At 32.5% G+C, this 130,597-nt stretch overlaps 6 protein-coding genes and 1 pseudogene across 7 annotated transcripts; 6 read left to right on the top strand and 1 right to left on the bottom strand.

The window, feature by feature from the left end:
- Window positions 1-38,449: 38,449 nt before the first annotated feature.
- LOC134714726 (26S proteasome non-ATPase regulatory subunit 4-like) lies at window positions 38,450-46,924 on the bottom strand. The gene is made up of 11 exons (XM_063576227.1): window positions 46,812-46,924; window positions 45,633-45,773; window positions 44,676-44,787; window positions 44,288-44,374; window positions 43,780-43,848; window positions 43,228-43,289; window positions 42,769-42,922; window positions 41,485-41,587; window positions 40,967-41,119; window positions 39,842-39,924; window positions 38,450-38,863 (listed from the first exon to the last, which is right to left on the bottom strand). The coding sequence occupies exons 1-11, from the start codon at window positions 46,835-46,837 to the stop codon at window positions 38,702-38,704; spliced, it is 1,152 nt and encodes a 383-aa protein (XP_063432297.1). The 5' UTR covers window positions 46,838-46,924; the 3' UTR covers window positions 38,450-38,701.
- Window positions 46,915-55,502, top strand: LOC134714725 (RCC1 domain-containing protein 1-like). The gene is made up of 6 exons (XM_063576226.1): window positions 46,915-47,297; window positions 50,517-50,774; window positions 52,635-52,836; window positions 53,252-53,373; window positions 53,957-54,346; window positions 55,216-55,502. Exons 1-6 carry the CDS (start codon window positions 47,153-47,155, stop codon window positions 55,380-55,382), a joined length of 1,284 nt encoding a protein of 427 aa, XP_063432296.1. The 5' UTR covers window positions 46,915-47,152; the 3' UTR covers window positions 55,383-55,502.
- Window positions 55,503-59,310: 3,808 nt separating this feature from the next.
- LOC134714724 (ficolin-2-like) lies at window positions 59,311-66,790 on the top strand (annotated as a pseudogene).
- Window positions 66,791-67,458: 668 nt separating this feature from the next.
- Window positions 67,459-78,555, top strand: LOC134714723 (fibrinogen C domain-containing protein 1-A-like). Its single transcript, XM_063576225.1, has 5 exons — window positions 67,459-67,657; window positions 74,667-74,815; window positions 76,312-76,408; window positions 77,449-77,613; window positions 78,161-78,555. The coding sequence occupies exons 1-5, from the start codon at window positions 67,576-67,578 to the stop codon at window positions 78,409-78,411; spliced, it is 744 nt and encodes a 247-aa protein (XP_063432295.1). The 5' UTR covers window positions 67,459-67,575; the 3' UTR covers window positions 78,412-78,555.
- An 8,070-nt stretch (window positions 78,556-86,625) lies between these two features.
- Window positions 86,626-100,032, top strand: LOC134714720 (ficolin-1-like). Of its 2 annotated transcripts, none has more exons than XM_063576222.1 (6): window positions 86,626-86,897; window positions 90,866-90,901; window positions 94,901-95,040; window positions 95,698-95,779; window positions 96,734-96,898; window positions 98,319-100,032. In XM_063576222.1, the coding sequence occupies exons 1-6, from the start codon at window positions 86,780-86,782 to the stop codon at window positions 98,570-98,572; spliced, it is 795 nt and encodes a 264-aa protein (XP_063432292.1). In that variant the 5' UTR covers window positions 86,626-86,779; the 3' UTR covers window positions 98,573-100,032. The 2 variants fall into 2 exon arrangements, with proteins under 2 accessions (XP_063432292.1, XP_063432291.1); XM_063576221.1 differs by having other exon boundaries at window positions 95,698-95,794.
- Window positions 100,033-106,505: 6,473 nt separating this feature from the next.
- Window positions 106,506-110,927, top strand: LOC134714722 (fibrinogen C domain-containing protein 1-like). Its single transcript, XM_063576224.1, has 5 exons — window positions 106,506-106,666; window positions 107,484-107,623; window positions 107,853-107,949; window positions 108,354-108,524; window positions 110,268-110,927. Exons 1-5 carry the CDS (start codon window positions 106,600-106,602, stop codon window positions 110,519-110,521), a joined length of 729 nt encoding a protein of 242 aa, XP_063432294.1. The 5' UTR covers window positions 106,506-106,599; the 3' UTR covers window positions 110,522-110,927.
- A 10,332-nt stretch (window positions 110,928-121,259) lies between these two features.
- LOC134714721 (ficolin-2-like) lies at window positions 121,260-126,376 on the top strand. Its single transcript, XM_063576223.1, has 5 exons — window positions 121,260-121,418; window positions 124,042-124,190; window positions 124,622-124,718; window positions 125,490-125,654; window positions 126,070-126,376. The coding sequence occupies exons 1-5, from the start codon at window positions 121,349-121,351 to the stop codon at window positions 126,318-126,320; spliced, it is 732 nt and encodes a 243-aa protein (XP_063432293.1). The 5' UTR covers window positions 121,260-121,348; the 3' UTR covers window positions 126,321-126,376.
- Window positions 126,377-130,597: the final 4,221 nt, after the last annotated feature.

Raw genomic sequence — 130,597 nt, 5'->3', positions numbered from 1 at the left:
GAATGAAGTGTAAAATGCACGATTCCATTGCCTCATAGTGTAAGTATTCAAAGCTGGTTATCAGTATTTGTTTACATTCATTGATGATGTAGAAGCTTGGGTTTATGCAAACATATTTTTTATATTAAAGTACATGGTTGTCACAGGTCATGCCAAATAATAGCAGAGGCACAAAGAAATTGTTTATCTTACTGTGGAAGATACAACAATTTTGAAAGATTCAAAAGAATTAATGATATGTTTCAGAAAAATAATAAAAGATAAATTTACTATTAATCATACATACTGGACAAGAAACTGAATATCTATGTGCTCTTGTATTCATCCTGGAATAGCATTTTTATTACTGGAAAATTATTGCAAAATATCAATTAACCAGATGCTCCGCAGGGCGTAGCTTTATACGACTGCAGAGGTTGAACCCTGAACGGTTTGGGCAAGTATGGACACAACATTCAAGCTGGATTCAGCTCTAAATTTGGATTGTGATTAAATAGTTGACACAGCATAGGTTTCTGACACAGAATGAATGTATTCAAACGAACTTAAATTTTTTGTTTTCTCTTAGAGCAATTCACTATGCTGTTGAATATTAATCCTCTCAAAAAAATGTTTGAAGAAATTTTCTTTTTATTTATGAAATTTCAAATGAGAAAAATTGAAACCAATTTTTTAATCACATCCCCCTTTCCCTTATTCCAAAACTAATCTCAATTAAAATATTCTAATGGAGTTTGCAACAATTACTACTCATTTAAATACAGCATAAAATATTAAGATGTAAAAAAACTGCTTGTTATCACTGAATGGTAAAGATTATTTAAATTTATCAGTTGGTAGTAAAAAGTGAATATACATTGTATATTGTATATAACAAAGATTTAAGTTGATTCTGAACAAAGAAAGATAACTCCAATTAAAAAAAATTCTTGCAGATATTTCTTGCTTACTATACTGGACAAAGAAAGATAACTCTTAATTAAAAAAAAAAATTGCTATTTCACAATATTGTGAAATTAGATATTTCTTGCCATTGCACAATACTGTGCAATTGAAAAGACTTGCTATTGCACAATACTTAATGTAATAATTTTAGATCCTGATTTGGACCAACTTGAAAACTGGGCCCATAATCAAAAATCTAAGTACATGTTTAGATTCAGCATATCAAAGAGGCCCAAGAATTTAATTTTTGTTAAAATCAAACTTAGTTTAATTTTGGACCCTTTGCACTTTAATTTAGACCAATTTTAAAACTGGACCAAAAATTAAGAATCTACATACACAGTTAGATTTGGCATATCAAAGAACCCCAATTATTCAATTTTTGATGAAATCAAACAATGTTTAATTTTGGACCTCGATTTGGGCCAACTTGAAAACTGGGCCAATAATCAACCAGATGCTCCGCAGGGCGTAGCTTTATACGACCGCACAGGTTGAACCCTGAACGGTTGGGGCAAGTATGGACACAACATTCAAGCTGCATTCAGCTCTAAATTTGGATTGTGATTAAATAGTTGACACAGCATAGGTTTCTGACACAGAATGAATGTGTTCTAATGAACTTTTTGTTTTCTCTTAGAGCAATTCACTATGCTGTTCAATATTAATCCTCTCAAAATAATATTTGAAGAAATTTTCTTTTTATTTATGAAATTTCAAATGAGAAAAATTGAACCCAATTTTTTAATCACATCCCCCTTTCCCTTATTCCAAAACTAATCTCAATTAAAATATTCTAATAGAGTTTGCAACAATAACTACTCATTTAAATACATCATAAAATAAAATGTAAATAAAATGTAAAAAAACTGCTTGTTATCACTGAATGGTAAAGATTATTTAAATTTATCAGTTGGTAGTAAAAAGTGAATATACATTGTATATTGTATATAACAAAGATTTAAGTTGATTCTGGACAAAGAAAGATAACTCCAATTAAAAAAAATTTTTGCAATAAGATATTTCTTGCTTACTATTTTGGACAAAGAAAGATAACTCTAACTAAAAAAAAATTTGCTATTTCACAATATTGTGAAATTAGATATTTCTTGCCATTGCACAATACTGTGCAATTGAAAAGACTTGCTATTCCACAATACTTAATATAATAATTTTAGATCCTGATTTGGACCAACTTGAAAAATGGGCCCATAATCAAAAATCTAAGTACATGTTTAGATTCAGCATATCAAAGAGGCCCAAGAATTTAATTTTTGTTAAAATCAAACTTAGTTTAATTTTGGACTCTTTGGACCTTAATGTAGGCCAATTTGAAAACGGGACCAAAAATGAAGAATCTACATACACAGTTAGATTTGGCATATCAAAGAACCCCATTTATTCAATTTTTGATGAAATCAAAAAAGTTTAATTTTGGACCCCAATTTGGGCCAACTTGAAAACTGGGCCAATAATAAAAAATCTAAGTTCATTTTTAGATTCAGCATATCAAAGAACCCCAAGGATTCAATTTTTGTTAAAATCAAACTAAGTTTAATTTTGGACCCTTTGGACCTTAATGTAGACCAATTTGAAAACGGGACCAAAAGTTAAGAATCTACATACACAGTTAGATTCGGCATATCAAAGAACCCCAATTATTCAATTTTGATAAAATCAAACAAAGTTTAATTTTGGACCCTTTGGGCCCCTTTTTCCTAAACTGTTGGGACCAAAACTCCCAAAATCAATACCAACTTTCCTTTTATGGTCATTAACCTTGTGTTTAAATTTCATAGATTTCTATTTACTTATACTAACGTTATGGTGCGAAAACCAAGAAAAATGCTTATTTGGGTCCCTTTTTGGCCCCTAATTCCTAAACTGTTGGGACCTAAACTCCCAAAATCAATACCAATCTTCCTTTTGTGGTCATAAACATTATGTTTAAGTTTCATTGATTTCTATTTACTTAAACTTAAGTTATTGTGCGAAAACCCAGAATAATGCTTATTTGGGCCCTTTTTTGGCCCCTAATTCCTAAACTGTTAAAACCAAAACTCCCAAAATCAATCCCAACCTTTCTTTTGTGGTCATCAACCTTGTGTCAAAATTTCATAGATTTCTATTCACTTAAACTAAAGTTATAGTGCGAAAACCAAGAAAATGCTTATTTGGGCCCTTTTTGGCCCCTAATTCCTAAAATGTTGGGACCAAAACTCCCAAAATCAATACCAACCTTCCTTTTATGGTCATAAACCTTGTCTTAAATTTTCATAGATTTCTATTCACTTTTACTAAAGTTAGAGTGCGAAAACTAAAAGTATTCGGACGACGACGACGACGACAACGACGACGCCAACGTGATAGCAATATACGACGAAATTTTTTTCAAAATTTGCGGTCGTATAAAAAATCTAAGTACATTTTTAGATTCAGCATATCAAAGAACCCAAAGGTTTCAATTTTTGTTAAAATCAAACTCAGTTTAATTTTGGACCCTTTGGACCTTAATGTAGACCAATTTGAAAACGGGACCAAAAATTAAGAATCTACATACACAGTTAGATTCGGCATATTAAAGAACTATGGCACGCCTGAACCACTTTTATAGATAATCCTAAATTATCTCAGATAAACCAGGATTTTCTCAGATAAACTAGGATTATCTCAATTTTTTACATTAAGCTCAGATAAACCGGGATTATCTTGATTTTTTCCAGATAATGCCGGTTTATCTCAGAATTTTCAGATAAACCGGGATTTTCTCCAGATAATGGATTTTCTATATTTTCTCAGATAAACTAGATTTTTTTCGAATTTGAATTAAGCTGAGATAATCTTAGTTTATCTGAGATAAACCGGGATTATCTGAAAATTCTGAGAAAATTGATTATCTGAAAAAAGGAGCCAATAGAAAGTCACGACACATAGGAAGAAAATTTCATGGTCATAAGGGATAAGATATAGAGACCGTGGAGCATCTATACAGACAGAATAATGAAAGATAAGGCTCTTACGTGAAAAGTTTTAGAACGTTTATTTTTTTCTAAATTTTATAAAAAAAAAAGCAATCGATTTATTCAGGATGTACATGTATTACAAGTATATCGATATTAATGAAGATCAGTGGGAAGTTGTCTTGAAAGTTTCTTTTAAGAGAATTTGAATGTAATATCCGTTTGTTTTTTTCCCCCTTATGAAGAAAGTGAAATGTGTTACATAAATCTGACATCCGCACAAATAACTAGGACAAATAACTTTAATGTTGAAATAAGTTTAGCACAGTTGAAATACACCATTTAGAAGTCCTAAAGAGTTTCCTTTTAGAAAGTTATAATCTTAATTAAAAAAGATACCACGCTCCATTTTCTTTCCGCAATTTTCTCTATTAAAACAGTGAAATATGGTATCATACATTTTATTGCTTTAATATGCATTTTAGTGCTTACATTTTGTGTTTAGTAAATTGAAATTTAAAGTTTTATGTGGTTTTTTTTCAATTAGATAATCTAATCATGATGATTGCAAATACCCAATACCTGAAATATTTATTACCTTTATTACAACTTCATTATAATAATTGTTTATTGGTTTGTTATTTAACGACACGTGCGACTGCCCAGTGCAATGTTAACCATTAAACAAACGCTGTTTGTACGGGTGTTTGATCGGTTCATTCTCATTTATCCAACTTTTAAAAAATTATATGTAGTACAGGTAAAAAAAAGTTGGATAGATGAGAACAAATTAAGGTAAGCAAGAACAAATGTTTTTTTAATTAGAGTTTGGGTTGAAAAATAAGAGTGAAAATTATACCAGGATTAAAATTTCTGTAGTATTATTTAGCATAGCATGTTAAAATGTGCAACTGACATTTAATTTTCATCCTCGTTTAAGTAGGTAGAATACTGCATCAGTGAAGTGATATACGTTGATCTGTCCTTGCTGTAGTATATCCTAAGTTGGGTCAGTCTGTTGTCTATGTAGGTTTAGGGGCGTTTCCATTATATTTGAAAGAGGGGGCAGAGAATGAAAAAAAAACGGCAGTTATTTTTCTCTGCCGAACTTCCTCCATTAATTGTCTATGGTTTGTTAAAATGATTGGACTGATCTTAAAAGCAGAAGACCAATAACGAGAAATTCCAAACATACGGTATAAGGCGTTACCAGACATTTCAATAGTCCTAGGCCAGGATTTTATGAATGAAAGGCGTAATTATGGTTATCCTGGTAGAGGGTCCACGAGGAAGCTCAAAAGCTCCTGGGTTTCAACAATTAGCATCAAATTATGAAGAAGCTAGACTTATAAATATCTCTCTATTTTAGATTAGATTCTGGTTTCTTTGAACAATTATACATGATACAAGACAAACAAACACTGAAGTATAAAGTTCGTTCGTTTTAAATATTGTCGGATTTAATATGGAATACACGATTGAATATGGAAAATTGACTTTAATGTACAACAGTGCTAAATTAAAGCAATCGTTTCACTGTCTAGTTCCGATAGGTGGTTTATGGTACATGGATAAATATGGTGCTTGAACTTGATGGCAAAATGTAGGTCGGATGATGTGACTAAGGTACCAACTAATGGATATTGAAACAATATGATACTACCAAAGGCTATCAAAATTGGGAAGTAAAAATGCTATACCAAATATTCATGTTACTAGTATAAATGTAAATTAACGCAGAACCTCAAATGAACAAATATTACTGATTTGTGGGTTTCTTCTGTATAAATGATGAAATATTTATTTATTATCTTAAATATACTATAAAACTTTATTTAAAAATAGTTTACTATCGCCTATTTTATATATTTTTTTTAAATAGTATAAAAACATACAGGAACAAATTTACTGTAAAATTTTAGAAAGACACCTTACTATCACTCAACAAACAACCCAATAATTAACAAAAATAAAAAGTTGGCTAAATGAGAATACCTTATTTTAAAAAGTTGGACAAATGAGAAGACACCGTTTGATCGCCACATTTTGCATTGAATTAGATCTAAATTTTTTGCAACTTGTATATTTATTTTTGTTCTAAGAAAACATTTCGTACTCAGTGCAATCAGGAGGTCCTGGACGGTTTTTCAGACTTTCTGGAAAATTATTACTTAAAATATTTGTTTGACTGTTAAATAAAATACATGTTAATTCATGGAGTGTCAGTGAGTTTTAATTTATTATACAAATGAGAGCCCAACTTTGGTAGTCCAGATTGAACACATTGGGCAATCGTATATATGCAATAAGGAACAGATGTATCCACAAAATTATAATAACATTTTATGAACTTTACTGCTTTATTAAATCATTTTAATACACTTTTAATGTAATACTATTTATAAATCAGTGTTTAAAAGTCACCAATATATGCTAATTAAGATGAAAACTTCATATAACATTGTAATACTTAATCTTGTAAAAAAAATCATTTAAAAATACTGTTTTAACTAAGATTAAAAGTGCATGTGTCATTGGGTCATTTCATGTGTTATTCAATCATTCGTGTTACGTATCTCTAGTACTTATCTATGGATAAGAGCTAACACTACCAAAAACAAATTCACTAGAAGTAATCGAAAAATTCTAGAAAAAACTACATCTAGGCTTATACTCTCATCACCAACTTATGTAGCAGATGTAACAATCATCATCCTATAAACGGAATACTTCCAATAGAAGCCCAACTTCATATTAGACTATTGAACAACACCTTTTGCGCAAGAAAACGAGTGGCGCTATGTTAAAAAATCTGAAACTATAAGGCCAAAAATTTGAAAAAAAGCGGGAAAAAGTGGGATTGGCCTTTTTTATGGCTTCAAGGGAAAGACAATGAGGGGAGTCACCGGGTATAACTAAATATGTCTTGTAGAGGAGAAACAGGTGCATCTTTGGCGCAAGGTATCGAGTGGTACTATGTTAAAAAAAAAAAAAAAGGGGGATTTTTTTTCATAGTCTCTATAGAAAAATAATTAGGGGTGTCACGGGGTATAGCGTGGTGATAGATACAGTAAACAGAGTGATTGTAGATATACAGAGTTGTGATTAAATTCTTGATTCGACGTCCAATTGTTTGATACTCAAATCCACGCCCAATGACAATGTGCCGTCACTCATGTATTGCCAAAACGACGTCCGATTACCTTTATAGTATCTATAGTAGTCTTCGCTTACCGATGTCCAATATCAATGAATAATAGAATAACAAATTGCTGCACTTACACTTATACATGTAAATGCATATTGATTATGATAAATGGCATGCGAGTATACTTTTAAAAATAAGAACCCAACGACAAAGAAAACTAAACGAAATATATATATAGGGCAACACTCAGTCTTCAACAGTAGACAAAATAAAGAAGTATAAATGCCAACTGTTAGAGTATTATAATTTGGACTAGCTCTGTAAGAAGTTTGTCAACAATTCATTTGTTTTACACCTGGAGTGAAAAATATACAAAATAAATTGGCATTATGTTTTTATGTTGTGCTGTTACACCACTGTCTCAGATTACAGGAAGATTAAGCGCTCACAATGTTTAACCCAGCCAAATATTTTATGTGCCTGTAGTATAGTGGTTGTCGTTAATTTATGTATTGAATATTTGTTGTTCAGATTTTTTTGTTTTGAAGTTAGTTTTTAGTTGTATAATAATTATTTTATATGTTACATGTCGTGACCTTTAATTACTCAATGATTCCTTGTTGAAGGACGTTAAGTTCCCTAAGAAAATGTGGTTTGAGTGCCAATGAGACAATTCTCCATCCAAGTCACAGTTTATAAAAGAAACCCACCATAGGTCAAAATATGGTCTTTAATACGGATCCTTGGCTCACACCGAACAGCAAGCTGTAAAGGAGGTAAAGGACTATATAATTGCATACATCTACCTTATTTGAACTCTGGCGTATAGTTGTCCGATTAGCAATCTCTACACGTTTCATTGTTTTAATACATTTAAGCTTTTAAATTACATAAAAATGGATATTGCAACCTGTATCATCGGTTAAACATTAAAAGAGAAAAAAAAAATATTTTATTTGTTACATACACTATGTTTAGGTTCTAAAAATATTGATCGAGAACTGTCTTTACTACTTTTTTTTTTATCTTTATTTTTCTCCGACAATCCAAGTTTCAGTTCTGTTATACACTTCTTTGACCCAATTTCCACAGTTTTGTTCATTTTTTAAAGTATAGTTAATGCACAATACGGCATAATGGCAAAAAATGTCTAGGCGTTTGGATCTTTCCATAGCTCCATTAAAACGAACAACGATTAGAAAAGTTAAAAATTGGACGTCGATTAGAGGAGCCAAGGAGCCAAACATTAGACCTCAATCAGAGGGTGATTGAATTGGCCGCCGATTTAAAATATTATTTTATTGTGACGTCAGCTTTGGACATCGATTTGCGGAACTACCGTCGAAAAAAGACTGATGGTAGATATACAGATTGGTGATATGTGTACAGAGTGATGAAAGATATACACAGTGGTGGTAGATACACAGAGTGGTGGCAGATATACAGTACGGTGGTTGTTAGACAGAGTGGTGATAGATATTCAGAGGGTTGATAGATATACACAGTGGTGATAGACATACAGAGTGGTGATAGATATACAGAGTGGTGACATATGAACAGAGTAGTGATAGATATTCAGATTGATGAAAGATACACAGAGTGGTGATATATATTCAGAGGGTAGATAGATATACAAAGTGGTGATAGATGTACAGAGTGGTGATAGATATTCAGATCGGTGAAAGATACACATAGTGGTGATATATATTCAGAGGGTCGATAGATATACACAGTGGTGATAGACATACAGAGTGGTGATAGATATACAGAGTGGTGATAGATGTACAGAGTGGTGATAGATATTCAGATTGATGAAAGATACACAGAGTGGTGATATATATTCAGAGGGTAGATAGATATACAAAGTGGTGATAGATGTACAGAGAGGTGATAGATGTACAGAGTGGTGATAGATATACAGAGTGGTGATAGATTTACAGAGTGGTAATATATATTCAGATTGGTGATAGATATACAGAGTGGTGTTAGATATTCAGAGGGGTGATAGATGTACAGAGTGGTGATAGATATACAGATCAGAGGTAGATATACAGAGTGTTGGTATTCAGAGGGGTGATAGATATTCAGAGGGGTGATATATATGTAAGACTCAGATCGACGTCCAGTCTCTAATCGGCGTCCGTTCATCAAATTGACGTCCAAATGTGACGTCACAATAAAATAACATTCCAAATTCCAAATCGACGGCCAATTTTATGCCTGTCTAATCGACGTCCATTTTTTTTTGCATTTTTTAATCGACGTCTGCTTTTAAGCTTCTTTATAAATCAACGTCCGTTTTGGACACATAATACAATACAAAACAAAACTGAACCTAAAGCAGCTGAAACATTTAGACCTTTAAACATGTCATACATTATGTGAGAGTGAGACAAGTAAGATCTAAAAAAAAAAGTCCAGTTACAAGTAAAATACGGAATAAATTAGAAATGTGTGAGGTTTTTTTTAATCATTATACTAGACTAAGTATGTAAACAGGTTGTACTTTCAATTTTTGAAAGATTAATCTGATTTTCAAAAGGACAACTATACACCAGAGTTCAAATAAAATGGATGTGCAATTATAAACCATACGGCTTTCAACGAGGATAAAAACCCATACCTCAAAGGCTACAAAAGGCCACGATATAAAAATGATAAATAATGTAAACAATTCAAATAAGGAAATTAGCGGTCTTATTTATTAAAAACAATTCCGAAAAACAAATATAACAGATATAAACCATCGGAAACCAATGTACTGCAGGCCCACACAGAATATGTCAGGGATTACACATTTGTGTGAGCACTTAATCTAGAACAGTGATGTAAATGCATAGCATAAAAACATAACGCTAATCATCTTGCGTTTACGTTTCAATCCTGGTGTAAAACACAGAAATTTGTTGAAATAAAAACCCGATTTATAATACTCTCAAAACACTTGGCTGTTCTGTATTTTGTCTATTGATGAAGACTGAATAAAGCTCGTTTGGTTTTCGTTGTCGCCGGGTTGCATTACTAATTGTCTACATTTATAACATGCATGTAATTTATCATTATTAATAGGAATGACACACGCTCCATGGTGTGGACCAATTGGATTAACTTTTTATCAAGATAAACTTTAATATGCATGATACCTATTTCGGATTCAAAAATAAATGATGTACATGTATAAGTGTAAACAATTGATATAAAAAAGATGATGTGGTATTATTGCCAATGAGACAACTCTCGACAACTATAGGTCACCATACGGCCTTCAACAATGCGCAAATCCCATATCGCTTAGTAAACTATAAAAGGCCTCAAAACGACAGTGTAAAACAATTCAAACGAAAAAACTAAAAGCCTTATCTGTGACCAATAATTTATTATTTATTGATATTGGACATTAATTTAAGATGACAACAATCAATCGGGCGTAGTTTTGGCGAGTAATGCCGTCTCACTGGACGTAAATAAGAGTATCAAAATATTGGACGTCGATTTGAGAATGTGACGTCAGATTTGGACGTCGATTTGAGAAACGGACGTCGATTTGAGGAACGGACGTCGATTAGGGACCGGACGTCGATCTGAGTCTTACATATATACACAGTGGTGATAGACATACAAAGTGGTGATAGATATACAGATCGGTGATAGGTGTACAGAGTGGTGATAGATATACAGGGTTGTTGATAATAAACAAAGTGGTGTTAGATATTCAGAGGGGCGATAGATATTCAGAGGGTCGATAGATATACAGAGTGGTGATAGGTGTAAAGAGAGGTGATAGATATACAGAATGATGATAAATGTACAGAGTGGTGATATATATACAGAGTGGTGATAGATATTCAGAGGGGGGGGGGTAGATATTCAGAGGGGTTATATATATACACATTGGTAATAGAATATAGAGTGGTGATAGATAAACAGAGTGGTGATAGATTTACAGAGTGGTAATAGATATTCAGATTGGTGATATATAGACAGTATGGTGTTAGATATTCAGAGGGGTGATAGATGTACAGAGTGGTGATAGATATTCAGGGTGGTTGATAATAGACAAAGTTGTGATATACAGAGAAGTGTTAGATATTCAGAGGGGTGATACATACTCAGAGTGTCGATAGATATACAGAGTCGTGAAAGATGTACAGAGTGGTGATATATATACAGAGTGGTAATAGATATAAAGAGTGATGTAAGATATTCAGAGGGGTGATATATATTCAGAGGGGTGATAGATATTCAGAGGGACGATATATTTTCAGAGGGTCGATAGATATACAGAGTGGTGATATGTGTACAGAGTCGTGATAGATATACAGAGTGATAATAGATATACAGAGTGGTGATATATATACAGAGTGGTGGTAGATATTCAGAGGAATGATAGATATTCAGAGGGGAATGATAGATATACAGAGTGGTGATATATATACAAAGTGGTGACATATATTGAGAATGCTGATGGATATACAGAATGGTGATAGATATACAGAGTGGTAGTAGATATACAGAGTGGTGATAAATATACAGAGTGGTGATAGATATACAGAGAAGTGATAGATATACAGAGTGGTTATATTTATACAGAGTGATGATATATATACAAAGTGGTGCAAAAATATAGAGTATGCTAATGGATATTCAGAGTGGTGATAAGTATACAGAGTGGTGTTAGATATTCACTGTGGTGATAGATATTTAGAGGGTCGATAGATATACCGATTGTTGATAGGTGTACATAGTGATAGATATACAGAGTGGTGATAGATATACAGAGTGGTGATAGATATTCAGAGGGGTGATAGATATTCAAGTGGTGATATATATTAAGAGGGATGATAGATATTCAGAGGGGGTGATAGATATACATGTTATGATAAGTATACAGAGTGGTGTTAGATATTCACTGTGGTGATAGATATTCAGAGGGTTTATAGATATACAGATTGATGATAGGTGTACATAGTGATAGATATACAGAGTGGTGATAGATATTCAGAGGGGTGAAACATATTCAGAGTGGTGATAGATATTCAGAGGGATGATAGATATTCAGAGGGGGTGATAGATATACAGATTGGTGATAGGTGTACATAGTGATAGATATACAGAATGGTGTTAGATATACAGAGTGGTGATAGATATTCAGAGGGGTGATAGATATTCAGAGTGGTGATAGATATTCAGAGGGATGATAGATAGTCATAGGGGGTGATAGATATACAGAGGGATGATATATATATACAAATTGGTGACAGATATTGAGAATGCTGATGGATATACAGAGTGGTGATAGATATACAGAGTGTTGATGGATATTTAGATGGGTGATAGATATACAGAGTGGTGACAGATATTCAGAGGGGTGATATATATTCAGAGGGGTGATAGATATACACATTGGTGATAGACATATAGACTGGTGATAGATATACAGAGCGGTGATAGATTTACAGAGTGGTAATAGATATTCAGATTGGTGATATATATACAGTATGGTGTTAGATATTCAGAGGGGTGATAGATGTACAGAGTGGTGATAGATATTCAGGGTGGTTGATAATAGACAAAGTTGTGATATACAGAGAAGTGTTAGATATTCAGAGGGGTGATACATACTCAGAGTGTCGATAGATATACAGAGTCGTAAAAGATGTACAGAGTTGTAGTAGATATACAGAGTGGTGATATATATACAGAGTGGTAATAGATATAAAGAGTGATGTAAGATATTCAGAGGGGTGATAGATATTCAGAGGGATGATAGATATTCAGAGGGTCGATAGATATACAGAGTGGTGATACGTGTACAGAGTCTTGATAGATATACAGAGTGATAATAGATATACAGAGTGGTGATATATATACAGAGTGGTGATAGATATTCAGAGGGATGATAGATATTCAGAGGGAGATGATAGATATACAGAGTGATGATATTATATACAAAGAAGTGACAGATATTGAGAATGCTGATGGATATACAGAATGTTGATAGATATACAGAGTGGTAGTAGATATACAGAGTGGTGATAAATATACAGAGTGGTGATACGTGTACAGAGTCTTGATAGATATACAGAGTGGTTATATTTATACACAGTGATGATATATATACAAAGTGGTGCAAAAATATAGAGTATGCTAATGGATATTCAGAGTGGTGATAAGTATACAGAGTGGTGTTAGATATTCACTGTGGTGATAGATATTTAGAGGGTCGATAGATATACCGATTGTTGATAGGTGTACATGGTGATAGATATGCAGAGTGGTGATAGATATACAGAGTGGTGATAGATATTCAGAGGGGTGATAGATATTCAGAGTGGTGATAGATATTCAGAGGGACGATAGATATTCAGAGGGGGTGATAGATATACATATTGGTGATAGGTGTACATAGTGATAGATATACAGAGTGGTGATAGATATTCAGAGGGGGTGATAGATATACAGAGTGATGATATATATATACAAATTGGTGACAGATATTGAGAATGCTGATGGATATACAGAGTGGTGATAGATATACAGAGTGTTGATGGATATTCAGATGGGTGATAGATATACAGAGTGGTGATAGATATACAGAGTGGTGATGGATAAACACCATTGTGATAGATATTCAGAGGGGTGATAGATTTTCAGAGTGGTGATAGATATTCAGAGGGATGATAGATATTCAGAGGGGGTGATAGATATACAGAGTGATGATTTATATACAAAGTGGTGACAGATATTAAGAATGCTGATGGATATACAGAGTGGTGATAGATATACAGAGTGTTGATGGATATTCAGATTGGTGATAGATATACAGAGTGGTGATAGATATTCAGAGGGGTGATAGATATACAGAGTGATGATATATATACAAAGTGGTGACAGATGTAGAGAAAGCTGATGGATATACAGAGTGGTGATAGATATACAGAGTGGTGATGGATATTCAGATGGGTGATATATATATATATATAGAGTGGTGATAGATGTACAGAGTGGTGATAGATATTCAAATTGGTGATAGATATACAGAGAAATGTTAGATATTCAGCGGGGTGATAGATATTCAGAGGGGTGATAGATATATACAGTGGTGATAGACATACAGAGTGGTGATATATATACAGAGTGGTGATAGATGTACAGAGTGGTGATAGATATTCAGATTGGTGATAGATATACAGAGAAGTGTTAGATATTCAGAGGGGGGATAGATACTCAGAGTGTCGATAGATATACAGAGTCGTGATAGATGTACAGAGAAGTGATAGATATACAGAGTGGTTATATTTATACAGAGTGATGATATATATACAAAGTGGTGATAGATGTAGTGAAAGCTGATGGATATACAGAGTGGTGATAGATATACAGAGTGGTGATGGATATTCAGATGGGTGATATATATACAGAGGGTGGTGATAGATGTACAGAGTGGTGATAGATATTCAGATTGGTGATAGATATACAGAGAAGTGTTAGATATTCAGATGGGTGATAGATATTCAGAGGGGTGATAGATATATACAGTGGTGATATACATACAGAGTGTTGATATATATACAGAGTGGTGATAGAGTTACAGAGTGGTGATAGATATTCAGATTGGTGATAGATATTCAGATTGGTGATAGATATACAGAGAAGTGTTAGATATTCAGAGGGGGGATAGATACTCAGAGTGTCGATAGATATAAAGAGTCGTGATAGATGTACAGAGAAGTGATAGATATACAGAGTGGTTATATTTTTACAGAGTGATGATATATATACAAAGTGGTGACAGATGTAGAGAAAGCTGATGGATATACAGAGTGGTGATAGATATACAGAGTGGTGATGGATATTCAGATGGGTGATATATATACAGAGGGTGGTGATAGATATACAGAGTGGTGATAGATATTCAGATTGGTGATAGATATACAGAGAAGTGTTAGATATTCAGATGGGTGATAGATATTCAGAGGGGTGATAGATATATACAGTGGTGATATACATACAGAGTGTTGATATATATACAGAGTGGTGATAGAGTTACAGAGTGGTGATAGATATTCAGATTGGTGATAGATATACAGAGAAGTGTTAGATATTCAGAGGGGGGATAGATACTCAGAGTGTCGATAGATATACAGAGCCGTGATAGATGTACAGAGATTCATAAGTATCTGAGTCAGTGACAACTCTAGAACAGATGTATCCATCGGATCGCCATCAATGATGGTGATACATGACTATGTTCATAATGTATATACAATTTTATCATTTAAAGCGCGAGGCTTGCCGAGCCCTTTAAATAATAAAATTTAACTGTCGAGAGTGGAGAAATATCGTAATACACGAGTTATAGTGTCGGAATCTGTTTCTCTAATGCTTTTATCGTTCTTTTTCACAGATTTTCAGAAAATTGTGCTCTTTATGAGCGACGTCATCAGGCAATGTCGCCTTCTTTTATGACGTCACAATTGGAAAACTGAGAAGAAAACAAAACATTTTGACGTCATAATCAAATTTCGACTAATCATTTGCCGAGAACAGATTTTTCACTAGAGAGGAGAAATATTTTTTTCACACCGGTCAGAAAATGTGAAAATAGCACAAAAATTTATCAAGTTTATGATTTAATGAAGTTTTCAGTTATAGATATGTAACTCAGACAATTTCAATATCGTATATTGACAAAAAGTCACAGGACATAAACTTAATTGTAACAAATTTGATAGGACAAAAATCAAAGGACAAAAAGTCACAATTAATTTGTTGACAATTATTTGGATAATTTTTATATAAGAGTAAGATCTAAATATTTTCTTTTCGTTACATATTTTCGTTTCTAGGCTTTGAATATTTGTTCATAATAGATATAGGTAGATGTTGTGTGAGTGCCAATGAGACAACTCTCCATAAGCCTTGATAAATTAAAATTTATTAAATTTTGATCATGCAAATGATATATTCCTTGGTACATAACAATTATTTTATCATTATTTTATTTATCCAATACATTTAAATAACAAAGTTGTTTATATAGAATACTTCAAGTAAAACTAAAAAAAAATGTTTTTAAAATTAGTGTTTTTCTTATTCAAAGACTTTTTTTTCTAAAAAAAAAATGTATTTTGACCTTTTGTCTGCGACATTTTGTCCTGTGACTTTCTACATTCGTTTTAAATACATTCAAACAGAGTCTCAGAGGATTATCAACTTCCTTAATTTACTATTGTCATGTCAATTGACTGTGTCTGGAAAAAATAAATAATTAAAACTTAAAGAATGAAATTTAAAAAAAACATGTTATTTATTTACCTTAACACAAAGTGAAAGTGAGATATTTTCATATAAGAATCTTGACTTTTAATCTTGTAACGAGTTCCTAAGTTGTAATAAATTATCTTGTCTTGTCGGTAAACGGACAGAAAGTCACAGGATACAAAGTCACAAATTTGATAGGACAAAAGGCCACAGAACAAAAAGTCACAAATATTTTTTTGACAATTGTTCAAATATATTTTGAAATTTTTCTTTAAGTTTTTATAACATATAATCCTTTTTAAGTTAAGAAAAAAGCTCATAAACCTTGATAATTGAAGATGTATTAAATTTTAATCATGCAAAGGATATTTATATTGGCAAACTGAAGCCATTTAGGTTCCAAGTCACTTTGACATTTTATTTTCATAACAATTACTTGATCGTTATTGATATTTATTGAGAAGATTTTTATTACGAATTTGCTCGAAACATAAATTTTAAGAAAAATGTGAAAAAAATATTTTCAAAATAAATGTGTTCTTGTTCAAACAAAAGTAATCTCAAAACTGAATTGTGACATTTTGTTCTGTGACTTTGTGTCTGTGACTTTTTGTCCTTTGACTTTTTGTCATACATTCGCCTTGTCATACCAGTTTGATGAATTAATCTTGTCTTGCCAATTTTATGAATTTATTTATTTTTACTTATAAATCGACGAAATAATTGAATTCGCTCCTCCATTATTCATGCTTAGGACCAGCATATTACAACTTGGTATAGTTATTTTAATTCTGTACAAAATATGCTGAAACATCTGTGTTTGTTACAACACCGAGACAATATCAATATCATCAAGAAGTTTGTGAAATTCAGATGGATTTTTGGTTGAACTGGATGAAGTTCCCTTCTTTCTTTGAACATGGATTGACGAACACATTTTAGATTTCTTTTCTTTCTTTTCTATATGTTCTTCGTCAATTTTGAAGAGGTCTGAATTAATCATTATAGAAGGATATTTCCTGTGAAAAGGATCTAATTCAAGAAAAAAAAAAATCATATCACTGGATTGTGATTTTGTGTCTTAATTTGTGTGTTAAAATGAATGTAGGACAGAAAGTCACAGGACAAAAAGTCACAGACAAAAAGTCACGGACAAAAAGTCACAGGACAAAAAGTCACAATTCATTTTTTCTGATTATTTTCTTTGAATAACAAATGCTTATTTTAAAAAAAAACATTTTTGCATTTTTCTTGAAGTATTGTATATTACCCAATTTTGTAAGCAAAATTTATAAAAAAAATATAAAAGATGATCAAATAATTGTTAAGAAAACAAAATGTCTAAGTAGATTGGCACTTAAATGGCTTCATAGTGCCAAGAAATATGTCTTTTGCATGATTAAAATAAAATAAATCTTCATTTTTCAAGTAAAACTGTTTGTGACTTTTTGTCCTGTGACTTTTTGTCCTATCACATTTGTGACTTTATGTCCTGTGACTTTTTGTCCTGTGACTTTCTGTCCGTTTACCGTTAAAATATAGTAGTTTTCGAGTCAGAAGTGATAATTTAATTTAGAATAAACTTTAAAGATAAAAGAAAAATATAAAACAGAAACCTTAAGAATGTTAATCTTTCAAAATATCTTTTTCGTTCATGAGTTTTTTTTGGTTTTGTTTTGAGCAGTCTAAAAGAAACTTTTATTACCTTTTTCCTGTTATGTCAACATTTATTGGGGGAAGTTGTATATTTATTACCCCGGCATATAACAAGCAGAGGTTTGACAATCATGCATGTCACCCGTAATTACATTTACATGTTAAAATTGCCCTTTTTGGATCCAGATTTAAAAACAGAATAAAGAGGGTTTCTCCTGTTTCTTAGCGAGTAAGCAAACATTTAGTATTTCCGACAATGTACATGTATTGTTTATATCCTACAATTTAAATCTGGCTCTTTAAGGTTTAATGTATTTAAACTCTGAATTATGTTTTTAATTATTTGAAAGCAAAATGAAAAGTATGTCTTATCAATAACCATGATGAAATTTTTTTTTTCCATAATAGAATCGTGCATTATTTGTGTATTGGATTACCCGAATTTCATCTCTATTTTGTTTACTGACACATGACGAAATAGTTAAATTCAAATATTTTACAAAACCGTTGTCATTATCAGAGACATATATTCACATATGTGTCAGTTAGCGTTAAAACAGCTAACAAATGTGTTTATTAAGTATGTTTAAAGTATATGATGTATATTGTATCTAACCAGCCCTTCTGTATTTCACTGTTGGTTTTTTTTAATTTATTCAACAAATTGCGCTTGTCCAGGTGTCATTAACGGTGATGTCCACACCATGATTAGTTTGTTATTTGCGTGCCGTCTGCAGAATGTCGCCCCTCCTCTAAAAAAGGACGGTATAAAAACTATTTTTTCATATAAAATATTGCAAACGATTGTCGTCCAATTATAACACTCGTTACATTGTTCTTTGATATATTTAGAATCCGTAATAAACCTTAATTATCTGGAAAATGAGATAATGAATTATCTGACGGTATTTTTAAAATATAATCTGGCAAACGATTGCCGTCCAATCAGAACACTCGTTACATTGTTCTTTGGTATATTTAAAACTAAATTATCTGGAAAATGAGATAATGAATTATCTGAAATTCAGATAATCAATTATCTGGAGATAAATTAGGATTATCTGAAAATCGTTCAGATAAACCTAGCTTTTCATAATATTTTCAAATAAACCGGGATTTTCTCCAGATAATGAATTTTCTGTATTATCTGAGATAAACTAGGATTTTTTCGAATTTGAATTAAGCTGAGATAATCTAAGTTTATCTGAGATAAACCGGGATTATCTCAGATAAACCTAATTTATCTGAGATAATCTAAGATTAATTAATAAAAGTGGTTCAGGCGTGCCATAAATATGGCACGCCTGAACCACTTTTATAGATAATCCTAAATTATCTCAGATAAACCAGGATTTTCTCAGATAAACTAGGATTATCTCAATTTTTTACATTAAGCTCAGATAAACCGGGATTATCTTGATTTTTTCCAGATAATGCCGGTTTATCTCAGAATTTTCAGATAAACCGGGATTTTCTCCAGATAATGGATTTTCTATATTTTCTCAGATAAACTAGATTTTTTTCGAATTTGAATTAAGCTGAGATAATCTTAGTTTATCTGAGATAAACCGGGATTATCTGAGAAAATCCGGGATTATCTGAAAATTCTGAGAAAATTGATTATCTGAAAAAAGGAGCCAATAGAAAGTCACGACACATTGGAAGAAAATTTCATGGTCATAAGGGATAAGATATAGAGACCGTGGAGCATCTATACAGACAGAATAATGAAAGATAAGGCTCTTACGGGAAAAGTTTTAGAACGTTTATTTTTTTCTAAATTTTATAAAAAAAAAAAGCAATCGATTTATTCAGGATGTACATGTATTACAAGTATATCGATATTAATGAAGATCAGTGGGAAGTTGTCTTGAAAGTTTCTTTTAAGAGAATTTGAATGTAATATCCGTTTGTTTTTTTCCCCCTTATGAAGAAAGTGAAATGTGTTACATAAATCTGACATCCGCACAAATAACTAGGACAAATAACTTTAATGTTGAAATAAGTTTAGCACAGTTGAAATACACCATTTAGAAGTCCTAAAGAGTTTCCTTTTAGAAAGTTATAATCTTAATTAAAAAAGATACCACGCTCCATTTTCTTTCCGCAATTTTCTCTATTAAAACAGTGAAATATGGTATCATACATTTTATTGCTTTAATATGCATTTTAGTGCTTACATTTTGTGTTTAGTAAATTGAAATTTAAAGTTTTATGTGGTTTTTTTTCAATTAGATAATCTAATCATGATGATTGCAAATACCCAATACCTGAAATATTTATTACCTTTATTACAACTTCATTATAATAATTGTTTATTGGTTTGTTATTTAACGACACGTGCGACTGCCCAGTGCAATGTTAACCATTAAACAAACGCTGTTTGTACGGGTGTTTGATCGGTTCATTCTCATTTATCCAACTTTTAAAAAATTATATGTAGTACAGGTAAAAAAAAGTTGGATAGATGAGAACAAATTAAGGTAAGCAAGAACAAATGTTTTTTTAATTAGAGTTTGGGTTGAAAAATAAGAGTGAAAATTATACCAGGATTAAAATTTCTGTAGTATTATTTAGCATAGCATGTTAAAATGTGCAACTGACATTTAATTTTCATCCTCGTTTAAGTAGGTAGAATACTGCATCAGTGAAGTGATATACGTTGATCTGTCCTTGCTGTAGTATATCCTAAGTTGGGTCAGTCTGTTGTCTATGTAGGTTTAGGGGCGTTTCCATTATATTTGAAAGAGGGGGCAGAGAATGAAAAAAAAACGGCAGTTATTTTTCTCTGCCGAACTTCCTCCATTAATTGTCTATGGTTTGTTAAAATGATTGGACTGATCTTAAAAGCAGAAGACCAATAACGAGAAATTCCATACATACGGTTTAAGGCGTTACCAGACATTTCAATAGTCCTAGGCCAGGATTTTATGAATGAAAGGCGTAATTATGGTTGTCCTGGTAGAGGGTCCACGAGGAAGCTCAAAAGCTCCTGGGTTTCAACAATTAGCATCAAATTATGAAGAAGCTAGACTTATAAATATCTCTCTATTTTAGATTAGATTCTGGTTTCTTTGAACAATTATACATGATACAAGACAAACAAACACTGAAGTATAAAGTTCGTTCGTTTTAAATATTGTCGGATTTAATATGGAATACACGATTGAATATGGAAAATTGACTTTAATGTACAACAGTGCTAAATTAAAGCAATCGTTTCACTGTCTAGTTCCGATAGGTGGTTTATGGTACATGGATAAATATGGTGCTTGAACTTGATGGCAAAATGTAGGTCGGATGATGTGACTAAGGTACCAACTAATGGATATTGAAACAATATGATACTACCAAAGGCTATCAAAATTGGGAAGTAAAAATGCTATACCAAATATTCATGTTACTAGTATAAATGTAAATTAACGCAGAACCTCAAATGAACAAATATTACTGATTTGTGGGTTTCTTCTGTATAAATGATGAAATATTTATTTATTATCTTAAATATACTATAAAACTTTATTTAAAAATAGTTTACTATCGCCTATTTTATATATTTTTTTTAAATAGTATAAAAACATACAGGAACAAATTTACTGTAAAATTTTAGAAAGACACCTTACTATCACTCAACAAACAACCCAATAATTAACAAAAATAAAAAGTTGGCTAAATGAGAATACCTTATTTTAAAAAGTTGGACAAATGAGAAGACACCGTTTGATCGCCACATTTTGCATTGAATTAGATCTAAATTTTTTGCAACTTGTATATTTATTTTTGTTCTAAGAAAACATTTCGTACTCAGTGCAATCAGGAGGTCCTGGGCGGTTTTTCAGACTTTCTGGAAAATTATTACTTAAAATATTTGTTTGACTGTTAAATAAAATACATGTTAATTCATGGAGTGTCAGTGAGTTTTAATTTATTATACAAATGAGAGCCCAACTTTGGTAGTCCAGATTGAACACATTAGGCAATCGTATATATGCAATAAGGAACAGATGTATCCACAAAATTATAATAACATTTTATGAACTTTACTGCTTTATTAAATCATTTTAATACACTTTTAATGTAATACTATTATAAATCAGTGTTTAAAAGTCACCAATATATGCTAATTAAGATGAAAACTTCATATAACATTGTAATACTTAATCTTGTAAAAAAAATCATTTAAAAATACTGTTTTAACTAAGATTAAAAGTGCATGTGTCATTGGGTCATTTCATGTGTTATTCAATCATTCGTGTTACGTATCTCTAGTACTTATCTATGGATAAGAGCTAACACTACCAAAAACAAATTCACTAGAAGTAATCGAAAAATTCTAGAAAAAACTACATCTAGGCTTATACTCTCATCACCAACTTATGTAGCAGATGTAACAATCATCATCCTATAAACGGAATACTTCCAATAGAAGCCCAACTTCATATTAGACTATTGAACAACACCTTTTGCGCAAGAAAACGAGTGGCGCTATGTTAAAAAATCTGAAACTATAAGGCCAAAAATTTGAAAAAAAGCGGGAAAAAGTGGGATTGGCCTTTTTTATGGCTTCAAGGGAAAGACAATGAGGGGAGTCACCGGGTATAACTAAATATGTCTTGTAGAGGAGAAACAGGTGCATCTTTGGCGCAAGGTATCGAGTGGTACTATGTTAAAAAAAAAAAAAAAAAGGGGGATTTTTTTTCATAGTCTCTATAGAAAAATAATTAGGGGTGTCACGGGGTATAGCGTGGTGATAGATACAGTAAACAGAGTGATTGTAGATATACAGAGTTGTGATTAAATTCTTGATTCGACGTCCAATTGTTTGATACTCAAATCCACGCCCAATGACAATGTGCCGTCACTCATGTATTGCCAAAACGACGTCCGATTACCTTTATAGTATCTATAGTAGTCTTCGCTTACCGATGTCCAATATCAATGAATAATAGAATAACAAATTGCTGCACTTACACTTATACATGTAAATGCATATTGATTATGATAAATGGCATGCGAGTATACTTTTAAAAATAAGAACCCAACGACAAAGAAAACTAAACGAAATATATATATAGGGCAACACTCAGTCTTCAACAGTAGACAAAATAAAGAAGTATAAATGCCAACTGTTAGAGTATTATAATTTGGACTAGCTCTGTAAGAAGTTTGTCAACAATTCATTTGTTTTACACCTGGAGTGAAAAATATACAAAATAAATTGGCATTATGTTTTTATGTTGTGCTGTTACACCACTGTCTCAGATTACAGGAAGATTAAGCGCTCACAATGTTTAACCCAGCCAAATATTTTATGTGCCTGTAGTATAGTGGTTGTCGTTAATTTATGTATTGAATATTTGTTGTTCAGATTTTTTTGTTTTGAAGTTAGTTTTTAGTTGTATAATAATTATTTTATATGTTACATGTCGTGACCTTTAATTACTCAATGATTCCTTGTTGAAGGACGTTAAGTTCCCTAAGAAAATGTGGTTTGAGTGCCATTGAGACAATTCTCCATCCAAGTCACAGTTTATAAAAGAAACCCACCATAGGTCAAAATATGGTCTTTAATACGGATCCTTGGCTCACACCGAACAGCAAGCTGTAAAGGAGGTAAAGGACTATATAATTGCATACATCTACCTTATTTGAACTCTGGCGTATAGTTGTCCGATTAGCAATCTCTACACGTTTCATTGTTTTAATACATTTAAGCTTTTAAATTACATAAAAATGGATATTGCAACCTGTATCATCGGTTAAACATTAAAAGAGAAAAAAAAAATATTTTATTTGTTACATACACTATGTTTAGGTTCTAAAAATATTGATCGAGAACTGTCTTTACTACTTTTTTTTTTATCTTTATTTTTCTCCGACAATCCAAGTTTCAGTTCTGTTATACACTTCTTTGACCCAATTTCCACAGTTTTGTTCATTTTTTAAAGTATAGTTAATGCACAATACGGCATAATGGCAAAAAATGTCTAGGCGTTTGGATCTTTCCATAGCTCCATTAAAACGAACAACGATTAGAAAAGTTAAAAATTGGACGTCGATTAGAGGAGCCAAGGAGCCAAACATTAGACCTCAATCAGAGGGTGATTGAATTGGCCGCCGATTTAAAATATTATTTTATTGTGACGTCAGCTTTGGACATCGATTTGCGGAACTACCGTCGAAAAAAGACTGATGGTAGATATACAGATTGGTGATATGTGTACAGAGTGATGAAAGATATACACAGTGGTGGTAGATACACAGAGTGGTGGCAGATATACAGTACGGTGGTTGTTAGACAGAGTGGTGATAGATATTCAGAGGGTTGATAGATATACACAGTGGTGATAGACATACAGAGTGGTGATAGATATACAGAGTGGTGACATATGAACAGAGTAGTGATAGATATTCAGATTGATGAAAGATACACAGAGTGGTGATATATATTCAGAGGGTAGATAGATATACAAAGTGGTGATAGATGTACAGAGAGGTGATAGATGTACAGAGTGGTGATAGATGTACAGAGTGGTGATAGATATTCAGATTGGTGAAAGATACACATAGTGGTGATATATATTCAGAGGGTCGATAGATATACACAGTGGTGATAGACATACAGAGTGGTGATAGATATACAGAGTGGTGATAGATGTACAGAGTGGTGATAGATATTCAGATTGATGAAAGATACACAGAGTGGTGATATATATTCAGAGGGTAGATAGATATACAAAGTGGTGATAGATGTACAGAGAGGTGATAGATGTACAGAGTGGTGATAGATATACAGAGTGGTGATAGATTTACAGAGTGGTAATATATATTCAGATTGGTGATGGATATACAGAGTGGTGTTAGATATTCAGAGGGGTGATAGATGTACAGAGTGGTGATAGATATACAGATCAGAGGTAGATATACAGAGTGTTGGTATTCAGAGGGGTGATAGATATTCAGAGGGGTGATATATATGTAAGACTCAGATCGACGTCCAGTCTCTAATCGGCGTCCGTTCATCAAATTGACGTCCAAATGTGACGTCACAATAAAATAACATTCCAAATTCCAAATCGACGGCCAATTTTATGCCTGTCTAATCGACGTCCATTTTTTTTGGCATTTTTTAATCGACGTCTGCTTTTAAGCTTCTTTATAAATCAACGTCCGTTTTGGACACATAATACAATACAAAACAAAACTGAACCTAAAGCAGCTGAAACATTTAGACCTTTAAACATGTCATACATTATGTGAGAGTGAGACAAGTAAGATCTAAAAAAAAAAGTCCAGTTACAAGTAAAATACGGAATAAATTAGAAATGTGTGAGGTTTTTTTTAATCATTATACTAGACTAAGTATGTAAACAGGTTGTACTTTCAATTTTTGAAAGATTAATCTGATTTTCAAAAGGACAACTATACACCAGAGTTCAAATAAAATGGATGTGCAATTATAAACCATACGGCTTTCAACGAGGATAAAAACCCATACCTCAAAGGCTACAAAAGGCCACGATATAAAAATGATAAATAATGTAAACAATTCAAATAAGGAAATTAGCGGTCTTATTTATTAAAAACAATTCCGAAAAACAAATATAACAGATATAAACCATCGGAAACCAATGTACTGCAGGCCCACACAGAATATGTCAGGGATTACACATTTGTGTGAGCACTTAATCTAGAACAGTGATGTAAATGCATAGCATAAAAACATAACGCTAATCATCTTGCGTTTACGTTTCAATCCTGGTGTAAAACACAGAAATTTGTTGAAATAAAAACCCGATTTATAATACTCTCAAAACACTTGGCTGTTCTGTATTTTGTCTATTGATGAAGACTGAATAAAGCTCGTTTGGTTTTCGTTGTCGCCGGGTTGCATTACTAATTGTCTACATTTATAACATGCATGTAATTTATCATTATTAATAGGAATGACACACGCTCCATGGTGTGGACCAATTGGATTAACTTTTTATCAAGATAAACTTTAATATGCATGATACCTATTTCGGATTCAAAAATAAATGATGTACATGTATAAGTGTAAACAATTGATATAAAAAAGATGATGTGGTATTATTGCCAATGAGACAACTCTCGACAACTATAGGTCACCATACGGCCTTCAACAATGCGCAAATCCCATATCGCTTAGTAAACTATAAAAGGCCTCAAAACGACAGTGTAAAACAATTCAAACGAAAAAACTAAAAGCCTTATCTGTGACCAATAATTTATTATTTATTGATATTGGACATTAATTTAAGATGACAACAATCAATCGGGCGTAGTTTTGGCGAGTAATGCCGTCTCACTGGACGTAAATAAGAGTATCAAAATATTGGACGTCGATTTGAGAATGTGACGTCAGATTTGGACGTCGATTTGAGAAACGGACGTCGATTTGAGGAACGGACGTCGATTAGGGACCGGACGTCGATCTGAGTCTTACATATATACACAGTGGTGATAGACATACAAAGTGGTGATAGATATACAGATCGGTGATAGGTGTACAGAGTGGTGATAGATATACAGGGTTGTTGATAATAAACAAAGTGGTGTTAGATATTCAGAGGGGCGATAGATATTCAGAGGGTCGATAGATATACAGAGTGGTGATAGGTGTAAAGAGAGGTGATAGATATACAGAATGATGATAAATGTACAGAGTGGTGATATATATACAGAGTGGTGATAGATATTCAGAGGGGGGGGGGGGTAGATATTCAGAGGGGTTATAGATATACACATTGGTAATAGAATATAGAGTGGTGATAGATAAACAGAGTGGTGATAGATTTACAGAGTGGTAATAGATATTCAGATTGGTGATATATAGACAGTATGGTGTTAGATATTCAGAGGGGTGATAGATGTACAGAGTGGTGATAGATATTCAGGGTGGTTGATAATAGACAAAGTTGTGATATACAGAGAAGTGTTAGATATTCAGAGGGGTGATACATACTCAGAGTGTCGATAGATATACAGAGTCGTGAAAGATGTACAGAGTGGTGATATATATACAGAGTGGTAATAGATATAAAGAGTGATGTAAGATATTCAGAGGGGTGATATATATTCAGAGGGGTGATAGATATTCAGAGGGACGATATATTTTCAGAGGGTCGATAGATATACAGAGTGGTGATATGTGTACAGAGTCGTGATAGATATACAGAGTGATAATAGATATACAGAGTGGTGATATATATACAGAGTGGTGGTAGATATTCAGAGGAATGATAGATATTCAGAGGGGAATGATAGATATACAGAGTGGTGATATATATACAAAGTGGTGACATATATTGAGAATGCTGATGGATATACAGAATGGTGATAGATATACAGAGTGGTAGTAGATATACAGATCGGTGATAGGTGTACAGAGTGGTGATAGATATACAGGGTTGTTGATAACATACAAAGTGGTGATAGATATACAGATCGGTGATAGGTGTACAGAGTGGTGATAGATATACAGGGTTGTTGATAATAAACAAAGTGGTGTTAGATATTCAGAGGGGCGATAGATATTCAGAGGGTCGATAGATATACAGAGTGGTGATAGGTGTAAAGAGAGGTGATAGATATACAGAATGATGATAAATGTACAGAGTGGTGATATATATACAGAGTGGTGATAGATATTCAGAGGGGGGGGGGTAGATATTCAGAGGGGTTATAGATATACACATTGGTAATAGAATATAGAGTGGTGATAGATAAACAGAGTGGTGATAGATTTACAGAGTGGTAATAGATATTCAGATTGGTGATATATAGACAGTATGGTGTTAGATATTCAGAGGGGTGATAGATGTACAGAGTGGTGATAGATATTCAGGGTGGTTGATAATAGACAAAGTTGTGATATACAGAGAAGTGTTAGATATTCAGAGGGGTGATACATACTCAGAGTGTCGATAGATATACAGAGTCGTGAAAGATGTACAGAGTGGTGATATATATACAGAGTGGTAATAGATATAAAGAGTGATGTAAGATATTCAGAGGGGTGATATATATTCAGAGGGGTGATAGATATTCAGAGGGACGATATATTTTCAGAGGGTCGATAGATATACAGAGTGGTGATATGTGTACAGAGTCGTGATAGATATACAGAGTGATAATAGATATACAGAGTGGTGATATATATACAGAGTGGTGGTAGATATTCAGAGGAATGATAGATATTCAGAGGGGAATGATAGATATACAGAGTGGTGATATATATACAAAGTGGTGACATATATTGAGAATGCTGATGGATATACAGAATGGTGATAGATATACAGAGTGGTAGTAGATATACAGAGTGGTGATAAATATACAGAGTGGTGATAGATATACAGAGAAGTGATAGATATACAGAGTGGTTATATTTATACAGAGTGATGATATATATACAAAGTGGTGCAAAAATATAGAGTATGCTAATGGACATTCAGAGTGGTGATAAGTATACAGAGTGGTGTTAGATATTCACTGTGGTGATAGATATTTAGAGGGTCGATAGATATACCGATTGTTGATAGGTGTACATAGTGATAGATATACAGAGTGGTGATAGATATACAGAGTGGTGATAGATATTCAGAGGGGTGATAGATATTCAAGTGGTGATATATATTAAGAGGGATGATAGATATTCAGAGGGGGTGATAGATATACATGTTATGATAAGTATACAGAGTGGTGTTAGATATTCACTGTGGTGATAGATATTCAGAGGGTTTATAGATATACAGATTGATGATAGGTGTACATAGTGATAGATATACAGAGTGGTGATAGATATTCAGAGGGGTGAAACATATTCAGAGTGGTGATAGATATTCAGAGGGATGATAGATATTCAGAGGGGGTGATAGATATACAGATTGGTGATAGGTGTACATAGTGATAGATATACAGAATGGTGTTAGATATACAGAGTGGTGATAGATATTCAGAGGGGTGATAGATATTCAGAGTGGTGATAGATATTCAGAGGGATGATAGATAGTCATAGGGGGTGATAGATATACAGAGGGATGATATATATATACAAATTGGTGACAGATATTGAGAATGCTGATGGATATACAGAGTGGTGATAGATATACAGAGTGTTGATGGATATTTAGATGGGTGATAGATATACAGAGTGGTGACAGATATTCAGAGGGGTGATATATATTCAGAGGGGTGATAGATATACACATTGGTGATAGACATATAGACTGGTGATAGATATACAGAGCGGTGATAGATTTACAGAGTGGTAATAGATATTCAGATTGGTGATATATATACAGTATGGTGTTAGATATTCAGAGGGGTGATAGATGTACAGAGTGGTGATAGATATTCAGGGTGGTTGATAATAGACAAAGTTGTGATATACAGAGAAGTGTTAGATCTTCAGAGGGGTGATACATACTCAGAGTGTCGATAGATATACAGAGTCGTAAAAGATGTACAGAGTTGTAGTAGATATACAGAGTGGTGATATATATACAGAGTGGTAATAGATATAAAGAGTGATGTAAGATATTCAGAGGGGTGATAGATATTCAGAGGGATGATAGATATTCAGAGGGTCGATAGATATACAGAGTGGTGATACGTGTACAGAGTCTTGATAGATATACAGAGTGATAATAGATATACAGAGTGGTGATATATATACAGAGTGGTGATAGATATTCAGAGGGATGATAGATATTCAGAGGGAGATGATAGATATACAGAGTGATGATATTATATACAAAGTAGTGACAGATATTGAGAATGCTGATGGATATACAGAATGGTGATAGATATACAGAGTGGTAGTAGATATACAGAGTGGTGATAAATATACAGAGTGGTGATACGTGTACAGAGTCTTGATAGATATACAGAGTGGTTATATTTATACACAGTGATGATATATATACAAAGTGGTGCAAAAATATAGAGTATGCTAATTGATATTCAGAGTGGTGATAAGTATACAGAGTGGTGTTAGATATTCACTGTGGTGATAGATATTTAGAGGGTCGATAGATATACCGATTGTTGATAGGTGTACATGGTGATAGATATGCAGAGTGGTGATAGATATACAGAGTGGTGATAGATATTCAGAGGGGTGATAGATATTCAGAGTGGTGATAGATATTCAGAGGGATGATAGATATTCAGAGGGGGTGATAGATATACATATTGGTGATAGGTGTACATAGTGATAGATATACAGAGTGGTGATAGATATTCAGAGGGGGTGATAGATATACAGAGTGATGATATATATATACAAATTGGTGACAGATATTGAGAATGCTGATGGATATACAGAGTGGTGATAGATATACAGAGTGTTGATGGATATTCGGATGGGTGATAGATATACAGAGTGGTGATAGATATACAGAGTGGTGATGGATATACACCATTGTGATAGATATTCAGAGGGGTGATAGATTTTCAGAGTGGTGATAGATATTCAGAGGGATGATAGATATTCAGAGGGGGTGATAGATATACAGAGTGATGATTTATATACAAAGTGGTGACAGATATTAAGAATGCTGATGGATATACAGAGTGGTGATAGATATACAGAGTGTTGATGGATATTCAGATTGGTGATAGATATACAGAGTGGTGATAGATATTCAGAGGGGTGATAGATATACAGAGTGATGATATATATACAAAGTGGTGACAGATGTAGAGAAAGCTGATGGATATACAGAGTGGTGATAGATATACAGAGTGGTGATGGATATTCAGATGGGTGATATATATATATATATAGAGTGGTGATAGATGTACAGAGTGGTGATAGATATTCAAATTGGTGATAGATATACAGAGAAATGTTAGATATTCAGCGGGGTGATAGATATTCAGAGGGGTGATAGATATATACAGTGGTGATAGACATACAGAGTGGTGATATATATACAGAGTGGTGATAGATGTACAGAGTGGTGATAGATATTCAGATTGGTGATAGATATACAGAGAAGTGTTAGATATTCAGAGGGGGGATAGATACTCAGAGTGTCGATAGATATACAGAGTCGTGATAGATGTACAGAGAAGTGATAGATATACAGAGTGGTTATATTTATACAGAGTGATGATATATATACAAAGTGGTGATAGATGTAGTGAAAGCTGATGGATATACAGAGTGGTGATAGATATACAGAGTGGTGATGGATATTCAGATGGGTGATATATATACAGAGGGTGGTGATAGATGTACAGAGTGGTGATAGATATTCAGATTGGTGATAGATATACAGAGAAGTGTTAGATATTCAGATGGGTGATAGATATTCAGAGGGGTGATAGATATATACAGTGGTGATATACATACAGAGTGTTGATATATATACAGAGTGGTGATAGAGTTACAGAGTGGTGATAGATATTCAGATTGGTGATAGATATTCAGATTGGTGATAGATATACAGAGAAGTGTTAGATATTCAGAGGGGGGATAGATACTCAGAGTGTCGATAGATATAAAGAGTCGTGATAGATGTACAGAGAAGTGATAGATATACAGAGTGGTTATATTTTTACAGAGTGATGATATATATACAAAGTGGTGACAGATGTAGAGAAAGCTGATGGATATACAGAGTGGTGATAGATATACAGAGTGGTGATGGATATTCAGATGGGTGATATATATACAGAGGGTGGTGATAGATATACAGAGTGGTGATAGATATTCAGATTGGTGATAGATATACAGAGAAGTGTTAGATATTCAGATGGGTGATAGATATTCAGAGGGGTGATAGATATATACAGTGGTGATATACATACAGAGTGTTGATATATATACAGAGTGGTGATAGAGTTACAGAGTGGTGATAGATATTCAGATTGGTGATAGATATACAGAGAAGTGTTAGATATTCAGAGGGGGGATAGATACTCAGAGTGTCGATAGATATACAGAGCCGTGATAGATGTACAGAGATTCATAAGTATCTGAGTCAGTGACAACTCTAGAACAGATGTATCCATCGGATCGCCATCAATGATGGTGATACATGACTATGTTCATAATGTATATACAATTTTATTATTTAAAGCGCGAGGCTTGCCGAGCCCTTTAAATAATAAAATTTAACTGTCGAGAGTGGAGAAATATCGTAATACACGAGTTATAGTGTCGGAATCTGTTTCTCTAATGCTTTTATCGTTCTTTTTCACAGATTTTCAGAAAATTGTGCTCTTTATGAGCGACGTCATCAGGCAATGTCGCCTTCTTTTATGACGTCACAATTGGAAAACTGAGAAGAAAACAAAACATTTTGACGTCATAATCAAATTTCGACTAATCATTTGCCGAGAACAGATTTTTCACTAGAGAGGAGAAATATTTTTTTCACACCGGTCAGAAAATGTGAAAATAGCACAAAAATTTATCAAGTTTATGATTTAATGAAGTTTTCAGTTATAGATATGTAACTCAGACAATTTCAATATCGTATATTGACAAAAAGTCACAGGACATAAACTTAATTGTAACAAATTTGATAGGACAAAAATCAAAGGACAAAAAGTCACAATTAATTTGTTGACAATTATTTGGATAATTTTTATATAAGAGTAAGATCTAAATATTTTCTTTTCGTTACATATTTTCGTTTCTAGGCTTTGAATATTTGTTCATAATAGATATAGGTAGATGTTGTGTGAGTGCCAATGAGACAACTCTCCATAAGCCTTGATAAATTAAAATTTATTAAATTTTGATCATGCAAATGATATATTCCTTGGTACATAACAATTATTTTATCATTATTTTATTTATCCAATACATTTAAATAACAAAGTTGTTTATATAGAATACTTCAAGTAAAACTAAAAAAAAATGTTTTTAAAATTAGTGTTTTTCTTATTCAAAGACTTTTTTTTCTAAAAAAAAAATGTATTTTGACCTTTTGTCTGCGACATTTTGTCCTGTGACTTTCTACATTCGTTTTAAATACATTCAAACAGAGTCTCAGAGGATTATCAACTTCCTTAATTTACTATTGTCATGTCAATTGACTGTGTCTGGAAAAAATAAATAATTAAAACTTAAAGAATGAAATTTAAAAAAAACATGTTATTTATTTACCTTAACACAAAGTGAAAGTGAGATATTTTCATATAAGAATCTTGACTTTTAATCTTGTAACGAGTTCCTAAGTTGTAATAAATTATCTTGTCTTGTCGGTAAACGGACAGAAAGTCACAGGATACAAAGTCACAAATTTGATAGGACAAAAGGCCACAGAACAAAAAGTCACAAATATTTTTTTGACAATTGTTCAAATATATTTTGAAATTTTTCTTTAAGTTTTTATAACATATAATCCTTTTTAAGTTAAGAAAAAAGCTCATAAACCTTGATAATTGAAGATGTATTAAATTTTAATCATGCAAAGGATATTTATATTGGCAAACTGAAGCCATTTAGGTTCCAAGTCACTTTGACATTTTATTTTCATAACAATTACTTGATCGTTATTGATATTTATTGAGAAGATTTTTATTACGAATTTGCTCGAAACATAAATTTTAAGAAAAATGTGAAAAAAATATTTTCAAAATAAATGTGTTCTTGTTCAAACAAAAGTAATCTCAAAACTGAATTGTGACATTTTGTTCTGTGACTTTGTGTCTGTGACTTTTTGTCCTTTGACTTTTTGTCATACATTCGCCTTGTCATACCAGTTTGATGAATTAATCTTGTCTTGCCAATTTTATGAATTTATTTATTTTTACTTATAAATCGACGAAATAATTGAATTCGCTCCTCCATTATTCATGCTTAGGACCAGCATATTACAACTTGGTATAGTTATTTTAATTCTGTACAAAATATGCTGAAACATCTGTGTTTGTTACAACACCGAGACAATATCAATATCATCAAGAAGTTTGTGAAATTCAGATGGATTTTTGGTTGAACTGGATGAAGTTCCCTTCTTTCTTTGAACATGGATTGACGAACACATTTTAGATTTCTTTTCTTTCTTTTCTATATGTTCTTCGTCAATTTTGAAGAGGTCTGAATTAATCATTATAGAAGGATATTTCCTGTGAAAAGGATCTAATTCAAGAAAAAAAAAATCATATCACTGGATTGTGATTTTGTGTCTTAATTTGTGTGTTAAAATGAATGTAGGACAGAAAGTCACAGGACAAAAAGTCACAGACAAAAAGTCACGGACAAAAAGTCACAGGACAAAAAGTCACAATTCATTTTTTCTGATTATTTTCTTTGAATAACAAATGCTTATTTTTAAAAAAACATTTTTGCATTTTTCTTGAAGTATTGTATATTACCCAATTTTGTAAGCAAAATTTATAAAAAAAATATAAAAGATGATCAAATAATTGTTAAGAAAACAAAATGTCAAAGTAGATTGGCACTTAAATGGCTTCATAGTGCCAAGAAATATGTCTTTTGCATGATTAAAATAAAATAAATCTTCATTTTTCAAGTAAAACTGTTTGTGACTTTTTGTCCTGTGACTTTTTGTCCTATCACATTTGTGACTTTATGTCCTGTGACTTTTTGTCCTGTGACTTTCTGTCCGTTTACCGTTAAAATATAGTAGTTTTCGAGTCAGAAGTGATAATTTAATTTAGAATAAACTTTAAAGATAAAAGAAAAATATAAAACAGAAACCTTAAGAATGTTAATCTTTCAAAATATCTTTTTCGTTCATGAGTTTTTTTTGGTTTTGTTTTGAGCAGTCTAAAAGAAACTTTTATTACCTTTTTCCTGTTATGTCAACATTTATTGGGGGAAGTTGTATATTTATTACCCCGGCATATAACAAGCAGAGGTTTGACAATCATGCATGTCACCCGTAATTACATTTACATGTTAAAATTGCCCTTTTTGGATCCAGATTTAAAAACAGAATAAAGAGGGTTTCTCCTGTTTCTTAGCGAGTAAGCAAACATTTAGTATTTCCGACAATGTACATGTATTGTTTATATCCTACAATTTAAATCTGGCTCTTTAAGGTTTAATGTATTTAAACTCTGAATTATGTTTTTAATTATTTTGAAAGCAAAATGAAAAGTATGTCTTATCAATAACCATGATGAAATTTTTTTTTTTCCATAATAGAATCGTGCATTATTTGTGTATTGGATTACCTGAATTTCATCTCTATTTTGTTTACTGACACATGACGAAATAGTTAAATTCAAATATTTTACAAAACCGTTGTCATTATCAGAGACATATATTCACATATGTGTCAGTTAGCGTTAAAACAGCTAACAAATGTGTTTATTAAGTATGTTTAAAGTATATGATGTATATTGTATCTAACCAGCCCTTCTGTATTTCACTGTTGGTTTTTTTTAATTTATTCAACAAATTGCGCTTGTCCAGGTGTCATTAACGGTGATGTCCACACCATGATTAGTTTGTTATTTGCGTGCCGTCTGCAGAATGTCGCCCCTCCTCTAAAAAAGGACGGTATAAAAACTATTTTTTCATATAAAATATTGCAAACGATTGTCGTCCAATTATAACACTCGTTACATTGTTCTTTGATATATTTAGAATCCGTAATAAACCTTAATTATCTGGAAAATGAGATAATGAATTATCTGACGGTATTTTTAAAATATAATCTGGCAAACGATTGCCGTCCAATCAGAACACTCGTTACATTGTTCTTTGGTATATTTAAAACTAAATTATCTGGAAAATGAGATAATGAATTATCTGAAATTCAGATAATCAATTATCTGGAGATAAATTAGGATTATCTGAAAATCGTTCAGATAAACCTAGCTTTTCATAATATTTTCAAATAAACCGGGATTTTCTCCAGATAATGAATTTTCTGTATTATCTGAGATAAACTAGGATTTTTTCGAATTTGAATTAAGCTGAGATAATCTAAGTTTATCTGAGATAAACCGGGATTATCTCAGATAAACCTAATTTATCTGAGATAATCTAAGATTAATTAATAAAAGTGGTTCAGGCGTGCCATAAAGAACCCCAATTATTCAATTTTGATGAAATCAAACAAAATTTAATTTTGGACCCTTTGGGCCCCTTTTCCTTAACTGTTGGGACCAAAACTCCCAAAATCAATACCAACCTTCCTTTAATAGTCATAAACCTTGTGTTTAAATTTCATAGATTTCTATTTACTTATACTAACGCTATGGTGCGAAAACCAAGAAAAATGCTTATTTGGGTCCCTTTTTGGCCCCTAATTCCTAAACTGTTGGGACCGAAACTCCCAAAATCAATACCAACCTTCCTTTTGTGGTCATAAACATTGTGTTTAAATTTCATTGATTTCTATTAACTTAAACTTAAGTTATAGTGCGAAAACCAAGAAAATGCTTATTTGGGCCCTTTTTGGCCCCTAATTCCTAAAATGTTGGGACCAAAACTCCCAAAATCAATACCAGCCTTCCTTTTATGGTCATAAACCTTGTGTTAAAATTTCATAGATTTCTATTCACTTTTCCTAAAGTTAGAGTGCGAAAACTAAAAGTATTCGGACGACGACGACGACGACAACGACGACGCCAACGTGATAGCAATATACGACGAAATTTTTTTCAAAATTTGCGGTCGTATAAAAATTCTTACAATTAGATATTTCTTGCTTACTATTCTGGACAAAGAAAGATAACTCTAATTAAAAACAAAATTGCTATTTCACAATATTTTGCAATAAGATATTTCTTGCCATTGCGCAATACTGTGCAATTGAAAAGACTTGCTATTGCACAAAACTTAATATAATAATTTTAGATCCTGATTTGGACCAACTTGAAAACTGGGCCCATAATCAAAAATCTAAGTACATGTTTGGATTCAGCATATCAAAGAACCCCAAGATTTCAATTTTTGTTAAAATCAAACTTAAGTTTAATTTTGGACCCTTTGGACTTTAATGTAGACCAATTTGAAAACAAGACCAAAAATGAGGAATCTACATACACAGTTAGATTTGGCATATCAAAGAACCCCATTTATTCAATTTTTGATGAAATCAAACAAAGTTTAATTTTGGACCCCGATTTGGACCAACTTGAAAACTGGGCCGATAATCAAGAATCTAAGTTCATTTTTAGATTCAGCATATCAAAGAACCCAAACGATTCATTTTTTGTCAAAATCAAACGAAGTTTAATTTTGGACCCTTTGGACCTCAATGTAGACCAATTTGAAAAAGGGACAAAAGTTAAATATCTACATACAGTTAGATTCGGCATATCAAAGAACCCCAATTATTCAATTTTGATGAAATCAAACAAAGTTTTATTTTGGACCCTTTGGGCCCCTTATTCCTAAACTGTTGGGACCAAAACTCCCAAAATCATTACCAACCTTCCTTTTATGGTCATAAACCTTGTGTTTAAATTTTATAGATTTCTATTTACTTATACTAAAGTTATGGTGCGAAAACCAAGAAAAATGCTTATTTGGGTCCCTTTTTGGCCCCTAATTCCTAAACTGTTGTGACCTAAACTCCCAAAATCAATACCAACCTTCCTTTTGTGGTCATAAACATTGTGTTTAAATTTCATTTTTTCTATTTACTTAAACTAAAGTAATTGTGCGAAAGCCAAGAATAATGCTTATTTGGGCCCTTTTGTGGCCCCTAATTCCTACACTGTTGAAACCAAAACTCCCAAAATCAATCCCAACCTTTCTTTTGTGGTCATAAACCTTGTGTCAAAATTTCATAGATTTCTATTAACTTAAACTAAAGTTATAGTGCGAAAACCAAGAAAATGCTTATTTGGGCCCTTTTTGGCCCCTAATTCCTAAAATGTTGGGACCAAAACCCCCAAAATCAATACCAACCTTCCTTTTGTGGTCATAAACCTTGTGATAAAATTTTATAGATTTATATATATATAAAGTTAGAGTGCGAAAACTAAAAGTTTTTCGGACGACGACGATGACGCAGACGACGAAGCCAACGTGATAGCAATATACGACGAAATTTTTTTCAAAATTTGCGGTCGTATAAAAATGCCTGATCAATGAAATGACTGAAATTATTTTTAATATTTATATAAATATATTAGTATTTTAATGCCAATCTTCAATTCTGTCATTGACCTTAGACCTCAGTCGGGCAAATTTGGCTATTTCTAAACCCATGGTGCGTACCAAATAAATAAACTTTGTTAAGGTGAGATTATGTAAATAGCTAAAATTAAGTTTCTTTAATTATTTTGTGATTTATTGGCTGTGATTTTTATTTACAGAGAGCAGTTTGTTTTCATGAAATATATAATGACATAAAAATCCTGTGTTTATCATTATATTTCTTGATTGTATGCTTTTTCTAACATTACAATCAAATTTGAAATTGTTTTCTTTATTTTCTTTGGCCTTAATATGCCTGTCCTTCATCATGTACTTATACCCCTTTTAGATGTGCAATGAAAACAATCATTAAGGATTCATATATCTATTTTTATTTTAAAGAGATGCTTCAATCACTGACTGGTACTTTTCCATACATATAAACATAACACAAGACTTCATTCACACTTCCACATAAAGATTCTTCAATATTGATTCTTGTTTGTTAACAAAATGAAAATAATATTTCTTTTTAAATTATAAAGTACTAAAACTTTTCTTTAAAAAAGTTATGATATTTTTTTGTGAAATAATTGTGTTCTAGAAATAAATTATAAAGTATCATTTAGAATCTTTTTTATCATCTTTGTCCTTCTTGGACCCATCTTTGACTGAACTTATAGCGTTTTGTATTGCTTCACTTTGTGGATCAACACCAGGTAATCCTTCAAGAACACTTTGTAAAAATGTTGGATCGTTTATCACTTCAGAATAATCCTCATCCTGTAAATAAAATACATATTGTTGTTAATTTTAACAATTATATATATAGGGAAGAACAAAAAATTGGCGAAAGCAAATTTACAGATCTAAAATTGTTGGGTGATGTTTAGACGAGTTGTATATATATAGATGCATGGGTTCGAATCCCGGCGAGGGAAGAACCAAAAATTTGCGAAAGCAAATTTACAGATCTAACATTGTTGGGTTGATGTTTAGACGAGTTGTATATACATTATGTACACAGCCATGTATCACCATCATTGATGGCGATCCGATGGATAAATCTGTTGTAGAGTTGTCACTGACTCAGACGTACTTATATATATATATATATATTTAATTCTGTTTTTAGTTTGTTTAGTATTAATTTGAACAATAGTCTGTTTTATTGGTGAAGATAACCTTAGTTGTTATTTGCTGATAACTGAAAAACCCTTTCACATTTTATAAAATAGACCTTACTATGCAATTTTTGATAATAAAAGGATGTCCCCTTCCCACATCAATGGAAATGTTCTTGTCACTTTGATGTAGCTTAGTCTTTACTTTTTCTATGTTGTGTTTTGTGTACTATATTTTTTTGTTGTCTTTTTAGCCATGGCGTTGTCAGTTTATTTTTCGATTTATGAGTTTGATGACTTCCTCTGGTATCGTTTGTCCCTCTTTTATAGACAAAGCACTACTTGTCTCTAAATTTTAACAAATTAACGCAACTGTAGATTCAATATTCCTGGGGAAAAAAATCATGGATTTCATGGGCTTAGGTAAACAACAAATTAAAATGTTCAACAATGTATAAATTTACTATGTTGATTTATGCAAAAACCTTGAAATAAAATATCAATAAAACTACAATCTTTTCTCTAGCATGAACATTGTTATTGGTGACAATAAAAGAATAGACATATGTTAATGTTGATTTGTATTGCACTCTATTATTTGATGATTCCTCTGTCATATTACATAAAAATTACTTACTCCTCCCTCTGCTTTTTGGACAGGTGTTTTACCATCTTCATCCACATCCATGGGAGCTGGAGTGTTTTCTGTTGTATTATCAGCTAAAATAGAAACAATCGATTTAGATGTTAGATTCTTACATTTAGTTTTATTTGCATCTGAATTCTTGCATTGTTTGAATTGGGACACAATATAAAAAAGAAGATGTGGTATGATTGCCAATGAGACAACTATCCACAAAAGACCAAAATGACACAAACATTAACAATTATAGGTCACCGTACGGCCTTCAACAATGAGCAAAGCCCATAACGCATATAGTCAGCTATAAAAGGCCCCGATAAGACAATGTAAAACAATTCAAGCGACAAAACTAACAGCCTTATTTATGTAAAAAAATGAACGAAAAACACATAAACAAACGACAAACACTGAATTACAGGCTCCTGACTTGGGACAGGCACATACATGTTAGCGGGATCCCAACCCTCCCCTAACCTGAGACAGTGGTATAACAGTACAACATAAGAACGAACTATAAAAATCAGTTGAAAAAGGCTTAACTCATCAAATAGACAAAAAATAAAAGTGGACGTGGCTGGGTACTTATTCATCCCGACAAGTTTTGTTCCATTATTCATTTCCTCAGTTGGTATAGCTGATTTAAAAGCCAGAATTTTATCAAACGAAATTTCATCATGGTAGAAACGTTATTGTACAGTGTGCATACTTATGGATTTTTGTCATCCCAGTGTTCTTCATTATAAGGGTAAATGGATTAGGGGTTCACAAACCTGACCAAGGATTTCAAAAACACAATGTTAATTTCCTACTTCAGAATTTGAAAGATTTATCCAAGTTAGATACGAAAGTTCTATCAGAGATATATATTTGGTGTCTCTTTTAGTTTATAATACACTTTGATAGTACTTCAATTATACAGCTCAATACTGTACCATGTGTAAGTTCAAGGTTATCATGAAAAGCCATCATGTATAAACAAATATGTTTTGACTGCATATTGATCAATACTGTTAGCATTTTAAATTATTTAGACAGACCGGTTACTCTGTCAAGTAGGTTGAAGCACTTTCTTAACTCACAACTACATGACAGTGATAAATATTATACAACAATGCTGACCTGAATTTTGTAGAGATAACTGCATGGCATATGCAATTTGTTCCTCTTCTGATAAAGAACTAAAATTCTGTCCACTGGGTGTTGGTGCTGGTTCTTCTTCCTGTCCTAATGACATTGTCAAAGCTTGTCTTAACATAGCTTCATCATTGGTTCCTACAATACAGATGATAAATAAAGTTGATGAGAATGACAAACCATAGGGAACATGCTTGCAAACAACAAACCCCAACTTTCTAGGAGGCATTTACACAGAAGTGGCTTTAACAAAGTAACAAAAAATATACTCATGAAACAACATATTTCATATTAAGATTCAAATAGGGATTGACATCTTAATATGAAGTAATCCCTTTCATTTGGAAATGTTTGCTTTATAACAGAAATAGCTTCTAGTGTGGATTGAATAAACAAATAATTTCTTCTGGAATAAACAATAAAACTCTGGTCTAATAAGAGGTCTAGCCTGTCTTAGGAATTTTATTAGACTGGGACTTCTGAATGATAAAGAGTGTAGTTACCAGTTTCCTGTACTGGTGCTGTCTCTTCAGCTGTTGAATCGATAGCTTTCTTAGCTTCATCTTCCTGCCTGGCTCTCTGTTCCTCCATAGATACTCTCAAAGCCTGTAATCAAACAATTGGTACTGAGAACAAACTCACAAAAAAGACACCCCCCTCTCTGTTCCTCCATAGTTACTCTCAAAGCCTATAAATCAACAATTGCTACGGAAAACAAGCTCACAAAATATCCCCCCCCTTAAAGTAATGTCTAATTATTATTCCTTGAGGTTGTTTGAGCAGATTTTTTTTCTAAATAGAAATAACACTTTATAAGTTGGTGCATCTGAAGCTTTTTTCTAAATTTATCTTCACTCGGAATGCTCAAGCCCAAAAATTTTGATAATCTAAAGAATGTGTAATCTTTAAATGATGTTTTACAGGCTTGACCTCAGTAGTCAACACTTCAGTGTTAACATGAATATCAATAATGTGGTCATTTTTACAAATTTCCTGTTTACAAAACTTTGAATTTTTTCAAAAAACTAAGGATTTTCTTATCATAGGCATAGATAACCTTAGCCATATTTGGCACAACTTTTTGGAATTTTGGATCCTTAATACTCTTCAACGTTTTACTTGTTTGGCTTGATAAATATTTTGATATGAGCGTCACTGATGAGTGTTATGTAGACTAAACACATGTCTGGCGTACTAAAATATAATCCTGGTACATTGTTCCTTTGATAACTATTTACACCACTGGGTTGATGCCACTGCTGGTGGACGCTTAGTCCCCGAGGGTATCACCATCCCAGTAGTCAAAACTTTGGTGTTGACATGAATATCAATAAAGTGGTCATTTTTACAAATTTCCTGTTTACAAAACTTTGAATTTTTTTGAAAAACTAAGGATTTTCTTATCCCAGACATAGATAGCTTTAGCCGTATATGGCAAAACTATTTGGAATTTTGGATCCTAAATGCTCTTCAATTTTTTACTAGTTTGGCTTGATGAATATTTTGATATGAGCGTCACTGATGAGTTTTATGAAGACGAAAAGCGTGTCTGGCGTACTAAATTATAATCCTGGTACCTTTGATAACTAATTACCCTTATCAGGGACGTATATCTATATAAGTCCTTGCTCTTGTATAAGTTCCATATAGTTCATTTGCAGTTTAAACAGTAATTATGACAGATGAACAGGCTGATATACATTATATAGTAATAAGGACGACAGATACTATTTACTATCAAAATTACATTCTTTCATTATAGTTATTGAAATATAGGAAATACATACCAGGGCTAACTCAGGATCTTCATTAGGATCAACCCCAAATTCAAATCCTGTGGCTTGAAGACCAGCACCAGACCCATCCTCTCCGACTATGATAGGTGAATTAATCAAGGCTTCAGATAGTAAAGGTCCTGGTGGTACTGTTACTAAATGGGATCTGAAATGGATAAGGATGAATTTTATTTCAGTACAAGTTTAAACTTCCCAAGAAAACCAGGATACGCTGGAAAGGAACAGAAACTTACTCATAAGTACTCAAATAATAAAAGAGAAAATGTATGACAACTATTTCACAGTAAAACTTCAAATCACCCTTTATGTATGAAATAAAACACAAAATTCAGTCCCATGATTTCTCGGATAGCAAGTCCAATTCACATGATTGACAATGTATGCACTAAGTCCTTACAAAGGAAAACAGTAGTTTTCTATCAAACTTAACATTATTAATTTGATCATTACCCAGTTCCATCTTTTCCATTGATTGTGTTAACTAATGCTGTCAATTTATCTGTGTTGACTGCCTGTAAAATATAAACCAAAAATATTCACCATATATACTTATTATACTTGTATGGCGATACAGATTTTTCAATTTTAAGTGTACAGGTGTGAGAAGGAATACATTTACTTATTCACAAGGAAATGGAATTTAAAGTTTACTTACTTATCTATACTAAAATTTTCCAATAAGTGTCCTTGGATAAATGTTTTAATTATTGCTTCCTCATGCAATGATTTAAAACATGAGTTGATTGTGATTATCTTCATTTTATATTTAAGTTAATTTTATATTAAATTTGCAGTTTTGTTTCACTGACTTTTCAATTACTTTATGCATTATTTCTTTATAATCACAAGGCTGAATGAAACTGTTTCCTGTTTGTTTCAATAATTTTTGTATTGATGTTCTTCATTTTCCACAAACAAGAAGTTCACATATAATTATCAAAAACATTGTCTAACTCATACAATATTTCACAATGAATTATCCCAACAATCTACCATACAGACCTCTTCTCCAAAATTGACTATATCTATCTGGACTTTTTCTTTCTTCAGTTTCTTTGCAAGTTTTACCAACTATAATAAACAAGTCAATATAATTACATAGCATTACTGGAAACATGAGGCACATTTCCTTAGTAAAACTTTGGTTACAGTTGGTCGGTTTACAAATGGTATAATCATTTTTTAATAGTATTTTTTTTTATTTCAGCTGTAATGGAAGCCATCAACCAAAACTGAGAGGCATGCATCATTTAGGTATCTTTTGCCTCATTCTAAAAGCAATTGGACTTTTGTTTTTACTATCTTAATCTTTATAAATGTGTTGAATATGTTTGTAATCAATCATAAGTCCTTTTATATGGAGAATCATTTAAACTTTTCAATTTTCTTTTTGGTTATTTCATATTGTTCAATTCAATATTACTTTAAAGATAACCATTAATGACACATGTCAAGCCTGTAATAGCCAAATTAGGTAACAGTACAAATCGTTGACAAATATCAAACTAACCTCTTTTTCTTCATCTTCAACTGGACTTCCAACAAAGAATACAATTCTCATTTTATGATTTCTTCCTTGTCTGTGCTTGAGTGCAAGCTATAAATAAATTACAGTCTAAGATTTTTTTCTATTTTTGAAACACCAATAAATTATAATCTGACATACATGTACATAGGTCTTACCGAAATGGTTTATATATATTTTTTTTATCAACAACAGCATAAAATAACATGCTTCAGGTAACCTAATGTAAATACACACTTCCCTTTTTATGTTTACAATATAATTTAATATGAGAATCTTAAAGATTTGATACATTTTCAGAGTAAGTGCATAATGTGATGAACTCTACTCATTCTAAATACTCAGGATTCATCATTTCTTCCTAAAGACTTACATGTGCAACTTTCAGTGCTGTTCCAAATTTGATTTCTCCCATTGGTTGAACTTGGTGAAGCTTACTTAAAACCCTTCCAGCATCTGTGGTCAAGGTGACTAAAACTTCAACACTGAAAAAAAGAGAAACTCAATTATCAATTTGATTTTTAAACTTTAAATTGACATGTCACCTTCTGCTTCATATAAGACAATTATTTATTAGTTTTTATTATCTTTGATCTAGCAGTCAGTAAGAGTGAATACTCTCAGATTGGTACTTAGTGTCTTTCAGTTGTGATGTAAAAGTATTAGTCATGCTAGTCCCTGTCCCCTCTGTTGTATTTAGAATAGATGCATTTCTATAGTATCCATCGGATTAGTTTATACTTTTTCAACTGAATTTTATAGTTTGTTCTTAGGTTGTTCTGTTACACTACTGTCCAGGATTAGGGTAGGGTTGGGTGTCTGCTAACATGTTTAACCCCATCACATTCATTATGTGCCTGTCCCAAGTCAGGAGCCTGTTATTCAGTGGTTATAGTTTGTTGCTGTGTTACATATTTAATTGTTTTTCTTTCATTATTTAGTACATCAATTAGGCTGTTCATTTTCTAGTTTGACTCGTTTTACTTTGCCATATGGACTTTTCTAATTGTTGAAAGTAAGTACAGGGCGTTAATGTCTGTGACACTTGGTCTCTTATGAAGACTTATCTCATTGGCAATCATACAACATCTTCTTTTCTATAAATACTTTTTTTTTATGTCATAACATAATATAACATTTTAAAAAGAAGTGTTTTTGTGCTTGATACACATTTTGATAGTCACTTACTTTCATTCTATAAACATGATAATCTATAAAAACAAAAACAACATTAATTTCTCAAGAATTTAAATTTGCATATACGGTACCATGTATACATGTATTTTACATTCATACTTCTACTTTTCAACATTATTTCCCTTCAACTTACTGAGACATAACTAATAGTCCAACATTGTTTTCTGGATTAGATCTAGTTTTGGAGTGACAAATAAGATTGACAGCATCTTGTTGGGCTTGCAGTCTAGTAGGAACAAAGTCACCATTTCTCATATAATCACTGTTGTCAACACTGAAACACATTTAAAAGTAAATAAAATGCAAGTGCATCAAAAACACTAGTCACTACTGTCACTAGGTTAGGACATGATTTAGGTTTTAAATTTCTTGCTTGAGAATGAATTTCATTACAAAATTGCTAGTATCCACTACAACTGGAACCCCCTAGTCTAAGTAATTTCATTATGGGGAGAAAGTGCTCTAATACAGTAAAAAAGTCAATAAAAAAGAAAAATCGGGAAAATTTCCCAAATTTTCATTGTACTATTAAATGAACTCAAAATTGTTAACTTTTTTTTATCGCTTTTTTTAATTCCTGCATATATGCGCTGAAATCAGAAATCGACTGCTTTCTTCTGGTCTCTTTGTCAAAAGACTTTTGAGTAGTCTAGTAAAATATAGGAACTCAAGGAACACAATAACAATTTCATTTCTAATATTTTTTTGTCTTTGATATGAAGAAACGTTACCCAATAATTGCGTTTTTTTGTTTACATTGAACATGACGTCATAATTTATGTAACGTCACAAGTAAAATCTCTACCAACAGAACCAAAATCGGAAACGTTACAGTATTTCCATTTCTTTTTTAACAGATTTTGAAGTTTAATACAAGAAATAAATCATACAGACTTCACCCCCTTTCACAGGTAATGCCTGCCTCATATTACATTGTCTGACAAATGTCATTGACATAAATTATTTGTGGCATTTTTGCACTTGGTCTTCCAATATTTCCCTAGAACAGTAAAATTCTATTATAGCATTATATTATAAACAGGGTGTAAACAAAACCGATTTCTTAATAATTTTACATGAAATGATCATTGTCACATTGATATAACTGAGTCCAACCGGTGATGTGGATTTCCAAAAACGCTAAATCATCGTCGTTATAACGAATAAATGATTTTCACACATTAAATGCCCTAAATCGGGAATAGTGAATATGAGAAGATAAGCAAGTTTACATCAGGTCTCTACCGAAATATGCATCTTATCAATTTAGCGTGAGTGTCAGGGAAACAAATATGATTTAAAGTTTTTTTACCAGACAATTGTACTTTCGAGAACCATTTTGGAAATGAATTATAAGAAGCGTTGTGATTGGTTGAAATTAGTTTCCATCTTAATGACCGGAGGATAAACATTGAACAACACAACACAACGACGTAAAGAAAAATATCGCAGTGCTTGATTTTAAAGATTGAAATTGATTTTAAATTTTTCATTGATAATATTTCATAAAGAGTAACATTTAAAAACAATAAAATACACAAATAAATGAATAAATTGCAGCAAAAGTGCAAATAATTATATTACCGAATAGAATTGTATTTGTTTACTGGTTTCACACAACCTCGCCAAAAACGGAACCCAGTCTTCAAGCACATGGCTCTCAACAACAACAACAAAAGAACTATGGTCAACTTCTATGGCTATGCCGAATTTATGGACGATAGATCATTGCAAATATTAAATGGAAAGAACGTCATAAGAATTAACTCATCATGGAGCAACACAGCAGTTTATTTTGGCAAGTATATCTGATTAAAAGAACACAGTTAAAGTCAATCTCTTGGAGACTAATTACAGTTAGTTTAATAGTATATTTTATCTGTTGACACTAGCTTGACTAGATACAAAGCTGGACCGGAACATTTCCGTCGATGACAAGGTTTAACTAGTCTATAAAAGAATAAAGACAACGGAGCATAGAACCGACTGAGGGGTATACAATCAAATATTGGATTAAATTGTTGCCACAGACTGACAAACCTGACTATATTAACAAACATGCAATAGTGAAAGCTAACAAATTTTTATATAGGTAATTAAGATACTCAGTTTTTGCAAATTTGATATGCATGCTGAGGGTACATTACAACTGTCACTCAGTATTCTGTGTGGTACTTTCACACCGTGGCTTTTTGTAGATGTTAACCTGTACAATAGCACCATATATATATAAGCAACAAAGAATCTCCATCATGACACATTTGCTAAAATGTCATTGTTTAATGCTTAGTGAGAGCTTAATAGTTATACTTGAGTTTGTTATTTAAGGAGTACTAATCGTGCATTGTGTGTTCCATATTAGTTTTCATATTTCAGCTTTACTGTATATGTCACTCTGATCTTCTGAGAGGCCATGATAAGCATAGGATAACTGTGGGTCTGGATTTCTGCATTCTTTATTTTTAGATCAATTTCTATATTCTTCAATTATTTTGCCAATTTTCTTTTTTCCCCTTTATTCTGCACTTCTGACTGTAGTTCTCCATTCAACCAGGCCCTCTTATAATAGCTTTCGATACGTTTCGGTCGCGCAACTAGTTCGTCCATAAGTCGTTTTGGCCGCTGAGTAAGGGAGCTACCATTAAATTTTTATGGGGGGGGGGGGGGGGGGGGGGGGGGGGCTAGGATGAAATTTGAAAAAAATAGGCAGGACAGGAGTTTTGAGTTAAAAAAAAGGCAGGATGAGACACTTGCCAAAAAAAAAGTCGACAATTTAGGTAATTAAAGTCAGGATAAACTAAAAAAAAAAGGCAGGACCGAACAGAGTGAAGAATAAAAAAACAGGACAGAGATTACAGCTAAAAAAAAATGCAGGACAAAATTTTGCATCCTAGCCCCACCATAAAAATTAAATGGTAGCTCCCTAAGTTCGACCAAAGTCATTTGTGTCTACAGTCATTTCGGCCATACTCGACTTTTTCATATTGTTATCATAATATGTACGACTCATTAGCGTTCATATCACAACTTCTTATGCATATTAATAATTGTTAAATATTTTGACAGAAGTTTGTTTTGACAAGGAAAATTTGTAACAAAAATGAAGTAATCTTTTTGACATAAATTGTATAGGTAAAATCGTATGATCCTTGCATAAATTTTAATGGCACTGTGCTACACATGGTTTAGATATATATAATTACAATACGAAATTCCGGTTGACAAGGTCGGTACTTCAAAGGGATAGTCGGTACATTAACAACTCTTTTTTTTTTTTTTTATTACAATTCAACTATTTTACGAATATTATTTTAGCATTCATAATTTATTACACACCGTTTCATCAAGGAATACGCTCTTGTTTTTATTACTAAATTAAAAGGTAGAAGCAAAATGTACTTTTCGATTTGTTATTTAACTTCTGCTTCTAATTTTCCCCTCATTTTATAACAATAAAAGTCTTGGCCGAAATGACCTTAAAAAGTTTTGTCGATTCGGAACTGGCAGTATGACCAAAATGACAATGGCCGAATCGGCTGTGACTGAAACGGCTTGCATCGGTAAACTTGCAGGGACAAGTTGGCGTTTTCAAGTTCCTTAAATAAATTCTTGTCAAAGTTGTGACAAACGTTTTCAATTGCTTTATCTTAGATATATGTTTTCCGTCTATCATTTCCCCAACCATATCCTACGTAAATCCCAATACGATAATTATGTTGAATATTTAAGTTTCTATACAAGTGTGTTAAACATAATGTAGTCATCTTTGTTCACATGCACCATTTTAGAAACTTCGGACATGTGGATATTGTTCGTGTACTCGATATATCATTGCATTTGTCTGTTTGAAGAACTATTTTTGTGATACAGTTTTTATTGCTAACATCGATAAACAGCCATTTGAGCAATAACGCATTTTTTTTTTATATAAATTAATAACTAGCATACCTACACAGACTATCTCATATCTTTTGTCAGGTGTCACAGTCCTTATTTCAAAATGGAAAGAAAGATATGGACGTCATATGCGCGTAATATTTTATCATATTTGAGAATGGAAATGGGGAATGTGTCAAAGAGTCATTTTTTTGTGATTGTTGATATGACGTTGTTTGCTGCCCGTACGTCTACGCATTGTTTTTGTAGTTCTCCGATTATTGCAAATATTTTGAAAAGAATTTTGCCAATAAACAAATGTCATCTTTGAAGATATAACATGTTTGAAGACCATTTTAGACAATCATTTACAGCAAGGAATACTAAAAGACCAAAGAGCAGAAAACGACCGATGGCCACCAATTGGTCTTCACAGTAAGACAATCCCGCATCCGGAGACGTGCTTCAGCTGGACCATAAACGAACATGTGTACTAGTTCAGTGATAGTGGACGTCATACTAAAATCCAAAATATATAAACGAACTAAAATTTAAAAATCATACAAGAATAAGACCAGAGGCTCGTGACTTGGGACAGGCGCAAAAATGCGGCGGGGTTAAACATGTTTTGTGAAATCTCACCCCTATACCTCTAGCCAATGTATAAAAAATATATATGTAGCAATACGTAGTTAAAGTTAACTGATATCTTTGCACTCTTGGTCCTATATCTAACTACTACTAGTGGAGCAGGACGGCTTATCTTTTCGTTGCTCATACCCAGTCTCCGAAAAATACTCATATACCCTTATTATATGTAACATTTTTTTTATGACTGTGGCATTGTATTACACATGAAGTTATAGGTTATCACTTTTAATTGAAGATTTAAAAGATAAATATGACAGATCATCCAGTAAAATAAATTAAATAACATTTAGATGAAAAGATGAAAGAGCAGATTGTAACCCCCTCGAAAAAAAAGGGATGATCAACATAGGCTTCGCCTGCCTCGGTTGACAATGGTTTTCTCAGGAAAAAATCGACTCTAGCTTTCTTTTGAGCTATGTGTTGTTTAATTTTTTTTTCAATTAATCTTATTTTCTTAATCAGTCATTTATATATTGCACATTTCTTTCAGATGACGGAAAACAAAAAGTATTGGGCTATCAACATGCGATATTGGACCAAATTCTTAACAAAATTTCTGTATCTTCCATTGAAAACATTACATTTGTTGGAGAAAATCTAGTATGTGTAAACAATTCTGATCAAAGTTATATGATAACAGACACATTAAAATATTTTATGATCCAATTTTATGACAAACAGCAGCACAATGGACAGATAAAGATCTGCCAACTTACTGCAACGGACAAAGATCTCGTAATTATTTCAGGTATGTTCATAAACTGAGAAGTTAAATTTATAACAAATACTCTTATTTTCATAATCATCATGTTTAAGTTTAAACATATTTTATTTGCAAAATATCGCAAAAAGGATTAGACACAAGTGAGTCCAACTTAGACCATCTTCTCCTTATATACAATTTTAATCAATACAATGCAGATCATTTTCAGTTTCTGTTTGCCACCTATCATTATTCTAATAGCTGAGAGATGTGTCATCTGCAAATAGTCTAGTACGTTATTCTCGACAGAATCGTTTATGCAAATTTTTGGGAACATAGAACCGACCCTTGGGGAACGCCTGCTAAAACAGACGTAGGAGAAGAACAGGACGGTTAACTTTTTTCATCATATACATCTCTATGTGCTCTTATGTTTAATATTATATTAAGTATAAGATAACTGTGGATCATGTATAGGAAATGCAATAAACCCCACTCCTCACAAGAATTAAAAACGTAGCAGGTTTTAGATCGAAAATATAGGTTAAGCACTCAGTAAGTGTGCCTTTCAATAATTTTAGGCTCTGAAAAGGCCATTTACAAGATTAACAATTGGTTTACTTCCATTTATACTATAAATAATACTAAAAACCCCTCATTTTTGTAGTATTTAGTGCATATTTTGTCTAATGATAACTTTTCATGTTTAATGATGAATGCAAATACCAACAGTACCTAACAATACGTCTTTATATTATTTGAATATAAGTCAGACGGAAATGATCTGACACTATCGCGCCTGTTCAGTGTCTTTAATCATACTAAGAGTAAGGTACTTGCTGTTGCCTTGTGAGCTAGCATGTTAAATCCGAATCGGTGTCGGTCTTGTACAAAGCAGGGCTTTATAAAAGCATACATACATGATCTAAATGACAACTTTTAAATTTTGATTTGCTAAAGCAAAAACTTTGAAAAATAGTTGACCGTTTTGGAATAATCGTTTCACAGATGATAGCGGTTATGTTTCTTATGTTGTAACTACGATTCACTTCCCTTTTCACTACAAATGTGACTTACCGTTTATACTATAATTTACCGGGGTTGTAATAACATGAGCAACACGACCGGACGGGTGCCACATGTGGAGCAGAATCTGCTTATCCTTCCGGAGCACCTGCGATCACCTCCAGTTTTTGGAGGGATTCGTTTTTCTTAGTCTTTAGCTTTCTATGTTGTATTGTTTACTATAATTTGTCTGTTTGTCTTTTTATATTTACCCATGGCGTTGTCAGTATATTTTCGATCTATGAGTTTGACTGTCCCTCTGGTATCTTTCATCCCTCTTGCTAAATACACATAAATATACACTGCAAGTATAGCTATATACAATCTGATTTTAAGTATTTATTTTTGAAGGTATAGAATCCAAACAAATGATAACATCGAAAATAAAGAGATGTGTTATGATTGCCAATGAGATGTTACTATTATCCAACAAAGGGCAACTGAAGTGATTATAAACAATCATAGGCAACTGTACTGTCTTCAATGAAGAGAAAAATCCATAACTTATAGTTTGTTATAAAAGGCCCCGACATAAAAAATATAAATAAAAAAATGACAGATATGAACGAACGACAGCTACTGAACTACAAGCTCTTGACATGGGGCAGGTATATATATATATATAGAATGTGGCGGGGTGTCTTGAATTTGCACTTAATATTTTGCAGACAACCGTTAATAAAATGTTAATTGATCAATCATTGTTATTACTAAATATTTTACAAGAGGCAGTAGGTTGACATATTTGGGTTATTTAGTTTTTACTTATACAATACTTATTGTAACATTTCCCATTATATTCAATATTGAGTTTCAGTTCACTTGTTTCTATTATTACAGATACCAAGACATGTTTTATAAGCGAGAACATATTATGTAACATAGGAAGAGACATCAGATGCGAAGATACAGATATTACACCAACATTACCATTACCATTAGTGTCACTATGTACAGATAAAGTGGCTGCAGTTAGTTGTGGGAAGGAACATGTCTTACTTTTAACAACGTATGGCACAGTCCTCACGTTTGGCGGAGGAACGTATGTAGGCCTAGTATATATATATATATATATATATATAAAAGATATAAGTAAAGGTTCTAAGAGATGTACTTGCTGTTTTATCTACTTATCAGTTTTGATCACTTTATTTGTAACATGAAAAAAGTAAGAATTGGTTTAGATTTTACAGAAAGCACAGGGAATGGCATTTAAAATAGAAACTTTAAAATATTGTATGCCTCTTTTTTTATGCATTTTTAATGACACATCCGAAGAAATCGCGTCGTTTCACCAGATTTGATAAAGTGATTGCTCCTTCCGAGATGTGTGTTGCTTTTCTGCACCCTACTGTGTCCAGTACATTACAGTGAGTCGCAAGGATATGTCTTCACATGCTTTTACTTATGCTTAACATTAGCAGTAGATTGATTACTGTGTATTCATTTTTATTTAGTCGAGGACAACTTGGTCATGGAACAGTTGATAGTACAAAGGAACCAAAGTTGATAGACAGCTTAGCGGGACTCAAAATGTTAGCTGTTGCAGCTGGTGGCTGGCATTCGCTTTGTGTTTCAGGTATCATGTAACGAAGTATTTGTTTATTTTTTAGTTGGAAAATCGGGGCTTCCATGGCCAAGTAGAACTGATATATCACTAGCCTATCAATACGGATGTAGTGAGTTCCAATTCCGCCCAATGCTGGTGCGCTCGAATCAAAGCTTTATTAAATAGTATTGTAAGTGTTCCTACCGAAGATTCGCATGTCTCTCCAGGCACGAAATAACACACTAGTATTGTAAGTGTAGTCAAACACCAATCAGTATATTGGAAACACTTGACAAAACTTTAAATTCAGTCTAGACTGCCTCCTGGACATCTTCGACAGTCTGGTTTTAACGATGAAATAGTGTATATCTAACACGGCTATTTTCTTCTCAATCAGGTTTCTATCTTAGCATAATAACTGTATTATCTTAATAGACAAATACATAACAACTATCGAAATATTAAACAGTTGACTACCTTATATGGACAGAAGGAGATCTAAGTATATGTTAATAAGATGCAACTTGCAACACAATAGAGAAGTACTATTTTCATTTTGCAGAGCATTCTTAAATTAGAATATTATAATTATCTGTTTAACTTATTTGTTTAGAATGTGGAGATATATATTGCTGGGGTTGGAACGAAAGTGGACAACTCGGTCTTCCCTCTATCACTGTTCGAGAAAAACACGGGGGTACGCATCAACAAGATACTTCAACACCACAAAGCAGACATACTAATGAAAACATTGTGATAAAAGATGATAGTACGAACAAACTTGTACAGGAACAAAGTACTGACAGTTCTTCACTATCCACAGAAGAAATTTTAGCTGATGACTCAACAGAAAGACAAAAGTTAGACAAGTTGGAGAGTTTATTGTTTATACAAAATGTAGACCCAGCACAAATTCACCCTCTCCCATGCTTGATAGATTTTCAGGACACATTCAACATACAAAAAGCCAGTTGTGGATCTCGTCATACTGCTTTACTTACAGGTACATTACCATAGGAAATCACTAATTCCCTACTCACAGGTATTTTACTGTAAGAAATCACAACCCCCTTCTCACAGGTTCATAACCATAGGAAATCACTAAGCTCCTTCTAATCCCTTCTCAACACATGGAAGTTTTACGACCTTTACTGGCTATACAGCCCTTGCACGGTCGGTTCCCTCCTTCTGACCATCGTGCATGCTCTATTTATAGAGTTGCGGCTATTTGTGTATTACTTGGTTTATATTTTCTTAATGGAGTAATGAAATTTGAATATTGATAAACTACTGTGGCTTCTAATTAAGGATAGAGAAAGGTACTTTCTCTTCAGTTAAGATGGTTCTGATCTGCTTTTAACAATTTTAATTACCCTATTGACGGTTGTTGTCTCTTCGACAAATTCCCCATTTCCATTCTCACTTTTATTAAAGGGATAACTCATTCCAATTTAGCGATTTTTATTAATGATAATTTTTTGTTAACTTAAGTGACTGTAACTGCTTTCCAGAACTTTGCTGATTATTTTACATTCCTTGTGGATATTTGTTTTACTCTACAGTAACATTGAGCATGAAACTTTGGTCTGTCAAATAGTTAAAATAAAAATGTGCAGGACAATGAGATTATAAAAACATTCAGCATTCAGACATGAAGCTTTTTATTGACCTGTGTATCCTTTATTTTAAACTTGTGACCATTTCTAGTATTGCAACACACACTGAAATGACTTAAAGAATTAATTGGGATGCTTTAAATAATACATTGGCAGTTTTTGTACTAATAATAGAAAATCCAACACACATGTACAAACTCCTGACAGAAATGCTACATACTATAAACTGTTGTATCTTCTTACGCTTTTATTGCAGATAATAATATCTTGTTGACCAGTGGATGGAATGACTATGGACAGTTATGTCATGATGACAAAATCACGAGGGACTATTTTGAAACTGTTTCGTCATACGTCAGATCAGGGACAAAGATAAAGGATGTTCATTGTGGTCCATGGTCTACTTACATCTTTACAGATTAAAACGAATTGCATCAAAGCATTCATATATGTGTATAGTGTTATATTTTGAAATGTTAGTACCAAAGGTGTTGGAATTATTTTGTTAAGATTGAGAATATTCTATTTATATATATTATATCTACGGAAACGACAATGATTATCTTGTTAAAGATTAAAAGGTTTTTCTTCAGCAATTTATTTCAGCCAGTCTTTTACATTAAATATCTGTTTAAAGATTCTTTAGATAACAATAAATAAAAATGAATAAAAATAAAAAGGCTGCAGTAGTTGACCGATATTTAAATCGCATAATATCAATCTATTAATAAGGTGCAAATCAAGATATCAACCACACACATACAATATCACACAAACTAACAAAAAGAGAGACCGGGTGTGTGGACAGGGTAATCATTTACCATCCTCAATGCGAGTCAACACTCAGTAAAAATGTCAATTTTTTGATACGATTATAGATCAGACGACTTTTCTATCTGAAGATCTAAGACCGCAAATAAATGGTAACACAATCCATAAATCAATCATTTACCAGTTATACATAGATAACGTTCATTGATTAAGACACGAGCATATCGAACAAGCTCTGTTCCGCTAGTGAGTATAGACGGACACATCATATCTATGAACCATTTTGTGACAATGACCGTAAAACCTTTATAGTGTCGATATCAGTTTTTCTTGCTTATAACTCGGTTGTAGCAGTTTTTTGTAAGGAGCACTCGCTTGTTAATGAAGTCTGTATAAATAAAGGCAACAGTAGTATACCGGTGTTCAAAAGTAAAATCTATACTATGAACATTCCTGAGCGTAATTTAATGGAGATATGCGCCATACGACAGAACAGAGAGTATGTAACTGATGAAAAATGGGAGCTTGACAAATAGAAAGTTGAAATCATGCCGCTTGATTCTAATTTGAAGTAGTTCGTACGTGTCAATATTTAAGAAAACGTCAATATATGAAGCAAATTTCCTAATTACGGTTGTTATCCTAAATATCAAGTTCACTAGGTTACCGTTATATAAATGATGTAAGCATTCACTTAAATATGAGTAACATTACATCATTAATTTATCTGACAGAAGTGAAATTAGTAGGGACGCACAATTCGTACCAATTGAAATACCGACTAAATAAAATCCATCGACGAAACTCCATAAATGTTTTGTCGATGTAAAAGGTGCACATTTCGATCAACATTATCTTTGGTGTATTTGTTGATAGACCCAGTGATTCTTCATAAAGTTATTTTTTTCATGACATAAAACAGACAATTGGTATCTATGATAACCATTCTTGCAGTAAAGGGACTGTTAAATGAGACGAAGAAGTCAATCTATCAATTGAGCAAGGGAAATAGTAGCGTATAGAAATAAAACAGATTTTGATGTTGCTTGAAATAATAAAGAGTATGGACGAAAATTTGGAGTAGATCTTTATACAACTATTATTTAGGAGTTAATACCACAACATATCGGAAAGTATTTTTTTTTTAGAAAAACAGTCGCATGAACTTTTGAAAGGTGTGTAGTCGACCTTCATGACGACCTGGCTGTATTTCTTTCTTTTGTTTTTTTGTGAACAAATTGTGTCTAGCGTATAGAGAGGTGATTTAGAGAGGTTTAGCTAGCTATAAAACCAGGTTTTACATAAGAAAATGTCTGTACCAAGTCAGGAATATGACAATTGTTATCAATTCGTTTGATGTGTTTGGACTTTTGATTTTGGACTTTTCTTTTTGAATTTTCCTCGGAGTTCAGTATTTTTGTGTTTTTACTTTATAATTGTTCTTTTAAAGTAAAGCCAAAGGAGAGAACGACAAATCGATGGTTTTATAAAATATCCTCTACGCGATTTATGCAGTAGTATATATGTGAAGTTCCTAATGTAAGCCATCAAAAGGAAAACAACAAGAATTTTGCATTTGACCAAAAAAATGTTTGGTCGCGTAGGAAGAATAATGCATCCACATCATTGGTCTTTTTGAAAAGGGGTTGAGACCTGTGTGCTCATTGTACATTGTAGATTTTTAATTCATCACCGAACAGCATTGATTCATTCATCTAATTATCCTGTTTTGGTTTTACTGCTTTGCGCTTCATCCAATTTCTAAAAAAAGTATGTAACTGCATCCATCAGTAATTCCTTTCCTATATAATGGGCTGGTGAACTCGATAATTCTGGGATTGGACTAACAACTTTCTCAGTTGTTCATTAGCCTCCAGTAATCAAATTACCGGCGATAACATATTTGTATGTGGACGACGAACAAGAGCAATCATTGAGGATGTAATAGGTTTGATGTAGGTTTAAGTATATGAAATGACAACTGTAGCTTTTATATATAATGTAATCAGGTATTGTAAACTGTTCATAGTTCAAATGGAAAATATCATTTGTAATGAATAAAGGCAACAGTAGTATACCGCTGTTTGAAATTTATAAATCGATTGAGAAAATAAAACAAATTTGTATTACAAACTGAAACTGAGGAAACGCATGAAATATAAGAGGAGAACTACGACACAACGGAACCACAACACTAAAATGTAAGATACACAGAAACGAACTATGATATAACAATGGCCATTTTCCTAACTTGGTACAGGACATTCAAAGAAAAAAAATGGTGTGTTGAATCTGGTTTTGTGGCATGCCAAACCTCCTACTTTTATGGCAATGTTAGATATAACAATAAAATTACAACATTACATTACAGGACTTCAATACAAATAAACGGGAGAACATATAGAACTGAGAAACAATCGAATAATAGCTAACAAAAGATACCAGGTTTAAAATTAAATACGCCAGACGTGCGTTTCTTCCACACAAGACTCACCAGTGACGCCCGGATGAAAAAAGTTTGAAAGCCGAAACAAGTACAGAATTGAAGAGCACTGAGGACCAAAAGTTCCCAAAAGCTGTGACCTTTATTATAGAAATATAGAGTGTATTGGTCCTCTCGAAAAATCGAAATAAGCTTTGATAATGATATGGAAAACAGTTACAGTAGTTTATGTAGTTCATACGTGTTTCTCGTTTCTCGTCTTTATATAGACCGTGGGTTTCCCCGTTATAATAATTTTACAATAGAATTTTTTGGGCCCCTGATAGCTTGCTATTCGGTGTGAACCAAGGCTCCTTGTTAAAGGTCGTATATTCACCTAAAATGGTTTTCTTTTATAAAGTGTTACTTGAATGGAGAGTTGTCTCATTGGCACTAATACCACATTTGCCTATATCTATGACAAATATAAAATTATTGTTATTCCAATAGCTTTTTGTACAAAAAATGACATTATATCCATAGACATAGACACGATGTGAACTGCAGGTCATATATATTTTTAATGACAGTGACTTCTATTTCGTCGACCAGAGATCACTACGCATAGGACCAGGCAAACTATAATCACAATAAGCGGTGAGTATGTAAAAAAAAAAGATAAATTGCTTTATACCGCAGGCAAACAAGAAAAGTTAAAACAATCATAAGTTAACCTTTCCTTTCGGATTTTGAGATTTAATTTTGAATCTCAGTAGAAAAACTAAGGTGTTTAGATATTTTGCATAAACTGTTCTCGTCACGGTTACATACCTATTTAATGTTAAATGATATTCAGTGCAATTCATTGCGATTAGTGATAAGGGTTTTGTATTTAATCATGATAATTTAACATTTAAAAATTTTTTTTTAGAGCTAAATTATGAGTTAAAAAAAATAATTTTGTATCGGACAATCGTATACATATCTAGGAATCCCAAATGATTTATGATTCAGATAGAGGGAAAAATAACACAGCTGTAAAACTTCGTTTAAATATTTACGTCTAGTATCGTGCGTCAAAACTTTCAGAAGCGAAAACGGCCTTGATCCCAAATGTTTTGATTTGTGAATCATTACACACAGATTATGTTCTATTACGCAGATCTCTCTAGATCGTCGATTGTTGAGGTTTACGTTGAAGTATCGAAATGGCATCTTCTTTATGGAAAGCAGCGTCTCTTGTTTTATTTGCTATCAGAATAGTAAAATCTGCAAGTATTTCAAACAACAGTAAGTACCATTAACACAGAAAGAGGCGTCGTTCACCACAGTTAAGTTTTAGCTTTTTATTTTAATGATACATATTTCGCGCGTTTGCACATTTCATATTTTCATGGAGTAAACGCTTATCTCATTTTGAATTTTATTACAATTTTATATGTCTCGTCTGATGCGATTATTTTGATATTTAAACCGAAAAGATATTTTTAACTGCAGACAATGTCAAATTAAGCTTGAGATAGACTATATGAACAACTGTTGCCTTAATATAAGATATTCACGCCTTTTCATCGCAGAACAAATTTAGCGTAAACTGACTTGTCTCTGAATTAACGATAAAAAGAACAAGAACAAAAAAGTACCAGTATTTAGTCAACTAAACTCTTTTTGATATACATGTATTCGTATATATAATTATATATATTAGAATGAATGTAAAAATTCGTCTTAACAATGTTAGATATCCGCAAAATTTTGTTCTTCCAAGGTCGGGATTCGAACTCATATAAAAAGGAAGATGTGGTATGATTGCCAATGAGACAACTGTCTACAAGAGACAAAAAAATTACACAGACATTAACAACTATAGGTCACCGTACGGCCTCAACAATGAGCAAAGCATATACCGCATAGTCAGCTATAAAAGATATATAGATATATATGTTTGTCATGGTGGTATGTAGGAATAATATTAATGTGTTCATCGAAAATATGAAATTGGACTGTTTCATTGAAACTTTAAATAATTTTCTCTGGGCATTGCACATGGTTATATTATCTAGTATATCTTCGGCGTTACTTTAAATGTATTCCGAGTTATTTTTATTTTTATTTCCTTATAGATGAATCAAATACCAGACTTCCTATAGACTGTGGTGACATTGATATCAACAGAGGCAGTGGTGTGTACAAAATATATCCTCAAGGATATGGCATCAATGTCTTCTGTGATATGGAAACAGAAAATGTAGACGGAGGATGGACAGTACGTTTGTATGATACATTTATGCAACATTCTATGTATTAATTAATAAATTCTTCATAGATACAAGGATTAAAATTTTATACTTACGTCAGACGCGCGTTTCGTCTACAAAAGACTCATTCGTTCAGTGACGCTCGAATAAAAAAATGATTAAAGGGGCCAAATAAAGTCCAAGAGCATTGAGAACCAAAAATTCCTAAAAGTTTTGCCAAATACAGCTAAGGTAATCTATTTCTGAGGTAGAAAAGCCGTAGTTTTTCAAAAATTCAAAGTTTTGTTATCAGTTAATTTATAATTATGAACTTATGAATGATAACTCATGTCAACACTGAGTGGGCTGGTGATACCCTCCGGGAAATTAATCTCCACCAGCTGTGGCATCGACCAAGTGGTTGCAAATAAAGTCATCATAGATACCAGGATTAAAATTTTATACTTAAGTCAGACGCGCGTTTCGTCTACAAAAGACTCATCAGTGACGCTCGAATAAAACAATGTTATAAAAAGGCCAACTGAAGTACAACATTGAAGAGCATTGAGGACCAAAAACTCCTAAACTTTTTGCCAAATACAGCTAAGGTAATCTAATCTTGAGGTAGAAAAGCCGTAGTTTTTCAAGTATTAAAAGTTTTGTTAACAGTTAATTTATAATTATGAACATATCAATAACTCAAGTCAACACAGAAGTGCTGATTACTTAGCTGCTAATACCCTCGGGGAAATAAATCTCCACAAGCAGTGGCATCGACCAAGTGGTTGCAAATAAAATCATCATAGATACCAGGATTAAAATTTTATATTTACGTCAGACGCGCGTTTCGTCTACAAAAGACTCATCAGTGACGCTCGAATAAAACAATGTTATAAAAAGGCCAACTGAAGTACAACAATGAAGAGCATTGAGGACCAAAAATTCCTAAACGTTTTGCCAAATACAGTTAAGGTAATCTATTCCTGAGGTAGAAAAGCCGTAGTTTTTCAAGTATTCAAAGTTTTGTTAACAGTTAATTTCTAATTATGAACATATCAATGATAACTCAAGTCAACACAGAAGTGCTGATTACTTAGCTGCTAATACCCTCGAGGAAATAAATCTCCACCAGCAGTGGCATCGAACAAGTGGTTGCAAATTAACTCATCATAGATTCCAGGATTAAAATTTCATATTTACGTCAGACATGCGTTTCGTTTACAAAAGACTCATCATTGACGCTCAAATCCAAAAATGTTTAAAATGCCATATAAAGTACGACGTTGAAAAGCATTGAGGACCAAAAGTTCCTAAACGTTTTGCCAAATACAGCTATTAAAGGTAATATATTCCTGAAGTAGAAAAGCCGTAGTTTTTCAAAAATTCATAAAAACATATATGTTCCTATAAACTGATACATTTAAAATATCCTGTTTACAAAACCTCATAATAAGAAGGGGGTTCTCTACTAGAAATATATAACCATAGCTGATCTTCGTACAATGTTTTTGTCCCGAGTGCGTTTCAATTTCGTTCTTCTATTGGCCTTTATAAGTTTTATTGAAGTGTTACTGATATGTCTTTTGTAGACGAAACTCAGATCTTGCGTACACGAATCTACGATCAGTTAATAGTAATTAAAAGTACCAGGATTATAATTTTATACGCCAGACGCGCTTTTCGTCTACATAAGACTCATCAGTGACGCTCAGATCAAAATAGTTAAAAGCCAAATAAATACAAAGTTGAAGAGCATTGAGGATAAAAAATTCCAAAAAATTGTGCCAAATACGGGGTTAGAAAATCCTTAGTTTTTCGAAAAATTCAAAGTTTAGTAAACAGAAAATTTATAAAAATGACCATATAATTGATGTTCATGTCAACACCGAAGTGCTGACTACTGGGCTGGTGATACCCTCGGGGGAAAATTATTTTTTACTAATTTTTTACTAATTTCGAGTGTTCCTGATAATGGATATTCATGAAACATGGGTTGTACACGCCAGCATTGGTGTAATGCATTATAATGCAAACGATGCTAACTAAATATTTAACGTTTCTTTGCCGATATGATGCAAAAGACGAAAGGAGATTAAAGTGGCAATAGAAGTTGCAATGTTAAAAATGAGCCTGTTTGATGTAGGGAAATTTGACCGGTTTTATTAGAAAGATCAACACCTGTAAAATTGATAAAAAAGTGAATTAAGTTCGCATTTTGCATTTACTTTTAGAAAATAATTTATAGATACATATGTATAAAACAAAAGATTTGCATAATGTATTCTTTGATTTAGGTCTTTCAGAGACGAATGAATGGTGACGTTAACTTTTACAGAGGATGGAATGAGTATAAAGCAGACTCTTAACAAAGAACATTGGCTTGGTAAATACTTTAATTGAATGGAAACTGCTTCACTATCTGAAGTGTCATAGTTCACCACAAAATTTTGGTATGGATTCGTTTCTCAATCTTAAGTTTTCTCTGTAGTTCTGTTTGTCTTGATGACATTTGGTTGTGCTGTTGTAATTAGTCGGAAACAATTTATATGTTTACTTATAACAGTATTATCAGAAAAGGGGCTTTGAGAAATTAAAAACCGATTGTGAAAGTTTTTCCGCATTGAATATTTTTTCCAATAATTGATAAGATGCTTCTTTTAGGTTTTAATCATTTACTATTAAAGTTATTTTTATACCGACTCAAAAACATTAATGGTCATAGAAATTTTGTCTGAAATTAATGTATGTTTTATGTTTTTTTCTTTGATTTGGTCTATTTACCATGCTGAATGTACAGCGCATTAGAATATTTTTATATTGGACACTTTATAAATGTTCAGTATCATTATTAAGTAAGGGAGATTATTTGCTGCTTCCACTTAAGAAATGACACTTCCGTTCTCAAACATGCAAATGTTAATTGGACATGCTTTGATACTATATATGCCCTTGAATTTTTACTAGATAACATTTTTGTTCGCTTTGGGGATTCCGTATATCGTCAGATTATCGGAGTTCCAATGGGGACTAACTGTGCACCACTTATTGCGGACCTCTTTTTGTATTGTTATGAGTTACAATTTATGACAAAAATAAGCAAAGACCCATCAAAACAACATCTGATTAACAAATTTAATAATACTTTTAGATATTTGGATGATATTTTGGCTCTCAATAATGACGACTTCAGTATGTATATTAATGAAATTTATCCTGCTGAACTTACTTTAAATAAAGCTAATACTAACAATGACCACTGCCCTTTCCTCTATCTTGATATCTAAATCACTAACGGAAAGCTGAATACTAAAATGTATGATAAAAGGGATGATTTTTCATTTCCTATCTTTAATTACCCGTTTTAAGATGGTGACGTTCCCTTGTCACCATCTTACGGTGTTTATGTATCTCAACTTGTACGATTCGCTCGTGTATGTAACAATGTTTTAGATTTTAACGAGAGAAATTTATGTATTACTGAAAAATTATTACACCAGGGTTTTCGATATCACAAACTAGTCAAAACATTTACTAAATTTTATCATCGGTATAAAGACATCATTGTAAATATAGCTCAACATGCAGACTTCTTATACGTTCAGGTATTTCACATCCAATTTTTTATGGAAATATTCTTTATAAAGCACAAAGGTGTCAGTATTCACCTCAGAAACTTACAAAACCTTTGAATAGACTTATTAAGAAGGGATATAATTACGATACTGTTGTCAAGTCATTAAAGATTGCATATTTTGGCGTTAATATTGAATTTTAATGTGCCTATTGTTATGCGTTTGCTTTTCTTCATCGGTTAGAGGTATAGGGGGAGGGTTGAGATCTTACAAACATGTTTAACTCCGCCGCATTTTTGCGCCTGTCCCAAGTCAGGAGCCTCTGGCCTTTGTTAGTCTTGTATTATTTTTATTTTAGTTTCTTGTGTACAATTTGGAAATTAGTATGGCGTTCATTATCACTGAACTAGTATATATTTGTTTAGGGGCCAGCTGAAGGACGCCTCCGGGTGCGGGAATTTCTCGCTACATTGAAGACTTGTTGGTGACCTTCTGCTGTTGTTTTTTTATTTGGTCGGGTTGTTGCCTCTTTGACACATTCCCCATTTCCATTCTCAATTTTAAACAGAAAAATAACTATATGGTTCTATGTACTTTCATTTGAAATAAGGGAGATAATAAACCACTTCCATTCGGTGTCATTAGAGAGCTATAAGATGACTTCTGATTTCAAATAATGGCTACTACTACGCAATTTTACTTTATTTGGGAAGGTCAAGAAAATATTTAAATTAGAAATGGCATCAAATGCTAGGACATACAGTTTATAAAAATTCCCATTCAATCTCTAAGATTTTAAACTCGTAAAGCTTACAAATAATAATATAGAAAATGAAGGTATTGAAATATATCATAAGCTTGTTATTTTTTGTGAGTTTTTATCTGAATCCATTCATGTTGATATTCTATGTTTTACAAAGGAAATGACAAACTCCATAAACTGACTGGCCAGGATGAACATGAACTTTTGATAACAATGCAGGACTTTGGAAATAAAAAGCGTATTGCTAGATATTCAAACTTCAAAGTTGGCAATGAAGCAACTAAGTTCAACATGACGTTTTCAAAATTTACTGGAGATGTTGGTGAGTAATCTAATTTATTTGTATTTCTTTAACGTGCATGCCGCCTAAATCATCCATATTGAGAAAAGAAATCAAATATTTCGAAAGAGTATTCAGATATCGAAAAATTGTGTCGCTGATCATTGGTTTTATCGTTGTCAATAAAATGTAATTTCATGCGACTTTCATACAAGTTAAAGGTTGAGCTAGATAAGACCAGGTTTAATCCACTATTTTTGACATAAGTAAATGCCTGTACCAAGTCTGGAATATGACAGTTGCTATCCAATCGTGTGATGTGTTTGAGCTTTTGATTGTGCCATTTGATTAGGGTTTTTTCGTTTTGAATTTATTTACCTTAAAGTTCAGTATTTTTGTGATTTTTATTTTTCAATTTGTTTTAACCATAAAGAAATAGACACATTCTATTGATAAAAACGCATTTTACCATATACTATCTTGATGAAACAGAATGATGAACAGTAGTACATAATTACATTATGTGCATACAAACTTCTTGCTTTTGTTTTTCTAAAGGTGACTCCTTAAGGCGTCATAACGGACAAGGATTCTCTACAAAAGATCAAGATAATGACTCTGATTCTAGAAACTGTGCAGAAACGTTTAAAGGTGCCTGGTGGTACGCATCCTGCCACGATTCCAACTTAAACGGACAATACCTTGGAGGTGAACACTCTTCTTTTGCTGATGGTGTAAACTGGCAACATTGGGAAGGCTATCATTATTCTCTAAAAGCAACATCTATGATGCTACGAAGAATGAAATGAAACTGGCGATTAATTCGAATGAGCTGATCTAAACACATGTTTATACGAAGTATGTCTGAAAAAAAGTAGAAATTATCAATTTATTCGGAAGAATTTAGGGTCTTTATGTTCTGTCTTCTAGCAATATGCTAAATTTACCTTTCGACTGTTGGACAATCCAAAACACTAGCGGGAATAATTGACATAATAGATAAAGACGACTGCATCTATCGACATATTATCTTACTCTGTTCAAAGATACGAAACACATATTTGATAATTAACACAGCGGCAGAAAAAAATGATAGTAACATTTAATGTTTGAAATATTATTCTGCCTATCATCCTCTGTCATGGTCTAATGATTTGCTTAGTTTACATTATAAGCTTGCGATTAAGACAGAAAACCTTTCGAGGTAGGTCAACAAAATTTGGTATGCAGTAGTATAAGCATTGCCATATCTCATTTCCCTGAAGATTATCCGACCCTTTCCAATCAGTCATGGTCTTTTGACTTTGAACTTTTTGCTTACTTTACATGTATTAGTTTGTTATTATGTAAGTTTATGACGAATGCCTTATGTTAAGTCAATGATATTCGGTATGCAAATGTATAGGCATTTGCAAGTTTCATTTCCATGGAGATTATATAACCCTATATCCGCATTATGGTTCATTTACTTTGAACTTGTCAATAGTTTACAAGTTAATGGTTGTGTTAAGGTTTGTTTAAAATTAACGACTTTTGATATTTTAGTGGTATTTGCTATGCACTTGTATTATCATTGGCACATCTCATTTCCATGGAGATGTTTAGACCTGAACTACAGTCATGGTTTATTGACTTTGAATATTTGCATAACTGACATATTAAAATATTGCTATTTTGATTTTAACATTTGCATTATCAAATTAACAGAGCGGCGAAACACATATCTGTGTTAACATTTTATACTTTTATATAAGGCATATTTTTATCAATTAGTGATTCTCGTCTCTTCGTTCCTTTTACGATTTTGACTTTATTTTTAGTCATTCAATAGTTAAGAGTTCAAAGTGTGATTACAATATTTTCATTTCTGGTATCTATGATGAGTTTATTTCCATATTCCATGGTTCAATCTTAAGGTTCAAATATCATTAATAATAAGACAAACGTTTTCTTATGTATCAACTTTAAACAATAATGCTTAATTTAATTATCAATAAATTTATTCAAAAGGATGTGATATTAACAAAAATCATATGATGAAGTAGAGCGTATGCTACTACTGAGAAATACGTTGACAGTAGGAAAGGGGCAACATTCTTAGATCATACTTTGAACTATTCCCATCTGCGTCAATTTCTAGACAGCAGTCGCTGATTTTATTTCATGTCTACTGGAATAAATAAACACACGTTTAAGTGTAGATTATTGAATGGAATGGAATTTTGTGTCCTCAATGCTCTTCAACTTTGCACTTGCTTGATTTTATAAATATTTTGATCTGAGAGTCAATAATGAGTCTTTTAAAAACGAAACGCGCGTCTGGTGTATTAAACTATTGAGTACCAAGACATAATCAATATTTTAACGTTTTATATTGCAAACATTTTTTTTCAATCCGAACACAAGACACTTTTCAATGATGCACTAAAGATCAATCTAGGCCTGTATTTATTTTCTCACAAGTGTTCCCTACAGTAGCAATTATACGTTTCCGGCAAGTATTATATTGCACAGTTCAGTTATTATATTATATGACGTATAACTTGTCGTTTGAATTTTTCATCCACCAAGATGGTCAAAAAGTCATCCATATGGTACTTTGTGATGCTATTTTATTTGATTATCGTACTGGTAAATTCTATTAGCGTTTCCAGTGAGTATCATTAAAATAAGCTATAAGAGTAAATTATGTTAGCGTTTCTGGTGATTATTATAAGAATATATTATAAGAGTGAATTATGTTTGCGTTATTATTTATTTTTTAATTATCTATACATTAAACACAATCATCTATCTTATGTTGAATTGGTGTTGGTATGCTTAAATTTACTACTTATTTTGTCAGCTTGAGCATTATATTTGTCTTTTTAAAGAATGAACAGTATATGTAGATTTTAAAAAAATGTAAAGGATGTACTAAGGTGAGGTTTTGGAATTGGTGTCAAATGTTCGGACTCCTTGTTTTTTCCCCATACCATTTACGATAAATATTTCGTCCCGAAACACCCATTTATCTGTTTATATAAGATTCAATAAATTATAAAAGGTCATTTGCGAAAATTTAAGCAGTTTCTTATTATTTTTTAATTTTGATTTGAGACCCAAATATACCAATGCAAATACAAGGTAAAAGCCCGAGTCAAACATTTTCCAACTTTGTTTTTTAAAATGAAATATTTTGAAAAGGAGCTCCATGACTTTTTTCAATATTTTTTAGTTAATTTTGTTTTTTGACAAATGCTCTTTTTTAATTTTACCTAATTACTTTTTATTAGGATATATTCCTCCCAGTCACCAGTGCTTTACGACTGGTGAAAAGATGGACAATTAAAAAAAAACTGGTTATAAATAGGGCCTTGGTTCTCAAATTAGGATTGCCTCTTAAAAAGTTGAATCACTGCATTTTTGGCAGTCCTATTTATGTTCTTTATTTGCAAATACATTTATCTACTACAGTTGACATGACCATAAATGATGACCGAATATTCGGGGGTTCCAGAGGGTCTCCAACTGATAAAAGTTATCAGTTAAACACTATTTATTTGTTGAAATAAATGTTTGGTTCGGCTCTTATTCTTAATGCATGGGAACTTTGTTTGAATCAGGGATTAGAATGACAAGCTTTTTTTCATCCGATGTTGGTTAATTAAGTTTGATTCTGTCGGTCTTTTTGAATTTACTTTATCATTCAATTTTTTTGTTATACTTTCTGCTTTGCACTCCACTTTATTTTCGAACTACTCTCCTACTGTCGTCACTGCAAAAACAGTGTTTGATTCTACATGTGAAACAATGTGATTCTAACCCACCAGAATAATGTCAGAAGTTCTTTGTTAATGTGGTTTGAGCAGCAGTAATATACATCCCTATTTTGTTTATTTCACAACATAAACTTTTGTTTATTTCACAACATAAACATCGTATTGGCAGATTGTTACGCTTGACAATTGTGATTTAATTAAAAACATCCTTCAAAGATACTTTAAATTTTAAAAATATCATATTACTAAGTGGATGTTAATAAAATTAACGGTACACATTTTCTTGCACCAGATGCGCATTTCGACAATACATGTCTCTTCAGTGATGCTTGTTGCCAAAATATTTGAAATACAAAGCTTATATAAAAGATGGGGAGCTATAATCCAAAAGGTTCAAAAAGTATAGCCAAATCCGTAAAAGGAACCAGAGCTATGCATGAGGGAGATACATTCCTTAATTTATAATATTTTCTCTCATTTTGTAACAGCAAATTCAATAACACAAAAAATCCGTATTTTCATTCCAGTACCGAAGTACTGGCTACTGGGCTGGTAATACCCTCGGGGACTAATAGTCTACCAGCAGAGGCATCGACCCAGTGGTAGTAATAAAATTAACGATACCAATTTTCTTGCACCAGATGCGCATTTCGACAATACATGTCTCTTCAGTGATGCTCGTTGCCAAATATTTGAAATCCAAAGCTTATATAAAAGATGGGGAGCTATAATCCAAAAGGTTAAAAAACTATATAGATTAAACTATAACATTGTCATCAATTTTGTATCACCAGCACAGAAGTAAGCAATCCAATGTTAAGATGAATATCAATGATGTGGAAATTTTCTTAATGTCATGCTTACAAAAGAATGATTTTTTTAAATACTAAGGATTTTCTAAGGCATATATAACTGTATCTCCCTGGCACAACTTTTTTGAAATTTTGGGTCCTCAATGCTCTTCAACTTTGTACTTGTTTGGCTTAACAACTATTTTGCGATCTGAGCGTCACTGATTAGTCTTATGTACGAGAAACGTGCATCTGGCATATTAAATTATAATCTTGGAAACAATTATAGAGGGTTTCATCAGATGATACCAGACATAGTTTCTTTCTATATTTTGTGAAGTAGCTGAATATTTATATCCTTCGGATCTACAAAATTACTTGCTGCTTTCTTTTTTGTTTTTGAATTTTGAGGTGATATTTTGGGACTTCAAATTTTCAGCTTGTATATCCAGACTCGCGTTTATCTTAATAAAAAGGCACCAGAAGTATACCGCTGTTCAAAATTCATCCATCAAATAATTGAATGCAACAAAATCAAACGCCGACATATATAGAAAAAAGTAAAATCACAAAAATACTGAACTCCGAAGAAAATTCAAAAAGGAAAGTATGTAGAAAATGATGGATTCAATCAGGTTTTAAACATAGCTAAACAACTTTTATGACAGTTATCAAAGGTACCAGGATTGTCATTTAGTTCGCCAGACGCGCGTTTCGTCAACATAAGACTCATCAGTGACAGTTGCACTTAATTCCATTATATGGACAAAGATGTATGAACAAAATAAACAAACATAATAGGTAAAGCTGTCAAAGAAAGGGATACAACATTCAACATTATGTTATAATTATAATCACTATAACAATAGACAAATATGTAACAAAGAAGCACACAATGGCTTATAGACCAAGCATATAAAAAAAGACAATAATACACACATTTACCATAGTACAACAACACAATGACGGGATGTATAAATACAGAGCCACGTCATATATGTATCAAAGAAACATAAAAAAAGGCATATAGACAAAGCACATAGCAAAGACGAAAGACAGGAATACAACAATGTTTGTCAATAACACAATAACGGGATGTATAAGTACAGGGCCACTTCATAATTAACCAATCGCTAATTTAGGCAGTGAGAAGAAAGATTGCACAGAACTACATTACTCGTGCTTTCAAATGTCTTAATAAGACCATTCATTCACAGTCAATATTCTTCACCATACTTAAATCAAAGTCCTACATTGTTTGACCCAAAAATATTTAAAAAGAGAAATATCTGTAAATATTAGGCCCGTTTTATTTTTTCTTCAATTTCTCAAAAAAATTACGAGTAACTTAATCTTATTTCACTCTATTGGTTGCAAAGTTTTATACATGCACTTACAAACAACGCTGCATTGCTAGTTCTCTCGAATTCTTTACAAAGTTTATTTCCAAAAAAACCGAACCTGTGATATCATACCAACAATTAAAACAGAGGATCAGGTTCCCCCTTTTCACACGATAAGTATCAACACAATTTACTCTTCAGTCAAGTGATATTTATTCAAGACTTATGTTTCTATGTCGTATGAGGCATATTGCATAATATTTTGAAAGGGGATTGGGCTTCTTGACGAAAAAAAATATGATTAGATTCTACACGACTTGTCTTATTTCCTTGCCATCTGATTTCAACTCAATTTGTATATGTTTTGCTTATAAATCAGAGTAATTTGTATTTTAGTGTCATGGTCTTGTATATTCTTGGAGTTGTGTAGTCTAAATGCACACATTTTTATCATATACTTGTGTATTATGATTTCAGTAAAGTTTTAAGCTTATGATAAATATGTATACAATATATAAAAAAGAAGATGTGGTATGATTGCCAATGAGACAACTATCCACAAAAGACTTAATAATTATCAAAGGTACCAGGATTATAATTTAATACGCCAGACGCGCGTTTCGTCTACATAAGACTCATCAGTGCCGCTCAGATCAAAACAGTTAAAAAGCCAAACAAATACAAAAATGAAGAGCATTTAGGACCCAAAATTCCAAAAAAGATGTGCCAAATACGTCTAAGGTACTCATATCCTGAGGGTAAGAACATCCTTAGTTATTAAAAAAAATCAAAGTTTTGTAAACAAAAAATTTATAAAAATGACCATATAATTGATATTCATGTCAACCCCGAAGCGCTGACTACTGGGCTGGTGATACCCTCGGGGACGAAACGTCCACCAGCAGTGGCATCGACCCAGTGTTGTAAATAGTTATCAAAGGTACCAGCACACAGACATTAACAACTATAGGTCACTGTACGACCTTCAACAATGAGCAAAGCCCATACTGCATAGTCAGCTATAAAAGGCCCCTATAACAATGTAAAACAATTAAAAGGAGAAAGCTAACGGCCTTATTTATGTAAAAAAAATGAACAAAAAACCAATATGTAACACATAAACAAACAATAACCACTGAATTTACAGGCTCCTGACTTGGGACAGGCACATTCATAAATAATGTGGCGGGATCCCGACCCTCCCATAACCTGGGACAGTGCTATAGCAGTACAACATAATATCGAACTATAAAAATCAGTTGAAAAAGGCCTAACTCATCAGATGGACAAAAATACAAGTGGACGTGGCCGGGTACTTATACATCCCGAAACAAAAAGACACAATGAACAGATCTGAGAGTACTCGCAGTTATTTTACAGCTAGTTCAAAGCCACTAACAACCAATAAAAAATCATGCATCTAAGACTAAACTATAAATCCGTAAACATCCTTCATCCAATGGATTTAGTGTAAAGACGTCATAAACAGCCAGAGAAAGACCTTGTGCAATGCCAAGTTACAGATATCGACAGATTGTAGATTCATGAATGTGTATATGAATATAACATACTAGTAATATTTAATTAGCTTTTAATTTACTGATAACAAAATAAATATTTATACCAATAAACACAATATTCATTGATCTTATTACAGTGTTGAATAGGTAACCTTTAATAATAAGTTTATTTAAAGGAGCGACAAGTTTACATGGATCATGGAACCAAACTTCAATACCAAATCTTTATATCTATGGAAAAATTTAGTAAAGGTTTTAAGTTATTTATGGTAACGATATCCCTGGTTTTATAATTTACCAGTAATACATAGGTTGCGTTCGTTAAAATCTAAAACGTCACAACAGACACGGGAATAGCGAACAAGTTGTGAAATATAAACACCGTAAGATGGTGTCAAAGTAACATCACCATCTAAGAATGGAAAATTAATAATAGGGAACGAAACATCGTTTCTTTTGTCGTAAATTTTAGTGTGGAGTTTTCCGTTTAAAACCGAAATATCTAAATCAAGGAAAGGACAGTTATTACAGAATAAATTTGATTTATTTCCTTGGGGTAAATTTCAGCAGTATATTGAGAAAATTCTTGATAATTTAACGAAAAAATATCATCAAGATAACGATAAGTGTTGTTGAATTTATCAATTAAATTCAATTTCGACGGGTCTCTGCTGAGATTAGTGATAAACTATGATTCGTAACAGTTCAAAACAAGTCTGCTATTAAAGGGGCACAATTAGTGCCCATGGGGATACCTATAACCTGTCGATAAACTTTGTTGCCAAAATGACATAAATATTATCAAGTAGAAAATTCACAGCTTCAATCATCTCAGCACACCGCCAGTAATAAAATTAACGGTACCAATTTTCTTGCACCAGATGCGCATTTCGACAATACATGTTTCTTCAGTGATGCTCGTGGCCAAAACATTTAAAATCCAAAGCTTAAATAATAGAAGAAGAGCTATAATCCAAAATGTCCAAAAAAGTATAGCCAAATCAGTGAAAGGAATCAGAGCTTTGCATGAGGGAGATACATTCCTAAATTTCTAATAATTTCTAATATTTTGTAACAGCATTTTTTAATAACACAAAAAATCCGTATTTTCATGCCAGTACCGAAGTACTGGCTACTGGGCTGGTGATACCCTCGGGGACTAATAGTTCACCAGAAGAGGCATTGACCCAGTGGTAGTAATAAAATTAACGGTACCAATTTTCTTGCACCAGATGCGCATTTCGACAATACATGTCTCTTCAGTGATGCTCGTGGCCAAAACATTTAAAATCCAAAGCTTAAATAATAGAAGAAGAGCTATAATCCAAAAGGTCCAAAAAGTATAGCCAAATCCGTGAAAGGAATCAGAGCTTTGCATGAGGGAGATACATTCCTAAATTTATAATAATTTCTAATATTTTGTAACAGCATTTTTTAATAACACAAAAAATCCGCATTTTCATGCCAGTACCGAAGTACTGGCTACTGGGCTTGTGATACAGTAAGTTTATCTAGCATATTTACCTTTCTCGTTAGAGAAGAAGGCTTTAAATGAGTTGCAGCAAATAAATCTGCTACTACATGAAACTGATCATCGACTATCATTAATCGGATTTATATATAATCAACAGAAAAGAAACCAACACGTTATATATCTTATGCGTTGAAGGAAGTAATTTTTTGGATTTACAGTACTAGTGAATCCGAAAATTCAGTATTTAAAAAAAATAAAATACTGAACTTCGGAGATATCAAAACGGAAAGTCCCTAATTAAATGGCATTACCAAAAGCTCAAACGTTATCAACCGAATCAATATCAACTGTCATTTTCAGACTTCGTACAGGCATTTTCTTATGTCAACTTTGTAGTGTTTTCTTATTCTTAATTTGCAGATATGCTTGCTTACAAGGGTCTTGTATATCCGTTATTTTAAAGTTCTTTTTAGAGATTTTAATTGGCCTCTTAGAATCTTATATATCAAATGTTTATTGACTTCCCGTGCATTTAAAAACCATATAATTTGCCTGTACTCTTTAATTGAAAAGGACCATGTGAAAAAAACATCGATTAAAAGTGGTATTTTGGATATTTATCTAAAACTGTTTAAAAATATTGATAGCAGATCGATAAAAACAATTTCGGTGTCTTTTATAATTTCTAATTTCAAATCAGTATCTTTCTCGAAGAACGAGCCTAGAATGATAATTTGTTTTCTAATTCCTTATGTGTGATTTTAAATTTATAGGTAGATATAACATCGGTTTTCCTTCTGACTGTGGTGACATCGACATTAAGAAAGGCACTGGTGTGTACATGATTTACCCTGAAGGATTGGAGGATGGATTCAATGTATATTGTAATATGGAGACGGACAACGTAGGGGGCGGATGGACGGTGAGTAAAATCACCGACAGTTCAAATGTGTATTAGATTGAAACGTATGTGTATCTCGAGGAGTTCAGTTTTACAATTTTTGTGTATTTCAATTGCAAATGCATCAATGCAACTTTTGATCAAATTTAAATGTAGTTATATGTAAAAAAAATCAAAAAAAAATCAAACAAAACCACAAAAAACTAAACAAGAACACAAAAAAAGAGTAGTCTTTGGGACTCAAGTCAGATCTATATAGTATGTATGTTTACTAAAACATAAACAACAGTTTGATAAGATTAATATAATTTTCGTTTTTATTGAATAGTACAATAGACCCCACTGAGAAATAAAATGATACAAAAAATAACTGTTTAATACTGAATGCATTGAACTATAGATCTCGTAAACACCAACACCAACACTCGGCTCACATAAAAGAAAGACATACAAACAAAGAAGATAGAAAGACAGACATTATTTAGGAACTGTCCTTTTTGAATATTTCTCAGAGTTCAGTATTTTTGTGATTTTACTTTTTAACATTAACATTTCTCTTTTATATTTTTCATTGTTTCTTTATTAATGGGCATGGTTTTTTTTTTCAATTTTGAAGGCCGTCATTTGTATGTAGTGTTCATCTCTGTCCTTTTGTCTCAGGTACCGTGGTAAATCACTCGAGGGTGAAACATCTGATTAAATGAATGCAACTTGTCCAATATATCTTATTAGAAAAATGAAAAAAGGCACTTCGGGGCTATCAAACGCCATACATTTAGAATACCGGTACCATAAAACATATGACAAACAACGAAAAGACAACAACTGTCCTTAAAATATTAAAGAACAAGCATTACGAACTCCACCAGAACCAGGTGCTCCATGAGGATAAACAGTTCCATCTCCATTGCTCATAGCAAATACATTTACAGATATTTCGAATTCCGCGATGTAATTATCATAATCATAATAGAAAACACAATACACGAAATATCGTACCAATTGGAATAATCAGCAGCTGCGCCATGAGCGCATGATACGCCCTTACTCTTGTCTGAGAAGTTTTATGCAATAATCATAAATAGTTTTTGAGATACGGCGCGACATGTAAAAAAAACTTTTTTTACAAAAAAACTCGATAACTCTAAAAAAATAATTTTAATCACCACCAAAAAGTATTCAGATCTTTAGATTAATATAACTAAGAGGTGTGTAAAGTTTTAAGCAAAAGCCATTGATGGGTTCTAAGATACGATGCAACATGTTAAAAAAAACCTCTTTTTAACAAAAAAACTCAATAACTCCAAAATGTATTTATGAATCATCACAAAAACGTATACAGATCTTTTAATTATATAACTTAGGTCACATGCAACCTCTCAAGAAACTTGTTAAAGCATGAGTTTCTACAATATGTTTTGATGATTTTTATTTCCTGAGATACTTTTAAACGAGCCGTAAACAAAAAGTCGTTATGGACATTTCAAATAAAGATACGAATCTCTTTACAACAATAGGTGTTCCAACAACGACTAAACGGTGATGTTGATTTTTACAGAGGATGGAATGATTATAAATTTGGGTTTGGAACATTGGACGGAGAACATTGGCTGGGTAAGTTTTCTCGTAATCTATTTCTACATGCTATTATTATGCATTCTCAAATAATACATGTTCTAAATCAGTCGAGAAAACTAAAAAAAAATATACCTGTTTAACGTCCAATTTATAAGATCTTACTTTACTATCATAAGATACATATTAATTGATAAAGTTTGTAAAAGCTTTTCGATTTGCCACAAACTACTGTTTCATCGCAAGCTGATATGTAGTAAGTATATGTTTTTAAGTTTTAATTTAATGAAACATATACAACACTTTCTGGATATTTAAAAATATGTTACCCTTTACTTGAAAATTGAACAATTGTCATATTAGTCGAATGTTTCGCTCGGGACAGTTTATTTTGCTGTCGTACGTAAACTCAGTTTGCGACATATTCCGTTGTACGTAATCTAGGTTTAAAAACAATAGTTTTCTCTAAGTATGACGATAAGTGTTGGTCAGTAAAAAACATTGAAACATAAAGATTTCATTAGAATGAAACAGTAATTGAACGACAATATAGAAAACATAAAAGCTATAACAATACTCAATGCTGTATTCTAAATTTCAAGCTATAAATCACCACGAGTCTACACAGTTCGTGTCAATATATCTGAATGTTTAGAGGGGAAAAAAACAAAACAAACATTGAATTTGAAACTAATTAATTGTTCCTAGCTTTACAGTGTCAAAGTGGCGATATTAGTATGACCTACACACACTTCATAAAATATTCTCTACACCTTCTGGTCTGTTAGTGATATATTCCAATATCCTTGTTTTACTTTCTTTATCGAGGTTCATTCGTACATCAACATTGTTTAATTTCGGATAAAAAGGTCCTGTAAGAAATATACATTAAGAGATTTTAAAGGAAATCAATGCATATTTCTAGGACATTCCATCGGATTTTTTTTTTAAATTAAGTATTTATTGTATAGAAACATAGATACTAATCCGCGAAGGTGCATTCAACTCATATAGTTCATTATAATATAAATTACTATTATGTATTATCAGTAAATATTGTGCCTATATTTAACATATAGGCAATAACAAGCTCAACATTATTACCAACCAAGACAAGTACGAACTCTTAATCACGATGCAGGACTTTACCAATCATACTGGATATGCAAAATATGCAAATTTCAAAATCGGGAATGAAGGTTCAAAATTCAAGATAACCACTTCATCCTATACTGGCAACGTTGGTTAGTTTATCAAATAAGATTATAAATACATTTGGTTTTGTGCTGAATTTATTTATGATTGGGTTACGTTTCGTTGACATCACGTTTCATTGACATGTACCAAAGACGTTCTTCTCTTCATTGCATAATAAATATAAAACTATTTGAAGAAAATTGAATATTCAATATAAAAAGCGCCCTTAATACTATAATTTGCATGGGGAAAATAAATCCATCTAATTTCTTTTAAATTTTAATGGGGGAGTCGCATATATATGTCGTTTATGTTGATAAAACATGGAGGAAGAAAATTTAATGGTGAGCATTTTGTGTTAAAGGAAAAAAAAGCGAAGTTGTAGTATTCGAACAATGGGTTTTGAGAAACAAAATGTAGACTGCAGGGGGGTTTGTTCTTCTGTAGATTATTTAGAAAATTCATTACTTCATTGGAATAAGATTTTATTTCATTTTACATACGTCTAGCAATCCTTGATTAAATTATTATGAGTGAATGAATATCGTTATTTAATACGGGACATGTCATGAATTTATACCTTTTTTTTCAAAGGTGATTCACTAAGCAACCATAATGGTAAGAACTTTACTACGAAAGACCAGGATAACGACGAATATGGAAGTAACTGTGCTTCCTCGTTCAAAGGTGCATGGTGGTACGGATCCTGCCACGATTCCAACTTAAATGCACAGTATCTTGGCGGGAAACACACGTCACACGCTGATGGAATCAATTGGAAAGCTTGGAAAGGCCATAACTACTCATTAAAGACAACCAACATGATGATTCGAAAGAAAAAATAAGAAACCATTGCAAAATTTGTTATTTATCGAAAAGTCTTTTTTAGTTGCAATTCATTACAAGGTATAGTTTAGGTGAGGCTAAACAAACTAGAGTAAAACAGATAGAAATTAATCAACATTTGAATAAAACGAAATAAAAAAAGATTTGTTTTTATTTCCTGAAAAAAGCAATTAATGATCAAGCACACAAGAAAAGAACATAACAAAGGAGTTTGTCCGGTAAGGACCGATTTTGGCCTCAAATTTCAGGTTCATCTGAGGAAAGATTTTGAACATTTTTTAAACAGTTAAGTGTCTATTGCATTTCATTCAATTAGTTTATGTGAAAGATTTTTAACTCATTTAGTCATTAAACACGATCCGATTCAAGCTCAAATATGAAAAAACTACCAAACTTGCCAAAAAATGTAACTTTTTCAGATGTTTTTTTGTCAGAAATGAAAGTGGCCGCATCCGTATTCATCCCCAATCTTTTAATTTATATATGTTATGTATTATCATCAAATACAACTTACATTTTAATATTAAGGATGAACACGAATGCGGTCACTTTCGTTTTACACGGAAACCGTCTAAAATTTAACTAAAATGCTAGAATTGTGAAGATTTTAGTAATTTAGCATGACTTAACGGTGCTAGTACCCGATATATGTGCATTGTACTGTCAAAAACAGCACTTATTTGTGTAGCAGAAGCAATCGACTTTTAAATAAATAACTAAAAGTTTAAATTTTTAAACTTTTGTAAATCTGCTATATTTTGGGGCCAAAAAGGGATCATACTAGACCTACTACTTTGGGTAATAATTATACATTTTTTTCTGATGATACGAAAAGAAAGAGATGTGGTATGAATGCCCTTAATGTATCTACCAGAGACGAGGATTGTAAACAACTATATATTACCTTTATGAATGTGACCTAATGAATTATACTATTTACGGGATTTGGTATAGCATGAGCAACACGACGGGTGCCACATGTGGATCAGAATCTGCTTATCCGTCCGGAGCACCTGAGATCACCCCTAAGTTTTGGCGGGGTTAGTGTTGCTTATTCTTTAGTTTTCTATGTTGTGTCGTGTGTACTATTGTTTGTCTGTTTGTCTTTTTCATTTTTAGCCATGGCGTTGTCAGTTTATTTTTGATTTGTGAGTTTGACTTTCCTTCTGGTATCTTTAGTCCCTCTTTTACCGGAATATTTTATATACTTTATACTTTTCAGAGAAAAAACTGACATCTAATTGTCCGTATGATATATTGATGAAGAAATTTGAATGTTTCTTGCTTTGGAATATTTCACACCTGCAGATAGATCTTGACCTGATTAACAATTTTACAACTGTCAAATTAGCTCTAAATGCTTTGGTTTCAGAGATATAAACCAAAATCTACATTTTACCCTTATGTTCTATTTTAAGTCATGGCGGCCATCTTGGTTGGTTGGCCGGGTTGCCGGACACATTCTTTAAACTGGATACTCTATTTAAACTAGATACCCTAATGATGATTGTGGCTAAGTTAGGTTAAATTTGGCCCAGTACTTTTAGAGGAGAAGTTTTTGTAAAAGTTAACGACGACGACGGACGACGAGGACGGACGCAGGACGACGAACCCAAATTCTAATGCAATTTGTATGTAACAATTGTTTTCATTGGCTAACAGTTGCCGTCAAATGCGTAACTAAGGAGGAACAACCATTTTGAAATGATTGAATCAACAAATGTTCGATTACTACTATATAATCATAAATAAAACAAAACCTACCTCGAATTCGCCGTTTTAATGTTATTTTATCCGAATTTGAAGCGTACAGGTAACGTAATAACCTCCAGTTTGTAAGTTTTCATTTGTATGACGTCACGTTTACCCATGACGTCTTTGCGCCAAAGTCATTCATGAAGTTTCGCGGATTTTTTTTTTATTTGTCATTATGTCGTCTAATCTTTTAATTACCACACGTGACTTATTCCCGATTGTGACTGTTTTTCTGAATGTGAATTCGCATTATTATAAGACGTGTTACGGTACTTGTCTATCCAAGATTCATGTATTTAGTTTTAATGTTTAATGTTATATTTGTAATTCTCATCGGATTTTGTCAAATGTGTTTTTAGTCTTTTTTTATTATATTTAGGAGTTACGGAAAGAAAAATTAATCACCGCCTTTATTAATTATATTTAATTTTGTTCGATAATTTACGTTTGAAGTTGGATTCATAACAAACCGGATGTAAAATCAGTATTTAGTTCAATATAATCTTAAATCAATCCTAATTCTATCTTACTTTTCAATTATAGTTTTTAATATGTGACGTCATGCTGTTTCTAAATTTCATAAATTCAAATGTGGCGTAATGTTTGTGCCTTTTCGCTATCGTATGTGACGTCATTTTAAAATTTATATTTTACTGCGTTTAGGCCTGAACTGATTCGGGTGTGTATGTTCTGTGTTTGTCTTAGCATTGTGTATTCGGTTTTAGTTTTCAGTAATTAGTTAATACTTCAGTTTCATTATGTATATCTCTTTCATATTCATTTGATAAAATTAGCTGTTTACAATAGCATTAATTGTTCTAAATAATAAGGATGTTCTTATCCCAAGCATAAAAACTCACAGTGTAAAAACTACGCCGTATTTGGCACAACCTTTTTCAACTTTTGATCTTCAGTGCTGTACAACTTTGTACTTTTTTTCACTTTCGATCTTTTATATCTGGGCGTCACTGGTGAGTCTTGTGTTGACGAGGCGCGTTTTGGTAAATTATAATCCTGGTACTTTTGATAACTATTGGACGTATTGAATTTTAAACCTGATTCTTTTTGTTATCTGTTAATCATGTGTTTCTTTGTCTAATATGTTCTCCTATTTATTTGTATTGTAGTCCTGTAATATTATGTTGTCATTTCAATGTTATATTTAACTTTGCTATTTAAGTGCGAGGTTTGGCATGCCACAAAACCAGGTTCAACTCACCATTTTTATTCCCCTTTAAAAATGTCCTGTACCAAGTCAGGAAGATGGCCATTGTTATATTATTGCTCGTTTCTGTGTGTGTTGCATTTTAATGTTGTGTCGTTTGGTTTCTCTTATTTTTGTGATATTAAGATAAGACGTGACACGGTACTTGTTTATCCCAAATTCAGGTTTTTGGTTTAGATGTTATATGTGTTATTCTCGTGGAATTTTGTCTGATGCTTGGTCCGTTTCTGTCTGTGTTGCGTTTCGGTGTTGTGTCGTTGTTCTCCTCTTATATTTAATGCGTTTCCCTCGGTTTAAGTTTGGTACCCCGATTTTGTTTTTTGTCCATGGATTTATGAGTTTTGAACAGCGGTATACTACTGTATATTCTTTCTGAAATGCATTAGAATCTCCGCTACGCGTCGCCAATAAAACTGCATTTGCGACCGTCAAATCTATAATTGACGGTGGCAACACCATGGTTAAAAAATAAAAAGACAAACAGACAAAAAATAAAACACAATACACAACATAAAAAACTAAAGACTTAGCAACAAGAACCCCACCAAAAACTTGGGGGATCTCAGAATAAACAGTATATGTAGGTGTTAAATAATGTTTAAACTTGTTGTTATCGGAACTAAGACAGACTTAAAAATAAAACGAATAGGATAAATTTGACCCAGTCACCAGTGCTTTATGACTGATGTGATTATAAATAGAGTAGTGATTCTCAGATTGCGACTCCCTCATGCAAAGTTCAATCAATGCACTTCGGCTGTCCTATTTTGTTCATCTTTAAGTTCATTTAATGTGTATTTGGTTGTATTCCGCTTTCAAACTTAAAGTATCAAACGCATGTGAATAAGATTATGTCGTGGGAATGGAACCCGATATCATACGTCTGTATTTTACTGTTTTGCTGGTCAGTTATTCTAATTTCAAAATCTAAATTCCTTCCGTTATTATGCTAAGACATTAATTTGGCGAAAATACTAATATATTGACGTTTGAATTATTCTTAGCTACGTGAACCATATATTTTAATAACCGGATATTCGGAAGTTTCAGACAGCCGCAACTAATTTAAGTTTTTATTTTGATTGGTTCACGCACGTCGTTACAAAACCCATTGCCCCTGGGTGTTGCTAACCCATATCCCCGGACGTTGCTAACCCATATCCCCGGACGTTGCTAACCATTATCCCGGGGAACATCACGCAAGTTTTCCTTAGTTGCGCGAATGCTCCTTGTGTAATATTGTATTTTGTAGATTATCCAGGATGTATGTAATCAAATATGTGATGCATTTACGATTTTGTTCTATTATGCCAATCATTTACACTCATTTCATTAAATGCATGCACTAGACTGCCACATTTTTAAGGATTGGGCCTAATGACCATGCTATGCAAATGACCCACGTTGACGTCACACCATCTATGACATAACTCTTACAACATTGAGCGCCAAATTTGACTCAATCCAGTTTCTCTGTCTCCGTATAAAAAAACGTGTTATATTTGACTACCTGTAGGGTTCTACCAAGTACCTTACACCCCGTAAAATATGCAAAATTTCAAAATTTCAATAAAACTTTTTAGATAATGAAAAAAACGTTGTTTTCACGTTACCACTTTGTACCCGAGTTTCCATGAAACTCGCCCGATTTGGACTAAGACATGGGATAAATTCGTTATCTTCGTTCATATTCGTATATATGGATATTTTAATTATTCTGTCTAAAAATCGTATGCCACCACGAGAAACGTTTTTAATGAATTGATTCGATAATTCCATTCTTTTTGTAAAATTCTGCTGTAAGAAGTTGTGGTACCCATCTAGCACATACTCGATTCATATTTAAAATTTTAAATCATTTGATAAAATGTGGTGCGCTGTTGTCGTAGAAATGTCACATTTGTCTGCAACTTTGCGAACTGTTAGTCGCCGGTCACTGTTAATAACGTTCAAAACTTCATCTTTAATTGTTTCTGATTTTCTGAAAGATGGTCTACTTCCCGCTCATCGTCTTTCAAATTGTCTCTCCCGTCCCCAAACGTTTTGTGCCACTTGAATACCAATGAACGACTAACTTTGCTATGTTTCTCAGACTGTTTTAGAACTTGTTTGTTTCTGTTGACGTTTTTCCAATGTCTACACAAAACTCGATAACCGCCCGCTGCTCCACATTTTCCGTAAATGTCCGTTTTTCAGTGGTTCCGATTATGGATTCAATGCTTCAAATCGAGATTTCGCGGCCATTTCGAAATTTTGACCATTCAAATTTATCAGGTGTAACGTCAAGGCTATGGCCGACGTCACAATGCAAGTGTCATGTATTTTTGGCGGATTTTGAAACTAAAAATAACAAAAATGATAAAAAGCCTGCTTGTATGTGATATTTCCGGGTCCCTATTGCTTATATTTATATGATGTTGGTGTTATTATTTCGCATTTAAAATTGGACAAATATTGATATAAGCGAACTAGAATATAGTACAGGATAATAAATATGCAAAAAGAATTTTATCTGAAATGCTATTTTTAAGCAGACTATAGCTTTATGGACATCCCCAGACTAAAAAAACAAAATATTTTATATCTAATGGATCAAATGCAGCAACAAATTCAGTTTAATCAAAGAAATCGTATTTTTCATGGGAAATGGTCGTTACACCCCAAACGTTCCAGCTGATGGAGATTCAGGATGGACACCAACGTTTATGAAAGAATGACGGGGAATGATTAACTGCTGGAATCTGTCACGATATATGGATGAGAGTAGACTATAAGGAAAATAAACAATTGGACAGAGCAGAATTGTAGACGCCATCGAGTGTGCAAAACCTCAAACTTTAGAATTTATAGTCAAATTGAATCATGTGGGAAAGCGAACTTGTTTAATGACACTGACATTGATAAACAGCAAGTTAACAATGCGACACATGTAAAAAATTATGTCCGACTTCAAACAGAAATGGAATGAAAATTTGCATTAAGACACTAGTAGACAAAATTGTACAGGAGGGAACAAACTATTTTCATATAGAACATTTAAACAGGATGTTTTACCTAGAAATTTACCTAGATAAACTTACTATTCCCTCACACAGAAAACTTACTTTAAGGTTCTGTGGTGTTGACCCGATATGGGCGGAAACGGGACGCTACGGGAGTCTCTCGATAGATCAAAGACAATTATTTGATTAGCAGTGGTATATCTATGGAACCATCTACCGACATTTGGAGACAAAAATGCAAGTCTCTACAGTGTTTAAAATCACAGACTTAAACACCTTTATGTAAAAATGCTTTTTGATATCATTTAATTGGCATATTTCTTATCAAAATTGATACTTCACTAGGGAGACGATGTTTCCTTTCCTATTTGTGATTTCTCCTTCTAATGTTGTGGTGCCTTTGGTCTCTTTTTACGCTGTATGCATTTTTCAGTTCGATTTGTAATGAAGTTTTGAGGTAATCAATCAAAATATACTTGAGTTAATGCGCGATGTGTGCATAATTCATTAGTTTGTATACTACATGTAAATAGATACACAAACGGACAATGGTATATATGTTACAATGAATTTGTAAAATCAGGGATTCTGATAACCAGTGAACTGATTAGTTATTCTATAGAATCCCTGATTTTGACTAGAGATTTCACAAAATCACTGAAATAATTAAGATCTTTTTTTATCATTTTGGTTCCTCAATGCTCTTCAACATTTTACTTGTTTGGCTTTAAGCGTCACTGATGAGTCTTATGTAGACGAAACGCGCGTCTGGCATACTAAATTATTATCCTTGTAATTTTTACAGATTCCCTGATTTAATTAAATTCAAATATTATATTTAAAAAGTCTACAGCAGTTACACTCGAATAGTTAAGGTTTAGTTAGCCTTAAACATTAATACTAAATGATCAATTTCATCAAACAACTGTCATACTGTAGAAAAATAACAGATATGTCTTTAAATCAAGAGCAAACTTACTAACAAAAGTTAATTCTAATAATTTTGGGGAAAAATGATATCATATTACCAGGAAAAAAATCAGAGATTTAAAGCAGTTGCATATCTGTTCGACAGGCAGCTACTTTGTTTTCTAATTGTGATGGACAATATTTTCTGGAAAGAATCAATGTGAACGACATATGCTTCTGTTGAAAGGAACATCCTGGTTATTGTGTAAAAGTTGATGTCACCAAAACTTGTCATGCAAAAAATAAGTAAATTGGAGCTTAAATATCAGTTCGTTTTCCTATTATTTATAACCAATTTGCAATAGTTTTAACTAAATTTATTCACTATATTTTTTATTTTAAAATCATCGGTATATTAGTATTCTGAGAACTGACAATGTCGAAGAAGATCTAAGGTTTGCACTCCATTCGTCTGTCTGTCTTTCCATCCGTAGGTCCTGCAAATTAGCTTTCCACCTTTTTTTTTTATCATGCTTGAAGATATTGAATTGATATATGATGTACTGTTTTTCAAGAACAGTTGAAAATCAAGTTTGAATTTTGTTCAGGTCTGTCGCTTAAATGCAAAGTTATTGTCCTTCAAGTTAGAAAATTCATCAAAATAATCAATTTCCGCATTTTATTTGGTCATACTTAAAGATATTTATCTGACAATAAATATAATATTAATGCCTAGTTACAGATTCATTCCGAATTTTGTCTGGTGATTTTGTGCATAGTTATAGTCATTGGAATAGGAAAATGCACTCAAATAATAAGTTTTCTTCACGTTTTTTTTGGTCGTGTTTGGTCATATAATTGGCTTGATTTTTGTAATAAAGTCTAGAACATGAAAAAATATAGATCAAGTTAAAATTTTGTGCTAGCACAGTAACCGAAAGCGACCTATGCAATGGCAGGCAATACTCACAAAATGCTTGTTAAATTTGTATTAAACAAACTCCATTTCTTAAATAGTTGAAACTTGAAATCAGAGATCACTTAAATTGGGGGATGTTACAATATCGCTGAAACTTTTAGGGATTTAAAAAAATCACTAATTATTACTAAAATCACAAATTCACGGTAACACATATATATACCATGTATAAAAATACGACGAGATAATACATACTTCCATTACTTCGCATGTTTTGTGACAGACGTAAACTTATAAATACAGGTACCATAACACGGTTATTTAAACTTTTATTTAACCAACAATGGTTTTATTTAAATTAGTTGTACAGTATTGAAAATCCAAAACGCTAAGTTTAAATGTAGAATGAAGGTTCACCGTCATACCTGACTGCTTATTGATTCCAGCTGAATATTTCTTCCTTGTTCTATGTTTTGCATAGCTGAAGTTAGCAACAAAGACCACACCACTGTCTGTTTTATAGATCAACTCCACTAGCAGTTAATCACCTTAAAGACATGAGCGACAGCTACGTATTAATATTCATAAATGCTACTGTTGTAGCACTATTGGCCGTTTACGTATACCAGAATGAAAGACGAATGGATGAACTGTCCGCCAAGCATGATAGAACAGGTATTTAAATGATGATAAATATATATATAAACATTGTTTAATTTCCTATCGTTAATTATATAACGTTCCCTTGTCACCATCTTACGGTGTTTATATATCTAAACTTTTACGATTCGCTCGTGTATGTAACAATGTTTTAGATGTTAACGAGAGAAATTTATGTATTACTGAAAAACTATTACACCAAAGTTTTCGATATCAGAAACTAGTCAAAACATTTACGCAATTTTATCATCGGTATAAGGACATCATTCGTAAATATAGCTCAACATGCAGACTTCTTATACGTTAAGGTATTTCACATCCAATTTTTTTATGGAAATATTCTTTATAAAGCACAAAGGTGTCAGTATTCACCTCAGAAACTAACAAAACCTTTGAATAGACTTGTCGAGAAGGGACATAGTTACGATACTGTTGTCAGGTCATTAAAGATTGCATATTTTGGCGTTAATATTGATTCACTTATAGGGTCTTTGCATCGGAACTAAACACATTTATTCAAAACCAGTTGTTGGCATGACACGGGTTATGTTCTTCTCACAAATGTTATGATGGTATGATACTAAACCCCTAACGGGAAGGATTGTGCCTGATGTTCATATGATGAAATCATAATCTTTCAGTCAGTTTAATTGAAGTATGGAGCTGGCATGTCAGTTAACTGCTAGTAGTCTCTTGTTATTATGGTATTATTGTCATTAGGTCTTTCAACCTTTTCGGTTGAAAGACCTATTGCTTTTGTTCTGATTATTATTTTTTTTCTTCCGCCTAATTTTCTTTCCTTCGCTGTTTTTTTTTTGTTTCACAATATTTCGCTTAGATATATGGTATATGATAGCAAACAGTTAACGCTTTTGAAACTTACACCGAGTAATAAAAAAATGTTTTGCAGGCAAGAGTGATCTCCTCGAACACTGTTTTTCTTGTCATTATTTATATGTCGCAACCGTATAAGAAACCGACAAATTTAATTAACACAATTGCTCGTTTTATATGTAATGATGATTTAATTAATTTTGACCGAAGCTATCGGGAGACTCCATATGAGAGTTATTTCCCCTTTTATAGTTGATATAAGTGAAATGCATTTTTAACTGGAAAATCATAATTGATATAAGCCTAGGGTCTTTTGATTTCAGGTCCTTGGTCTCAAAAAATAGAAATGAGGTCAAGGTCAAAGGTTAAGGTCATGATTAAAATTTTGATTTTCAGAAATCATATAAGATAAAGACAAAATATTTTCACAAAATTGTTAGTTATGACATGTCGTTACACATAAATGTTAGTCGTAAGGGTACGTAAACATTTGATGCGAGTTTTCGTCCCTCTTATATTTAGAATTATGCTTAAAGTGATATTACTCATGAACCATACATATTAAGGAACTCGTGTCTTTTGATTTGAAATGTTTAGTCTATGACCTTGAAATTGAGGTCAAGGTCATAGGTTAATTGGGCGTTCTAGATTTTGACCTATGCGAGAAATTCATATGTATACATGTATTCATATGTATACATTTGTATTCAGATATCGCAGATCAAATTTATTCGTTCATTGTGTAATCATACGTTTTTTGATTGAGTTAAGTCTGCTAATTGATATTTTATCGTATGTTTTTATATGTTGTGATGTTATGCTATTGTTTCAGAAAAAGGGAGAAGGTTTGGGCCCATTAAAACGTTTAATCCCGCTGCAAATGTTTGCACCTGTCCTAAGTCAGGAATCTGATGTACAGTACTGTTGTCGTTTGTTTATGTAATATATACGTGTTTCTCGTTTCTCGTTTTGTTTATATAGATTAGACCGTTGGTTTTCCCGTTTGAATGGTTTTACACTAGTAATTTTGGGGCCCTTTATAGCTTGTTGTTCGGTGTGAGCCCAGGCTCCGTGTTGAAGGCCGTACTTTAACCTATAATGGTTTAATTTTTAAATTGTTATTTGGATGGAGAGTTGTCTCATTGGCACTCACACCACATCTTCCTATATCTATCATAAAGCCATAGGAACTGACATTTTTAACTGAATTTTATTATTTTCGTATCAAAAAAGATCCTTATAAGTTGAAAGACCTTCAATTGTTCTCTGAACATGTTCTCTGAACAATTGGTTTTTAATTTTGTTTATTTCTTTGGTTACATCTTCTGACATCAGACTCGGACTTTTCTTGAACTGAATTTTAATGTGCGTATTGTTATGCGTTTACTTTTCTACATTGGCTTGAGGTATAGGGGAAGGGTTGAGATTTCACAAACATGTTTAACCCCGTCGCATGTTTGCGCCTGTCCCAAGTCAATAGCCTCTGGCGGCCTGTGTTAGTCTTGTATTATTTTAAATTTAGTTTCTTGTGTACAATTTGGAAATTAGTAGGGCGTTCATTATCACTGGACTAGTATATTTTTGTTTTGGAGCCAGCTGAGGGACGCCTCCGGGTGTGGGAATTTCTCGCTGCATTGAAAACCTGTTGGTGACTTTCTGCTGTTGGTTTTTCTGTGGTCGTGAAGTTGTCTCTTTGACACATGTTCATTCTCAATTTCAATTTTTAAATTTGAACTCATGAGACTATGTCCTACAATTATTTAGTGTGTTAAATGCATTGATTTAACTTGCACTGTGCATCTCGCTTCTCTTAATTCAAGTTTAGTATTGAATGATTTTGAAAGTTTATACAAAACGGAAGCAAGTGAACAACACATTTTCATGAAACATGGTAAAAGGTGTACATCATATAATGACAGGTGAATATCATGTAATTTCGCTTCAACATTATATAATGATAAATACACATCATAAGAAGATGAAATCACAACAATATTCACTACAATAGCAAATGCGTACCATTTTATAAACATGGACATAATTAGAAAGGTTGGGTGTTCCAAACATTATAATTATTAAGTTCATCTGCTGTAAAATAATGTTAATTCCTGGTTGTGTTTCCTTTATATGTAACAAAAAAATTGTAAGGGTTCCGCGGAACCCAGTGTCTCGCCTACTTTTGCTGTTAATCACACACTCAACAAAAATGATGAAAAAAATCAATAAAATTATTCCTCTTGACACTATCTTTGGATTGTCAGAAGCTTCTGTTCAAGTTTGGTAAAAATTCAGGCTAGTTTAAGAATCTTAAAAATGTTTTAAAAACTTTAACTGCAGACTGTATGTAACGTTAACAGCAAGAAAAACTAAGTTCATTTATAAGAAAATGCGGGGAAAATGGAATTTTATTTTATGAAAATTTACTTCTGGATACTATCTTCTGATCATAAACAAGCTTCTGGCTAAGTTTCGTACAATTCCAGGATAGTTTTAGAAAGTTATGAAAATTTTAAAAACTTTAACCAGAGTGAATGTAATGTTTCCTGGCAGAAAAAACTAAGTTCATTTATCATGTTTATAAGTAAAATACGGAAAAAATGGAATTTTATTTTTACAAAATTTACTTCTGGATACTATCTTCTGATCATAAACAAGCTTCTGTCCTAGTTTGGTAGACATCCAGGATATTTCAAGAAAGTTATTAAAATTTCAAAAATTTTAACCACAGAGTGAATATTTGTTGACGCCGCCGACGACGACGCCGCAGACGGAATGTAGGATCGCTATGTCTCGCTTTTCGACTAAAGTCGAAGGCTCGACAAAAATGAGAAACAAAATAAGAATTTGTATGTTCCAATATTGCACACAACAAACTGTTTTGTATTTTTAGAGGTTAACAGTCAATTGATTTTAATATAAGTGAATAAAATTGAAAATAGAAATGGGGAATGTGTTAAAGAGACAACAACCCGACCATAGAACAGACAACACTGTTACAGCAGAAGGTCATCAATATCTTCAGCTAGAAATTCCCGCACCCGGAGGCGTCCATTAGCTGGCGCCTAAACAAATATATATATAAACTAGTTAACTAGCTGTTAAATGCAAAATAAATAGATTTATAAATCCGCTTTTCTTTATATTTTCAGGAATTACACCCACAGAAAAAACTACGACTGAGGAAGGTATTAACACATTACCCACTACCCGACACATTTTGATATGAGATATTAAGATATATGCTTCAATTGATCGATATATCACTTTTTGGAATTTTGGATCCTTAATACTCTTCAACTTTGTACTTTATGTAGACAAAACGCGCGTCTGGCGTACTTAATTATAATCCTGGTACCTTTGATAACTATTATGATTCCACTGTCCCAACTCCATGCAGTAGTAATATTTCAAACAGGACCACTCCATAATGTTTGCGTCATTTACATGTAAATTCATTTAGATTATAAAACAAAATTGAATATTATCCCTAAAATTGTCATAATACCGCTATGAAACAAACAGTATTAATATCTTATGTATTATCAATACTATTTAAAGTCATATGAAACGAGTGAGTGGTGAAAAATAATGTTTGTCCAATTCTTAAACCAATGCATGTATACATCATAAACTTAGTCCTCTGTGCACGATTTTATCATTATTTTCGCAAATATATCATAATTTTTTTTTCTCTCTGTTTGTTATGATTTAACAAACATGGCTGCTCATTAAATGCCGTGTTTTGAAGCCGAGTTTTACCGATTGTCACCTTATCTATACTATTAAACGAGAAGACCTCATTTTGGGTGTCGCTTCTCTTCTTTCCATAATAAATTAATCATCATGCCTCTGTGTCCTATGGGTACAGTGCATAATCGCATTTGTCATCCATTCATATGATTATTCAGATTGAGTTATTTTGGGTGAAATACGAGAAAAAAGACGTCCGAATATGTTTCCGTCTTTGGTCGAAATTTTAAGTCAGATCAGACTTCCGGTATGCGTTTTCCTGTATACTTTGAACATACATTAATACTACCGAATACAGTGTATTTTCTGTCTTATATCCGTCATTTTAAGTCAGATTAGACCCCCGGTTTGCGATTTTGTTTTTACTTTGAAACAAATGCATATACTACGAATAAAGTGTATTTTCTGTCTGATTCATTTTCAAGTTTACTATCCACGGCAAGCACATGGTTTTTTAATAGAGAGGGTCTGAATTATATATCAATGACCGCTGTGGATCAATTATTAAACTGAGAATTGACTGTTAATGACGTCTGGAACGGGTGTTTTTAAAATCGAAATTTCAGGATTGACCATTTCGCGATCCGGGATTTCTTTTTTCGAATTTCGGGATGTCGAGATATTTAATTTGTATAATAAATTCAGAACCTCGGGATTTCATGTTTTTAAGCCCGAGATATTGGGATCAGGGCCCCTCCGCAGTGGCGGATCCAGAAATTTCCATATGCAGGGGCCCGCTCCGGTCATGCTTCAGTGATTCCCTATATAAACAACCAATTATTTTCCAGAAAAAGAGGGGTGGGCGGATTTTTTTGTGGAAAAAGGAGGATCCGGGCTAGAAAAACAATTATCCTGTCCCAAATTACCTATGACTTTTGGTACCTTTTCTGAAATTCTCAAGTCACTAAATGTTTTACAAAAAAAGAAGATGTGGTATGAATGCCAATGAGACAGCTCTCCACAAGAGACCAAAATGACACCGACATTTAAAGGTCACCTTACGGCCTTCAATAATAAACAAAAGCCGATACTGCATAGTCTGATATAAAAGGCCCAGAAATTACAATGTAAAACAATTCAAATGAGAAAACCAACAGCCTTATTTATGTACAAAAATGAACAAAAACAAATATCACTGAACCACTGAATTACAGGATCCTGACTGGAATGTTCATAATACATGTACACTAAATGTATGTTCATAATGAAATTAATAGAAAACAAAAAATGGGAATTTTGGAAATAAAGGAGGAGGGTTAAAAAAACATTTTCCTGTCCCCAAGTACCTATGACTTTTGATACTTTTCCTGAAATTCTCAAGTCATTAAATCTTTTACAAAATTCTTCCTACAACACTTTACATCCTTTCAAATACGCTCTGAATTCCCGCGATTTCGCGGGTGTGTTCTAGTAGTAAACAAATCACAAAAAGCATGAGTATTGAGCACGTGTTTAACATGTATTTTTGATTGAGTTAAGTCTGCCAATTGATGTTTTATCGTATGTTTTTCTATGTTGTGATGTTATGCTATTGTTTCAGAAAAAGGGAGAAGGTTTGGATCCATTTAAACGTTTAATCCCGCTGCAAATGTTTGCACCTGTCCTAAGTCAGGAATCTGATGTACAGTAGTTGTCGTTTGTTTATGTAATATATACGTGTTTGTCGTTTCTCGTTTTGTTTATATAGATTAGACCGTTGGTTTTCCCGTTTGAATGGTTTTACACTAGTAATTTTGGGGCCCTTTATAGTTTGTTGTTCGGTGTGAGCCAATGCTCCGTGTTGAAGGCCGTACTTAAACCTATAATGGTTTACTTTTTAAATTGTTATTTGGATGGAGAGTTGTCTCATCGGCACTCACACCACATCTTCCTATATCTATAATCAGATATTTGTTTATTTCAATGACAGATCCATGCGTATTGTGGTCACCGGATTTTTACGAGGAGGGTTACGCTCAGGTCACTATGCATACGGAAAATATGTCGGCGAATTGCTTGCTTCGCGAGCAATTAAAAATAAGTAAACTCCTTCTAAATGTGGACAAATTAAAGAATTGTCCTCAGAAAAAAAGTATATGTACATAAGTTGTATAATGAAAACTATCCATTTAGTTATAAAAAAAACATATGCGTATATTTTTTTAATTTGAGGTTTCTTATGACTTTAATTCTTACATGGAAGTTGGCGTATCATATGGTTTAACACCTGAATTAATAATTTTGTTCAAATTTATATTGGACAACCCATGAATAGTTTGAATTAAATTGTTGTGATGATCATTCTTTAATGTATTTTTTTGTTAACCAGCCGTATTGTTTCTATTTTTCTTCTCGATTACTTTATTCATTCCAATCAGACAGTTTATTTTAAAGTTTGTTTTCAATATGTAGGACATTTTTACCCGAATATATTACATCTATTTTGTTAATTTTCATTCAAACTAAAAATTCGAAAATAAACTAACATCGTCATTGCTAAAAAGGATAATTACCAAGAGACACACAGTGAATACACAAAAACAACCTAGAAAAAACTAACAATGTAGTTTCTTAACTTAAGTGTTCGACGTTCGACTAGGAAAGTCCTTTTAGTCTAATGACTGGGACGGATGATTACTATTGTTTCACTAACAAACCTCACAGAACAAGCTTTTAAATTATAATACTACAAGTTCTATTTTTTCCTGTTTTTATAAGGATTGAATGAGCAATATAAGATTTCATTGTTATATATTGGAATAATATATTTATGATAAAAATATCTTTCTTTTTTCTGCTCTTAAGGATGTTCGCTGCTCAGTTTCAAAATAAGTAACTTTTCATAAAACTAGTATGTATTGATATGGAATAAATTGAGGAATAAAAAAACCAATACAAATATAGGTGTCAATGTGCTTGTTTTTGAGATATTAGCCATTGGAATTTGGCGGGAAAATTTTCTCTCTTGATTTGTCACAGCTTTATCATTGACCAGTTAAAGTTCTCAAATACAATTAAAAAATAAATAAAAATGTATTAGACTTTTACAAATGACTTATAATTATACATGTAAAAGATTTATATAAAAAAAATATGGAGGTTCGGAGGAATTTTTTTTAAAGGCATTCAAATAGATTAAACCAGAGGATTCCGAAAATCTGACAAAAACTCCAAAACATGACAATCATACATCCTTCACTTGATAAACTACAAATCTGTGTATGTTTGAGGCCAACAGGGCACTGTAGTAATCTGTGCAAAAATAACATTCGAAAATAAATGATAAAAGGTATACAACATAAATTTTTATGACTGACTGACATTAAAGGAGGAAGGGGCTATCGTCATACTGTTGTAATTTCCTATAAAATATTTTTTTACCACAAAAGAGGGTCCGGGACCCCTGGATCTGCCTTTGAATACTCTGTTAAAACGGATGATTCTTAATATTTCAGATACTCGCCCTTTAGATTGTGGTGACATTGATATCAAACGTGGAAGTGGTGTGTACAAGATTTACCCCGAGGGATCAGGACATAGTGGCTTTAATGTTTACTGTGATATGGATTCGGAAAATGTAAACGGCGGTTGGACAGTGAGTATTTAGAATTAATGAAATTTGTCAATTTAGATATTAAATTTGTCCATTAATTTTATAATTGTAAATAACTTAACATTTATGTAGGGACTTATGCAACTATGTCCACAGTATGGGTTTCAAAAATCGACGTTTTACGACATACAAAACGAAGACGTGACGCTAATTTTTGAATCTGTCTAATGAAACCTAGCCGTCGGAAGTGACATTTTACTAACCGGAAGTAGCTATATTTTAAAATTATTATAAAGGTAAATAAAGCAAAAAATAATGCTTTGATTCAATAAAAAATAAAATTTCATATGATATCAGGCGGAAGTTACATTTTTAAACCAAAGTAGCTGATCATTTCACTTAATATGTTTAATAACAGAACTATATAAACTATATAAACTACTAGTACATATTTATGGAATCATGTGCATGACTGATGTTCCTCTGACACATTTTTTTTCAACGAAGGTTGTTTTTGTAATAATCAAAAGGTGTCTGCATAAATTTCGGAAAAAGTAATGTGAAACACTTTTTTTTTTTTACATGATATCTAATTTCTTTACGTAAAACATTTTTTTCAGTAAATGTAATAATGAGATGGACAAATTACCTCTTCTTAGAATAAAGTATAACGGGTTGATGTATTTTCTGATTGTTTAGGTGTTCCAACGAAGACTTAATGGTGAAGAAGACTTTTACAGGGGTTGGCGTGATTATAAAGAGGGGTTCGGTACTCTTCAGGGTGAACATTGGCTTGGTGTGTTCAAGTTTAATATACTAATTATAGACCATAGCAGACGAAATATATTTCTTATTTATAGGGGAGCGTTTGATACCGATTTTAATGCTTAGAATGCATGTTTCTGTTAAAACCTTTATCGGGTGCACATGAGAGCAAAAGTTTGGAAAGTCAATAGTACAAACGTTTGAGAACATAGAAATTAAAAAGCTCATTAACAACAGACATACAATGCTATAGGTCCACTTTGCCAATAGGGAGTTTTAACCTTAGTTTTAGAACATAATGTATTACTGGGAGATTTACAGACACAAATATTGAAACTTACAGGCAATTATACAACGACTGACGTTTGCTGAAAAACTCATATTCATAGAGGACAACGGCCGCTGTGAATGCCAGTTTTACAAAAGTCAATTAAACCCAAAGTTTTACAAAAGTCAATTAAACCCAAATTACTGAAACCGACACTAAAGACAGTAATTGTTTTATTCCATATTTCGAGATAGTACCAAGAGAGATGTAAGTAATGTCAATAATTTACCAAAACCAATTGTACATCAAACGCTTTTAACATAATTATATACGTAAAAACACGCACGTTTTGCTCGTTGAATATACTTATTTATTCAAAATACCATTCATACTAAAAAATCCGCTATTAAAAGTTCTATCTATATGAAATATAGTTACTAATGGAATACCTTAGCAAGAATGTAGTAAATGTATAAAATATAGGTTCTAATTCAAAAGTTGGATGTACTAGTACCTCATTTCAGACTTTTCTTGAATAATCTTTTTTTTTTAAACAGTTTATTTTAATATTTATTCGAGTCTGATATAGACGAAATGTGCGTTGACCAGGCGTACCCTAATTAAAAGGCAGGTATCTTTGGTGAGTTATTTTTTCTTCATATAATACATGTCAATGTCTACAAAAATTTAACACCGTTTCAGGTAATGACAAGCTCAATACTTTGACATCACAAGCAAATTATGAACTCTTGATTAGGATGAAAACTTTTGAAAATGAAAATGGATATGCGAGATATAGCGACTTCAAAGTGGGTGACGAGGCCTCTAAATTTAAATTACAATTGTCAACATTTACTGGAAATGTAGGTGAGTCATAGATTTTTCTACGGGATGGCTATATTAGATTTATTATTCGGCTTTATTTTTACTTATCGATTATAGTTTACGAAAGTTTAAACGTGTTCTTTTTAATAACGTTGCAAAATTTCAAGTTACATGAATATTAGGAGATGAGTTGCTAAATTCAAATAGGAAATCTACTCCTTGACACCCAGAAAAAAACCAAACAAACTTAACACAACCATTACTTTTCAAGCGTTTTATGCAATCCGGTAACTACTAACAACTAAAATAACAAATCCAATTTGATAGCTGGCATGACGTAAACACGATGAATTAAAGAAAGAAAAATGAACTTGATATATAACTTATGTTGGAATATTATTGATTAAGTATTACCACATTCTAGGACCTTTTGTTTTCCACATTATCAATAATACCAATAATAAACAAGTTCCGACTCAAATCCGATACCGATACGAATTGTATAGACACGTTCTGTATATTCCTCTTTTAGAAGCCGCATCAACATGGGAGCACCTGAGATAACTCCTAATATTTGGTGGGGTTCGTGTTGCTTAGTCTAAGTAGTTTTCTATTTTGTGTCTTCTGTACAATTATTTGTCTGTTTGTCTTTTTATTTTTAGCCATGGTGTTGTCACTTTATGCTCAATCTATGAGTTTGACTGTTCCCCTGGCATCTTTCGTCCCTCTTTTATTGTAAAAAGGATGAATTTAACACACTGTATCGGTGTATATTTCATGTGAGCATTTGTAAACCCAGGGTCCCTTCCTGGCCGTGACGCTCTTGCTACCAGACAGTTTCCCTAAAAAAATTTGTTTCATTGTTCAATTGTTAAGAAATGAGCACAGTTCAGAACAGGATATCAAATTAACAACAACAAAAAAACAGTATCTGTTAAAATTTTATACATTCCCAATCGAAAGATTGATATCTGAGATGATGTGCTTTTAATTGCCAATGAGACAACAACATGTATCAATCTTAAACCAACTGACTATAACAAACAGTTGAAAAGAACTTGGCTCATCAGACATATACAAAGCACAAAACAAATATCACAAATACTATAAGCTAGTTCAAAGCCAATAACTAATGTTAATTGATTTGCCCATTGTAAAATTTCAATCAGTTCGCATTTTATGAATTTGGTGTATAGACATTATTTATACAAGCAGTCTAGGAAAACGTGAAATTTTGCAATGCCATAATATAAGTATCGACAGAATGCAGAACTGTATTGGTTAATAACTGTAGAGCAATACATATCAAGTAATGTTTGGATTTATTGATCAGAAGATCAATGTCCGTACTGATAAAAACAATATTCAAAGATCTAATTACAATATTCAATGATAATCTTCTTTTAAGGAACAATAAGCTGAGACGAATCTTATCTAAATGTACATTGAATTCTGTTTACAGGAGACTCCCTTATAAACTCTCATAATGATATGAAATTTAGTACAAAAGATCAGGATAATGATGTTCATAAAGGAAGTTGTGCTTTAATGAATAAAGCCGGATGGTGGTACAGTAATTGTCATGATTCTAACTTGAATGGACTTTACCATGCTGGGAATCATACATCATATGCTGACGGGGTGAATTGGTATTATTGGAAAGGCCACAAATACTCACTGAAGGAGACGACAATGATGATGCGGCAGTTGCACTAAATCAATCTTCTGGAAATGAAATAAGGAAAAGTTAAAACAAGTTTTTGTTTGGTATAAGTTAACACAAGTGGTACTAGAAAAATGTTCATCCGTGCGTCTCGGGTTCAATGGAAGGGAATGATCAGTTATACTTTAGTAAAAATTTTCCCTTCATGATTTGCATGCAGAAATGTAGGTCATAAGATTCGATTTTTTCCTATACAAGCGACTGTATATTGACATGATCGTCTTGAATTTGGTAATTTGTGAACACATACTTTTGTTATCATTTATTGACGCCTTTTCCATACCTACATCAATTTATTTGATTTGCTGTTGTAGCCTATAATAGCGCATACATATGTGTTTCAATTTAATAGCGCTTAAATTATGAGGCTATATTTTGGGTGCATTTTATAAATAAGAACCATTCAAAACTGAAATTCATGAAAACTTTTGTCTAATTACCCATGTGGCTTTGTTTTAATGCTGTAATAAAATGCTGAAATCTGCAGGAACAGGAAATCCCACCCATATTTCGCTATGTACTCTTTGGAAAATGCGCTTTTAAAATGTCTGCAGATGCAGGTTACTTTCGACATTTGATCGCCTATTTTTGAATTACAACGTTTAGAAAAAATGGATGAAATCCAAATCAAATTACTTAGAAGGTGGCTATTAAATCCGGAAGAACTATCACGAAAAATTCACAAGAAACACAAGTGTATAATCGAAAAACACATTTTCACATGAGATAAAAGACCTGAAAGTGAAATAATGTTGTACCATCATGAATTTGGTATATACAGCATGTGTGTGTTCAAACATTTATTTTGAACGCTACATTCCTAGTGGTGAACAGTGGTGTAATAAAAAGATAAAAACAAACTACCCAAATTATTTGGAAAAGGCTAGATTAGTTAGCAATAAGCGTACCAATAACTCTTACAAAAAGAAAATTTTCCTGAAAACTAGCCTATTACACTTAATAGATAACCATTATTATAAGACTGAATATCAACAAGTACAAAAATATGGCCTTGCAAGCACCACTACAGACAAAGGCATAGCAAAATAGAAAATTAGTTCATGAAATATACACATCGTCAGAAGGGACAAAGAGAATAGAACCCACACGAAATAACAAACTAACAAATGAACAAAAACAACGAATGGCGCATATTACTTAGTAACCATTTCAAAAAGTTTCAAAAAAGCTCCCGTTCTATCAACAAATATGCCTAGTTTTTGGGCCACCTGTAGCTTGCTGTTCGGTTTTAGCTAAAGCTTTGTGTTAAAGGCCGTACCTTTACCTGTACAAAAAAAGTGTTAAATTAATATTCACGGTTCATCGAAGATGCTATATTTCCCTGCTTTACAATATTTGGATTTCTAAATATAATGATTGTACACCGTCAACTGATGTTCAACTTATAGAAATAGTTCTATAGATATGAGTTTTAGGACGAAATATTGGAACACTGCACAGCAATTTTTCAATTGTTTGAGACAGTATATTTTAATATTGCGCATGATGGTCAGATGTAATTAGTTTATGACTGTTTTGTTTGATTGAAACTTGCTAAATTTCAAATAATTATAGACATATTTTCTATGATCTTAATTCATATTTTATCTCGACAAAATATACACATGGAAAAAAGTATTGCAACACCTTGATATTTTGAAACTTGAAAAATCAGCCTCTTTTTTTGGATGAAATATAATAAAATATGTGTATAATATTATTGAAACTTAGTTTATGATAACATTGGCATTGAAACGAACAAAAAATGTTTGAAAAAAAAAGTGATTTATATAACCACAATTTGAATAACAAAATGAAGTGTTTTTTGTCCAAAAAAATGCATTTTACAACTTTTACTGTAGTCGAACTTTACAATGTCAGACATTTCAAAATTAATCTTCAGATGACTGTTCACATCATGGTTGATCGTTATACGCCAAAGAATTAGTTCTTTGTGCGCAGCCTCCACTCAAACGGATAACCGCATCTTAACGTCTTCTGACTCATGCCAAAAACGACTAATTTGTTACTAAGGTAGCAGCAACCATTTCTGATGAAGTGCATTGTTTATTTCATGATGTGTTTGAACTGGGTTGTCCTTTCGCGCACTTTCCGCCCAAAAGTGTCCTAAATATGCTCGAATCCGTGCTACGATCGGGCCAAAGAAAAAGATGAACCGAATTCCATTTGAACATTGGATCTTCCTCCATGATGCTAATTTCCAACTTTTGCGAGCTCTGCACTACATTGGATACGGAAAACTGTGTGTATGTTCGTTAGCAAAGGTCTCCGAAATGGTCTTATCGCACGATAACCAGTAGTGATGAGTCGATCTCGAACAGTTCTTGTTAAAGGTCTCCTGTATGGTCACCACTCTCTTTTTAGGATCGTCTTGTATGCAATGGGTTGCCTTCAGACCAACCTCCATTGTGCTTGATTTTCCCTAGCAAATGGTATAGGGGGTCTTCATTATCTGAGAAGGTCTTTAACAGCGTTCATTGCCTAATTTTTTTTATTCTCAAAACGATTTATAGTGGAATGGTGATAACCAACAATACGTGCAGTTGTTACAGCGCCATCCCTGCTTCTCTTATGCTGATAATCTGCCATCTTGCTGCAGTTAAACGTTGGCAAGGACCCATTACAAGGTTTCAATCACGTAACTTTAAAAACTTGGTTATTTAAAGTGTTGAAAACAATGAGGATAAAAAACATCTGTTTTGCTGTTTACGGGTACGGTAGCTGCATGTGCAGATAAAAACTTATTGAGTCGATATTTATTGATTAAACTCAGGTGATACTTGAATAATGTTTAACTAGTTCTATTTTACCAAATTACATAACAAAAAAATAAAGAGTGTTTTTTTTCATTTTCATTGGTGTTGAAATACTTTTTTCCAGGTGTATAGTTGATAATTTCATTTTGGTCTCTTGTGTAGAGATGTCTCATTGGCAATCAACCACATCTTCTCTTTAGCTCACCTGGCCCTTGGCCAGTGAGCTATTCTCATCACTTTGCTTCCGGCGTCCGGCGTCCGGCATCGTCGTCCGGCGTTAGCTTTTACAAAAATCTTCTTCTCTGAAACTATTGGGCCAAATTAAACCAAACTTAGCCACAATCATCATTTGGGTATCTATATTAAGAAATGAGTGGCGTGACCCCGCCAACCAACCAAGATGGCCGCCATTGCTAAAAATAGAACATATGGGAAAAATGCAGTGTTTGGCTTCTAACTCAAAAACCAAAGCATTTAGAGCAAATCTGACAGGGGTAAAATTGTTAATCAGGTCACGATCCATCTGCTCTGAAATTTCCAGATGAATCGGACAACCCGTTGTTGGGTTGCTGCCCCTAAATTGGTAATTTTAAGGAAATTTTGTCTGTTTTCGCTTATTATCTTGAAAATTATTATAGATATAGATAAACTGTAAACAGCAGTAATGTTTTGCAAAGTAAGATCTACAAATAAGTCAACATGATCAAAATGGTCTGTTGATCCCTAAAGGAGTAATTGCCCTTAATAGTCATTTTTTACCAATTTTTCGTAAATTTTGTAATCTTTTACAAAAATCTTGTCCTCTGAAACTACTGGGCCAAATTAAACTAAACTTAGCCACAATCATTATTGGGGTATCTAGTTTAAAGATGTGTGGCGTGACCCCGCCAACCAGCCAAGATGGCCGCCACAGCTAAAAATAGAACATAGGGGTAAAATGCAGTTTTTGGCTTATAACTCAAACACCAAAGCATTTAGAGCAAATCTGGCATGGAGTTAAATTGTTTATCAGGTCAAGATCTATCTGCCTTGACAATTTCAGATGAATCAAACAACCCGTTGTTGGGTTGCTGCCTCTGAATTGGTAATTGTAAGGAAATTTAGCTGTTTTTGGTTATTATCTTGAATAATATTATAGATAGAGATAACAGTAACCAGCAAGAATGTTCAGCAAGGTAAGATTTATAAATAAGTCAACACGACCGAAATGGTCAGTTGACCCCTCTAGGAGTTATAGCCCTTTATAGTCAATTTTTTACATCTTTCATAAATGTTTGTAGATTTTCAGATATTTTCCACTGTAATTACAGGGCCAAGTTTATTATAGATAGAGATAATTGTAGCAACAAGAACGTTCAGAGAAGTAAAATCTACAAACACATCACAATCATCAAAACACAATTTTGTTATGAATTTATCTGTGTCCATTGTTTAATATGCACATAAACCAAGGTGAGCGACACAAGCTCTTGAGAGCCTCTAGTTTATATTTATAGATCATTTGTACATGTTGAGTAATATCGAAAGTGTGTCTTTCGTTTTGCAGGCAAGATAAAACACGAGGAATCTTTTTCGAATATTTTAGAGTAGGTTTACTTTCTGCTTCCAATGACAGCATTCGAATATTACTAGTATAAACCAAACTCTACCAATATTCAAACAGCAGCCCTATGCCGTGACAAAAGAATAGTAGAAAATGAGTAATTTAATAAAAACAAATTTAGATCGGACATCATGATAACAAAAGGTAATGACAACCTTAACGAGATTAATTACTCAATTATGGCAAAAGTATTGAAGGTAAAAAGTGTTTAGTAGTTATACTTATTTGTTGCTATCATATTGCCTGTTTCTATGAATGTTGGCGTTTGTTTTTGTTGATGGTTTCCCCTCTGTTTTTGTTTGTTATCAAAACATATTCGATTTATTACTATAGAACAGCGGTATACTACTGTTGTCTTTATTTGTGACTAATAAACGAACCACATACATGTAAAATTGAGATTGGAAATGGGGAATGTGTCAAAAGAGACAGCAACCTGACCATAGAGCAGACAACAGCCGAAGACCACCAATTGGTCTTCAATTTATATTTTTCAATCAAGTTGATTGAAACAAATATTTTGTTAACATAAGGCAATTTTGATTTGCATTAATTTACAGTCATATTGAGTTGAAAACCTACAGATTCGTCCAAAAATCTAAAATAGAATATGCATGAGTAAGAGATTACTACAACCAACAAAAAGTATCTAAAAAGGATCTGTGCTGCTAAAGTGGTAACTTATGACCACTGTTAGTGTTGTTACTTGAATTGTTAAATAAAACACAATCACGGGTGGGTTTTTTTTTTACTTGAGAGAATACAAAATACAAGCCACTGAAAGAAACGATTTATGGAATGTTGTATTTCGGTATCCTCACACAATTCTATTTGTATAACATGGTACCTTGTTGACAATCGGATTGGATAATTATTGGTAGTTATGCCATGATGATAAATCACAAAGAACTATTCTAAGAGATATATATTATCTGGGTCGATGCCTCTGCTGGTGGACTATTAGTCCCCGAGGGTATCACCAGCCCAGTAGCCAGTACTTCGGTACTGGCATGAAAATACAAATTTTTTTTTGTTATTAAAATTTGCTGTTACAAAATATTATAAATTATTATAAATTAAGGAATGTATCTCCCTCATGCCAAGCTCTGATTCCTTTCACGAATTTGGCTATACTTTTTGGACCTTTTGGATTATAGCTCTTCATCTTTTATATAAGCTTTGGATTTCAAATATTTTGGCCACGAGCATCACTGAAGAGACATGTATTGTCGAAATGCGCATCTGGTGCAACAAAATTGGTACCGTTGATTTTATTATCGTTAAGTGTTATATTTGGCATTGCCATAAAAGCGCGAGGTTTGGCAAGCCTCAAATCCAGGTTCAACCCAATACTTTTTTTCTGAAAATGTCCTGTACCAAGTCAGAAAAATGGCAGTTGTTATCTTATGGTTCGATTTTGCGTGTCTGTTGTATTGTCGTTTCATTTTTGTGCTGCACTTCAGTATTTCTGATGTTTCGTTATTTTCCTTTTATTATTAATGTGTTAATCTCAGTTTTAGATTTGTTTTCTCTCAATCGATTTATGACTTTTTAACAGCGGTATTACTGTTGCCTTTATCTAAAACTGTATCATGAAAAATCGGATCAGGGACTACGTACAGATTACAGATACAAAAGAATAGCAACAAACACATCATACAGTACAGTGTAACATCAAATAAAGCAAATAAAGTAAGTGATAATTTTGAAAAAATCTAATTGTTGATCTATTGTTGTACTCTTCCAACTTAAACAGTTTGTCAGAATATGTTCTAATAAAGCTGTTATTGACATTGATTAGCACAATCCTACTCTAATTGGGTTACATACATCAGACATTTGAAGATTATACAGTATTTCCATATGTAGATTATACAGTATTTCCATATGTAGATTATACAGTATTTCCATATGTAGATTATACAGTATTTCCATATGTAGATAATGTTGACTTAATCCTGGTTTGATATATTGCTTAACCGTTCATATGACAGTCCAATTAAACTCCATTATATTGACAATCTGTGATAAAAGCAAACACGCATAATAGGTATAATGTTGAAAGTTTGGGTACAGTACTCAACAATATTGTATAATCTAAATTACATTTAAAAAAAACAACTATGTCAACAACAAAAAAAACCAAAAAGGATGGTAAACAAAGCATAAATGCAAAAACGAAAGACAAGGACACAAACAATGACAAAAAAAGCACTACAACGCAAGTACAGGGTGTATAAAAACCATGCCAAGTCAGTTACAACAAATTCACAAAAGCACAAGCATACGATTCGTAATATTTGTGACTTTTAAATATCTCTATTATATTGATCCGAAATATCATGTGAGCTGATTTATTTACCAGCGTCGTCGTCTGTCGTCATGTATTAACTTTTACAAAAATCTTCTCTAAACTACTTTGCAAAATAGAACCGAATTTGGCAACAACCATCCATTAGACGTTAAGTTAAGAATGTGTCCGATGATTCAACCTGCCAACTAAAATGACCAAAATGTCCAAAATAGAACTTAGGGGTAAAATTAATCAGTTATTTTGTAAATCACTAAAAAGAGAAAATCGTACACCCAAACATATTCTGAAAGTTGAGATATACCAAAATTTTCATTAGATTCCTTAAGATAAAAGTAACTGCGAGTGTTTAATACGAAGAAATAAAAACGAGTAAAAGTCGTCGATTGAATGCAATAAACTACAGAGACAAAATTCGTTTCGGATCGAAATCAAAATCTGCGAGTGTGTCTCCTCCATAGGAAATGCAAAATAAATACGAGATGTTTCCACGAGTAAGGGTATATTGTAATTATTAAGTTACTTTCATCCTTATTTTTACATTTAATTACTCAGCACAACTGATATATTGAAACTACATTGTATCCAATAAGAAAAAATCCTTTGATATAATAAGTATAAAAGGATTCAAAATTTATTCATGTAATTTTTTGTACATAAATGACAGTGCATCATAAGCCATTAAATGCTGGTTGGTATACATATACATGTTCATTGACTACTTATGTTTAAAATTGTAATATATTGTATATCATGTATATGTACCAAGTTGTAAAAATATTTATGTATGTATCTATTGTAATCTCTCTACAATAACATAATTATCTGTAAAGCACAAGACACTGATGAACTGGCAATAATGGGTAGAAATGTCTGAAAAAAATCAAGAAACAGACAATTGTTTTTTTTATTAAATTTCGATCTCCATTTCAGCATCATTGAACAGCAGTTAGACGAAGAATCACATGGTAGCGCAAAATATCAAGATCAATGTCAACAACACACAGAATGCTTGATACAAAACAAAACAATCAATTAAAAACGATCATTAAGATATGACAAAAAAAAATTAAGAGAAGATAGATTTGTTGTATTTAAATGGCAAACGTGAAACCAAATTTACGTCACCGGTTAGATATCACCACGGATATGTCAATAAACTGAAAAAAAAAAAAAAAAAACATATACGATTTTTTTCCGTTACAAGGAAATTAATCATTTGTTTTCTATCCGTTGCATTAATACTTCGCAATTTGTTATTATAACATCGTTTATTGTAGATTCAGTGTGTTGTTTGATAAACAAAGCAATAAGATCAACATCATCAAAATGGCTATTACTACGATATTTGTAGTATTCCTCTCTACATTAAGTATAATCGTTTATGCGGCTGACAGTAAGTAGCAATGATTTTTGTGTTAAAATCATCTTATCATCTCTTTAGAGTTGTGAAACCATATTTTGAATCCGAATTTATTTTTTCACTCTCCAGTTTTATGATTTGATTTAAAAAGTGGAAAATCCTTTTTCTAAACAAAGTTATTCCCAACTTTACAGATGACGCACATGTTGATATTTTTTTCTCTCCTTTCTACGATCATTATATTGTACATAAATCAGGGCGTTAGTTTGAATTGTTTGTAAAGCTGACTATGGGGTTAAGATTTTACTCATGGTTGAAGATCAAACGGTAATTTATAGTTCAAAGTCGTTAATTTCTGTATCATATGGTCTCTTATGAAAATTTTCTCATTTCAAACATATCACATCACATTAATCTTATATTTCAACTGTTGGCTCTAATTTATGGTATCCAGTTCTGCCGATCTACTATATTCTGCAGACTCTTTGGAATCTTTTTCTGTTTAAGTCTGGTGCCAATTTATTTACATTTGTTTGTTAATTGTGAGTCCCACAAAACTACTATAAATGAGAAAGTACTTTATTTGTAGTTGTCTGTTCTGGTTTTACATATTGGAAAGTATACTGTATTGGTGTAAATGATGTTGTTGATTAGCTCTGGAAAATTCAGATGGTCCAATCTTGCATGCGTCACTGCTGGTGTTATGGTGTCCGTTATAAACGTAGCAGTCTCTGCTATTTTTCGTTATTATTTTTCTGTTTTTTTAGTGTTTTAGATTGTTATAAATGCAAACTTAACAATGTAAAGCTATTTTACGGTATAAGCCGATTAACAATTCTTATTATTTCAGATAATCGTCCATTAGATTGTGGTGACATTGATATCAAACGTGGAAGTGGTGTGTACAAGATATACCCTGAAGGATCAGGACAGACTGGTTTTAATGTTTACTGTGATATGGATTCGGAAAATGTAGACGGCGGTTGGACAGTGAGTATTATTAAAAAGAAATCCTTTTGTTTTTAGTATTGTTTTAATTTTATTGAAAAAAAGATTTTTTTTTCAAATATTAAGTGACAATAATAAGTAAATGATAATATTGATTTGTTTCTAATTGGATTAATATAAATCTTATTATGTATAATATCTGATTTGACATTTTCCTTAGAATGACAAAATAGTTATATATGAACAGTTTATATATTATTTGACTATCCAGGTGTTCCAACGAAGACTAAATGGTGAGGAATACTTTTTCAGAGGCTGGCGAGATTATAAAGAGGGATTCGGGACTCTTCAGGGTGAACATTGGCTTGGTAGGTACTAATCCTGTTATACTTTGCAGAACATATTTTGAATATTTGAAAAAAAACTTATGATACTGATGTTTGCACTTAATATGACGGAAAAACCTTCATCGAATACCATGAAAACCAAAAAGGTAAAGATCAGCAATCATTGAGGATCTTACAAATTTTAAAATGTTACAAAGAAGAAACAGTACCTTGGTAAACTCCGCCTCAAGGTGTTTTATCCCAGTTTTAAGAAGATGCAAAACTTATAAGCTAAATAAGTGTCAAAGACGATTGATATCAAATTTATATTTATATCGATAACCTCACCTAAACTATACTTTCCATGAATATATATAACTTCGGTGTACTACGTTTCGAAAATTATGATATAAAATAACAACATAATTTTTTGAAAATTATTTTAGGTAATGCCAAACTCAATATCTTAACATCCCAAGCAAACTATGAACTCTTAATTAGAATGAAAACTTTTGAAAATGAAAATGGATATGCTAGATACAGCGACTTTAAAGTGGACGATGAAGCTTCTAAATTCAAGATGACTTTGTCTAAATCTTCATTTGCTGGAAATGTCGGTGAGTAATACTTATATTAATTTTCCCTTTCATAATTTAGTTGTACAAATATTTTTTTTTCTATTCAGCTTGAATTAATTATATTCTTTCATGATATTTCAATTAACTTTGAAACTTTACAAAGGAGTAGGTCCGGTAAGAGCCCTTTTTGGCCCCAAAATATAGCAGTATTGCAAAATTGTTAAAATGTAAACTTTTAGTTATTTATTGGATAGTAGAATGGTTCTGCTTCATAAATATTGGCTGTTTTTTTACAATACAATGCACATATATTGAGTACTAGCACCATTAAGTCGTGCTAAATTACTGAAATCTTCAAAATTCCAGCATTTTAGTTAAATTTTAGACGGTTTCCGTGTAATACGAAAGTGGCCGCATTCGTGTTCATCCAAAATATTGAAATGGAAGTTGTATTTGATGATCATACATAACATATATAAAGATTGAGGATGAACACGGATGCGGCCACTTTCATTTTTGACAAAAACCATCTGAAAAGTGACATTTTTTCGCATATTTGGTAGATTTTTCATATTTTAGCTTGAATCGGATCGTTTTTAATGACTAAATGAGTTAAAATCTTTCACAAAAAATAATTAAATCAAATGAAATAGACACTTAATTAAATTAACGGTACCAATTTTCTTGCACCAGATGCGCATTTCGAAATGTTTAAAAAGTGGTCAAAATCTTTCGTCAGATGAAACTGAAATTTGAGGCCAAAATCGGTCCTTACCGGATCTACTCCTTTGAGTTGAGAAATATATTGAGCATATGTTAACGGCAAATCATAATTTCCCTTTCTTTTTATGGTACAGGTAGCTTTAATTGTTTCATAAGTCTTATGTTTTTATTATTATTATTTTTATTTTATGTTGAACTATTATCGACATTTTTCATTATTAGGTGGTAGTAGTGTGTTCCTTTATTTCCGATTTTGAAGAAGCAGATAATAATTAGCCTATATCTTTAATGAAATGTGCAAATTTTGAGGGTAATTTGTTATTCATGTGTAAGTCTTTGCATATTGATATAGAAAATTATGTATTTTATCATATCTGACAATTTGCCCAATCTGTAAGGTGTTAAAAAAAGACTGGTGACCCATAATTTTAATTATGATAAAAATAAATAAGATAAAAAAATACATTTGACTAACTGTTAAATTTTCTATGGATTTCAGTAAATGACCCCTTCCCAATGAAAACATATTAACTATTATCAAATGTTTAGTTTGAACATAATTTGCCAATATGTTATTTTAATTATGATCAGACTAATTTAATAAATAGAGAATATCATATGTTTTTTTCAATATCGCATCCGTATCAACCCGAGACACCAATATAATCACAAGAGCTTAGCTCGAGGGATTATATTGGTTGAGGATTGATATGGTGTGTGATATTGAAAAAGCCATATCATATACACTTTATTATATACATATACCTCAAGTAGATGTTTTTTGTGTAATATGACGTCATACAGATAAGGAGGTTTGAAATGACGTCATACAGATTAGGGATTTGATAAAGCCTTTGTTGCATCAGTGACTGCAATCGATGACGTGACTTCATACAGAATAAAGATGTGATAAAGCTTTTGCAATCGTGCTGATATCGATATCATCACGGGTGGCTGATACAGCAAGCTTGCCACTGACTGTATTACACATACCATTTATCTGTATTTACTACTAATTATATAATAAATCATTTTATTTTCACTAAATTCTATTTATAGGAGACTCCTTTGGCGCTCACAGTGGTTATAAGTTTAGTACGAAAGATCAGGATAATGACGTTTATACGCCAGGAAGTTGTGCTGTAAATCATAAAGCCGGATGGTGGTACGGAGGCTGTCATGCATGTAACTTGAATGGAATGTACCATGCTGGGAATCATACATCATATGCTGACGGGGTGAATTGGAAATCATGGAAAGGCTACCACTACTCATTGAAGGAGACGACAATGATGATACGAACATTGCAATAAATTTTTGTTTTAGAAATAAAATGATAGAAAACTAAAATTCATTCACTTAGTATATATAAGCACATTATTCAACAAAAGAACAGGATCTTCCATAACTGTATTGGATACCTAAATTACATTAGCGCCCTTACAAACAACGGTATATTGTTTGATCTTCCAAGTGCTCCACGAAACTTATTTCTAAATTATTAACATCTATTTTATCAGCAATCAAAGACGGGCTTCAAAGTTATTGTGAAACTGCATATTGTAGAAGTGGCGTGAATCAGATGTGGATACTTAAAAATTCCAAAGATCTTCTAGAGTACATACAATCTAACTCTCTTTTATCTTGCAATAGTATTAAAAAATTTGACTTTTCTACACTTTACACGAACATTCGACATTAAAAGACAAATTGAAAGAGTTGGCATTGCTTTGTTTCATAAAAAAGTATGAGCAACGTAGATACAAGTATATTGTCTTACGGAGGGATAAATCTTACTTTGTAAATTATCACTCTGATTCAAACAAAAAATTCTCTGAAACTGATATTATCAAGATGCTTGATTTTTTTTGATTGACAACATATTTGCTACGTTCGGAGGACGTGTTTTTCGTCTAACTGTCGACATTGCAATGGAAACCAATAATTCCCCTCGTCTTGCCGACTTGTTTCTTTATTATCATAAGGCTGACTTCATACAGGAACTTCTTAGGAAGAAAGATAAGAAGTTAGCAATATCCTTTAACTCTACATTCCACTTTATAGATTTTTTTCACTGTTTTTTCACTAAATAATTTAAAATTTGGTGACTATGTTGAACGCATCTATCCCATCGAACTAGAGCTAGTGGATACAACAGATACAGTTAAACCAGCCTCATATCTTGACTTACATCTAGAAATTGACAATGAGGGTCGGTTCAAAACAAAATTTTACGACAAAAGGGATGATTTTTGCTTTCCTATTGTGAACTGTCCATTTCTAAGTAGCAACATTTCAGAAGCACCTGCATACGGGGTATATATCTCCCAATTGATACGATATTCCCGTGCTTGCATTTCCTATCATGATTTTCTTGATAGAGGGTTGTTGCTCACAAGGAAGCTATTAAACAAAAAGTTCCAAACGGTGAGTTGAAATCCCTTCGTAAATTTTACGGACGCCATCACGAGTTGGTTGACCGTTATGGAATAACCGTTTCACAAATGATATCGAATATGTTCCTTACATCGTAACTACAATCCCCTACCCTTTCATGAATGTTACCTACCGAATAAGACTATTTACCGGATTAATTATAACATAAGAAACACGACAGGTGCCACATGTGGGGCAGAATATGCTTACCCTCCGGATCATCTGAGATCACCTTTAGTTTTTGGTGGGGTTCGTGTTGCTTATTCTTTAGTTTTCTATGTTGTGTCATGTGTTCTTTTGTTTGTCGTTTTGTCTTCTTTCATTTTAAGCTAAGCGTTGTCAGTTTATTTGCGATTTATGAGTTTGACTGTCCCTCTGGTATCTCACGTCCCTCTTTTATTCACACAATTACAAATATGAACGAAAAAAAAAAGCACTTTGATTTTCTTTCCATCCTTACCGTAGATAATTGAATCCATACCTTTGTTTAGAAATATATTGATCAATATCTTCTTATTGATAATAATGTTATAATCACTAACGCTATTTTTTTTAATTTACCTACTAGTATAGCATTTAGAATTTTGTGGCTTCTTGTTAAAAACATATTTTATTTTTAAATGCAAAATTAAACAAAATTGAGAATTGAAAAAGAGAATGTTTCAAAGAGACAAAACCCTTTTAAAGAACAGAAAGCAGCCGAAGGCCAACAATGGGTCTTTAACCCATTGAAAAAGTCCTGCATCCGGAGGCGTGTATATTCTTCAAAGAAAAGAACATATATTCATTTGATTTTAAATAAAGAACCATTTATAAAAGTATTCGACAAAAACTTTGCTGTATTACCAATTTATTTTTATGTTGCTGTGAAAAAATACTTAGGTTTGATGAGCTCATTGCCATTAGTTTAGGCTTTTTTTCTAGAGCACATACCAGCACGCAAACATATTTTTTTAAATTGTTATCAAGCACTACAACTTCCATGGGAATTTTCAGAAGTTCACAGGTACGAATATTTAGAAATACAAGTTATTTGAATTTAAATTAGTAAGATTTGACATAAGACAATGTAAGATATGCACATTAAATCCTAGTGTTAAAATTATAAAAATGTTTCGGGGTTAAACACGTTTTCAGCGCGCGCTCAACTCAAGCTTGCTTACCTTGTATGCTCTTTTTTATGTTATAGTCCCTAGATCAGCAGAATTTGTTTATAAAACTATTCACCAGATGCAACTGCTTTAATAAAATTGAGAATGGAAATGATGAATGTGTCAAAGAGACAACAACCCGACCATAGAAAAAACAACAGCAGGTCACCAACAGGTCTTCAATGTAGCGAGAAAGTCCCGCACCCGGAGGCGTCCTTCGGCTGGCCCCTAAACAAATATATACTAGTTCAGTAATAAAGAACGCCATACTTAACTCCAAATTGTACACAAGAAACTAAAATTAAAATAATAAAAGACTAAACCTGATCAAAATCTGACTTAGCTTAAATTTATTGTCACTATAAGTATCATTGTTTATGATGTTAATGTGTAGGCGTTTAAGTCTAATCCATTACTTCTATAGTCAATAAAATTGGTGTTAAAACACCAAAACTCAAAATTCAAGTCATCACTTCTCTTGTGAATATGCCTGTAATATTTTGTTGTAAAAGATAGTTTATAATTGTTATACAATAAATGAACATAAGATTTTCCAAGCTGACGAAATTCCTAATTTTCATTTTGTAAACAATTATTATCATCCTGAACTTTGTGGGACAGAAAATGTATTTTTTTACTGAGTGTATTTGACAAGTTTCTGCATTTACTTAGCCCAATTGCTTGCAAATGCCTGAGTATCTTCAAATGAAGGAAAGTAATCCGATTCCCACTTTCTCTACGTCAAGAGTCATCAACAATTAAGAATCTAATAACACATACCCTGGCTAGAACCTCTTTAAATACTGTAGGTTTTGAGTTGGTCGCAAAATGTACCCAGAGAGCCTAATTCTTCTTTCAAAATCATCTTTCAATTGTCTCAATTGGGAATTGAATCAGGGATCCATGTGTTACAGGGCAGCGCGTTAACCGACATAGTTAAGCCTTTCGCTCAGTCGGTCAACTCGCTGTCATTTAACTCAAATATCCCGGATTCGAGTACAGGATGAGACAAGTGATTTTGAATTGAAAATCATGCTCTCTGGATTTAGAAGACTGTTACCGTCTGATCTAAAAAAAAAATTCTGTGCTAGTGCAATTTGATTAATACAAGTCATTCTTATTCAAAATTCTAGCTTTTGGCCAACTTCAAGGATTAGTGATAATGGACGTCATACTTAACTCCAAATTATACTGTGGATTCATTTATTTTCGTGGGTACCAATTTTCGTGGTTTAAGAAAAACTTGCATATTCGTGGATATTTAATTTCGTGGTTTTGCTGAAGTCTGCATACAACCTATAGAAAAAATTATCATTCGTTGAATATTTAATTTCGTGGTTTGACTGTGCCCACGAAATCCACGAAAATTGGTATCCATCGAATAATAATGAATCCACAGTACACAAGAAACTAACATTTAAAAACTGTTCTAGCCGTAGAACTGACCAAACCTGTCAGGATTGTAGAACAGTTCTAAATGACTTCACTGCAGTTAGGGCATCTCACTGGTCACCGTTCATTGTTGTTATCTATCAAAATATATTATATTCTTTTGATCAGAATCAGTTCTAGATAGAACTAATCCTGCTGAAATATATATAAATCAAAAAGAATATAATATATTAATTTATGGGTAGAACTATTCTACCTAGTTCTACATACTGTCATATAAAAGTTCTCCTGACAGATTTGATGAGCGGTTAGAAGTTATCTCCACTGTATAGGTCATCGCACGGCCTTCAACAATGAACAAAACCCATAACGTATAGAAAGCTATACAAAAGGTATAATAACTCAAATGAAGTTATACCCATACCGCGTTTTTTTTAAAGATTCAAGTTGCTTTTAACATCATATTCATTGTGAAGAGCTTTATGTACTGCTTTTTTTTTTTTTTTTTAACTTTTATAGTCTTTTTTCATTGACTATGGTCAACTTCGAATGCATCCTGGTATCATAAGTTCATTAATACTTGTTTTCCAAACACTGTGGTTGCTTGTCCATTGTTATCGCTGCAGTCACTATTGCGACCGTTAACTTGTCTATTTCTAATGAATTTATATCCATGGGGTTGCCTTCTGATTTGCGTTTATACCACAACTCCTATTTTAGTCAGATTTGAAATTCATACGCCATAATCAATATACATTATGAAGTCAGTTGATTTGAATACTTTTATACATGCACATATGTATTTTACGGAATTTCTTCCAACTTTAGTATAGAACAGGAACCTTTTCTGGGATGGTAAGTGGTGTATGATTTGAGTCCACATGCATATAAAAGATTGCTTACTGAATCGTTGAAAGCCAAATTTATACATGTATCTTCCTGTATGCTTACCAATAACATATATTTTATTTTATGTGTTTGTTTTCAGCGGAAAATGATCAATGATAAATCTGTATGTTGGTATTTGATTTTTTTTACTATTGACCATACCGTTTGCTTGTGAACTTATAATCATGAAATAATGTCACGCAAATTACATCTAGACAAATAATAGTTAATTCTATTTAATGGTTGAACACCGTTCAATATTGAAAGTCACTAATTTAAAGTAAGTTAACTGCATACCGCCATCGTGGATTGTAAATAGCAGTACACAAACGTTCTACTTCTTTGCTTAAAATAAAGGATATAAAGAAAAATCACAAAAACCTAAACTCCGAGAAAAATTCAAAACGGTAAGTCACAAATCAAATGGCGACAGCTCAAATACATCAAACGAATGACAACAACTACCAAATTCCTGACTTGGTACAGGCATTTCTTACGTACAAAATGGTGGATTAAACCTGGTTTTAAAGTTAGCTAAACCAGAGTCCTCTCACTTGTATGACAAGACGTGTATATATAATTATAATAATGTTCAATGTATTATGTCGAACTCTATCTGTCAGTAACTCAGAATAAAATACTGTTATACTGACAGATAGAAGTGCCCATAATAATACGGAACTAAATTACTATTCAGCACTATCAAATAATTTCTTTAAATGTATTGAAATCGAAATGTCAATGATAATGACTATCACAATTTTCAACAAATGATTCTAAAATATACCTAAAATAGTTTCTCAATTTTATAGGTGACTCTCTTGCACATCATAATGATAAGATCATGACGCCCATGGATCTAACTGTGCTGTTATGTTCAAAGGAGGATGTTGGTACGGTAGATGCCTCGGTTCTAACCTGAATGGACAATACCTTAGAGTAATTCACGGTTCAGAGGGTGACGGTATACAATGGGAAACGTGGAAAGGTGTCACTATTCACTAAAAACAGTCACAATGATGATTCGTAGAGTATCATAAATCAAACTCAAATGTTTTATTGTTAATTATTTTTTTAACAGTATGCTAAAACTTCCAATCTTTTTTTTTATTCTGATTTACTGAAAAGAGTTTTCTTATTGGATGTTTGAAATACAAAGTATTTAATTTATGCTATTATCAAATGTTATACACCAAATAAAAGGTTCGACTAAATACTGTTCTAGTATAATCCAAAAGGCAACATTCTAGAGGGAAATTTGATAATATATAATTATTGACTTTTGATGTGGTGAATACACGTATTTATCAACCTCAGAGATATGATATTCACCGAGGCCAACGGACAAGGGCAAATTTCATATCTCAAGGGTTGATAAATCATTTTATCTCTATTTTGTGCATTTTTCATTTGATCTTTTTTTCTGATAATTTTTCATATCATGCCACTCGCTTGAGATGGAAAATTATCGCTCGAAACTAAGCAGGCACGTGGCGTTGCTAACGAAATTGACATGAAATTGACAACGTCGTCAAAGGTAAAATAGCGATAAACAGAATATCATTGATCATCTCAACTCGATTGCCTTTCTCGCTTGAGCCGGGACAATCTCGTGGAGATGATCAACGATAATCTATAAGTATCGACTGAAATCAAAAGTCAATAATTGTTAAAATTAGACCTATATAAAAAAAAAATCCTTCTCCACTTTCTAGTATTTGCTCAATATACTTTCAAAACTGCTTCCTGTCTTATACTTAATAAATTATTAGTCAAAAAATGTTATGTTATAAGAATGATATCCTTCGTCGAGTTTTATAGTTTTTCCTCAATAAACTTTTAAAACTGCAGCAGTGCTCCTTGTTTTTATACTAAATAAATTTAGCATCTACTTTTGCAGTTTCTAATTTACAGAAGTTGAAAATTCATTAAAGATTTCTAAAAAAACCCACCGAAAACAAAAAGTGAAAAGATTCACAAAAAACTAGAAGAAAAATGAGAATTTACATGACGTCATAATACTACGGCATTGACGTTGCCTTGGAATATTAATTTAAGTCGTTGTACACGGACGCTTTAAACTTTCGCGACTTTTCCCGATGTAAACATAATGTTTTATCAAAGAGGACTTCCCTATGCTGTTAACCTGCCTTTTGTATTTGCGCCGATCTGTTTTTTTCTTGCGCAATTTTTTTCTTTCGATTTTGTCTTTTATATTCTGATTGTGTACAGGTAAATTACAGGTGAGTGCTATTTTCATTTATCATTACAATTTTCTTCCGTGATGTTAGCAATTTTTAATTATAACATGTTTATAACTGATGACCCCTGCTCACCACGGGGAGTTGGAATTATGATTGCAAGCAGCATAAGTCAAAAGCAATATGATTACACCCACCTAAATCACGGAGTAAAAATCTATTTATAGATTTGAAATAAAGCACAACATCAAAATCCATAAAAACGGATGTGACAATGAATTATAAATCTGTTTTTGCGGATTATTTATATGCTACATATTTGATGTATTCCTTCCTCATGTTCCTTGTTTTTCATCTCTTTTATTTAAGAATTGAATGCTTCTTTTTGTAAATTCATTGGGTGTATAAGCGTTGACCGAAGTACATTTTGTATGAAGCGTTCCGTCATTCTACAAATGTGCGCACGGTCAACGCTTTTAAAACCCTTTGAAGTTACAAAAAGAAGCATTCAATACTCATAATTGCATTTTGTAGCTATGATCATGAAAACACGAATTTTATAACTTTTTTTATTCAATTCACCTGTGCACTTTATTGTGGGACCACGTGTTATCATGAATGAAAAGTTTTATTGAGTGATGCAATTGCTTGAGGAATAACATGTGATTTGTAGTTAGCCAATCAGAATAAATTATTATAATGAAACATATATCAAATGTAATTATATATGTTTTGCTTGCCAACAACGAAGTAAATCTTGTATTCATTTCGCTTGCGACCAGAGGAAGACATTTTACATTAAGACTTCCTATTTTGATATCAGTAACAGTCTAGATATTCTTCAGGACATCCATAAAGGCATACATGCTAAGGTGGTGAGAATAAAACTGTTCATTGTAATGCGAATGCTACGATTCTGAACCATTAATTTCCTCATACAGTTTTCAATATAGAATCCGGAGCTAGAGATAAAAGCATATAGGCCCTAATGGAAGAATCAAATAGACGCATACGAAAGATCGAAATTGTTTTATTTCGGCACAAACGAAGGGTGAAAGATACCAGAGGGACAGTTAAACTCATAGATAGAAAATAAACTGACAACGCCATGGCTAACAAAGAAAACGACAAACAGACAAATAATAGTTCATAAGACACAACATAGAAAACTAAAGCCTAGCATAACGAACGATATCAAAAACTGGGGGTGATATCATGTGCTACGGAAGGGTAAGCAGAACCTGCTCCACATGTGGTACCCGTCGTGTTGATCATGTTATTACATCTTCGGATTTCAAATGTTTGGATTTGAGCGTTTCTGATGAAGAAAAAATCCAGAAAAGCGTTTCGGAATTATTAAACGTGTTGTTTTCAAATGTTTTCATCACTGGGTCGGTACCTCTGCTGGTGGACTATCAGTCCACGAGGATTTCATCAGCTCAGTAGTCAGTATTTTGGTACTGACATGATTTAAGAAACTTTACTAAAATTTTCCGTTTATAAATTTTGAAATTATAACGAAACTAAGGTTTCAACTCCCTCAGGCAAAGTTGGCTTTAAATGAATTTGGCTATTTATTTTAGGATTTTTGACATATAGCTCTTCAACGGTTTCAGTACTTATACATCTTTGGATTTCAAATGTTTGGCTTTGAGCGTTCCTGATGAAGGAAAATACCAGGAAAGCGCTTCTAACGCAAGAAATTATTAAACGTGTTGTTTTCAAATTTTTACATCACTCGGTCGATACCTCTGCTAGTGGACTATCATTCCCCGAGGGTATCACCAACTCGGTAGTCAGTATTTCGGTACTGACCCGATTTAACAAACTGTACTCAAATATTCCGTTTATAAATTTTGAAATTATAAAGAAACCAAGGTTTCAACTCCCTCAGGCAAAGTTTGCTTTAGAAATAATTGGTTATTTGTTTTAGGTTTTTTTTTTTTGCATATAACTCTTCAACGGTTTCGGCGCTTCGGACGCAAGAAATTTTTAAACGTGTTGTTTTCAAAATTGTATTACAAACCGGTAAAAAGTATACTTCGGAAAGTCAAATTAGTGGGATTGTAGTTACGACATAAAGACCATATCCGATTTCATCTGTAAAACGGTTATTCAATAATGGTCAACCAACTCGCGATGGAGTCCGTAAAATTTATGAAGGGAGGATTTCAACTTCACCACTTAGTTTGATAGCTTCTTTGTGAGCATCAATCCTCTATCAAAGAATTCATGATAGGAAATACAAGCCCGAGAAAATGGTATCAATTGGGAGAAAGGATCTTCGTATGCAGGCGTTGCTGGAATGTTGTTACATAGAAATGAAAAATCACATTTGGGAAGCTGACATTATTATCTCTTTGGTCGTAAAGTTTTGTTTTCAACCGAACCTCATTGTCAATTTCTAGATGTAAGACAAGATAGGAGGCAGACATAACTGTATCCTTTATCTCTAATTCGATGGGATAAATGCGTTCAACATAGTCATCAAATTTTAAATTATATAATGAGAAAATATCATCTATATAGCGGAAATTAAAGTTATAGGATATTGCTTACTTCTTATCTTTCTTCCTTGGAAGTTCCTGTATGTAGTCTGCCTATAATAATTATTCGGCAAGAAGAGGGACACAATTGGTTCCCATTGGAACGCCGATTGAAAAACACGTTACTCTAAACGTAAAAAATATGCTGTAAATAAAAACAATCAAGCGTCTTGATAATGTCAGTTTCAGAGAATTTATTTTTTAAAAACAGAGAGATTCTGTACAAAGTATGATTTATCCCTCCCTAAAACAAGATACTTGTATCTACATTTGCTATTCTGTTTTATGAAACAAAGCAGTACCAACTCTTTCAATTTGTCTTTTAGTTTGGGATGGGGAATACTTGTGTAAAGTGTAGAAAAGTCAAATGTTTTAATACTATTGTGTGATAAGGAGTCTTTTATAGTTTTATGTACTGTAAAAGATCTTTGGATTTTTTTAGTATCAACATCTGATCACGCAACCTTTAGAATAGGCAGTTTCGCAATAACGTTGAAGTCCGGATTTGAGATGTCAATAATTTAGAAAGATGTTTCGTGGAAACCTTGTTTTACCCAGCAATATACCGTTGTAAGGCGTTGTTCGTCAGGACACTTCTGTTGTTTAGGTATCCGATACAGTGATGGAATATCTAGTTCTTCAGTTTTGGTTTAAATTCCAAAGGAACATAGAACATACCTATGATTATCCAAGAATTCCTCTTTGGTATGCGTCGTGAGTGTATATGTTGAGTTTGAAAGTGAATTGTCAATACCCAATTCATTTATCAAGCAGTTTACAAAAACGATTTCATAGCCCTCTTAGCCAGTGAGAAGACAGAAAATCTATAGTCATAAATAGTATATAAAACGTCTTTGCTGGAACCTTCATTGTTTAGATTCATATTTAAACAATAAAGACTTGCTCATCAATGAATATGATTTATTTGTTTTGTAATAAAAAAATTTATTGAAAATAACGAAACGCTTAAAAAATTTCGGAACTTTAACATGTCTTCTAGAAAATATTGGAGTGAGAAGGAAAGGGGGTATTTCTTTTTACTGATATCGTTTTTTTATAATAACGGTATTACTCTAGAAAAATATGGGATGTATTAGTCAGAGCCACGACATATGTTACAAAGATATAGACACACTAGCAAAAATGAAAGACAATAATACACAATTCTACAATAGCACAATAATACAATGACGGGATGTACAAGTGATCATTGACAAACACATCTGATTAAGAAACGAAAATGAAAGAGATTATATAAGCGATCCCAATTGTCTGCAAAAAGGTGCCATTCGATTTCCGATCTCGTAGGATTTTTAAAACGCAAGTGCTTATCCATTGGATCGCCGCTCTAGTGCCAAAGAACTTATGTTTGACATATTTTGCGCAGTACAATTTATTTACGACAGGAACCTATTTTTAACCACTTTTATCCGTTTACAACTAAGCGACAATCACTGTGACATGCAATGTATTATTCTACAGCATAGTAGGGTGAACAACAGTCAGGTAAAATTGTCGCGGCAAACATGGAGAGTATGGTAGTGTCATTAATTATCAGCATCATACTTTTATCGCAACATTGTGCTAGTCTTTCAGGTGAGTTGTCATTGTCAAGATTTCGAATATCAACGTTGACCACATAAAATTAAGTTTGAAATGTTAATATTTGAAAAAGTTAAAAAGTTAAAAAGTTACTCAAAATCATGTTTGTGGCGGCACGGTAATTAACATTATCATTTTTTACGACAAACACAATAGCTTATCTACACGATATACATCCACTTGTCACTATACAAATTATATCACATAAGCCGACGGGGTTAGGCATTCCATTTTAATATAGGCTTGGTGATTGAGTGGTCTAGGACGCTTGTCACAGTGCAGTTAGTGTTGCAACGATGTTACAGAAGCAAGGATTCGAATCACTTAGATTCTCTAACATAATTGGCAAATGTTTAGACGTGTGTATATATATTTAAATCAAAGACAACCAATAATATACAAACACAATCAGGAATCGGATATTGACAAAAATTATTCAATATAGTTGATATCGATTATGAAACTGGTGAACCAGGGCTTTGTTCAATATCGTAGCAGTTATGTAGTGCTACGTAGATTTTTATCTACTGAGCGAGTAGCTAGCCTAGCTTCTATCAATACATATGTAGCAGCTACGCTAGCTAAACATTCAAAAGTCACAAATATACGTAGCCCTATGTAGCCGCTACGATATTGAACGCAACCCAGGATACATTGACAGAGTGCATATTGTTGATGGCATCGATATCAACACCAGTTTCATACCAATAAAGTAGACTAATTGACAGAACGAAATCACGAGGAAAATTTTAAAACAGTGTATCCCAACCGTGACCCTTTATAATGGAATACTATGACTAGATATCAATTCAATGTTGTCGATAGCAGGATAGCATCGTGCCATGGTCATACAATACTAAAGTATTGAACACTTAAACTCTTAAATTGAAATAAAATTTTCCCTGGTTTTTCAGTTTCATAATCGATATCAACTATATTGAAAAAGAAGATATTAGTTAAATCTATATCATCTGTTAGAATTGTCGATATCTGGGCGTTTTTCAATAAAAGCGTGAGTTTCAGACCTTAAAAAAATGGAAAATCAACTTTTCAAGAGTTATATTGAATAGCTAGATCTATTATAGACCTGTTTGTAAACTTAAAGTGCAATATTAAATACTCTTTTAAATGATAGTATTTCATAATTTGTGTACTGTTTCGTAGGGAACAAAAACGAAACTGCTTCTAAACACACTTATTTTTGCAAGTTTAAATGTTTCCTATAGACATTCCAGTTTGTTTACTTTATATACTAGAAAAATCACATTATTTCTGAATTCGAGAACCATTTTTTATCGATAAAGATTAAACAGTACTTCACATATGAAGGTACAACTCATGTTATGTAGTGGACATTTTGATGTGTTTCGTTATGGACAAAAAGTTTCGTAGTTGACATCAATCCTATTCTATGTTAATAAAACATAATAAAAATTACATGCAACTTACCCTTCTTATTTTTTCTGCACGAATATAATTGAAAAAAGAGTAAAAATAGATTGCACGGTAGTGGTAGTGTCAACTACGATACGTTTTTCTCCCATACTTGTTTCGTAGGTGACCGTTTCGTAGAGGACATATTCACATGTCTTATCCCCCCCCCCCCCCCCCCACAATCCCTATATTACAATAGTAACAAGACTGATTGTATTCACCAAAGCGTGTATTAAGCTGTACACTGATATTTTTTTCATAATTTTAAAACCAGATACTGAAGGAGATTTTACCCGTTTCGTAGTGGACATTAACAAAAATACGGTATCACTCTGGTCCATTTGATGTGCTCAATTTTTCTTACCAACAATTTAATTGCCGTTATAAAAGCACCACTTCTTTTGTAAGACCCTAATGTTTATATCTCTTGCAAACAAAAATTACATTGATTTAATAAAACTGTTTATTAGCAAATTTTAATGACTTCGTTTCGTAGTGGACATTTTGTCAGGGACATACCTTCTGAAATTAAAAATCTTTTGTTAAAAGCTGTTAATTAAAATATGTTGGCTCCAAACATACTTTTGAATTATTAAAGAACTTATATTAAGTAAAAATAACATTTATTTCTACATTTTTTACGATATTTTAGAGTATGAATGTTGAACAGCCGGTCCAGGGACATGCCATTTTGGACAATTCAGGAATCAATATCTTATCAATAACTCTTTGCTTAAAAATGTTAAATCTAATTCAATGTACTGACTGCACAAAAACTTACTTGCAAAGATCAACACATTTTTTAAAAAGTGGCTGTGACAAGAAAGTACGTTTTTATTGAAAAAAGCCCATCTACGACACCAAGGACAATCTCCGCTTCCCAAACTATGTACAAACACATTTTATATTTAGAAACAATATTGAATATATGAATGATTAGTAAAATACATCTAACCAAAACCATAGGGTTTACTACCAGTTCCTTTAATTCGGGAACCTATATAGTTAGACATACTGTTCCTAGTTTAACTGGAAAATGAAAGATAAAATATGTTTTGCAAATCTTTCCCTTTTTCATAACACATGGATTGTCTATTATTTTAGAAATAACGATATCTCTTTAAGGATTGCAACTTCTGAAATCTTTTATATGCTATATTTTTTTTATTTTTTTTTTCAAAAGTAAAACATTTCCAGAGAAGTCCTTTGGATTGTGGAGACATTGATATCGAACATGAAAGTGGTATATATAAGATATATCCCCAGGGTTCATTAGAAGGATTTTATGTATATTGTGATATGGACACAGAAGATTTGAACGGAGCTTGGACTGTAAGTTGTATCGGAAAGATTAAGTCTATATAAAATAAATGTAAACGAAAACAATACAGGAAAATGAAACAGTAGTTTATCGTGTGATTTACTCTGACTTTCTTATAGGTATTTCTCTCCACCGATTCCAGGTCATTCAAAATGCTTTTTCCTATTTTTCATTATTAACAGTATTTTGTTTTCATTCAAATAAAAAAAAAAACTATTTCGTACAATAAATTCAATTTTATATCATCCACTTTAAAATTTTAATACTTTCCACATGACTCTGACGTGGGTATACAAAGTGTGTTTTTTCTACTTGAAATCTGTTTTAAACTCATTGGTTTTCTATTCCTTATGTGTGTGGGGGGATTGGGGCAGGTTTAATTTGTGGTTGATTTAAAATCTGTATGAAATTCTTTATCGCTTTTTCTTTTTTTTTCTTTTAGGTTTTTCAGCGTCGAATCAATGGTGAGGTTGATTTTTATAGAGAATGGGCGGATTATGAAGAAGGATTTGGGACAGTTAAGGGAGAACATTGGCTTGGTAAGGTATTATTTTAAGGAGAACTATTACTTAATTTATGAACTATAATCATTTACATAAAATAGAGTACAATGTATCTGCATATAAAATAACCGATATTTACAAGTAAATGATTTCTAACACTTCCTTTCAAACATCGGTACTGGCTATCCAAGAGGTCCACACAAAGCGCTTCCCAGAGCAGCTCTAGATGTTAAATAGGTTCGTCCTCTTTATTGAGGTTTGTCAGATCTACATTTTAAATCAAATAGTGAACCTTTTATGCAGATACAAAAAAATCAAACATTCCGTTTTTTGAGCTGGCTACATCCTCTGGCCACCCCTGATTACTTTATTTCAAAAATCGACACGTTTTATTGCACAACTTACAATAATCAGCTTGTATATTTTATACATTACAGCAGAATGCATCGATTGTAGGAGATGGTATAATCTTTAGTTAGCTTGCTTGTTAGATGAACCGTGAAGTAATTATTAAGTTAGATATACAACCCTCCTTTCGGAAAAGTCTTGTCCTACTGACAGATAAATTAGGTTACTATCGGACTAGGCCACTCTAGAAGGGTAGTTTACCTTTTGGTTTGTATGTCTCAATCGTTCACATTGATCATTATGTTGAATGTTGTTTGTCTATTTGCCCATTCCTGACTCAAGTATGCCTTTCTTTCAGTTAGTTTTTATAACTGGGAAAAATCTTCTTTACTTCAAATTTTACTAAAAATTTGACTTAACATTATACAAAATTAAATAGCTTAATTGTTATCAATTCAGGCAACGACAAACTTCATATTCTAACATCACAAGGGAATTATGAACTGTTGATATCAATGAAAGACTTTGAAAATCATAATGGATATGCAAAATATAAGAACTTCAAAGTTGGGGATGGAGTGTCAAAATACAAGTTGACTTTCTCGAACTTTACAGGAAATGTTGGTAAGTATTCATAATTATTTTGATATAGGCTGTTCCATAAGTTTCAAAACGGGAAACCAGATGATAACAAAAAAATATTCTGAATGCTCATCCCCAAAACCTTATCGTGATTAAAAAAAAACCTGATTGATCGCGTCGAAAAACTAAATAAATTTGTCCGCGCAAAAAAAACATCTGACCACGAAAAAATACCGAAATTGTTGTTCATTAGTTTTTTATGTTTTGTCATTTGATTTTGTCATGTCATGAGGGACTTTCGGATTTTAATTTCCTCTGAGTTCAGTATTTTTGTGATTTTACTTTTTTCTCAAATAAACATAATGTATAAAAAAATTTTTTTTATAGAAATGTACAACCTATAGATAACTGATTTATGATACAGTGTGTTTATTTCAAAATTGCTTTATTTTTTAAGGTGACTCTTTTGCACATCATAACAATAAGATGTTTAGTACTAAAGATCAGGATCACGATAACCATGGATCCAGCTGTGCTACTACGTTCAAAGGAGGCTGGTGGTACGGTAAATGTCACAACTCTAACTTGAATGGACGATACCTTAACGGAACACACACCTCCTATGCTGACGGGATAGAATGGGAAAGTTGGAAAGGCTCGTATTACTCATTGAAGACAATCACAATGATGATGCGTAGAATAAAATAAAACAAAACCAGGTGTTTTTTGTTGTTTTAATTGAACTGTGTACAACAAACGGACAACTCACAAGCTTGAAACTCTGAAAATTGTTATAAACTTTAAAAAGTCACAGTTGATTTGATTTCTGAAATACAATGTATCATAGTTTTATTTAAATAAATGCAATGAATAAAACGCTTCCATCAAAACTACTGATGTCAAAATGAAAAAAATCAAATGAACACGAAAACCCACAGGACCGTTATTAAAGATCAAAATAGAAAGGTTTTAATGTTGTATCATTTTTTTATTCACATCCAATCTATAATCTTTAAGATACTAAAATCAAAAGTTGAATGGAAGCATGAGCATTAAAACTCCTTATACATTTTTCTATCCTCTCTCTGAAAACAGGAAAAGGTTTGCAGAGGAATCCCCCCGACAAATCAAGATTTCATTGTAAGATATACCCTGGTTATCCACTTGCATACTAGAAACACATTTCTATTTTCAAATTTTGTACAAGCTAAACTCAGTCTAGTCAATATTTTGTACACATTACAATCTGAACAAAATCAACTTTTACACAACATACAGGGGGTGAGGTGAGGTATATGTGCGATTGAATTGAGGCAATGTTTTTTCTTGTACGTTTCTGTGTGACTGTCTTAAGCAGGACAAATATGCAGCTAAAACTACTGGCAAAGAAAGAACTCTTCTGAGGCTATGTTGTTACAGTCTGTTAAAGGTACCTTTTCAAAGTTTCGCATTCTTATGAAAAAGTAAATGTCTGTCCAAATTGCAGAAAACTTAATGTTTGCTGTTTTGTCAATTTCACAGGCATCTGGCTGTAGTACATCAAAATGATATTCGACTCATTCAATGATCTATTTGTTTATAAAAACAAATGCTGCATAAGATTTGCATACTCATCAGTTATGCTAAAGGTCAAAAATTTTGAATTGCAGATTCTACAATTTAAAGCATTATACCTAGTACGCTTAGTCCAATTAAACACAGTTTCACTCTCTGACTTTTATATAGAGTATGCATACGATCCTTACTTTCAGTTTTGTATGTTACAAAAAGAAGAGAAAGGTGAATGATTCAAAGTTTTTAGGCATTGTTTTTTTAAATTTTTTCAATAAAACCAAAAATCAACTTTGTTGCGATTAAGAAATGTATGCTATTATTAAGCAGAGTCAAACTGATGTAGCCAATGGTGGGCTGCATTAAACATACAATAACCTGAAAACGCACTATGCCAACATAAGCCGTGAAGCTATACACTATTTCTAAAACTCTGTGATCACTGTACGCTAAAAAAAAAAACACATTTGCAGAGATTTTTTTTATTATTATTATTATCATTGAGGTTGAAAGCATGTGTTTTAATAATAGAAACATTTTTATTATTTCAAATTTTGTACAAATTAAAAAAATGGTTAATTGTTAAAAATGATATTATTGAGTGAAAAATAAAATTACTAATCGCTCGTTCTAAATTCCTTTCTGAAATGAATACTCATGAAATATTTGTTTTAAAGAACATAAATAAGTCGAAATTTTGACATTTCAAATCTCGAAATTTTGACTTTTCAAATCCCGAAATTTTGACTTCAACTTCAACTTGACTTTCTTTAATAAAAAGTCAAAATTTCAACTTATAACTAAAAAATTTCGACTTTTTTAAACTCGATATTTCGACTTATTTTAAACTCGAAATTTCAATGTATTTTAAGCTTAAAATTTTGACTTTTTCTAAACTCGAAATTTTATCTTTAAAATCTCGAGAATTTTATTTTTAAAGTTAACATTTTGACTTTTGTAGACATGGACGCAAATTATTAAAGCGTCATCCACACATTTTTGCAATTTATATTCAGAAATTCGTTTTGTTCTTAAATTAAGATATGGATTAGCATTTAATATTGAAGAGTTTCATTCGGAAAGAACATGCATTTTGACAGAGCAATTTTTTCCCCACCATATTCCATGTTTTAGTTTCCACGTCACTGTTATAGGATCGACAATCTGATGATATTTAGCATCACAGTTTCAAAGGCCTGTTTGATTGCCTACGGAAGCCCATAGGGGACCCAAATTTTTTTTTTATTATTTCGTTATCTCAATATATATATCGTTATTTCGATAATTATTAAATCGTTATTTCGATATGAATAAATCGTTATCTCTATATATATTTATATCGTTATCTCGATAATTATTTATTTCGTTATCTCGATATAATTATATCGTTATCTCGATATTTAAATCGTTATATCGATATATTTATTTCGTTATCTCGATATATATGTGGTGTATGGAATGACTGTAACGGGTACATGTCAGTCTGGCAGGTTTCATCTGACCTTGACCTCATTTTCATGGTGCATTGGTTAATGTATTCTTTTTTTTTAGTCTGTGTTTTAAGTAAGCAACAGTTCAACTACAAATGTATATTAGGTGTATGTAATGACTTTAATGGGTACATTTTCTAATGCAGAAAAATCTTTATATCATCAGCAACCTTCCTTCTTGTGTTTTTTACGATAAGCTTAATTAGCCCACATGTGCTGATGGGCTGCACCACCTTTTTATTTTTCGCATTTAATTCTTATAATACTTAATTTCACTTTAACTGTAATAACATTATTATTAGTGCAATTAAATGAAATAATGAAAGAATGTTTTCAAATAAAAATTAAAAATGACGACGAATAGTGATCCATATATGTCGCTTCTGCGTACGCAGGCGACATAAAATGAGGGTCTACCTAACAATCGCATGTGAATCAGTCTGCGACATTTCTAAACGATGGCAGGGTTCACCTGACCTCCACCTTATTTCATGGATCAGTGATCAAGGTTAAAGTAACGTGATTAGGTCCGTTTCACAGATACTATAAGCAGTAGGTCAGCTATATGTGGTGTATGGAAGGATTGTAAAGGGTACATGTCAGTCTGGCAGGTTTCATCTGACCTTGACCTCATTTTCACGGTTCATTGGTCAATGTCAAGTTTTAGTGTTATGGTCTGTTTTTCTAATACTATAAGCCATAGGTCAACTATAATTGGTGTATGGAATGATTGTAAGGTGTACATGTCTGTCTGGCAGGTGTCATTTTTCCTTGACCTCATTTTCATGGTTCATTGGTCAATGTTAAGGTTTCATGGTTTGGTCTTTTTCTTGTATACTATAAGCAATAGGTCAACTATGTTTGGTGTAAGGAATTATTGTAAGGTGTACATGTCTGTCTGGCAGGGTTCATTTGACCTTGGCCTCATTTTCATGGTGCATTGGTTAGTGTTTAGTTTTCCTGTTTAAGTCTCCTTCTTAGATACTATAAGCAATAGGTCAACTTTATTTGATGGATGAAATGATTGTAAGGTTAACATGTCTGTCTGTCTTGGTTTCTATGACCTTGACCTCATTTTCATAGATCATTGATAATTTAAAGTTTATGTGATACTTGTAGTGAAACTTTATCTGTAGGACTATCAACATTAAACCAATCATGGTTAGTAAAGCAGGCGAGACATTTTAGCGTGTGCACTCTTGTTTTACGAATCCACTACAAAGTAACAACACTTGTGTAGGACCTATATAGTGAACACCTTTATCAAGTTTGGTTCGATTCTGATTAGTGATTCTCAAAAAGGGAGATGCAAATGTGGTTTACCATAGGGTTTCCATGCAACTTTTGACCTCCGCTAGTGGCCAGACAGTTTGAATTTCGGATCTGCTCAAAAAGTAACAACACTTGTTAAGGACTTTGGTAAGAACATATTTACTTATAATTAGATTCAATCAAATCAATTCAGTAGTTATAGAAAACTCTTGAAAATCGACCAAACAGAATGTACAAAGTCCCCTGGTGGACGTACGTACGGGCGGACGGACAAGGGTAACACTATATACCAGAATACCCATAGTGGTTCCAAAGAAGATTTTTAAACTAAACGGTTAATGGACGGAAGACAGATGCATGATGATGGCATTGGCTGAGGCTCATTTGATTCTTCAGATTAGGTGCAACAAAACACAAACCAACATATAAATATAAAAAAGAAGATGTGGTATGATTGCCAATGAGACAACTCGCCACAAGCGACCAAGGGACTCAGAAATTAACAGCTATAGGTCACCGTACGGCCTTCAATAATGGACAAAGCCCATACCGCATAGTCAGCTATAAAAGGCCCCGAAATCACAAATGTAAAACAATTCAAACTAGAAAACTAACGGCCTACTTAATGTCCAAAAAAATGAACGAAAAACAAATATGTAACACAGCAACAAA

This window comes from Mytilus trossulus, chromosome 4 (genome assembly GCF_036588685.1).
Source record: "Mytilus trossulus isolate FHL-02 chromosome 4, PNRI_Mtr1.1.1.hap1, whole genome shotgun sequence".
NCBI classification, from domain to species: Eukaryota; Metazoa; Mollusca; class Bivalvia; order Mytilida; family Mytilidae; genus Mytilus; species Mytilus trossulus.
The sequence above is the reverse complement of the archived record's forward strand: the minus strand, read 5'-3'. Positions and strand labels throughout refer to the sequence as shown.

Excerpts from the sequence above, each read along its gene's own strand:
- LOC134714725 (XM_063576226.1), top strand. The coding sequence starts at position 47,153 with ATGGCTCTCAACAACAACAACAAAAGAACTATGGTCAACTTCTATGGC. Across the intron at positions 52,837-53,251 it reads CTCACGTTTGGCGGAGGAAC|TCGAGGACAACTTGGTCATG; the intron begins GTATGTAGGCCT and ends ATTTTTATTTAG. Across the intron at positions 53,374-53,956 it reads GCATTCGCTTTGTGTTTCAG|AATGTGGAGATATATATTGC; the intron begins GTATCATGTAAC and ends TTATTTGTTTAG.
- LOC134714726 (XM_063576227.1), bottom strand. The coding sequence starts at position 46,837 with ATGGTTCTCGAAAGTACAATTGTCTG. Across the intron at positions 44,788-45,632 it reads GGACTATTAGTTATGTCTCA|TGTTGAAGTTTTAGTCACCT; the intron begins GTAAGTTGAAGG and ends TCTTTTTTTCAG. Across the intron at positions 43,849-44,287 it reads TTGAAGATGAAGAAAAAGAG|TTGGTAAAACTTGCAAAGAA; the intron begins GTTAGTTTGATA and ends TGTTTATTATAG.
- LOC134714721 (XM_063576223.1), top strand. The coding sequence starts at position 121,349 with ATGGAGAGTATGGTAGTGTCATTAATTATCAGCATCATACTTTTATCG. Across the intron at positions 124,191-124,621 it reads ATTTGAACGGAGCTTGGACT|GTTTTTCAGCGTCGAATCAA; the intron begins GTAAGTTGTATC and ends TTTTTCTTTTAG. Across the intron at positions 124,719-125,489 it reads TAAGGGAGAACATTGGCTTG|GCAACGACAAACTTCATATT; the intron begins GTAAGGTATTAT and ends TTATCAATTCAG.
- LOC134714722 (XM_063576224.1), top strand. The coding sequence starts at position 106,600 with ATGGCTATTACTACGATATTTGTAGTATTCCTCTCTACATTAAGTATA. Across the intron at positions 107,624-107,852 it reads ATGTAGACGGCGGTTGGACA|GTGTTCCAACGAAGACTAAA; the intron begins GTGAGTATTATT and ends TTGACTATCCAG. Across the intron at positions 108,525-110,267 it reads TTCATTTGCTGGAAATGTCG|GAGACTCCTTTGGCGCTCAC; the intron begins GTGAGTAATACT and ends TTCTATTTATAG.
- LOC134714723 (XM_063576225.1), top strand. The coding sequence starts at position 67,576 with ATGGTCAAAAAGTCATCCATATGGTACTTTGTGATGCTATTTTATTTG. Across the intron at positions 67,658-74,666 it reads AAATTCTATTAGCGTTTCCA|GTAGATATAACATCGGTTTT; the intron begins GTGAGTATCATT and ends TTAAATTTATAG. Across the intron at positions 76,409-77,448 it reads GGACGGAGAACATTGGCTGG|GCAATAACAAGCTCAACATT; the intron begins GTAAGTTTTCTC and ends TTTAACATATAG.
- LOC134714720 (XM_063576221.1), top strand. The coding sequence starts at position 86,780 with ATGAGCGACAGCTACGTATTAATATTCATAAATGCTACTGTTGTAGCA. Across the intron at positions 86,898-90,865 it reads CGCCAAGCATGATAGAACAG|GAATTACACCCACAGAAAAA; the intron begins GTATTTAAATGA and ends TTATATTTTCAG. Across the intron at positions 90,902-94,900 it reads AAAAACTACGACTGAGGAAG|ATACTCGCCCTTTAGATTGT; the intron begins GTATTAACACAT and ends TTAATATTTCAG.